Source organism: Denticeps clupeoides, chromosome 17 (genome assembly GCF_900700375.1).
Source record: "Denticeps clupeoides chromosome 17, fDenClu1.1, whole genome shotgun sequence".
Taxonomy (NCBI): Eukaryota; Metazoa; Chordata; class Actinopteri; order Clupeiformes; family Denticipitidae; genus Denticeps; species Denticeps clupeoides.
In genome coordinates this window covers 4,902,430-5,045,126 of record NC_041723.1, presented here as the reverse complement: position 1 = coordinate 5,045,126, position 142,697 = coordinate 4,902,430, and the positions used below count along the sequence as shown (strand labels likewise).

At 42.6% G+C, this 142,697-nt stretch overlaps 5 protein-coding genes across 11 annotated transcripts; 2 read left to right on the top strand and 3 right to left on the bottom strand.

Moving 5' to 3' along the window:
- The first annotated feature begins 46,516 nt into the window (after positions 1-46,516).
- Positions 46,517-50,960, top strand: avpr1aa (arginine vasopressin receptor 1Aa). Its single transcript, XM_028957882.1, has 2 exons — positions 46,517-47,587; positions 48,235-50,960. Exons 1-2 carry the CDS (start codon positions 46,714-46,716, stop codon positions 48,522-48,524), a joined length of 1,164 nt encoding a protein of 387 aa, XP_028813715.1. The 5' UTR covers positions 46,517-46,713; the 3' UTR covers positions 48,525-50,960.
- A 7,876-nt stretch (positions 50,961-58,836) lies between these two features.
- ppm1h (protein phosphatase, Mg2+/Mn2+ dependent, 1H) lies at positions 58,837-86,861 on the top strand. Its single transcript, XM_028958326.1, has 10 exons — positions 58,837-59,200; positions 65,933-66,098; positions 67,301-67,651; positions 71,439-71,551; positions 76,017-76,101; positions 76,208-76,326; positions 79,601-79,664; positions 81,669-81,776; positions 83,393-83,544; positions 83,736-86,861. The coding sequence occupies exons 1-10, from the start codon at positions 58,968-58,970 to the stop codon at positions 83,881-83,883; spliced, it is 1,539 nt and encodes a 512-aa protein (XP_028814159.1). The 5' UTR covers positions 58,837-58,967; the 3' UTR covers positions 83,884-86,861.
- Positions 86,862-90,220: 3,359 nt separating this feature from the next.
- mon2 (MON2 homolog, regulator of endosome-to-Golgi trafficking) lies at positions 90,221-116,854 on the bottom strand. 4 transcript variants are annotated; one of them, XM_028958171.1, is made up of 36 exons: positions 116,344-116,434; positions 110,856-110,919; positions 110,640-110,767; positions 108,828-108,959; positions 108,402-108,531; positions 107,447-107,544; positions 106,970-107,095; positions 106,192-106,386; positions 105,959-106,083; positions 105,439-105,578; positions 105,144-105,297; positions 104,839-105,035; positions 104,200-104,281; positions 103,777-103,958; positions 102,873-102,985; positions 102,390-102,494; positions 102,207-102,287; positions 101,614-101,687; positions 101,432-101,522; positions 100,597-100,698; positions 100,203-100,205; positions 99,617-99,727; positions 99,159-99,334; positions 98,802-98,964; positions 98,285-98,578; positions 97,513-97,711; positions 96,782-97,428; positions 95,653-95,796; positions 94,023-94,040; positions 93,524-93,652; positions 91,986-92,176; positions 91,780-91,840; positions 91,549-91,672; positions 91,260-91,467; positions 91,078-91,160; positions 90,221-90,923 (listed from the first exon to the last, which is right to left on the bottom strand). In XM_028958171.1, exons 1-36 carry the CDS (start codon positions 116,404-116,406, stop codon positions 90,760-90,762), a joined length of 5,097 nt encoding a protein of 1,698 aa, XP_028814004.1. In that variant the 5' UTR covers positions 116,407-116,434; the 3' UTR covers positions 90,221-90,759. The 4 variants fall into 4 exon arrangements, with proteins under 4 accessions (XP_028814004.1, XP_028814007.1, XP_028814005.1 ...); XM_028958174.1 differs by lacking the exon at positions 100,203-100,205 and having other exon boundaries at positions 116,344-116,854; XM_028958172.1 differs by lacking the exon at positions 94,023-94,040.
- A 1,513-nt stretch (positions 116,855-118,367) lies between these two features.
- Positions 118,368-128,308, bottom strand: slc6a13 (solute carrier family 6 member 13). 4 transcript variants are annotated; one of them, XM_028957753.1, is made up of 16 exons: positions 128,085-128,308; positions 127,380-127,432; positions 125,626-125,828; positions 124,641-124,775; positions 124,420-124,560; positions 124,234-124,321; positions 123,994-124,126; positions 123,753-123,887; positions 122,211-122,314; positions 121,961-122,085; positions 121,665-121,777; positions 121,216-121,353; positions 120,921-121,023; positions 120,148-120,248; positions 119,432-119,602; positions 119,178-119,342 (listed from the first exon to the last, which is right to left on the bottom strand). In XM_028957753.1, exons 3-16 carry the CDS (start codon positions 125,810-125,812, stop codon positions 119,178-119,180), a joined length of 1,839 nt encoding a protein of 612 aa, XP_028813586.1. In that variant the 5' UTR covers positions 125,813-125,828; positions 127,380-127,432; positions 128,085-128,308. The 4 variants fall into 4 exon arrangements, with proteins under 4 accessions (XP_028813584.1, XP_028813586.1, XP_028813587.1 ...); XM_028957751.1 differs by lacking the exons at positions 127,380-127,432; positions 128,085-128,308 and adding an exon at positions 127,192-127,370 and having other exon boundaries at positions 118,368-119,342; XM_028957754.1 differs by lacking the exon at positions 127,380-127,432 and having other exon boundaries at positions 125,626-125,843.
- Positions 128,309-130,602: 2,294 nt separating this feature from the next.
- LOC114766928 (3-oxo-5-beta-steroid 4-dehydrogenase-like) lies at positions 130,603-133,309 on the bottom strand. Its single transcript, XM_028958304.1, has 9 exons — positions 133,152-133,309; positions 132,871-133,038; positions 132,668-132,784; positions 132,497-132,574; positions 132,119-132,241; positions 131,934-132,043; positions 131,675-131,840; positions 130,803-130,885; positions 130,603-130,725 (listed from the first exon to the last, which is right to left on the bottom strand). Exons 1-9 carry the CDS (start codon positions 133,242-133,244, stop codon positions 130,683-130,685), a joined length of 981 nt encoding a protein of 326 aa, XP_028814137.1. The 5' UTR covers positions 133,245-133,309; the 3' UTR covers positions 130,603-130,682.
- Positions 133,310-142,697: the final 9,388 nt, after the last annotated feature.

The following is a 142,697-nucleotide window of genomic DNA, read 5'->3' as shown; positions in this document are numbered from 1 at the left end:
TAGCTGGGAGCCAAACTATACAGCAATATTGTGGCCTTAACCACATTCATGTAGGCGTATACGCCTGAATATGCAATACATTTCATACATCATTATGTTCCCACTTTAAAAAAGTCATAACATAAATAAATATAATATTGTAAATTTACATTTACATTTACAGTATTTACCGGACACCCTTATCCAGAGCGACTTACAATCAGTATTTACAGGGACAGTCCACCTGGAGACACTCAGGGTTAAGTGTCTTGCTCAGGGACACAATGGTAGTAAGTGGGATTTGAACCTGGGTCTTCTGGTTCATAGGTGAGTGTGTTACCCACTAGGCTACTACCACCCACAATTTATTTACCAATTCAAGACAAATTGCATGCAAACGTTCATTAAATTCCAATCCCCTTTCTCTTCTATCATTGCAGCCATAGGACATATTAATATAATGCATGACACTGACCAGCAGGAAATTTGAGTTCCCCTTGGCCAGTTGTTACTTTGAGGTCAAGCTGAGCGTCAGCAGAGTTGATGACATTGTCTTTGGATTGATCCCAAATGAAATAGTAGCGTGGGGGGAAGGGGTCTCTAACTGCATTAATATCCAGACCAAGAGGCATCACCAAAATTAAACAATTTAAATAGATTATGATGACATTCATATGCATTATTGTAAAATGAAAGAGCACAATTTAGTGAAGGGAGAATCATGCATTATTCAGCCCTTCATTTGCGGCCTCCAAGTCTTCGCAGGTCCCTCTTGAAAATTTTCCCTCAAAAAAATGATTAACAGTTTTGACATTATGTCAAAAGCATCAAAGCATTGTTCAAATGTGAAGACATGAGCATGCTAACCAGCCAGCAGTGGCCCGTCCAATAATGCAATGGAACTGTTTGACACAAGTGGTGAGAGTTAATTACTATTTTATGAAATCTGCCCCCAGTGCCGAATTAAATGTCAACGAATTAATGCTGCCTAGAAGGCAGTCAAATTAAAGCAGTGCTTGGTCACTCAGCACAGGAGTACTGGTAATTAGTGAATGTAAGTCGCTGTATAAAAGCTGTAAATCAGCTTTGATTTACAGGGTCTTATATACCCATTCCATTAATCTGCTACCCATCAGAGGCCAATATGTGTCAAAATATAACTGATGACTCTGACAGCTCAGAACTCAGACAGGGATAATTAGAAGTCCAGGACTCAGCAGACTGCACAGAACTGCACAGCTCAGTTAAAAATACTGAGACACACAAAGACAATAAAGGACGCATATGCAGAGCCCAGCTGAGCTCGTCTCCATTGTAAGAGCCCCATAGATCATTCAGAGTTCTGTTACACAGGCCAACATATCTGGCTGTCTTTCATATAGCCACCGAATTTACTTATTAATAACACAAGGTCTTCTGTTTAGATTTTTTTTTTTCCAGGCTATGCAGATGGAAAGACATAAAAACACACACACACCATTCCAGCAGCAGACCTAACGGGATTTTATCTGCAGTTTTCAACTGTGTGCTTCTGTGTCTGTGCTTCTTTATAGGTTACTAGTTGGGATCTGAAAATCTGAAGTTTTCCTCTGAAAATCAAGAATTAATTTTGCACAGGGAGCAATGTGATTTTTTTATGTCAGTGTTGCCAACAATTCAGTGAAAAGCTACAATGAGTAAAGCATCTACAGAAAAGGAATAGCTCAAACTACTGCAGCTGCTGTCATTGTGATTAAATGTGTTTGTATGTATTTAATAAAATGTAATAGTCATTCCTCTTCTTCTATATATCCCAAAAAAACACACAACAAGAACATTTGCAATTTTGCGCAACAGGGATGTGTGTAACAAAAGCAGCAAGGGTCGTTTATGTCTTGATGCCTCCTTAATGTTTTTAATTGTGCTGAAAAAAACAGTTCGAACAGTTGGAAAATAGCATCACTAATTAACATTGCAGACTACTTCATGACACTTACACGAGGGATGGCGAAAAGAGCAAAAGTGGTCTGATTTACAAACTTAATGAAAAGCAAAAACAACAAAGTGTGGGTGTTTTAGATTTTGTATTTAATACGTATATTCCTATTATTTATTGACATTGGCCCAGCCAGTGAAAATGATCATTTATCCACTTTTCCAGGGCAGGGTCCTCAGGATGCCTAGAGCAGCAGATGAAACAAAAAAAGTGCACAAGTTCTACACTCACGCCAGGGTTGTTAAGGCAAAATTTACCAATGTCTTGGGAAAAGCTATAGCCATGGAGTTGCTACTCAGAGATTAAATTCAGAAAACGTTTTGATGTATTTTGAAGTTGCTCAAATAAAGAATAATAATTTCATAAAATTTTCCTAAAATGTTATTGTATTGTATTTCAATTCATATGCCTGAACTAGGGATCAGGGAATCAGTGGTGCCTAGTCAGTGGTGCCAATGCTTGTAGCATTGCAAATAATGTGATCTATATTTCCTTATCAATGTATTGGACATGTGTAGCTGAATACTGCAAAAATGGACCCAACATTTGGCTCTAGCTAGCACACAAGTAGAAATTAGAACATGCAGCAGGAAACTTCATTACAATTTTATTCAATTTCTGCTTGAATTAATTTAATTAAATGGTGATTGTTAGATTCTGCCACAGTGGCTTCAATGGCCCTCCCATCTGAATAAAGTGTGGTGGCTTTTATCCATCAAAGTGACAATTGATGGGTAGGTAGTACATGAATGATTAAGTGAGTGCAGCTCAAATCCTGTGTCAATAATAAATCAATAAACTGAATGTTCCCAAAGTTTTTATTGGAGCTGACCATTTGCCAAGTGAAAATACAATGATTTGCTCTTGTCTGGTACCTGTTCTGACACCGATTTTCTCGACTGAACGCCCATCTCTTGACTACAATACAGCCCAGCCGTAGGATTTATCTGCCCTTGCTGTTGCAGACGATCGCCTGAAGACTCCTTTAGTAATAACTGACTCTGCTGCTGCTCTGTGTGCTATCACCGTCACTGAGTGCTCCCCTAATCTCTGTGCCACCACGAAGAGCCCTTGCTCCCCTTCTCTCTCTGTCTGCTTAAGGAAATCCAAGTGCCCACGTTCCGCTGCCTCCAGCCCTCCTGCATTTCCTCCACATCTCGGCATGTCTGTGAATGTGCCTGGGGTGGTAGCAGCCTAGTGGGTAACACACTCATCTATGAACCAGATGACCCAGGTTTAAATCCCACACACTGCCACTGTGTCCCTGAGTAAGACACTTAACCCTAAGTTGCTCTAGGGGGGGGACTGTCCCAGTAAATACTGATTGTAAGTCGCTCTGGATAAGGGCATCTGATAAATGCTGTAAATGCCTCCTGGCCCTACCTGTGACACATTTAAATACTATTTAGGATTTGGCCAACTTAGAATATAATTTGTTTCTTGTATTGTAACATTTAACATTTTCATTTTTCACTGTTAACTTCTAGGGCTACTGGGGCTGAGACTCCAGAAAAATGAACTTAATTAAGAATCGTTGCCTCAGCCGCCTAGAGTCTAGATAATGGGCTTCACTGTTCCTTTAAGTTTTTGTTCTTGAGGGAAATGCTATTTGTCACATGCATGGCATGTCCTTAAACCACAGAATTGTTTGCATCTGTGCTCATACAGTGATGAATCCCGTTGTTCTCGTAAATGAAAAGCTTGTGCCAATTCGCCTTAATTATTATAGGCAATTGTCCTGCCAATCCCCAGAAAAGGGCATATGGACACAAGAACCATGAGCACACAAAAAGAATCGGACAGAGGAATTGAAAAGAAAAGTTCTCCAAGCGTTAAAAGAAAACGCCTTTCTGCAGTGGATGTCATATTTTGTAGTGGCGGGAGTACATTTTTGCCCGTTACTGAAAAAAGTAAACAAATCATGATAAAGTTAATAACGAACATGGTTATTTTTAAGAATACGTTCTTCAATGTTGGAAAAACTGTTTTCACAGAAACTTTAGCGAGCCCTTCCTGTCACAAGTCCACTTTCTCACAAGTCCATTATTAAGGGTCGCGGTGAAATTACATTTACAGAAAAAAAATATTCCCACAGACTGCCTCTGTGTATTTTTCTTTGGCTGTGGTTTAGTGTTCCTTGCTGTCAGGTTGTGGGAAATGGGTTTACTTCTTCTGTTGTGTTAAACACAGTGTTGCTGTTCTGAGGAACCCAAGAGAACATTAAAGTGTTTAAGTGTTTAATCATCTGCTTCACGGTACATTTGGCGTCCATATCATTCATAATGTGTGAGGTAACTCAATGCACAGCCCCGGGCCTGACAGATGATCAGCACCAACTATGAAAGAGAACCCCTGGAGGACATAGCATCAACACGTTTTGCTGCTACTTTCAGCTAAAATTCTGTTTAGAACCTCTTGATAAATGCAATATAGAAGTGTGCTTTTGAAATAGCCAGGGCAATATGTGTGTATTAGTGATGAAAATACTTATGAATGCTTATACTTCTATTATTCATCTGTTTATAATTTGTGAAAACGTGATTATTTCTTGGTTATTTAAATAGATTTGCTCTCAGTTCTATTGCCATAACTTAAAAATATGATCTCAGCTGTATCTTTTGTTAAAAACTAAAAAAATGCTATAGGTACATCACTTTATCAAATAAACCATTTAGCAATTAGGTGGAAGGTCAAGTGGAATGTGAAAAGGAAATATCTTCTCCAAACAATCTGATGGCATGCTGCTTAGACAATTTTTGTATGCCATTTTAAAAACACCCTCATCCTAAGAGTATGGGCAAATGCATTGCAAAGAAAGGAGAACTTTGGGCTGAAAGGAAGTCCATGCTGAAATATCCCCTTCCACGAATTGTCCGAGTCCAAGCTGATATGGGAAGGGATGGGTTGTACATGTTAGGAACCAAGTTGGTATGTTGGAAGCAGGAAAAATGGGCAAATTGTGATGCTAAATGAAAAGGCATCTCCAAAACAGCAGGTTTTGTGAAGTGATCCTGGTTAAAATTGGTCTGACTGCCACCATGGACGACCATCAAACTGGCAACAGGGTCAAGGGTGCGAAGGGAGGGAGTAAAGGGAGTGCAGGCCAGCCTGTCTGGTTTTGTCTGATAAATACCATCTGCCATAAGATAAACGATATACAACCTGTGTTCTTGTAATCGATGGAATTCATCCTGTCATATAAATCATAACTCCATCATGTGGAGTTGAGACATGCGCATTTTATTAAAATACCTCTTTGAGAGAACAAGAAGCACTTACTTTACCTTTGATTGATTATTACTGTGTTTACAATATATATCAAGCCTGTAATATGGAAAAGGATGATAGTAGCTTAGTGGGTAAAAACACTCGCCTATGAACCAGAAGACCACAGAGTCACAGATGAAAACCCCACTTACTACCATTGTGTCCCTGAGCAAGACACTTAACCCTGACTTGCTCGAGGGGGAACTGTCCCTGTAACTACTGATTGTAAGGCACTCTGGTTAAGAGTGTCTGAAAAATGCCATAAATGTAAATATAAATGTAATATTTCTCTTCTTTTGATTTGCTTGCTGGACCACTAGATGGCGCAATCATAGCTCAACTCTTCCAGGAGCATCCTCTGACAGGCCTTATTAAGTCCTCTACTCAATTAATTTCATTACAAAGTGAGCTGTAATTGTAGTGATTTGTCAAGCAATTATCTATTGCACGTACAAAAATATTTTATTGCTAATTCACATCATGTAATATACTTGCAAAGGCTATGGTGGCAGCTGCATTCATTTAAAACTGATTAGAAAACGTACAGATATTGTTAGAAACATGCCTGTCTGGAAACTATTTTAAAACCCTCTAATAAAGATTATTTGTTTTATTGGCTTTATTAGGGTAATTATCATTATCCTGGGCTGCCTGCTGCAGACATTTGGATAAAACATAATTACAAAACAATGAAGCATGCTTTACCCAGCATTATGTTACACCTGCAGACTTTTAATGAAATAAAACACTTTGGGCCTGTGGCCCAAACCTGTGGAAATTGCAACTGACTCAAGCTACATGCCCTGCAGCATCATGTGTTATGAACGAATTGTATAATGGTCTGTCAAAAGGAAATGGGATTTTTAAAATAAACACTTTCGAGAATCCCAGCAGTTCAGAACCTGGTCAGATGTATTAAAAAAAAGGTCCTCAGGCTGGAAAGTTAAGGAATTTGGTGGTTTGGGTGTCCATTTCCATTCAAGGTTTGTTGTGATTGTTCTTTTTTTTATTATGTCAATATTAATTTGATGTATGCAGCAACACAACCAGAAACCTGGCACAGTGCTGTAGTGATCTAATATTGAAATACAGTATTGGGTCGGTTCTGCAATTCCTCTTAATATAGAACATAAATACTTAGACACCATATTTCATGCCTCTTCTCTGGATTAAAAATAACAACCGAATGTACAGAATAATCTTTACTTTCTTTATTATAACATGCATTATGTCTGAACACATGTTTCAGAGGTAATGCATCATAAAGTTTTTTGGAGGGGGGGGTGGATTGATTTAGTGCACTCTTTTTAAAATTGCACTCTGAACAGTCGGCAAGCAAAAGACCCACAAAACTAATATATGTAAAAAATCACGGCAACTTTAATCATTGTGTAATTCTTCATCGCTGCCGTGAGAGGAACAGGTGTTCAGGACATGATGATTTGCAGATGTGATGGCACAGAGACCCCGCCATGTTGAAGAAGGGATCTGAGGGAGGGGAAACGCACATTGTGGCACGCTGTCAAACGCTGGTCTGAATGATCACTATGACCTACTTTGGGTGATTTCAGAAGTACAAATATAAATCTTTTGAAATAACAAGATAACTGGAATGTGCTACTGTCTCTTGGCTTTGACAGGAGCAAGTCAAGAGGCTCTGTGGTTGTCAGAAACAGATAAAACGCACATCAGATGCAAATGTATTACAATAAGTGTATCTCAAAAGAATATATAAGACATTTCCCTTTTTGTAAATGATAAGCAGAGGCAGCTTAGCAAGTAAAGAAGTGGACTCGCAACCGTAAGGTTGCCGACAAGATGCCACTGAGGTACTTTTGAGCAAGGTACCGTCCCCACACACTGCTCAAGGACACCTTGACGATTCAGGATTTGAACCCGCAACCCTTCAGATAATGAGTCCACTTCCTTAGCCACTTGGCCACCACTGCCCACCAACATCTGATTTTATCACAAAGATCTTTTCAACATTCAATAGTCCTTCAGAATGTTGGCCAACCATGAATGGCATTTGTCCAATCCTGAGTAACCTGTCAGTTTCTTTGGGGGATATGTCTAAAGGACACAGCATGTAAATACCAAAACGCAAGTGAATGAGCTTTTTTGAAAAACAAAAAATTACATTTGATGAGGTATGTTGAAAGAAAAACCAAAAGCAGACATCCCAGCCCAGTGGGAGGGCCCTGTCTCCCACTAAAAGTGTTTTTTTATGCATACAGAGGGGTTGGATCTCTAAATATACAGCATTACCATACATATAGCCGTCATCCCGCAACACTAGTAATAATGTCTGGTGATGGCATTCTGCTGAAAGGGTGAGGTTATATGTCAAATGAAAAGGGAGCACAGCATTAGTGCAGATACATTTTTCACCTCCAGGAATTCTAACTCTAATTCTATGGGAGTCACATATAAAATACACGATTTCCATAATGATCATATCTGAAGATCCTAAGTGCCTCTAAATTGATTTGCAAACAAGATTTAAATTCAACAAGTCAGAAATATTCTCAAGCTGGGTCCTTGCTTAATTTTTGACCTTGCCGTTTTAGATGAAAACAGATATCAACCAAAAATTACAAGGTGTGTATCCATCCATTAATACTCAGGAGGGCAATTTTGCGGTGGAGTTAAAACAACATCACACTTTTCCAAGAATCATGCATCTGAGACAGTCACAGATCCATGTCACCAAAAACCCATTATCTCATGACCTAAAAGCCACTACCATGAGCAGGATGCATGCCATATTGTGCTAGTAGATCTCTGAACATGGAATGGAATAATGGGCAAAAAAACACTCCGAGGGCAATAAGGGACGATGTGACGCACCCAAAAGACCGGTCAGGAGTACAGAGCGCTGGACAGCCATAATGGCTAGGGTGTGCCAGTCTTTCAAAGTAGATCAATATGACAAATTACCGTGCTGCTATTAGGGCTTTTTATGGACAAGAAATGTGTTTGCCCTTTGCCCACGACGAGTCCTTCCGCGATGCACTGCCACACTCATTGTTCCTCATGCTCTTGAATGGGCTAAATACACAGTGAGCTTCACCAGCCCAGTGAAGCAGGCAGAGATCACCCACCATGCATGATTTAAACACACCCCAGCAAGTTAACACAAAGCACAAAAGAAGGATTACGGCATAGGCACAATGGAAGTTCTTCAAAACAGCAATGCATAATTTTTTTTTTTTTTCAGGAAACAAGAAAGACCATTTCAAGATGGTCACTGAATGATCTGTAGCTGCCACATGAAAGCACCACATTTTAATGTGCTTTGCCCCTTGTTGTTTTGTCTAAACTGGTGTTCCATTCCATGCCCCTGTGTTTGTATTCTAGATTTAAATTGAGTTTATTTGTGATGAGCTCGGGTCCCACGTCTCTGTTCTACACAGAAGAGCACTATAAAGACAGACACTTTGGATAAATTGTGACAAATACCTGATTTTAAGCACAGTCAGTTTTGTGTTCCGTGCCAGGAACATGCATTGCTACCCCAAATCCCATCTTAATTTGGGCTGAAAAACACAAAGGCAATAAATAGTTATGGAATGTTCATCAGAGTCAATCCATCACAATGATCTTCTGTTGTAGGCCAGGAGTTCCACAATTCAAAATATTATTACCGTACTATAATATTATTATCACATGCTTCCAGTATTTAATGCATTTCTGCAAACTGTCCAAATATTTGACATGAGGTCACCCTGAACGCCATTCCATGCTATCCTGTGTCAAATAATCTATATTTTTTCACCTCTCCTTATTACCTCTGGATCATCACTGAGATCATAGGATAGCTTCTGCTGTGTGTTTATTTCTTGAATTACATTACCCTGCATGAGCGTCCTTCAAGCTCCACCATAACCACACCAAATAAATTCAGTTAATTGTGAGACCAGAAAGATACCATGACAGTCAGCCCTATGATCCAAGTGACCTAGACCTGTGTAAACAAGATTTCCCATTAAAAAGTCCAGCAGGGTGATGGATTACAGGCTATCTAAATCTAGCTCTGGGTGTTCAAACTATTTTCTGTTGGCCAAGGGTATAATTGAACTTAAAGGGGTCAAACTGAATGTTTGGAATGTCATGAACAGAATTTCATTAAAAACTGTACATAAGTTTATGTAGGAAATTCTAATATATGAAATTATAAATAAATAAGTAAATCAGCTAATCTCTGACCACTCAATAAAAATGCTGACTGAGATAGGCAGTTGAAGGGTGGTTTTTTTTTTGACGGAGTACTGCAAGCGTTTCTGTGACCAGCAACATTTCCTTTCTATTTAATCATTGTTCTGTGGAGATAAACCACGGCATTGTGCGCTCAGTTGATAACATTTGACCAGTCGGTTGACGCGAAAAATAAACCAGGCTCTAATTGTGCTCTGTTCAGTTGTGCATATTCCTTTGGGCCCTGACAAAAAACAAAGGCCTATTGATTTTGTCTTTTGTCTCTGTCACAATTATACTTTTTTTTTTTTTTTTTACCAGCCTTACAGATCAATTTTTATTTTGTCCTGTCTATGGCTGATTACACTCATTCAATCAGGATGGAGGGCAATGAAACTTGGACTGTATGTCTGGGGTGTGTTGCAGCTGTGACGCCCTTCATAACTAAGACTATGCAGCATTAGTTTGTTCATGTTTAAGTATTCATGCCTGTATGCTGCGTGTATTGCTTGTGTATATTGTGTTTGGGCCACCGCGCCTTCTTTCTTTCCACTTGTCACGTGTTTGTGTTTCTCCCACACCCTGGGACATTACAACAGCAGTGTTAATAAATTATATTAGATTAATGTGCAAAAAAAAAAAAAAAACGTTGGTAGCAACACTTCTGAGCAATAAAAGATCAAACAAACATCAATGGTTAAATAATGGAACTTTGTAAAAAACTATATATACTTTTTGGCACATCTGCTTTACAGGGATGCCTGCCATAGTGTCCAAACGTCCTCAGTGTATTTTCTACAATGCCAGGAAGCAAGCGCTTCTCAAAGGAAGTGCAAGAGGCTTCCCTGTGGAGATTAAAATAGTCATGTTTTCCTGATGAAAGCATCTAGTCAGAAATAATTCGTCCTTGGCATCTCTGAATGTTCAGCGATGAGCATGATTACAATGTGCAAGGATTTCTGCAAGGAAAAGGGTACCACGAAGGAGCAGGACGCGACTTCGACAGTGACAGGCAGAAGACGTCTCAGCAGGAGGAGGCCGCAGTGTCCCCTTGTGCTGACATGTGTGATGTACGCTGCTAATTTCAAACCAGTTAGTCCTGATTAGGAATGTTCAGACGGCATGCATGAACATACATAATCTGACAGATGCTAAACAAATGCACAAAAGAGAGAAAAAGGATGAGAATGACAAACATGAGAAGCATCTCCTGTAAAGCAATTGCATAGCACTACAAAGACCTGACATCCCATTCGACATAGCAGAAAAATAACAGCTAACCATGGCACTTCCATTCAAGCTACTTCAACTCATTTCAACAAAACAACCTTTTCCATACTGCAACACTTACAATAATTACGTCCATAAATATACTTTGCTTATCACTAAACTGCTGTCTCTGGCACACAGCGCAGACATCCCAGCCCCTCCACAGGCAGTCCTCAACCCGGCATAAAGTACCACAAACAACACACAAATCCTTCAACAATCCTTCAGGCAGCCTTGGCACAAACACTTTCCCTCACCGTTCCCAAAAATGGGCCTGCCAGGCACATGTTTACCATGGACCTAAAGTGTCAGACAAGCAGCTGCTTCACAGCGTTTTTGTGCTGAAGCTGCACACAACATGTTGTTATAGGAAGCATACTGTGTGTATTTAGTACAATTTATAGTTCGTCGATGCCTTCCTACTATATTACTAATTTTTCTTCTTGTAATGATCCTTGAAAAATTTGGCCATAAATTGTAAAATTCTTGTGACATTCTTTTTGTGGATCAGCGTGCTTTTGTTTGGCTTGTGTGGTTTTCTATACCTGTATATGTTCACCCTGAGTGAGTTGTGGAATGAGACTTGTGAAGGAAGACTGTAGACTGTAGACCAAGGGGACAATAAATTAAATGGATAATGCATGACATATTAAGAATAAAAATCTACTGTGATTGCTTAGTCATTTTTAGTACAATAAAGTGAAGTGATTGTCATTGTGATACACAGCACACGGTGCACACAGTGAAATATGTCCTGTGCATTTAACCCATCACCCATGACAGGGATTTGAACTGGCAACCTTCTGATTACGGGGCCACTTCCTTAACCTGTAGGCCACCACTGCCCCTAAATATAGGTTGCTCCAGCTGAGGCTCGAACCCAAAACCTTGGCATAGCTCATCAGACACTGCTTTATAAGTACCATGCACTAACCGATTGCACTACTGGAGCTACACTATACACAATAGTACAATGAGATTGTAGTCCTGTCCACCACCCATCAGTGCAAAATGCCATCTCAATATATAAATGGAAAGGTAAAATAGAAAGGTAATACAAAAATGTAGAAAGCTGGGGACCCATTCGACTCTCTGTTTTTGGGATCAGAAGCAGATGGACAGCGGAAGGCCAATGTCCGGTAGCTTTTCTGTCAGTCGGTTTGGAAATATTGTGTTAAAAGTCGAGCCTGGCATAGCGCCCCTGCTGTTACAGGTGGGAGATGGTTGTGTGGAACATTGTGACGATACAGGTTTTCCTGTTTGAGTATGTCCAAATATGCTTGTTCACCTACACAGTCTACACAGAAGAGTGAAAGTGAAGTGAAAGTGAAGTGATTGTCACGTGTGATACACAGCAGCACAGCACACAGTGAAATTTGTCCTCTGCATTTAACCCGGGGAGCAGTGTGTGGGGACGGTGCTTTGCTCAGTGGCACCTCAGTGGCACCTTGGCAGATCGGGGTTCGAACCGGCAACCTTCTGATTACAGGGCCGCTTCCTTAACCGCTAGGCCACCACTGTGGTGCAGCGATGGCCCAGAGGGTAAGGAAGCGGACTCATAATCGGAAGGTTGCGGGTTAGAATCCTGAACTGCCAAAGTGCCACTGAGATGCTAAGGGTGATGGGTTGAATGCAGAGGTGACATTTCAATGACAATCACTTCAATTTCACTTCACAGATGTGGTGTAGTCCTCTATATATCTCAAACACACTCCAGCCCGTGCTCTCAAAGCAATCCTGCAGCTGTTGTGCAGCATATTTTTAACTCTCATGACCGGCAACAAACCCGTCCTGCTTGCGATTAAACGGCCTGTTCAATTAGACTGACTATCAGTGTCAACCTAAAGATGACCAGAGAAGGATGAGTTCCCTCTTCTTTTTTTTTTTTTTTACACATCAGGGGCTTTAAGCACTGTACCACATTCGTGTTAGGCGACTTGAAACAACATACATTGTGAAAATAGCTTAAAAAAGAAAAAATGATTGAACCAATAGCTTATGTGACTCTATGTAAATAACATTTTTCTTTTCAACGTCATTGCAGCATTTGAGAGAGAAAATTGTTCCCGAAAATGATGGTTCTTTTGGCCCTGCTTTCTGCAAAATGGTGATAACATTCTAAGCAGTTGTGCTTTGAGCCTGGCATAAAGAAGAGCAAATGAATGATGTATATACAAAACAACACACTGTAATGAGCTCGCGCTAACATGCTAGGAAACGGGTACTGTAATTAGCAAAACGATGTGATGTTTTCATATGCATGGAGCGGAAACATTTAATGTGTTTCTGGGAAACTAATGCCTCACAAATTCTGCTCAGCGCAATGCAACGTGTGTTCCGGTGATGGACAGTCCCGCTCGATTCCTCATGAATAACATTAGCGGGGTGTTGCACACTGGTTATCCATGACATTTAGGCCTGCTTCACATTTACGAATACAGAATGTGAAAATCATTAAACAACATTTTTTTTCTTAATGAGAACCGCAGAGAACCTTTCTTTTCTAAACTATGCCCTGGCACCACTAAAACAATTTCAGTTTCGTCCTGTATTGACATGCCAATGCGATGGATCAATGTCAATGACTAAAATTTGCACAGACCAAAAATAATTTATATCATTTCTTTGAATTGCTTGTCTTTAAACTGGAAATGTCTCCAAAGAGCATTTTTTAAAATGATATTTATTTTTTCCTTTTATGCTACTGTGACAGCCACAGTTTCCATCCCAGGGAAAACCAAAGCATCTCTCTTCTCTTGATTCAAAATGTCAATGATCATAATGTTTCCAACAATAAGCTGGTGTTTTCATCAGTTTGTCTCCAGTCATATGTCACTCAGATCTGTTCTCGTGTATCCTGCCAGCGGTCTTCTGCCACAAATTTCCCAACTGGCCCCTTTCTCTGCCTTAACCTTCATACACCATATATAGCGAAGAACAACACTCCCATTCTCAGCTCCTTGGTGTCCTTTGCATCCCTTTGCAAATCTTCTGAATTTCTTTGAAGCCATTGGATTCACATGCCAAAATAAGCATTTGTGACACTAGAACCACCTTTTATTATGAAGATCAGTTCAATTGAAAAGAAATCCCCACTCCTTAACCACACTTAGTGCCATATAGCAGCTCTCTTCCATCCCCTCCTGTCCCCGCCGCATTTAGAATAATGGCAGAAAACAACATGCCCTTCTTTTCTTAACCTTGTTGCAAGCAGATGGTGTAGATTATAGCTGTTTCGAGTTGACCTACTCTGTTGTTTTAATTGACTAGACCTCACTACCTTCAACACATAGCAGGCACAGAAAGGACAATAAGAATTTCCACGTAAGGCTGAGAATGAATTTTGCATTTGAATCATAGGTAAGACTAGGTTTGTCACAATGCTGAAATTTCAAACTCAGTACCAATACTGAGGATGCTACTCGATATTCTATACTATTTTTGATACCACGGGAAAAAAACAAACACAGGAACTTTTTAATTATTTTGAATAGTTTTACATTTATTAAATAACTCTATTGATATATAGATAACAAATGAATAAATAAATTATTGATTAGTGTATGAGAATCGATTTTTTTTCCATCAGTTATACACAACAATTATCACAATAACATTTACAGCCCCTGTATATTTTTCACGTACATAAGCACACATCTATATATACACAGGTACAAGTGATGTAAATGTGTGATAGGATTGTGGTCAGATCCATATTTGTTGCACTTGGAAATGCAGTCTGGACCAGTGTGTCTAATTATCTTGCACACTACTTAACCCCTTTGCATGTTTTTACATGACATACAAATAATCATGAATTTTGTTGACAGAAATTGCTCAGGCTGTTTTTTATGCTATACACTTATACCAGTCGCACTGTCTCTAATGTGTCCACCACTTATTTAGTATTAAAAAAGCACATCACCAAATGGTCCCTAATTTATCTGTCAAAATGTGGATTAATTGTCCATGCAGCACCGCTTTGCCCAGGAAAACAATGATTTGTCTCATTAATTCAGACTTTTTATTTTTTTGCATTTCAGCATTTTGCAGTAGATTTATCGCCCTTTGGTGTTCAGTTCTGCTCTTCGGTGCTGAACGATTCAACAAAAGCTTCCCGGATCTCCAGGCACACTGTAAACTGTCAGTTCAATTCATTCGATCCATCGTCTTGACTGAAACTCTGCCTCTGTAGCCTTTTGAAACAATATACAATTGTTTCAAAGCGACTGAGACGAAACTTTTCAAATAAAAAAAAAACAACGAAAAGAGCACCAGTTGAAAGCCCACTGCTGCGCTGTAAAAAGTGAATGATAACACCTCCCGGGGACACTTCACACCTTTCCCCCTTCTGTGGCAATTTCCTGTAGCGAAGGAAAGGTCAGGGAACTGCCTCAGCAAAGCCCCCAGGGATCCTGAGTGAAAGCTAAAAGGATTCAGCTGAGAACCCCACGAAAAACCCCTCTTCACAGTTAATCCACAGGTACTTTCACATTAGCTCACTTCATTTATTTTGTTCATGTTTTCTATTTCAGATGCTTTATCTTTTAGTGGATACCAATTGGCCATAGCAAAAGAACAAAAAAAAGGGAAAAATATTCTAAATTGCCAATTTAATGACGTTAGGTCATGGTTTGTGTTCATTTAAGACTAGGGGTTACACACCGGCAAATGTGAAGTGACAGTTGTGTTTACATCAGGCACAGTTAAAAAGAAATTCTCAGTCTGCGCCAACATTTTGTATTTTGTTGCGCTGTCCTCTTTGGCTGAACTTACTAGGGTTACTAGGTTTTTTTTTAAAGCTTGGAGGTTTATTGGAGTTCAATTGGAGGCTCGCGATCCCTTTTCCTTTCTGAAATTGGAAATGTTGACACTTGGCAACTGAGTAACTTGGCATCAAAGCCAATCGGCTATCGGCAAACGAACGTTCACACCATACCGGGAGTCCTTCGGGAAGAGAGGCTCTGGCAAGGTTAACAAGGCACTGGAACAAACTGTCTAGTTAAACCCAGGGTGGTGGCAGATATAAATGATCATGAAATAAGTTGTCTCACTTTTCTTTCATTGAGACGAAAAAATAATTTTTTGTTTATAATGCATTTGGGGAGAATTTAGTGCATGTAACAGCAGTAAAGGGTCCAAAAAGTCTTGTATAGAAGCAGAGACATTTAGACATTTATTGTTTGCTAGACCAGTGGTTCAGTGGTCCCACTCCCATGTACCACCATTACGACCAGCACTTAAAAAATTGTAGTGTACATGAATATTATTTAGTGTTGATTGTCAAACAATGTGAATGCACCATCAATAGACAGAAACTGTACTGTGTATAACTGTAAATATGTCCTCTGCTTTTAACCATCACCCTCGGTGAGCAGTTGGCAGCCATGACAGGTGCCCGGGGAGCAGTGTGTGGGGATGGTGCTTTGCTCGGTGACACCTTGGCAGACCGGGATTCAAACCGGCAACCTTCTGATTACAGGGCCGCTACCTTAACTGCTAGGCCACCACTGCCCCTGCCACTGCTCACCAAGGTGATGGTTAAAAGCAGAGGACACATTTTGTTGTCTTCCTATTGTAAGTCGCTTTGGATAAAAGCGTCTGCTAAATAAAGTAAAGTAAAGTAAAGTAAAGTTGTGTCACCATGTGCTACGCTGTCAATCACGATGACAATCCCTTCACTTTCAATTCTAACAATAAAGAGATATTGATATTGATTGTGAGAACCAAGGCTTTTTTTCCTAGCCTTTCAACTGTAGGAAATGAGAATTTTTGTTGGATGTGTGGCTCATTTCTCTATTCTGGACTAAATATTAAAAAAGGTGCTAATGACATATTCAAGTTCATGTAAGAGTGAGAAGGCTGAATAATATCTCTCACTCACTTCCCTGCTGCTCAGGGTTGTGACTGTCAGAGCTCATACTGGGACACCGGGCATTGGGCGGAGTATAATACAGGGAGTGCAGAATTATTAGGCAAATGAGTATTTTGTCCACATCATCCTCTTCATGCATGTTGTCTTACTCCAAGCTGTTTAGGCTCGAAAGCCTACTACCAATTAAGCATATTAGGTGATGAGAAGGGGTGTGTTCTAATGACATCAACACCCTATATCAGGTATGCATAATTATTAGGCAACTTCCTTTCCTTTGGCAAAATGGGTCAAAAGAAGGACTTGACAGGCTCAGAAAAGTCAAAAATAGTGAGATATCTTGCAGAGAGATGCAGCACTCTTAAAATTGCAAAGCTTCTGAAGCGTGATCATCGAACAATCAAGCGTTTCATTCAAAATAGTCAACAGGGTTGCAAGAAGCGTGTGGAAAAACCAAGGCGCAAAATAACTGCCCATGAACTGAGAAAAGTCAAGCGTGCAGCTGCCAAGATGCCACTTGCCACCAGTTTGGTCATATTTCAGAGCTGCAACATCACTGGAGTGCCCAAAAGCACAAGGTGTTCAATACTCAGAGACATGGCCAAGGTAAGAAAGGCTGAAAGACGACCACCACTGAACAAGACACACAAGCTGAAATGTCAAGACTGGGCCAAGAAATATCTCAAGACTGATTTTTCTAAGGTTTTATGGACTGATGAAATGAGAGTGAGTCTTGATGGGCCAGATGGATGGGCCCGTGGCTGGATTGGTAAAGGGCAGAAAGCTCCAGTCCGACTCAGACGCCAGCAAGGGCTGGTATCATCAAAGATGAGCTTGTGGGGCCTTTTCGGGTTGAGGATGGAGTCAAGTTCAATTCCCAGTCCTACTGCCAGTTTCTGGAAGACACCTTCTTCAAGCAGTGGTACAGGAAGAAGTCTGCATCCTTCAAGAAAAGCATGATTTTCATGCAGGACAATGCTCCAATACACGTGTCCAAGTACTCCACAGCGTGGCTGGTGAGAAAGGGTATAAAAGAAGAAAAACTACTGACATGGCCTCCTTGTTCACCTGATCTGAACCCCATTGAGAACCTGTGGTCCATCATCAAATGTGAGATTTACAAGGAGGGAAAACAGTACACCTCTCTGAACAGTGTCTGGGAGGCTGTGGTTTCTGCTGCACGCAATGTTGATGGTGAACAGATCAAAACACTGACAGAATCCATGGATGGCAGGCTTTTGAGTGTCCTTGCAAAGAAAGGTGGCTATATTGGTCGCTGATTTGTTTTTGTTTTGTTTTTGAATGTCAGAAATGTATATTTGTGAATGTGGAGATGTTATATTGGTTTCACTGGTAAAAAGAAATAATTGAAATGGGTATATATTTGTTTTTTGTTAAGTTGCCTAATAATTATGCACAGTAATAGTCACCTGCACACACAGATATCCCCCTAAAATAGCTAAAAATAAAAACAAACTAAAAACTACTTCCAAAACATTCAGCTTTGATATTAATGAGTTTTTTGGGTTCATTGAGAACATGGTTGTTGTTCAATAATAACATTTTCCTCAAAAATACAACTTAATAATTCTGCACTCCCTGTATATGGTGCAAAAATGATGTGTCATGACACGACACAGACTCAGGCTGGGACTGTGGCGCGGACATAGAACGTGGGTTTTTATTTAAGAAGAACTAAAGCAAAACAAAGGCACAATCAGGGTAAATGCTTTGGGAAATGGGGCAAAGGGAAGGCAGACGAAACACATGGAACCAGGCTGCAACACAGGAGGCACATTCAGACAGGGCAATCGATCGCAGACCTAGACAAAGAGAGAACACAGACCTGAGGGGAGCATGCCGACTGGGTTATTTTGACTGACCAGAAATTAAAACAGACTTGAGAGTCTAACATAACCTAGAATCTGAGTTACATTTACACTTATGGCATTTATCAGACGCCCTTATCCAGAGTGCCTTACAATCAGTAGTTACAGGGACAGTCCCCCCTGGAGGAACTTAGGGTTAAGTGTCTTGGTCAGGGACACAATGGTAGTAAGTGGGGTTTGCACCTGGGTCTTGTGGTTACCCACTAGGCTACTACCACCAACTCGGACATAGAACACAGACTAGGGATCCGAGTCTTACCAACTCGAACAGAGGATGCTGACATACACCATGCAAATGTGTGTGACTGGACATACATACAAACAGACCAACGTAAGACCAGACAAAGAACAATGACACAGAATGACCTTTTGTAGTGGAGGAAACAGGTCTAGGTGATGAGGAATGGGTGTGGCCAGAACTTGAATGCTGTGACAGGATGCAGGTGCAAGCAGACAAAGCAGACAAGTTGGGGATGTTCCAGGAGATGAGAGCAGACTGGGGGGTGAGAGATTATGTCTGTGGAAGTACACTGTAAAAACGGATTTGATCAACAGGCATACTATGTATAAACACATGTGGAATTATGTACTTAACAAAAAATGGAGACCTGGCCTCCACAGTCACCGGACCTGAACACAATCGAGATGGTTTGGGGTGAGCTGGACCACTGAGTGAAGGCAAAGGGGCCAACAAGTGCTAAACACCTCTGGGAACTCCTTCAAGACTGTTGGAAAAGCATTTCAGGTGACGACCTCTTGAAGCTCATCGAGAGAATGCCAAGAGTGTGCAAAGCAGTAATCAGTGCAAAGGGTGGATATTTTGAATATAAGTATAAAATATAAAACATGTTTTCAGTTATTTCACCTTTTCTTGTTAAGTTCCACATGTGGTCATTCATAGTTTTGATGCCTTCAGTGAGAATCTACCAACGTAAATGGTCATGAAAATAAAGAAAACACATTGAATTAGAAGGTGTGTCCATACTTTTGGACTGTACTGCACATCTATAATTTCATTCAACTTAAAACAATAATTTATGCCATTTCAATTGAATTTCATAACTTTTCAATGTTATAACACTGTTTAATGAAAACTTAAGATCCAGGATAATGTTAAATTGTAAGTGTTATACAGTATACATAATATACATTCATTATACAGTCATATTACAATATAAAAATAAGTACTAGAAATAACTAGTATATCTATTTTAATTTTACTTGAATATTTAAGGCAGAAATTGCAAAAATTTTATTTTTTGTATTGTTGCCCAAGCAGTGTATTGAACTCATATTATAACCTGATCCTCCCCTTTTTTACTTTGCTCACTGTTTGACTGAATCTAGCACTGGAGAGCGGCCAATTAAATCCATACATGTTTGTTTTAATGGAGAAGTTTGGTTTTGATGGCTTCTTGAGGAATTTGCAGTGAATCTGAACCGGTGACGTTTTCCTGCTCACGCTGAATTCGTAACAGCCTTCTGCTCCTTGTTTACACATCTGCCTACCATATATGTGCAGGCATGAAACAGCATTCAGTGGATTTATTTAGCAGTTGCTCTGCATGCAAAATTTTGTAACAGGGAAGAAAAAAAATCACATATCTACCACAACTTTAAATCCACATTTTTAGGACTGTAGTGTAGTCCCCATCCCCAATAGTCTTGGATGCCCATGAACCATAATCCAGTATTGAAGAAGTGCATGTATTTAAATGACATGAACTAAGATTCCTAAAACACTGTCCACCAAGACAAATGTTTAATAATAAATATATATAAAAATAAATGTTATATACACACAGGGCATAGGGATGCATAGTAATGCACCAGCTTGTTAACCTCAATGAGGTGGTTAGAGGGAAAGAAATTTGGGAACTGACATCTCCCAGATGCTTACTGCTTAGGAACGGATGGTGGATATGCGCCTGTACACACACTTTCTCAAACAGACTTTCCAGACATATAATGAGAAAAACAGCATTTTCCGACCATATTCCCATCTACTGTGGTATAGCGTCAGTAAGGCGAGACAAAGGTTTGAATCACACCAATGACATAAACACACAGTAATTCTGTAATATAATATAATTTTCATGCAGGTCTTGGTTTAATTTCAATCCGTTTTCCCCATAAATGAAATGTAAGTGTCTGAACAAATGTATAATCACCCCTCACAAGACAGTGTGTGATATACTTTATTTATTTTTATATATTTTTATTTTTTTATATGCTTTAATCCCGCAGCTTTGATGTCATTCTTTCAAATGAAATGAATCTGACGAACTACCACATTCATGAGGTGACGTCTTGGGCCAGAGTAGAGGAGCAATGACTGGAGAAATTGTGACATGAAGCACTGAAGCTGCTCTGGCTGGATGTTCCCAACACCTTATTGATAGACTTTGGCTTATTCCCATTTTCCCCCTTTGGCCCTGCTCCCTACTCCTGTAGCTCTGCTCTTGGAGTCTACATCTGAAAGTAGTTTGGATGGCCATCTGTAGGACAAGAAGACCACATTCTCCCAATTTCCACAAGAAACAGGACAATCTGACCTACATGGAAGTGCGCAACCTGTCATTTTTTCCCTTTAATGTCTGGAATTTTTTATGTAATCTACTTAATAGCAATTGATTTACCACAGCAAATCTGACACTAAATAACGTCAGAGAAAATGGATTGCAGCTTGGCACCCTTTTGTGTGATCAATGATGTAATCACCCTTCACTTCAGCTAGTCAAGAATCCTTTTTGAATCTATGAGCTCCATATTGTGTTACACAGCCGATTGCGCTTTGTTGCTAAAAGATGTTTCTCACTAATAGCGTACCCCCTTCTCCACAACAGCATAATGTATGATCATGAGGGAGATGAGAAGCGCCAGGCTGACGTAAATAAAAAACTATGTGTTCAGCTCCCTCACCGCCAGCCCAAACAGCTCAAAAGAGCAAAATCATGACTAGTTTCCCAACATTTTCTTGGTCCTGGCACACGGTTCATAATGAAATTCTCCCAGCTATAACACATGATTAAAAATTGACATACAAAAGACGCATTTTAGTAAAATTCCGATCCCTCTTCTCTCAGAATGTCACCGTGCTCTTTGAAAGGAAATGTTGGGTCCATGTGGTAGCCAATATTACCATCACCATCCATCCCTGATAAGTGTACATAAACATTCTAGGAATGTCCTTGACCAAATTCCAACATTTGGAATCAGATTTAGGCTTCTGTAATATATTAGTTCTATTAATATACAAACAGGTTTACTAATATGGACTATGTTGGACAGAATGACTCTCATACACTAAAACACTCCCTACATATGATTCCAAACTGTAAGTCTGAAGAAGTAAAAATTGACTGGACACTGATTCCTTGGCTAATGGTGAGTAACAAATGAATCTTGTCCTCAAGCTAATTCTGGCCTCTTTCTCTAAAGTTAGCGTTCACCTTGACATTGCCTGAAGCTTAGTCTGATTTCTTTTTATGGTTAAAATAATTCTCTGTTTGAGAATGTTGGGTGGTGGTGGATGAGGTGGTTCACAGGTTGTTTTTTTTTTCTGATCCTTTCACTAAAGGACATATTGATGTCTTGTATCAATTTATTTGACCCCCTTGACCAAAAAAAGACATTAATAGTATTACCAGTGAATTTTTCAAGTCAGCCATCTAATCATCCATGTCAGCAGCCCTCTTAAGTGGCTCTTTCTGGATTAGTGCTCACATCAGCTCATTGACCTGCACGCATTTGTGCTCGACAGCAACTTGGATGCGCAGATCGATAATCTGAGTATGTTTTATGTATGAACTTCCTAGACACACTGACCAATGACACGAGAAGCCAAGTGACAAAGTCATGGGAAATTGCAGGCAAATTGCAGGGATTACTGTGGCCTCTTCCTGAAGATTTCCTGGTTTGACCCACCACGGGATGAGAAGCAGGGTGCTGCTTCTCATGTCTGCATGGTCTGAGGGTCACTCTAGCTATTACTGTGACATCAGTTCACATGTTGTTCTGTAAGACACTTAAAAGACGCAGACAAGGAGCCAAGATGGCTGGCCTGGGAGACTCTTGATGCGATGTGCACTGCAGTTCCTGCACTTCTAAATAGATCAGTGTTATTCGTTTTATTGAGCACTTCTAATCCCATTTTCTCTGTCAGGAATGACCATTTGTCAAACCGAAACCTTACCAGTAGCCTTCATTTAAATTTGTGGCCTTATGAAATCCATCTCACATTTTGAAATGAGCCTTTTGAGATTGATAATAGATAATACAGGAAACTGAGCTGATTTTTTATACTTTATTTAATAAGGATAACCACAATGAGACAAATCTATTTAGCACAAAATACATTTCGAGCAATTAAAACAGTTTAACATTCAAAGCAATCCTGAAGCAATATAGTTTTTAAAACCAGAAGGTAATAGGAATGAAAAGAGGCTTAATTATGTTTGAAGTGAATTCCAGAATTCCTTATGCCTTTTCAGTAGGTACATTAGAGAATCATTAGCCCAGAGATTATGTCTATTTTGAGTTAACTGTGAGAAGCATAATGTTTGGTATGGTGTAACAAACTCACACTTTGATCTTTTTGTTCTGTATTACCGCAAAAGCTGCTTATACAGAACAAAAAGCACACTGGCATTAATACTATTTGGACTTTATCTATGTATATTGTAAATAGTAAAACAATATGATTCTTTATTAAAGAAATATATTAATGAATTGAAATCTAATTACAAATTTAATTACAGAGATTGACACGTCAATTTTGATGCCAAAATCCACACTTGACACCACTCTGTTTGACTGACTCTTAATTTCCCACAATGCCCCAGACGAATCCTCCCGTCCTTAACTTAATCTCATTCTTGAACTTCAATACTCTATATTTGTTTACTCTCAATGGCAGGATTTGACTGACCTTTAAAATATATTTATAGATCCGTCTTAGGAGGAAGGTTCGATTTAGCCAAGGCACACTGCAGATCCAGTCCTGATGGGGAAACAACAACTTGGAATTCTTCAAAAAAAAGAAAACATACGGGCAATTAAAACCTAATTTTCATGCAAATTCTGAGAAGATACACATTCATCCTCCAAAACTGAACCCCATGACCCTGGTACACCCCTGCCATGAGAAACTGTGACCCACCATTCTGAACTTCAAATCTACATGCTCATATTTTGCTGTGTTCTGAGACGTTCTTTCATGTAAGTCTTTTTCTGAGTTCTCCTTTTTGGTTTCAAGTGTGTTTAGCCCTTCGTGTTCGTTCCTGGCACCTGCGTCTTGTTTCCTCTGCTTTTCCTTAAATGGGACTTCTGTTCAATTTTGACCTCCTTGGCTCCATGTGTTTTGTGTTCGGTGAATCACCTACTGCAACTTTTCTCCATTGTTAAACAAAGCGCTTCTAATCTCAATGTTTGGACTCATTAAGTGATTTTTACAAATGACCCCAGTTTCACCATGTATGCAGCTACCGCTTCAACCTCCTGATTAATATTACTGGTTTTAATTATGGTCTGGCGCTTCTCTGCGATCTCCTGACTGTTCCTTCATCTGCTGGGGTGTCAGATGGATGACACCTTCTATAGTCCGGTTAAGCTAACGCAGATGCTGATCCCAGGGATCAAAAACAGCTGGTTTGGAACCAAAAATCCAACACTGGATGCAACTTCACATTTTTACTTTACAAGTTTACTATTTCTCTTTGATATTTTGGTTTAGCAGATTTGAGATCCAAACTATGAGCACAGGAAGCTGAACACTGTTTAATAGACTGGACATTTCAACATAACCTTCTGTAAAAACCAACGTAAAATGTGTTAACAGAATACAGAAAAATATGGAATCATTTTGTATGATTTCCCAAATCATAGCATGTGTAAAAACAGTAGTCAGAATTTTTCTTTAAATTGTAATGAATAGCTCAGTAAAATGTATGCAAGATGGAAATAAAAAGCTTAATTGTTCTGTTTCCAAACAGACCTATCATTGCTGTGAGGCTTTAACTTCAAACACCTTCTAGATCTTCTGTCAGATTAGCAGATATATGTAAAATTAAAAGAATAAAAAAACTATGGTTCTAGATGGGAAAATGTATTACCACTGCTTCATAAGACAGGGAAGTCTTATGCATTTTTCACCTTTCCAGTAGGTGAAGTCTCATGGGGCGGCCTAAACAATGCTCGAGATCTCCTTAAGCAAATAAATGGTTATTTTTTTCTCCTGATGCCCGGCCAGGCCATACAACAATAAATCATGTTCCTCTAAATGGTTTGCAGACACCATGGACCAAATCCAAAGCTGGGAACTGGGGTCTATGGCTGTGATGGCATACTGAAAATTAACAAGTGATGAGTAATTTGACTAGCATGTCTTATGGAGAGCCCTGTTTTATATTTGATTAATTTTATAATTAATTTCAAAATCTTGTCCTAATAATAAAAATAAAATTTGCCCCGTTACATTGTTTGTCACTGAAGTGAAATCCTTTTGAGGTGCACCCTTTGTACCTTAATTTAGAGTCTCTTGCTTCCTTTGGGGTACAAACAACCATGATGTTCTGTACAGTACACAATTTTACTTTGACGCTGCTGTCAAAACAAGACATGCCTTCATAATGACTAATGATTTAGGTTTTCCCAAACAGAAAAATCACCCGTAAAGCATCTTGTGGCGTAGGTAACGCTGAGCCTCGAACTAAAAAAGGAAATACAGAGATATTTCACAAAACTGTAATTTCATCCGCCATCCAAAGGTTGCTGTGAAATATGCGCAGCACAGCACGTATAAATCATGTTCCGCTTCCAGTAGCTAATTTAGAAATTCAGTCACAGATGTCAGTTGCGTTTACCTCATCTTCATGCATCATAACTGCAAAACTCTGTCACCGTACTTTTCTGAGACATTTAGCGCAGATTTGCTTCTCTTTGCTTCTCTTCTGGCATGTACAGTGGCAGATTTATCTCAGTGTCAGAAGCATTTGTGAGAGCATTTGCGAGGCAGTTGTGAGATAATGGAAATTTCATCAGCCAAAACCATCTTCTGCTTCAGTGTCTGAGGGACAAGCCACGGTTCCAAACATGAAAGACTCTAAGATTACCCTGAACTGCTCAAACCGGTTAAATGCTGAGAGCACGTTTTATTATGACTTCACCATTCTACAAGAAATTTGGTTCTTCGATGTTCTGTCATGCTGTTAAGCCACGTATATTTGGTCTCATTTTTGTTTTGTTGACCCCGGAGGCGGGGTGGCACACTCAGGCAACGCCCCCTCTTCTTCTGTCATGGAGACAGGTCCAGGCACTCAGGCCATGCCCTCTTCTTCCAACAAGGAGTTGGGATTGAACACCCAGGCAACCCCCCTGTTCTGTCAACATGGAGGCGGGGTGGAACACTCAGGCAACGCCCCCTCTTCTTCTGTCATGGAGACAGGTCCAGGCACTCAGGCCACGCCCCCTCTTCTTCCAACAAGGAGGTGGGATGGAACACTCAGGCAACGCCCCCTGTTCTTTCAACATGGAGGCGGGGTGGAACACTCAGGCAACGCCCCCTGTTCTTTCAACATGGAGGCGGGGTGGAACACTCAGGCCACGCCCCCTCTTCTTCTGACATGCAGGTGGCCTGGCACTCAGGCAGGTGGGCCAGAAACATAGCCCACCCTAACTTCCCAGATAGCAAGGTAGTGTTGGAAGCTGAAGGCTGGAGCCCCTAACCCATACTGTCTCCCCACAAAAAAATGGTCCTTAGTTGCATAACCCTGAGTGTCTTGAGGGGGACTGTCCCTTTAACTACATGATTGTCAGTCGCTCTGTGTAAGGGCATCTGGTAAAACGCATAAATGGAAATGTAAACCCCTCCCTTGGCTCGTGTAAGTCGTGGAGGTCGTCATCATACAGCAGCTTCCAGCGCCACTGCACGACCCTCTCTCATGGGTGGACCCCAAGGCAGCACAAAAGTCTTTGAAGGCAGATTTCTTTTATTAATCATGTCGGACACTGATTTTAATGCCTGTTTGGCAAAATAGCAGGGAGCATTTTCCAAAATCAGTCAGAACGTGTGTCATGAAAATGACAGAATGGGCAGGATGGACAGTTGGGTTTGAACATACAATGAACAAGGCTGTTTGGACAGTACCGGATGTGTGCTGATGGTCCTTTATCCTCGTATTCTTCCTGGCCGCTTTACAACATGAAGAAAAAGGGGCACGCACAGGCCACAAGCGACCCCCCCAACAATCCCTCATTAACAGTCACAACAACTGGACAGGCTCCCATCTCAGCCATTGACTCATTGTGAAATGATTGCGTAAGATACAGGAAAACAGAGCCACGGGATCTTCAGAGTCTTGTGATCATGTTAACAGCCATCTCCGATGACTTCAGATTTTTTTGTCCTCATTACACAGCCTATGATCTGGAGGTGTCAAAGAAATGCGATTAACTTAAGTGGTGATAATTATTCACACAGAGAGGATTGTTTAACTGCAATAATACAAAAAGGCAGTTTTAGTTGAGTGCAGGGCATCTCAAGAACTAAATTCGAGACAATCCCTGTGGAGCTTGTTTGTTTGGTCACGGTCAGCAGACCTTGATGCTGGTATGCTTGGACAACTTGAAACCATGGGTCAAAAAAAGGTGATCCATCAAACATAATAATTTTTTTCCCAGAGAAACAGGAGATGTCTTTGGGTCATCACAGGAAGTCTCTCGCAGAACAAAGACGGACATTTCAGGTATTAAGTGAACCTGAAAGTGTTTGGAAATGAGCAGAGGTGAACAGCAATATTATTGTTCATGAAGTGGTAAAAAAAGAACCTGACAAAGCCACAGATGATGAAACATTGACTAAAGAAGAGTGCTTTCCAATAATTCAATAAAAATCATTTTAATATATTCATTTCAAAAGAAAGAAGAGACAGTAAAAAAAAAAAATCATTAATTAACAAACAAATGTTTAAAGTCTGCATAGTGGACTGTGTTTATAAAATTTGGACATTTAAAACTTAACAAATACTTATTTAAATTTGTTGAATGCATGTATTGCTTTAAATTATGCAGCCTTAATCAATCCTGGTGGATCTAAACACACAATAAAATAAGTTACGAGGATAAAAGGCCTCTCAATGAAAAAAAAAAGGTTATATAAGTGCAATTTAACCTAGTTCAATGTTTATAATTTGAACCATAAAATGTAATATTATGTTTGCCCAAAATCTTTCTTCACTCTCGATCTGCTAAATCCATGCCCTCTCAATTAAATTATAGCATGCTGACATGTCGGGCTATGGCACAAGCCCGTGGTGGAACAAGACGTATTACATTACCCACTTTATCTATGCATTATTAAATATGTGTCCTTTGGTTGTTGACTTTTCCAACTATTATGTCAGTCACATATCCAGTGTGTACCCATACACAAAATTCTTTGCGGCTCACACCCTCAGGAAATGAAGAACGCCTGCACTGTTCATACACTCAATACATTTATTTTAAAAAATTATTTACAGTTAGTTGGCAAGAAATATATAGGTTTATAACTGCTATAACGAAAGGCATTACAACATTAATATTAATTACATTAACATTAATCTAATTTAGTGTAATTGCTTACTGTTAACAACTAATATATTGTTACTGGAATTATTTCTTAGTAAGGTAATACACCTTCTACAGCTTAAAGATAGTTATTTAACATTATTATTTAGTAAATTATTTAATGTTCCTTAATTTACCATTAATTAACATTTCTTCTTACATGAAAAAGCATGTGATGCTATTACTGCAGGTTTGTCTAAAGATGAGGTTGAAGAAATAGTCAAGATTAATCCCTGAGGGACTGTCCAATAAGGCAAAATATTTCCATCCAAATCTGCAGTCAAAACATATCAGGCTTTCATATGAATGAAATTGTTTCAGACTTCGGTTATGGCACAAAGTCAGGACAAGAAACTCTCTGGAGTCGCAGGGTAATTTCAAAGAAACAAAATCATAAAACAATCCTTTTGAGAGGAGGGCTTTGTGTTCAGAACACCTTGCAATCTGTATATTTAAATTTTCAAGTTTAATCAAGCAGTAGAAAATAATAGGAAGAATTAAAAAGCATGGAGCTGGCAGAGGCAGTGCAATGCTGTGTCCAATGTTTCTGTACCACCTACATAACAATTGTTGTAGTAAGAAATGGTCTGGTGGATCATCTGTGAGGTGTGTCTCTGTAGCGGCAAGTGAGCTGTTTTGGTGGCACAAAGGGGACTTGCAAGTTATGAATTCAATGATGTGATTGATGTGACCTTGACCTTGGTTTAAGTATGACAGTCAAAACTACCACTCGCACTACCACTCAACAGATTGTCTATGGCCTCAATGAGTTACCATCAGAACATGAAACACTATAATCACTAAACATCACTAAAAGAATCTCCACCACTCCAGTCTGCAGTATTTCAATATAACCCCAAATGCATATAACACAGCTAAAGCAGAATGAAATATAAACACACGATTTAGCCTATCAGTCAGTCGAGGTCAGTAATTCTAGGTATGGCGGCAGCGGCCATAAAACGTTGCGCGAACGCCAGGGAAACACTTAACATTGTTGCTAATCGAGCGGATCCTTTCATGTGAGCGATATTTCCATCTGAGACTAGAATCTGGAAGATATTGTTTCAAGACTCAGACTTGTCTAAGGTCGTGCAGCTTGACAGTAAATTCAAACTATTGCTAAGGGCTCCACTAAAGTGAGACGAGATCAAAGGAAATGTTCGGAACGATGTATGTGGACATTTGTGGATGTGAAGCACAGCTTTGATGTAACCGTGCGCTGGTTTGATTCCGAGTTGTGTTTGCATCAACATGTGATAGGGTGGTAGTAGCCTAGTAGGTAACACACTCACTGCCATTGTGTCCATTTACTACCATTGTGTCCCTGAGCAAGACACTTAACCCTAAGTTGCTCCAGGGGGGGACTGTCCCTGTAACTCCTGATTGTAAGTCGCTCTGGACAAGGGCGTCTGATAAATGCTGCAAATGTAAATGTAATGTGATTCTGTGTCAGCAGGATAGTAGACGGGCTTGGGGAAGCAGCTTTCCCCGCTACCAAAAATTTTATTTGCGTTGATCATAAACCCCATGAGACGTGCTGGGTCGAGGTTTCATGTTCTTCACCACAGCAGTCCTGAGAGAATGAAGTGACGCAGCATTACGCATGAGAATATGATGCTCCGGAACATTTTCAAGGCTCATTTGTGACTGGAACGGAAGCCGAAGATTTATTTTTGCATGTCTTAGGGAGACTGGCTACCATCGTATCCAACAAATTGGTGTCATAGCTTGTTTGATTCTTTAACTTATTCCAAAGGCCTTTTTTCAGTTGTTTGGGGTTAAAGGGCGGGAAGGGCAGTTTAACCCTAATGAGCCTTCCCACCCACACAGAGTAAAGACCAATAGACTTATCATTGGGCTGCCCATGAGAAAAGTTTTGCTTGTTTTCCTCCAGCCTCAAATGGCAGGGATGTGCCACAAATATTTACCAGCTTAATGCTTCAATAATTACTTGTTTACAGAGCAACTTTGATGCCCATGTTTGCCACAACGCATATTTATTCTGCCTAGTAGATTTTACTGTGCCTGAACCATAATGTTAATAGTGGTCTTAAGATGATATCGCTTGCTGTACACCCCAATTAACCCCTCCATAATGGATGTTTTAACCTTAGCCATGCATGTGTTTAATGTTAATTCATGTTTGTTTATGCAAAAATCATTAATTGCGCATAATGACCAGAATGCTTAGCTGGAAGGGCTGCTAATGCATGCAACACCGTGATCCAGTCTATAGCGTAACCTTAAGGGACCTCGCCTGACTTTGCTCTGAATAAATCAGGTTAAATGTCAGAAAATTGATTTTAGTCACAGGCTGTTCGGAGTGTAAGTCTCCGGAGACGGTGTCTAATGAAATACGCGTACATCTCTCCTTGTAATTTTTTTTGAAAGGCAATGATCATGTTAGCAACACTGTCCCCAAGCCATGGATGCAGGTGTCATGAGGGTCAGAGCACAAAAGTAGACATTTAATATGCAAACTGTTATCAGAATTGACTAAATTCAAAATGTTTTAGTAGATAATTATGTGTATAATGTGTATTATTGTTATGTGCTGGATATGCAGTGAGATAATTGACATGCTCTAATCCCATCGCTTCCTGGTGCTGAAATCATTCCCAGTGAGGTAGAAGCAAACATCTCCCACATCCTCGAAACGTCACAGAAAAAACAAAAGCGGAACAAGTGCTTTTAAATCCTCAACCGCCTAAGACTTGGCATCAGCTTTGATTTATACTGTTAATTATCTCATCTCCCTGCCAGTAAATTGTGGTGTTAGCCCGTAGATATGTTGTGTAATTCATGTCCGTGTCAGTACAACTGGTATGTGCAATTTATATCGTCCCCCTTTATAACTTCCCCTTTCACCTGACATCTCCCTTAATGCTTGAAGTAAGTTGTATGTTTGGAGCACTTGCATGCGTGACCAGTTAAAGCTCTACTGCAGTTCTAGATCTGGGCTGGCTCAGAGTTGGTTCAATTTGGGAACCTCCTGCTTTTTACACTTTAACTTGTTTTAGACACTTTTTAGCTGCCCCAAGCCCTTTCCATTCCCGGTGAGTAGGAATATTAGTCAAAGTTGGAATTGAGAATTGAGATGTAGCCAGAATGATACAGGTACTACTTAGAAGCGCAATAGCAGTCTCTGTAGTGAAAGTGATTGATTTTGTCGTTGTAATACACAGCATAGCACAGCACATGGTGACCCAACTAAATGCAAGTTGTCCTCTGCATTTAACTCTTAGTGAACCGTGGCCAGCCATGACAGTAGTGTGTAGGGACTGTTCCTTGCTGAAGGGACAACTTGCCGGTGCGGGATTTGAACCCGCAACCCTACAAGTTCACTTCCTTACCCGCTAGGTCACCACTGTAATACATTTCTTCAAATTTAGAACCATTATTAATTATCAATAGCATACTTAAAATTCAAACTAACACTAACTTACATTTGATGATGACACCATAGTTGGTGGAGAGACAACGTAGACAAAACAGACACATGCAATCTGTACAGGGAACTGAAATATCAGGAACAGATGTTTTGACAAAGCTGTTTAGGGACTCTGTGATGTCTCAGTCTCACCAGTGTGTTCTGCCACACAGCAAAATTTGTCCAGGAATGATTCAAGGTGTTGCCTCAGTTTTTCCAAGCGTACGGAGAACTTGGTAGTACTTTGCGGAGAAATTGTGCGGGGCGGGTGGCTGCCTGGACCGGATCTGGATTTGCTGCTGATGTATTGGTGACAGAGACTTGGAGTCATCTCGTCTTGTGGTGACATGACAGGGAACCTGACCGAATTTATGCAGGGGATTTTAATATTTTGGCTGAACAGTGAAAATCAGTGGAGCATTTTAAAGGGTCTTGTAGCAAACATTGCATGTTATCCAAACTTCCCTTCCAAACACTCACAGGCTGCTACTGCTAAACACACCCCATGCAGATGCGCATGGTGAAAGACAGATGCCTCCCTTGCTTATATTAAATTCCTCGTATGTTTTCAGTAGGGCCACATGCGTGCACACGTGTGTGTTTGCATGTATGATGGTTTTCGTTAAAGGATTATTTCGTGCCGAAAGAACGGACATCTGTACAGCGAGCAGCCATTCCAAACGTACGATATTGCACAAGGCCCCGTCCATATGTGCATCGCAGGAATGTAAGCTGGAAGATTCCTGGAGCCATTAGCTGGCCTCTGAACTTCAGTTTGCACAAGTACTGAACACGAACACACACACACACACACACACACACATGCATTAATCATCGCTATGGTCCAGACAACTGACAAAGTGAACACACTGTGCAAATATTCATTCATGATGAACTGGCAGGCTGTTTTTATATTTTATTTTTTGCTTTTTCCATGTATGTGATTTTCTAGGAAAAGTTATGGATATGACTTTCTACATCTTCAATCATGTGACTCTTCAACCTGCGCTTGTAAAACCTAGAAATCTTCATGTTCATACACAGAGGTTTGAGGTTATGTTTCTTTTCTTGGACAAATCATCACAAACCCTGCTCTGACACCACTTGCAGGCTCACTCTATCCTGGAAGGGTGTCCCTCTCTGTATCACACCTTCCCAACGTTTCTTCCTTTCTTTCTTCTCTCTCCTAGAGTTATTTTTTTAGAGGAGTTTTTCCTTGTGTGCAGAACGGTCAAGTGTGGGGGGTGTCGTCTGTAGGGCCTGTCAAAGCCCATTGAGACATTCTGTATGGGTGGTATTAGCCTAGTGGGTAACACACTCGCCTATGAACCAGAAGACCCAGGTTCAAACCCTACTAATACCATTGTGTCCCTGAGCAAGACACTTAACCCTAAGTTGTTCCAGGGGGGGACTGTCCCTGTAACTACTGATTGTAAGTTGCTCTGGATAAGGGCATCTGATAAATGCTGTAAATGTAAATGTATGTGATTATGGGTTATATAAGAAATAAATGTTGCTGTTGTTGAACAAAGAAAAACCTTCACCAAATGATTCAGGTTTGTACGGCTATTTTTTTCTTGAGTGTTGGTTCCATTCTAGAGTATCAGGGTGTCTCATGAGCTTGATTTAAAAATGAAATACACTTCATACCCACCACACCGCAGTTCTCAGACTTCATCCATCAGCATGTAACAAAACATCTGCCTTGTTTCAGGGCACTCAGACCGTCATTTCTGGGGATTTTGGAGCAGGAATTGTTATTTCATCCTTTGGCAGTTCAGATATTGGCACACATTCCAGACTCACATCCTGGCTGACTAATCAGTGGCTGCCATTAGAGGCTCTTTATTTTACCTCCGAACGTGAGACGCAGTGAGCTTGGCGGAGCAACAACACCAGGGCAGACGTAAACAGCGCTGGAGACCTCAAGAAACCTCACTGTAAGTGGAAGGTAATAAGCAAAGCGGGCTTAGCTAATGATAAACCACTATACAGCCAAGGGCTGGTGGAGCGGAGCAGGTGGATTAGTGGAGTATTAAAGCTGCAGCGGCGTGAGGAAGCATGTTAATTGGCGGAAAGGCCGGCCTGGAGAGCCCCCATAGCCTGTTATCGCAAACACATTCTCTTGGCCAGACATCAGCTATTTCTGGGCCCTCTCTCCGCTCGGCGAGCCACTGCAGGAGCCGGAGCCACTCCAACGCTGCATGATAACAAAGCCAGTGGCCCTCCAAGGGTTTCAACCCGATGGCGGCTCTCACAGAAAGCATTAGGTCGCGTTTTCACCATCAGGGAGCGTGGGTTGTCGGAGATGGTACGAGGTGGATACCGGATTGCTTCATGTCGAAAAGTTTCTGTTTTTCCTCTTTTTCCTTTTTTTCGAAACCCAGATCGATTGCGATACTTGCCGCGCTGCCTGTGGCCCTCTCAGAAACTGCAGTGAAATAAGATGACCCTCCTGCTCCCATCAATTTGTCAGCGGGGGCCTCAGCCAGGGCCAGATGCGTGTGTGGGGTTGCCAGCAGCGTGGGACGAATGTAAACAGACCCATTTACTATAACGGGAAGATGCTGCGCTGAAATAGCAGACATGCATCTCTGTTCGCAGAGAATAATTAGAGGACGGGTCTCCTCCTTGGAGAGAAGGGTGTAGAGGAGGATCGGGCCCGAACGTGACTTTTCAATCACGATCTTAAAGACAGTCCAGGATCTTGGCCATACTTTCCCATGTGTTCACATAGAAAAGTTCACATGATGCTCATGGCCGCAGGAGGACAATATTTCTCCCTGGGCTATCCACTTTATTTCAAAAGGCGGCTGGGTAACGAGGGCCTTAACAGTGTTTTTTTTGGACAAAATGATCCCCTGTCTGACCTGACTTTTGAAGCTCGCCTCACGTACAGAGGGCAGGATTTGTGGAGAGAACGGGTCCAAGTGGATGTGATCTTGCTGTCCTTTGGAACGGGATGAAAGATTGGGGACAAAGTTTATGTGATTTCCAGGGGTGGGGGCTATGGGGGTGAGAGGATTTTCAATTTCGACACACGGAATGGATTATAACATTTTGGCTCAGTGTCAAATGGGGCTTTAAAAAAAAGGCTTCACTAGAAGAAGCAGGTCCTCATATTAAATCTCCAAGAGGAAAAAAAAATCAAACACAGCTCAACTTTTAATTCCTGCATAAAATAAACCACACATGAATTTTCTTCATTACATAAAATTTTCAGATGTGAAATTTTCACAATTAATTGAAAAAATATTTGTCAAGAATGCATAAAAACTAGTCATACTGTGTCCCCTAAACACACATACACACTCACACACACACACACCCACACACACACTTCACAACAACATGCCATTTATACATAGTATAAAATGTGTAACTCTAAAACTAACCACAAATTATACTTTACACATGTGCCCATTACTGTGTGTGTTATATATAAACAGTTTTATGTTTTCATGTATTTTTATTTTGTCTCTCTGCAGTAAGCAGGGAAAGTGGACTACAGTCAGTCTTTTTTTAGTATTCAACATATAAAACAATAAAATAAACATCAATATACACACAGTGCACAGACATAGTCCGTTAACTGTGAGAATGAGTGGAGAGTGTCTATATGCTTGCTGTGTCTGTTGCTCCTTGACCTTGACTCTTAATCCACTTTCCCAGATGGAAAGAGCCTGAAATTCATCCAGCACTGGAAGATCCGAAATCCTTAACACAAGCCAAGTCTTGGAACTCACCAGCAAGTTCCACGATGTAGGACAGCTTGTTCCTATTCCAGACTGACAATTAACCAAAGTCAGGTCAACACACAATAAATAAATAAATAAATAAATAAAATGTTAACGACTTCCAAAAAAAACACTAAAACAATATAGCCAACATCCTGGTGATCTGGAATATATATAAATTTTGTTGGGGAAAATGGACACTTCCTGTGTGCAGTGGTATCTAGGTATTTCCCCATTCAGAAACCAATAACCATATTACTATTTTTACCAGCAGTTAATTTCAACTTCAACAATAGGTTCCTGCACCATCTGACCATCCTGTAGCAGACCAGCAATGACTGTTGCCATGCAGGTCTTGCTGGTAGTGATTTCTTTAAAGAATGCACAATGCAGCACCTTTTTGTCAATGGATATTGAAAAATCCATACAAATTTCCCAATATCTACTTAAAAAGCCTCAGAAAATTGTTTCTGCTAAAACAAGAGGTTGTGTTGTGCTGAAAGCTGATGAGAAAACAACTAATCGAAAGATGTGACAAGAGATTTGGAGAATGTGTGCATGCATAATGATTTGGCGAACGTAATTAGTAAACGGCCACAGTTGGGAGAGGGAGTGATGTGGAGAATGGTGGTAAAGGTGGGCAAAATTAAAACTATTCCCACTGGAGCAGCAGGAACAGAGCTGAACTTTATGGTATTCCAACAGGGACAGTAATGAAATGTATGTTGACACTGTTGTGCGGTGACTCAATGCTCTAAACAGTTGTGATATGAAAGTCCACTCATTGGTTTTCTTGTAAAATAATTAGCTCTGAATAAACCACTGGATGTGTGTGTGTGTGTGGCCTGCGGTGGGTTGGCGCTCAGTGTCCCCGGATGGGCTGCCCTGGAGTTAAACACTGAACAGATTTTTATCACAATGTATAATTACTGCATCGGTGAACCTGTGGATGGGGACTAAAGTCCCATTGCCTGAGGTCTCTGGGATCCAGCCATGCTTTTGTTATCTCTGTGCCAGAGATAACTCCTGCCCATATGTCTAGTTCTTTTGACTGATTTTAAGAACACCTTGAGGGAATTTCTCCCAATTTGGCATGAACCTTTATGCAAAACTCAGGAATTAAATAAATCAGTTGAAGTGGTCAGAGATCTAGGGCATCGTTCCCTGTTCCCTGCTGATATTGTACTGGTATCAGTCTTCTGTATTCCTCTTTGAACATTGTCTATAACAGGAGACAGCTTGGAGGTTTTGTAGTCATCATCTTGCATTTTATATTTGAAATCCTGGCCCTAGACTACTTGCTAACATGCTAACAGACTACAGCCCTACAAGAGTAAGGATTCTTACTTCTGCTACAGAGGTCCCTTGCTAACAAACAGCATTCCTGCTAATGTTCGGAACTGAGACACAGTGTCAATATTTGACACTCTATTTTTAGCCAAGAATTCAATAACAATTAAATCCACATTAACTGTCACGCAGGGCATTAACGACTTGCAATATTTTCAGATTTACTTATCCATGAATGAATTTGAGTCGACCAGCTGACATGACGTCATGTTTGCATGAGCAATCGCATCCTTTGCATTTTACATCCCCATCGCAAGCTGTCCTTTTTTTAATGCCTTACTATGACAATCATCTCATCTATGTTGTCCTAGTTCGGGGGAACCGCATGTGGCACTTTCATTATTGTAGTTTGATATTTGAAGATTATTGTGACGCTTGAAATCCCCACACCAGAGCTGTTAATCAGTTTGTTCAATTAGAATAGCGTTCCAAAATCCGACGCCTCTTGGGGTGAGTAAACAGCCAATTGCAATATTTACTGTTTAATTGTCACGTTCCTAAGTCCAGGGGTTAAGAAACGTGACAAGGGTGTGGCGAGGAGGATGTCCACTTTTACACACACAACCAAACAAAGCATACAAACAGTGCTTTTATTTACAGTGAGCAAAGATGTACAATAAAACAGCGGACTCAGCACAGCTAACCAACATCAGCACATCAGCACAGCTCTGTTGATGATCTCATTCGTGTGTCTTGTTGCTTTGTGTGATAGACCTTTTGTAATGCCCGCTGGACCATCCCTTCCTTTAGGCATTACAAAAGGTCTATCACACAAAGCAACAAGACACACGAATGAGATCATCAACAGAGCTCCTTGCAGATCTCCGTGAGCCCTGGGGAGTAAGGCCCTAGCAGACCCTGGGGACCTCCCGAAAACCTTCTGAAGTCACTTTATATAGGTGGAGGTGACCAATAGACAGATGGTAGGTGGAGCTGGTAGGCCACAAAGTCAACCTAAAAGAAACAGGGACAAAAACACAGCCAGCCACACAGAACATGTGGGAGCATACGTCCACGGACGTAACATTAATGATTTGCATATGTTGACTTTAAGTAGGTTGTGTAGAATTAGCGTAGTGCCACTAAATCAGGGTAACCAGATCTCCTCTTTTCCCCGAACATGTACGGCTGGGTTTTTACACTCGGCAGGGTGATTAAACATTCGTCAGCTTCTACATGCATATTTTTACATTTACATTTATGGCATTTCTCAGACGGTCTTATCCAGAGCGCTTACATTCAGTATTTACAGGGACAGCCCCCCGGAGCAACTTAGGGTTAAGTGTCTTTCTCAGGGACACAATGGTAGTAAGCGGGATTTGAACCCGGGCCTTCTGGTTCACAGGCAAGTGTGTTACCCGCTAGGCTACTACCACCACATATTCATGCTCATGATTAAATGGCATTCTGTTCTAGATAGACCACTCGGGCCATTGGTGCAACATTTACTCAGGCATTCTCTCTAAGCAACTTGATGACACCTATTGCAAGCTCAATGCTTGTTTGCAGAAAGGGTCAAAGTGTGGGGTGTGTCAACAGCAGGGCCTGTCAAAGCTTATGATTTTGGGCTAAAGATTAAATAAATGTCGTTGTTGTTGTCAAATCCTACTGCTTACCATGTATCTCATAAAAATCATGGGTGGCTCATTTCTGAACATGAAGTGCTTGTTTCAGGTCTTTCACCAACATTTCTAATGCATTAAGTTTAGGACATTCCAATATATTTGCATTAACCAGAATATATTTTTTTCATCAGTGAAACTGTCTTGTCCAAAACACTGCAAAACATCTTACTTCCATCCCCCACATTCCACAGATGTGGTGTGGTTTTTAATGCTGGAATGCAGTATTCTTCCTTTCCTAAAGCTCCTTGGTCTCAACAACAAACAAATTAAAAATTAAATTGTTTCTGACCCAGTCATTTCTCTTTGCAGCTCTGCCATGCACACATCAATTTTCTCTTGGTGGTGGAATCATGAAAATCAGCCAATGACAGATAGCCTTTTAGATGGGCAGAACTTTCCCTGGGGAAGGTAACAATAGTCCTGAACTTCCTCCATTTGTACATAGATTTTCTGACAATGGAGTCCAAAAAGCCCTCCTTCCTCCTAATAAGTAATAAGTAAAATAAGTGACCGGATTATTGTATGTGGCACAATATGCTTCCGTAACATCAGCCTACAATAGATCTCTGTTATTTTAATAAAACTGGCCTTCCATCTCATCTGTTTAATTTTGGTTTTTTTATGTCGATATTTATATTTTACACATGTGCCCATTATATTTATGTAGAAATCCGGAAATTATTCAAGCATGGAAGTGTTCAAGCACTGAATATACACTGCTCAAAAAGAAGGGAACACAAAAATAAGACATCCTAGATCTAATTGAATGAAATATTCTCATTAAATGATTTTTACATAGTTGAATGTGCTGACAACAAAATCACATAAAAATTGTACATGGAATTCAAATTTCCTTCCTTGTCCTTAAAACAAGTGAAAATGAGGCTCAGTAGTGTGTGTGGCCTCCAAGTGCCTGTATGACCTCCCTGGACATGCTCCTCATTAGGTGGCAGATGGTCTCCTGAGGGATATCCTCCCAGACCTGGACAAAAGCATCCGGCAACTCCTGCACAGTCTGTGGTGTACGGAGCGAGACATGATGTCCCAGATGTGCTCAATTGGATTCAAGTCTGGGGGTAGATAGCATCAATGCCTTCGTCTTGAGGAACTGCTGACACACTCCAGCCAAATGAGGTCTAGCATTGTCTTGCATTAGGAGGAACCCAGGGCCAACCGCACCAGGATATGGTCTCACAAGGGATCTGAGGATCTCATCTCGGTACCTAATGGCAGTCAGGCTACCTCTGGCAAGCACATGGAAGGCTGTGCGGCCCCACAAAGAAATGCCAACCCACACCATTTCTGACCCACTGCCAAACCGGTCATGCTGGAGGATGTTGGAGGCAGCAGAGAATTCTCCATGGTGTCTCCAGACTCTGTCACGTCTGTCACATGTTCTCAGTGTGAACCTGCTTTCATCATTCAGTCGTGAATTTGCCAATCTTAGTGTTCTCTGGCAAATGACAAATGTGCTGCACGGTGTTGGGCTGTAAGCACAACCCCCACCTGTGGCTGTCGAGCCCTTAAACAACCCTCGTGGAGTCTGTTTCTGACCATTTGAGGAGACATGCACATTTGTGGCCTGCTGGAGGTCATCCTGTGCCTCCTTGCACAACGTGAAAGTGAATTGAAAGTGAACTGATTGTCATTGTGATACACAGCACAGCACACAACAAAATGTTTTTTAAACCCATCACCCTTAGTGAGCAGTGGGAAGCCACGACAGGCCCGGGGGACAGTGATTTGCTCAGTGGCACCTCAGTGGCACCTTGGCCAATCAGGATTCGAACCGGCAACCTTCTGTTTACGGGGCCGCTTCCTTATCTGCTAGGCCACCACTGCCCGCCTCTAGGCCACCACTCCCCAAAGCGGTCCTGCTGCTGGGTTGTTGGCCTCCTCCATGTCTCCTGATGTACTGGCCTGTCTCCTTGTAGCGCCTCCATGCTCTGGACACTACGCTGTCATACACAGCAAACCTCCTTGCCACAGCTCGCATTGACGTGCCATCCTGGATAAACTGCACTACCTGAGCCACTTGTCTGGGTCGTAGACTCCATCTCATGCTACCACTAGAGTGAAAGCTCCGCCAGCATTCAAAAGTGACCAAAACATCAGCCAGAAAGCATAGGAACTGAGAAGTGGTCTGTGGTCACCACCTGCAGATCCAAGCCTTTATTGGGGATGCCTGTATTCTTGCTAACTGCCAATAATTTCCACCTGTTGTCTATTCCATTTGCACAACAGCATGTCAAATTGTCAATCAGTGTTACTTCCTAAGAGGCCAGTTTGATTTCACCGAAGTGTGATTGACTATATTGCGTTGTTTAAGTGTTCCCTTTATTTTTTGAGCAGTGTCGTTACTGCATTAATAAAACGCATTCATACCTGAAGTCTGGCATCTTATTATTTCTGCCAAAGGATTGTGAAGGTGAACCGTGCATTAAGTGGCTATCAACGTTTTGTGAATGAACAAAAGGTACATTTTGCCCTTGGGAATTCATTAATTAAATTCACAGATTAATTTAACAATACCTTATTTTAAATTGAATGAAGGGTCTGTGAGCATTCATGAACAGCATTTGCTAATTATATTGATGAATCAGGGTGTAAAAAAATGCTAATTTCTTTTTTTCCAGATAGTGCCACATGTGAGTTGCTGCTGAAAATAACATTTATCCTCCTCAGATATTACCAAAAATATGAATTCAGGTCGACTGCTGTTTACATGTGGCGAACTTGATGCATGCAGCTACAGACCTGGATTCTATTCTGGCTCTAGATGTGCGAGAGTGGGTGCATTGCTGGGATATTATTTCCCCCTCCTACACATTACCACCCCTGACCTTGCTCTAGATTAAGCAGGGAATAGAACATGAAGGGATGGTAAAGCATGTAGAAAACCTATATAGACGTGGGTACATGACGGTGTTTGCTTTTATTTGGCCCCTGTGAGTTATGAGGCAGTTATTTAATTGGATCTCACGTCTAGTGATTACTAGACTGGGAACCTCAGATGTCAGAAGAAGTTATGTTATGCAACAATCTAATTGGAATTTTGGTTCAGGTTTAAAAGTGCAAATGAATACCCTCCCAGGGTAGGATAACAGTAACACAGACTTCAGAACTGCATTCAGTATTAGAATCAAAACTCTACATTAATACTTTAGTTAAAATATCTTCTCAAACAGAAACATTATGTAAGTTGTGTTGCTCGGCTGTCTGTCTCTTGACAAATTTGTCACGCTCTGCATATAAATTGAAAATTAAAATCCTGCCTGACTAGACACTGGGTATTTGTATGTTACTTAAGACACAAGGACAAACGTGCTATTAGAGAGCCCTGCATTATTTAAAGTCTGTTGAGGCAATGGAGAAGAGGAGAAGGAATTGGTTTAGATGATCATTTTATACATATCCTTTCATACATGTGGCCACTGGATGAATAATTACAGCTCATATGTTAGTGTGGTTGGGTGTACCAATCCTCCAAACAAGTTAACAACAAAGCAAAACAAAACATTCAATCATTATAACCAAAATTATATTATCAAAATTATAATTTAGCATCCAGCACAAATCTAACCTGAGTTCTCAATAACGTCATGTTGATCAACAAATTACCATTACCATTAAATTACTGTAATGCATTTTACCCATTACTGAAGGTGTGTGTGTTTGCATCCCTAACCCTAATCCATTCATATATACAGAAATATCCTGATTTCATCTAATCTTGTATTATGCACAGGTTTCACATATCTGACATAACGCGGACTCACGATGGGAACGTTCTTTGCTCTAAAACTCTCTTTTTATTCTTTGTTGTTATTGAAATGTGCTGTGACAGTGGAACACATCCATACTGGAATATAATGGAAAACAAAAGCCTTTTCTTAGTTGGAATAAGATCAGTGCTCACATACAAACACCCAAGGACCTAGACTGGCCATTGTCTAGACCAATAAAGGACTTATTTTCTGGGGATGATCTGTGGCTCGCCATGCTGCTTTGAGGGTTATAGTGACCCGCTGAGAAATCTGCTGAAGGTTATGACATGTAACTGTACAATTCCAGTAAAATAATAGGACATGTCTTCTTAGAAATCTGATTTCTCTGCAATGTGGACGTGGCTCCCGTCAACTTCCAGAAAAATGATTTTCATTCTGTCCTCAAATATTTCCACTGACAGAGGGTTAAGGTGCTGGTGGTCACTTCTTAAGAACAGTCCCTTAAGCAACCTCAAAAAACCACACCTTCATCACTCATGGTGCCAATAGTGACAATATGCTCAGTGGCCTGACCAAACATGGCCACAGGAGACAGTGGGCTGGGAGCAGGGAGCAAACTATAGGCTCAGTTCGGTGGTGTGTATGACTAAAAAAGGTCAGAGCCACCCAGGCTGGGGGAAGGTGGGAACAAGGGACCGGAAAAGTGAAAAAGAGCAGCACATGCGAGTTGGTTCCATTCTTAGAGGAGACACAAGTCACCATGTCAGTCTGACAGATTTACTGCTCAGGAGCAATTAGCAAAAAATTACTGCTTCTTTTTTTACGACCTACAAATTTATTTACAGCATCACCCAATTTTCACTAGCCCCCTGTAAACAGTGCTGGTGGCAGTTGTTGATAACCGGGGCCAGCGACAGAATGGGTGGACACCGTGTCCTCATATACAACTTTCTATGACAGTGTAACAATAAGCCCTGAATTGCAAAATAAGTAAAAGAAACCCTAAATAAAAAGAACAGAACCAACAGTGGAACATAACAAAGGAACAAAAAGGAGGTGGAGAAGAAAGACAGATGCAATATGCAGTAAAAGAGAACTACAGACTTATATAAAGAGAGAGGGGGGGCAAACAGGGGATCGTCCAGCTCTGGTCCTGGAATTTCTGCCCTGCAACAGTCAGTCCTGCAGTCCTCTCTCTGCTCTCTGGCTCCTGACATCACCCCAGTTCAATGCTCAGAGAGTGGTGTGCGATGGTGTGACCATGCCTCTTTGGAGCTAAACGTGGAGAAGACTAAGTTGACCTGTCAGTATAATCCACAGGGGGTAGTGAAGGTAATGGAGGAGTACAAATATCTGGGCACTGTCTTCAACTGTAACCTAAAGCTAGTCTCCAACACCGAGGTCATTTTATGGTAATACCTGAAGAGTTTTTACTACTCCTATTTTGAGAGTGTCCCCTGTTTTTCTGTCATCTTCTGGTTTCACTCCATCCACCTGCAGCACAGGATCCATCTGCACAACACAGTAAAAGTCTGCTCTAAAACCATCGGACTCCTGGTCAGGCCACTTTCATCCACGTGTGAGCAGCAAACTCTAAAAACAGCATGCAGGATCCCACAAGAGTTTAAATGGCGTCCCTCGGGACAATGGTTTCGCTGCCCCGGCTGCAGCAAGCAGAGGAGGAGAGCAACCTTTGTTCCCAGGGCGGTTCGGCTTCCCTTCCTCCCGCATCCCTGCACTGGAGCCTGTCATCCATTCTGTTCTTGCCCCCCCCCACCACCCAAGCCCACTAACAATTCCTCCATTTTGCATATTTATTCAGTTCTTATCTTGCATTTTATGTCTTTATGTTCTTGTTCAACTGCCCTGTTTGTTTTTAATTGCCCCTTAAGGAAAAATAAAGTTTCCGAATGACTGAATGAATGAATGAATTACACCGGATGCCTTTCCTGGCATAACCCTCCCCATTTGGGACCAGCACCAAGTCATACACTGGAATGACCCCAGTAACTGGGTTATGAATCTGTCAATGAGCAATTGTCATTTAATTACACATTTTCCTCCAGTAACTGTAACGAATTACATTTACATACATAACGGCATTACATGTAAATCATTACCACCCAACACTGTTTATAGATTGTTCATTTAATGTATTTAAACTGCATTTGTGATTAGCAACCAGAGAATATAGGAAGATTATGTAGAATGTCACGATGCAATCCACAGTTCAGCATGTAGATGCCTCTGAGTCTCTTACAATTAGTAGTTACAGGGACAGTCCCCCCTGGAGCAACTTGCCTTACAGACAAAGCTTGTCCATCGCAATGTCAAATTTCTCATTCTGGGACTCGAGCCCGGGCCTCCTGAGTCACATTCCTTACATCTGGACCAAATGGGAATTCAAACACATATTACACTGTGTTAGAAAGAGAACGACAAAAAAGCAGAAGCCCCAAATGCTATTAAGGCTATAACTTTTTTACTGCATCAACTGAAACCTCATTTACGACCAATAAATTTAGTTGCTTCCAACGTCAATGGAATAAAACTTTCATGACAAGACAGTAAAAAAAGCATTGACCAGTGGGTAGGATCTGTGGTATTTTCAGCTTGGTTAAGTGATGAAGAGCATGTAATTTAATTTAATGAGGTGGTTCAAATGATTTAGAACAGCCCACCTGATGGTATGCCATGGTATCTGCCATCAAATTTTCAGTTGGGAGGTGATGCCCCGATGGATCCAGCCCGTTTTTTTTCTGCATAGCTTATTTTTTTAAAATATGTTAATGTGTTACTCAAACAGACACTGAACCACTGGCAGGGCGTGACACTACGATCAGGGAATAACATACAACAATGTTTAGGTGAGTGCTACCTTACACCCATGGTTTAACTTCCCATTGTTAAGCCTTCTCCTCCCCAGGTAAGTGATGCACAGTAACCAGGCCATCCAAATGAAAGAAACCTGGACACCTTCTTCAATTGCTTCTTGGTCCACTTTGCTCGAACTTGGGCCCCCTGACCAGTCTGTGGCCATTTTGCAGATGCTGTGACCCTTGTAGCCATCACTATTTGGACCAAATCCCGCTTTTCTGCTTCCAACAAATCAAAATGAAGTTCAGTCCACCCACTGCCAGGTGCCATTGTAATGGGATAATCAGGCTAATTTGCACTGGGTAGGGCGGCCAGCGATTAAATGCCTGTTCATTTGGGCAGGGTACACCAGCATTCTTCAGCACTGACGCATGGAACGTTATTCGGTATAAACATTGTCGCCATTGTAAGCACATATCTTGGCCGGTAGTAAAACATTAAGTAAAAAAACAGTAGGTACCTTTCCATTTTGTGTGATTTTAATGCATTACACGATCATTGACCACATTTCAAGCGTCGCTCTTAAGACTGTTGTATCTGTACAGCTTTTCAAAAGGTCAATCAACATGTTCATTAACAGTGACAATGAAAGGAACTCAAAATCTTTCATCAATTCTTACAGAAAAACTGCGCTGTGACGCATGGCCCATAATGTCATGCCTCACAGTGACGTGCCCAGAGGTGTCATGTGCATAATGCTCAGGATCCGCACTTCATCAAAAAAGGTTTAGGTGTGATAGGCAGCCTTTATTCTCCAGGCACAAATCTTGAGCTTGACGGGCAGCTAAATCAATAAATACATTTAAAGCATTGAAAAAACAAAAACACTTTTAAAAAGTGTTAATTGCCTCTATAAAAGGAAAAATAAAAGTATACGTTTTGAGAACGTAATTTTTATTTTATTTCTGTCCTTTTTTAAACGCTTATTCGATAGATATTTTGTAATTTCCTCAGTGGGGTAGGCCAGGCACAGTTTGAACAGGAGTACAGTTGAAACACTCAAAATAACTCGACTGCGCAACATGCCTAATTTGTCTTGGTGTGGTGTCCTCGGCGCATGCGCATCAACGTCCTCTTTGATCGTGGGAAATTACGCGCGATGCGGCGTTTCCTCCGCGCCTCTCCTCTTTCTTACGTGACTTTTAAAGTTAAGTTTTTTACATCGCTGCAAAGCTTGATCTGTGCGCTAAAATCTGACGCGTAACTTGTCCGTGTGTCCCCGCGGTGTCATGCAGTCTCGAAAAACGCGGCCAATGTCATGCAGTTGACAGCTTATGGTTTAAAAAATGCAAATTATCATATCAGTTATGCTTTTATGAATTTTATTCTTGTTTGGTTTTATTCAATGTTGCCATTGAAATGCATAATGTATAGAAAGTAAGGTCATGTTTTAAAGGACCTTATTTCGGAAGGTTGTATGTAAAATGTGAACTGGATTATTGTTGAATAGTATTATAAGTGGAGGAAGGATGAAAAATAGTTTTGTTTTAGACAAAGTTTCCATGCATTCCCACCTGTATCGCAACTCCTTCACATTTTCCTTCAGACTTATTTTGATATCGTACATTTTTTAATTTATTGAAAGCGCGGGAGTCCGACTGCGCGCAGTTTTGGGGGAGCTCGGAGCCTTTTTTTAATGGCATAGAGAGAACGTGGGGGTAGCGAGTGGGTTTGGCTCGTGGCACAGTGCGCATGGCCGCTGAAACCCGACGCGGCTTTAAATGTCCAGCGACGCGTGTGCGCGCCGCCAGTGCGCGCTTGGGCGGTCGCGGCGCGTCATGGAGACACCTTGTCCTGCGCGGATAACCTGGCGGGGATTCGGAGCTCCTTAGAATAATAATTAAAAAAAACATCGCCAAATTCACTTTTAAAAAATATTTATATTTATATTTAAATAACAATAAAGTTCATGATGGAGAGCCAGAGCAACGCTTCTCTGACCAGCAACGACACGGACCCGTTCGGCAGGAACGAAGAGGTGGCCAAACTCGAGATCACGGTGCTCAGCATCACGTTCGTCGTCGCCGTGATCGGGAACATCAGCGTGCTGGTGGCGGTGTACAACACCAAGAAGAAGACGTCGCGGATGCACCTCTTCATCAAGCACCTGAGCCTGGCCGACCTGGTGGTCGCGTTCTTCCAGGTCCTTCCGCAGCTCTGCTGGGAGATCACCTTCAGATTCTACGGCCCGGACTTCCTCTGCAGGATCGTGAAGCACCTGCAGGTGCTGGGCATGTTCGCGTCCACCTACATGATGGTGATGATGACGGTGGACCGCTACATCGCCATCTGTCACCCGCTGAAGACCCTGCAGCAGCCCACGCGCAGGTCGTACATCATGATAGTGACAACGTGGACGTGCAGCCTGGTCCTCAGCACGCCGCAGTACTTCATCTTCTCCCTCAGCGAGATCAAGAACGGCTCGGGGGTCTATGACTGCTGGGCCCACTTCATCCAGCCCTGGGGTGGCAAAGCCTACATCACTTGGATCACCATCTGGATCTTCCTCATCCCCGTGATCATCCTGATCATCTGCTATGGCTTCATATGCCACAGCATCTGGAAGAACATCAAGTACAAGACCAGGAACAGCAGACCAGAGGCGAGGAACCAGAACGGGCTGATCGGCAAGAGTTCGGTCAGCAGCGTCACCACCATATCCAGAGCCAAGCTGAGGACTGTCAAGATGACTTTTGTCATCGTGCTGGCATACATTGTGTGCTGGTCTCCTTTTTTTGTCGTGCAGATGTGGTCGGTGTGGGACGAGAAGCTTCTTTGGCATGGTAGGTTACCTCTTCATCTTACAAACCCACTCTGAGCTGCATCGTGTCCATTCTTTTTCAAAACAGGGACCTGCATAACAGAACAAAGCAGAAACTGTTCAGTCCACATTCAGCCTGAACTGTGCAATTTGTACAATTTCAATAGTAAATAACAATTATTAACATAAGAATAAATTCGATGAATTAGTCATGCTGGCTTGCTGCCTTCTTTTAGTTTATTTGCCACAAATGAAGAAATGTGAAACAAATGACGCTATATTTTTACACACACATACAAACAAATTAAAAGTAAATTATTTATTGTTTTCAGACCCCCAACCCACGTTTCACAAGCCTCCGGGTGCTAAAAGAAAAAACGAATTTTTCTTGTGCAAATGTGGAATGTCGCAGGTGGTTCATGAAAGGATGGCGGATGTAAAATTTATGCTCATATTTTGACTCGTGTTTTTTTTTTTATAGCACATTCCTTGTAAAATTAGAAACAATTCTAAAACTGTGTCTTTTTATTTTGTTCATAAGCACAATTGAGATGATTTGCTACAGTTCCGAAGCTCCGAAAAATGACCCGCTGCCGCGACACTGCGGGCCGTTGCTAGTGGACCCGGCCTGTTCCATTATTCATTTCCCTCTGCTGTCACCCTCTGCAGATTCGGAGAACACCATCGTCACACTCTCTGCACTGCTGGCGAGCCTGAACAGCTGCTGCAACCCGTGGATATACATGATCTTCAGCGGACACCTCTTGCAGGACTTCGCCTTCTGCTTCAACAAGATCCACCAGACCTTCAAGAAGGAGGACTCGGACAGCAGCCTCCGGAGGAACACGCTCCTGACTAAGATGACCAACAGGAGCCCGACGTGCAGCACGGGAACGTGGAAGGACTTGGACAACTCGCCCAAGTGGGACGGGTCGGTGCCAGAGGAATCCCAGTCCTGAGCCCCGAGCAAAAAAGAAAAAAAAAACGATCTATTAACCGAGAGTGCAGGTATCTGAGCGTACATTTGCACACGGACGCTCTCCTGAGGGGTGACTGAGGGTGAAAGTGTCGGAAAATGGTGATATCGGGCCTGTCCCGGCCATGTCCTTTGGTGTAAAACTGTGTAGTAAGAACGCAATGTGACTGCATCTTTGTGAATTTCCCCCAAGCTCTCATGCCTCGTAGAATGTAAATACTGAAAGGACGGTTTCATATGTTCATATTGCGTTTCAATTGAAAATGGGAAAAAATGTAAAGGCACCCGATTTAGCCTCTCTGCCCATTAGTAGGAAAGCTCAAAACGGTGCCAGTCTGGTGCCCTTCAGGGCAAGGGTTGGAAGGCCCTGGCACAGAGCGTGATGTTAGAGTCTTGGAATTTAAAAGGAAGCAGCGAAAGCTCTGTCTCCGCACATAGCCGGCGCGAGGTGTGTGCTGGATTAACCCCGAAGTGGAGCGCTTCTACGAGAGCGTGCATGCAGTTAAGTGTGTGCATATGTGCTGGGGTTGGGAAGGAGGCCTCCATGACATGTACATACTTATCAAACTGTGCAACCCTGCTGCGACCCTTTAAGGTTTTAAAATCTTTTTTTTTTTCCTGTGCTTGAATGTGCATAAACGTATTCTCTGCCTCAGTGCAGCAGGGGTTAAAAGTGACATTTTCAGTCAGCGGGAACTGCGGTTCGGAACGGGAGTCGAGGGGAGGGAGCAGCATGATGGTAAATAACAGGAAGAGAATTGGAAGGCATATGTTAAACCAGAAGTCTCTTTTGGAGCCTGGCATTAGTTGCATAAAATTGTAATAATGAAAACCGCTTTCCATAAGGACAAACCAAAATTGCTTTGCAGCTCATGTGCTGGCAGCCCAGCACTGAGTATTACAGCAGCAATTTCTGGCTTCCGTATCGTATTGTCCCAGTAATACACCGATAGGCTGCACTCAGGACACTCTCAGAGATAATAACTGCAGAAAGCGTTTTGGTCCAGTCACTGACCAAAACCAGCATAAAAAATATTTTTGCTTATGTGAAAATAAAATACATGTGCAATAATGATAGCTGCATACATGAATTAAAGTTATATGTATATATTTGTGATGGTAATATGAATTGTTTTGCATGTACTATTCACTCGGCAAACAAAAAATACACAACTTTACAACAAAAGTGGCTGCAGCATTCCGACTTTTAACCATTGCATTGGTTTAATTCGTCAATTCGTTAAATTGACCTAAGCTATCAAATGGTCCACAACTATTTGCCTTTTAATGAGCTGCAAGCTCCTTTATCCCATCAACAGAAGTGCTTTGAAGTCATCAATTTTGGTTTTGGGGTGGGGGGGCTAAACGGAGAAGCCAAGGGAAAATTGTATTAATGGTATCTGAAAGCCAGGGACATATGACAGCATCCCCCATAATCCTGTGGTATACAGTCCAAGAGTCCGAGGTAAATGGCCTTTGGTTCATCGCTTATTCACTTCTTATCCCCAGTTGACAGGCATGGGGAGGCTGGAGGAGGTTCTGAGGCAGACCATCTTCTCACACCAACAAAGAGCATCCATCATCCTCCATCACTCTGCACTGGGCCCAACACAGGCCTGTCTGAATTCCAGACAGATTGCAAAAGAGAAGGTCCATTTCCGACTCTGGTCTTGGAAGGGAAGGCATCCCTTGACTTCCAGTGATTGGGGATAATGGAGGCGCACAATCAGGCAGCTGTATCAGATCGTACTGTGGAGCGCTTTCCCACATCTGTCTCAGCCATGACCGCTGACGTACAGGGGGTCGCTGGGTCTAGAGTGTTTACGGGGCCCATGATGTAAAAGCGTCTGATGATGTGCTTCCATTCATGCACGCATCGCATTTAACCCAATCTACATAACATATACACAAAGCTCGCATGGTGAAAACAGGCCCAGCACACAGGAAAATGCCAGAACGTCTGACATGTCTCACGTTCCCCAAATATAAATGTGTGGTCTCCCACTGTTTACTTTAAAATGACCAAATCCAGGGGAAAATGCAAACGTGCTTTTAAGCATTAAACATCTGTTTTCCACACTTACATAAGAGGCTATGGAGAATATAATGAAAATCCACCCTTATATCGTGAAACGGGCCCTTCCAAACCACTCACAGATGTTTCTGAGGGTCTGTAAGCAAATAGTGCTATCGATGAGAAGAACTGGAACAGAATTCTTTTGCATATTTAGCTGTTTGTTAGGAAGCCTAATTGGGCGAGAGCATATGATTCAAATTCGGCATGCGATCGCTGTAAACAAGCACGTTCAGTGCTTCTCTGTTGCATTGGTGCCTTTGTTACGAGGCCTGTGCAACAGCAGCGCGATTACTGCCACATCCACTTCGCTCAGCGTCTCAGACTGCTGGAAGTAGGTCGCTATGGAAGCAGAAAACTATTTTCAGAAAATTCATGCCGCACCACGGAAGCTCATTTGTTAATTGTGCGTTCACAGTGTAGTAGGACGTTGAGACAACAAATGTGCTAAATCTCGGATGCGTGCAGATTTAATAATTGTGGACTTGTTAGAGAACAAATTTCCCTTTTCAATTGCTTCATAACTGACTGGCATTGTACAGCTTATGTTTTATTGTAAATTATTTGCATACTTGTTCGTAACTGTAAAATTATTGGGATATTTCTTTAATTCACTTCACAGCATTATTCACTATTTTTGGTTTTAACTCTTCCAGGACATATTCTTTATTTCATATTATTATAATTATTAAAATGTCATGCAGATGTTGTAACTAGATCAGGAATGAACTTTTTGTCATGCAGTTAATTTAATGTAATAAATGCACTTTAAATGGACAACAAATGGAATTCCCATGTATCATCAGGGAAAAAATACTCCTACTTGGCAACAAACTGTATCATTAACCCTAAGTAGCATTCGTTATTGCCCGGTCATTAGCAGCTCTCTGGTCTTTCAGCACATGCTTGTGTAATGGACAGCTTCCTGGTTTTTCTTCCTGTGTGGAACCTCCAGTTCTGTGAACACATGCAGCGAGGTCTCAGCGTGGTCCCCGGTTGAGCAGCTTTTTTCCACCAAAATGACCGCAACTTAGCACATTCATCCCCAGGTTTTATTCATTACCGCTTGGTGACCCAAACTGGATGATGGCTAATGGCAGGTAATTACTGTCGCTATGATTGAATTAACAGGAGCACGCAGAAAGACACAAAAACTGACATCCCGAGTGGGGAAAAAAAAAAAAAAACTGGTCACAGAAAGAGGTGGTTCATTATCAGGTCCCTGCCTGTGAAGCCCCCCGGCCAAACCCCCTCAAAAGCCATAATTTCTCCTGCCGTGTGTGCTGTGTGTGTCCGTCCAACCCCAAACAATACACTTCCCTTTCCTCCACTATTGTTCTTCCCAGCACTTCTTCTTGCGTTACAACAATATAATGGCTGCGGTTATTTTGTCAATTATTCCCTCCAGCATTTCCAGCATAATGAAGTGAGGGGGGTTTCTGGACCGGCTTGGAATGGCCTTTGGAGATTCGACAGGATCCCTGTTGTTTTTGTCAAACTGATGCAAATAAAGGCTTCAAGGTCTTAACGCTGTCACTTCCAACTTGGTCCAGTTTAGTCACAGCTCGTAAGTCATCTAAGAATCGCACGCTCGCTGCTTCCTCCATGCCGCTGACCCGTGCATCAACCACGGCGCCTGCTAGTATTAGTTTGAAGCAGGATTCTGATGCTCCATGGCATGCGAGCACTGCTGTCAAAAGAAAAAAGACAAAAGTGGAGATCCAGCTGCTGTCCAATGATGCAGCATCTGACAGAAAGCCTTGGATTAAAAGACTGAAGAGCAGGATGGGGGGGATTTACGATGTGTGTATTGCACAGTGTACAATGGCCACTTTCAGAATGCGGAGCTTTGGGCTGGAATTTTTCAATGGGTCCTCAGGGAACAGAAGCAGGGAAAAACTCTGAAAGGAAACGTCCTCCTCTGGCATCAGCTTGCCAGATCTACAAGAAAACTGATAGCGGCTTTAGGGACGGATAGAGGAAGGTCGGCCCTGAGGTCTGGATTCTGCACCTTGGTTTCAAATTCAGCACCTGTGTCCCCAAAGTGTCCATTCGAGTTGGGGAACTACTCCCTACCCTCCAAATATCAGAAAACAAATCTCCTCAAGTTGTTAAAGACTTGATGTTGATGTCCAAAATAGGCTTTGTTTTCGACTATTTCTTTTCAAACTATTGGTCACTTTTTGTCATGGCCAAACTATGAAAAGCTATTTTGAATTTCCTGGTTATTGTAAATCATGAGAAACCAATACATAAATTATGTCAGACTAAAAATAGTAATCATCAAAGTGCATGCTGAAAGGCTGGAGATTATGCCAAAGCAACCCGTATGCCAAAAGTCTGAGAGTAGCTTAGCTCCAAGCTAAAGGCTCACAAATTGATTATCAGGGCGATCATGCACCTTAAGGATCCAGTATTAAAGTGATGGGTCCCAGCTGCGGCCGCTTCATGCTCTCATTTCAAACACAGCTCCCTAAATCACACTTTTTATTAGAGCTAATCTGCCGTGGCAAATCGACAGCAGGCGGGCAAAGACGCTTGCAAGCACTCCAGCACCGAGGGTAGACGCTTATCTGATTTCGTTTATGTGGACCTTACTTGTACTCTCTGACAGCCCTCAGTGGGCCAGGAAAAGAAAATTATTACGCCTGATTATTGATCAGCAAACCGAAGCCTGTCAAAAACGCAATTTAGTCCCAGGACTTGGACCCGCAGCTCACGATATTTATCATTTGATTCCATCCGGTTCCAAGAATTTAATATCACCGAAGGCCTACTGCAGGTTCATGCATCCTCAGCATCATCATCTGAAGTGCATCACTCAGGGTCAGAGTGCAACCCGGTGGGAAGGACAACAAAGGATGACATTTCAGAATGGTACACCTCTGCAAAAAGTCAGATTATTTGTGCACCCTGTGTAGAGTGAGAAATAAGTTCCCAATATTTCACAGTAAGGTTACATGAGGTGAAGTTTCTGGAAAATGAACAATGATAGAAAAGGTCCTTGATTTCGGATACCTGATTAAATCTATACTTGTGTTTTCCTCCCAGGCTATTAATGGCATTTGCAGCCATATACGGAAGACTGACTGGGAGGTTGTTCACATTTAATGCCACACGTTGGCCATGTGTTTTAAGGAATGATGAGGATCATAATAGCAGCAATCCACTATCTCAGTAGATTAAAATATTACCTACATGTTCAACATTTCCAATCTACCCTTCAATATAGGAGAATCTATCATTTATATTTGATTGGGGATGAAGAGTAGAAGGTTTATCTCTTTTAATAAATAATAATAAAAAACTTTTTTGCGGCATTTTTGATGTACTATTTTATTTTATGTGCCTATATAATCAATCATGAGGCACTGGAATAAGTCCTAATTAATATAATTACATGGTTTAACAGTTTCCCAGCATAGATAAAATACTGCGGGTATCTTTAGGTTGTATTATGAAATACTTTAAATATTATATTATGCTATTCAGTAGCACCTTGGTCTTTGGAAACTACAAAATTGTATATTTTGCACTGCCAAACAATTCAATATCTGGTAGTGTCTCAGTGCTGCTCCCGGGGTTCGGGGTGAAGATCCCGCAGATAACACAAGACAACTGGCAATAAAAATAATGAAGGACTGGAGCCCTAAAGTCAGTAGCAGAACATCCCCAAGCTTAGCACTGAAGGATTGGATTCAGTTCACGTCCATGCAGTAATTCTCTGCTTTAACCCCCACACACCGAAACAGCTACACGGGTTTCTTCCCGAACCCAGGCTGCTCCAACAGTCAAGCACGGAAGCTGTTGCTTGAGGCAAGCACACATTTCTCTGAAAGCACCGATCGTACCCATGCCTGGTCTGAGATAACGAACAGAGAAGGTTCACGCCTCCAGCAACCACTGGGCTGAAACCTGGTCGAGCACACACTCTGCTCTGAAGTTCCCCCAAGGTCAGAAGACTCAGGCTTCCTGTCTTCACCTGGAGAACACTGTCATCTGCTGGTCAGTAAGAGAAAATGACTATGTGGTGAATTCAGTGTTTGCATCATGTTCACCTTATTTGGCTGAATTGAGGCTTAGGGGGCATCACAGCCCATTGCTGAAGAACCCTAAAACCCTGTAATATGGTCAATATAGATAGGGTGGTAGTAGCCTAGCTCACACACTCGCCTATGAACCAGAAGAATCCCACTTACTACCATTGTGTCCCTGAGCAAGACACTTAACCCTAATTTGCTCCAGGGGGGGACTGTCCCTGTAACTACTGATTGTAAGTTTCTCTGGATAAGGGCGTCTGATAAATGCCATAAATGTAAATGTAAATGATTGCTTGGGCCCTTAATTCAGGTCACAGCTGTCAGAGAGGTAAGAGGTCACCAACACTTTATAATAACTATTTTGATTAGTATAGAATTATTCACCATACTTTATTTATTTATTCTTCACAGCATATTCTAGGGTGGTAGTAGCCTAGTGGGTAACACACTCGCCTATGAACCAGAAGACCCGGGTTCGAATCCCACTTACTACCATTGTGTCCCTGAGCAAGACACTTAACCCTAAGTTGCTCCAGGGAGACTGTCCCTGTAACTACTGATTGTGAGTCGCTCTGGATAAGGGCGTCTGATAAATGCTGTGAAAAAATAAAAAATATTCTTCATATTGCACAGCAGAAGAAGGTTTCATTAAAGAAAACTACATGTTGTAAGTCGTTCTGGATAAGAGCTTCTGATAAATGCTGTCAGTGTTCCTTAAAAAATATAACAATCATGTAATTGTACTGCAGGCTAGAAATAATTATTTCTATAATAATGCATTGTATCTAATGCACTGATAATATAATTTATGGCATTTTGCAAGGGTGAGAACAAGCCTCATTACAATAAAAGTACTTCCTTCCCTTGCTACACTGGCCAAGAAGAGAACACCGGGTCCAAAGAACAACTATGTTGGCAACGAATCAAACGGACTCATGTTCTTAGGTTGGCGCAGCATGTGATCCCCGACTATGAATCAGAATAAGCCCAGGCTTAAGACCCACTGCACCCGTGTGGCTCAGAGACACAGTCCCTCTTTCTTAGAGTTGGCAGATAATCCATGGCGTGCAGCTTTACACCACAGCGAGGAAAGACCCCATTATCGGCATCTGCATTGGCATTACGAGTCTCATGTGGCATGGTCATAAAATCCCAAATTTACACCCAGCGGTGCATCGGGCCCTGTTACTCCTGCCCGACCAGTAGCACCTTGCATTTTACAGGCTGCCGACGTGGAATGGGATTTTGAAAAGTACAGGCCGATGAGCAGCACTGGAAAGCTAAACTAAACGATGCTGGCATCAGAAGTTCCTCCCACAAGGTCCTGCCAATGTGAAGGGTCGTTAACAAGGAGATTTTACTGGCCGACGGCACAGAGCCAGAATCCTGCCAAACACCACAGTGAGGTGCCAAAGTCCTCCACTGGCTTGTCTGGACAAACACAAGAGATTACGTGATCATAAATACCGTGACGGACTATAGACCTTGAGTAATATTACTCCCGAATGACGGCAAAACAAGCGTTAATGGAGCGAAAGGAGCTACCAAATCGGAAATCAGATCCATCATATTGCCATGTAATTGGAAATATTGCAAACATTATTGCATGAAAAACATTCAGTCATGTGCTAATAAATGAGCTGCATAACTGTTCACTTGAAAAATTGTTACATCTTCATTACTAACATTTATCACAGATGCTGGCACCTCTGTTACAGACAAGGAAATATGGAAAAAGTATACGGAAAGTATTCACAGTGCATCACTTTTTCCACCATTTTTTTTATGTTATTCTAATTCCAAAATGGGCTCAATTTTGAGCTTTTTATGCCAAAGGCTGTTCTCTATTTCAAATAACTTTGTCAAATCCTCAAGTAAACATTTGCATTGTCATTGTGGGATGTTGTGTGTAGAATTATGGGGGAAAGATGCCTTTAATCCATTTTGGAATATGACGGTAACATATCAAAATGTGGAAAAAGTGATGCACTTTGAATACTTTCCAGATGCACTGCATGCATGTTTCATGCTGATGTTAGTTACCCATCATATAGCGCAAATTAAAAGGATATTGTCATACTGAAGACTCATTTTCAGGGTTAAATTTCTTCTTGACTTCCTGCTGGTTTGAGGTGTGGTGTTTTTTTTTTTTCGACCTGTGTTTGGCCTCTAGTGTTGCCATGAAAGGCTCTTTCAGTCTCTGCGCACAGGCTGTGAGGGTGCTTGGCAGAATTCATTAAGCCGGTGACAAGAATCCAGACCACCAGGGGCAAAGCAAGCTGAAAGCGCAGACTTTTCTGATCCCAGTTAATACCAAGACGCGGTGATACTGAGAACTACATAAAGCTTTAAATCTAGAGTATGTCCTTCATAGTCTGATTCTTTTATTTGAGCACTGAGTAAATAAAATGTACCCCAGTAGTTTGGTGGCAGCAAGTAGGTTAGAAAATGATTTGCATTTAATATGCCCTTTTGTCTTCTCCGGTTTCCAGGAGTTCCAGGAGCTCATTACACCATAATTACACGCTAACTATGAACTGCTGAAACATAAAGTACACAGTAAGGTGCAAACGTGAAATCAAAACCACAATTTATCTTTCTCAAACACGCGTCAAATAAGTGTTGGTCGCAGAATTTACTTATTTTCATGAGAAAATGACATGATATGTGTAGAGAATATCATGAGCAGCAATTCAATTTTGTTCTCCATCTGTAGATCATTCATTAGTTTACAGAGTTGGGCGAGACCAACCCCCAGTTCTCCTAGCACATCTCCAGTTCTTCTTAACTTCTTCTCAAATCAAATAAATGATACAGTTCATAGTGTTCAATTCAGTTCAGTACAATTATGTAATGCATACAACGTATTGACATTTATACCAGTATATGACCAACATATTACAATATAACTGTAAAAGAACATGATGAGTTGTGGCGTGAAATGCCCACCACTTCATTAGTGAACGGTTTATAATAAGGTCAGTGAAAGCTCAGAAGGGACCCGCCTTGTGGATTATGAATATAGGCACTTAATAAATCACCACCATGCCTCCGAGCTCATTTGCCTCAAAGAATAACAGATCTGGCCTCCCACTGACACCAGCCCCACGACAGCCCATTATGTCCACCGTGAGGGATCAGCAAATGGGGCACCTACACACATTTTACCATTTCTTCCCAGTCGCCTGGTGTCCTGACACTTTAATACATATTTACACAACATCTGGATTTTAGTATATTAAATGAAGTAATACTCTATATAGTATATAATTACAGGCCAAAAGTTTGGACACACCTTCTCATTCAATGTGTTTTCTTTATTTTCATGACCATTTACGTTGGTAGATTCTCACTGAAGGCATCAAAACTATGAATGAACACATGTGGAGTTATGTACTTAACAAAAAGTCTCTGGACCTGAACCCAGTCGAGATGGTTTGGGGTGAGCTGGACCGCAGAGTGAAGGCAAAGGGGCCAAAAAGTGCTAAACACCTCTGGGAACTCCTTCAAGACTGTTGGAGAATCATTTCAGGTGACGACCTCTTGAAGTTCATCGAGAGAATGCGAAGAGTGTGCAAAGCAGTAATCAGAGCAAAGAAACTAGAATATAAAACATGTTTTCAGTTATTTCACCTTTTTTTGTTAAGTACATAACTCCACATGCATTCATTCATAGTTCTGATGCCTTCAGTGGGAATCTACCAATGTAAATGGTCACGAAAATAAAGAAAACACATTGAATGAGAAGGTGTGTCCATACTTTTGGCCTGTAATGTCCATCAAAGGTATATTAAGTGTATTCACATTATACATTTTTTGACCCAACCATAGACAACACTTAATCAGTGTCAAGTTTATTCTGTAAAATTGACCCTGTGTAAATCCGAATACAAACTGACAGTTTATATGGAATTTGCATCTTAATAGTAATAGTATAAGGGATAATAATACATATTCTGAACACACCAGCCCTCATTTTGCATTCATTGTCACCTTTTTTTTTTTTTATTCCCGTCATTTGTTTTTTATTGCCAGTCATCCAGCGGTGATGCGGGACCCTGAAGGAACTTCTCCCCCGGGGACGTCTCACCCCGCGCCACAGGTGGACCGAGGTCCGGAGCGCCCAAATCCAATAACATGCCCTGTCACATGACCGCATTTCCGCGTTCACTCGGGACTGGATGAAAGCGAGAGGAGGAGGAGGAGGAGGTGAAGAAGAAGAAGAAGTGTCGGTGCGACAGACCGGCAGGGGGGGAGGACGGCGGGCGACGCGCGTAGCAGCCTCCGCGGCGCGCTGCGGCACCAGTCTACCATGTTTACCAGGGTAAAGTCGGCCGTGGCCAGCCTAATGGGGGGCATCATGGCCGGCGCCTCCGGCGGCGAGAACGCGGGCGGCTCGGACCTGCCGCCGAAATTCCCGTACACGCGGCCGGAGTTCCTGGGACTGTCGCCGGACGAGGTCGAGTGCTCCGCGGACCACGTCGTGCGGCCAATCCTCATCCTGAAAGAGAGCGACAGGCTGCCGTGGGCCACCGGCTACGCGGAGTAAGTGCGCAGCGTCCCGACGCGGGTCGAACGCGTTTAGATCGACGCGAGGCGTCCCGACGCGCGTAAGACGCGGAGACGCACGCGCGTGCGTAAACCGGTAAATCAGCGCGTTTTTTTTATTTTCAGAAGACTCGTGCAATCGCAGAAAATGATGTTCTCTTTTTGCTCGCAACGAAACGATTCCTTATTACAACCAGCGGCGCGTTTTGCGTTTTGCGTTCTGCTGCGCATCCCAAGGCGGGGCCACCTGCCGCGAGGGCTAGCTCAAGGCGCGCGTGCGCTGACGTCACTGGCCACCGACGTCATTCTTCAAGTGGATCGCGTCGCTGTGGGCCTTCCCGCAGGTCCTGACCGACCAGTCTGTCAACTCAACCCAAAAACGCAGCGAGTGACGCAGGCGGCGAGAGATCCTGACATTTTTAACCCCTTCGGGCCCGACCCCTGTCCTGTTCACCTTGCAGATCCCAGACGACTTAAGCTCAGGGTATGTGTGTGGACATATGGTGGTATGGTGGGTTCCCCCCCTTAAAAGGTTCAGGCTTATGAACGTTTTTCATGACATAAGTGACTCTGGAAACTGGGATTGTCTGGCATTCAATTGTTCCTGTTTTTGCTTAAAAAAATTATATTTAAAAGCTTCATTTACTAGTAGGAAACCCTTTTCTATTATTTTAATAGAGCTGAAAACACTTATGGTGGTTAAAGATGCAATACTGGTGGCCTAGTGGTTAAAGAAGCGGCCCCGTAATCAGAGGGTTGCCGGTTCGAATGCCGAGCCGCCAAGGTGCCACTGAGGTGCCACTGAGCAAAGCACCGTCCCCACACACTGCTCCCCGGGTGCCTGTCATGGCTGCCCACTGCTCACCAAGGGTGAGGGTTAAATGCAGAGGACACATTTTGTTGTGTCACCGTGTGCTGTGCAGCAGTGTTTCACAATGACAATCAAAGTCACATTAATACAGTATCGTAAGTTTAACTACATAATTATTGCAAACTTTATTATTATTTGTATTTGATGAAATAGTAAAATATGTTTTCCCCTGGATTTATTTAAAGTGTATCAAAGCTTTTCTGTTTCCTGTAATTGTCACCTCACAGTGGCTTATCCTCACCACAATGAAGTTCATGATATCAAAAATCCGTTCTCAGTTTGCCTTAAAGCAGGGCTGTTCCTACACACCCAATTCAGGTCAAAAACTGGGCGGTGACAAGCATAGAGGTGTCTCATGAGCAAGGCTCTGGCCCTTGGGCAACCATGACGCTGTTGCTGGGCCACTACTGTTTCAGAGATGCCCTGACCCAGTTGTCCAGCGTCACAGTCAGGCATTTGTGAGAAGTCACCTAGATCCATTTTTTTTTACAACAAATCAGCCCCAGGAACTGAAGGTTCACTTGCTGCCTAACATGGCCCACCCCTCTACCACTGTCAGATCGGTCAGTGGTTGTAATGCTATGACTAATTTGTGTGTATTTACAACTATTTTATTACTTTAATGTCTCTCTCTGGCCCAAAATGTCTATACAATTGAAAACATGTTTATTTTAAAATCCATTGATTCACTGGCAGCAGCATTTTTGCATTTCCTTTTGATCCTTTTCAGCATGTGGGCAAGTGCATTTTGTTCCCATGTTTCACTGTAAGGATATTTTTCTGAAGAGTAGTGCACGAGCCCACCGGCCCTCTGAAACTGGTACCTGACCACTAAGCCCCTTTCTCGCGAAAGGGGAAGCTTCAGTAGGCTGATGTGATGAGGGACTCTGTGCATGGCACACAAGAAGCCTTTCATAACAGATTTCTGTTTTTTTTTTTCAAGTCAGACCAGTTTTTATAAGTATTTATTTATGTATTTGCAGTGTGCAGGAAGAGCTTACATCATGTGGTGTTTAGGGCCAATAAGAATGCTGGCTTTCCCTCAACCTATTTTTTTTTTTAATTTCCGACTGCTGATGATTTCTGGCAGGATGTACCTTGTGTTTTTTTTTTTTTTTTTTTTTGTAACCGGTAGTCTAAAAGTAATCAGTAAAGGGCACTGGAACGGTGATGTGGGAGAGATAAGTGGTTAGTCATCAGGTGTTGAGTTGAATCCGGTGTTGCTTTGTCCTGAGCCCACGCGCAGGCCATTTTATTTCTCCAGTGAGTGAAGTTACTAAAGATGTTTCAAATGTTTTATGATGTAGGAAAAAATACTCTTATTTAAGCTATAATCTCTGATATATATTCTCTATTTGACAAACATGCCTCAGCGACAAACGCACAACCCCAACAAGGGTTGATTTCTGACAAACAGACCAAGGTTAAGCATGTTCCCTTCTCATCAAGGCTAGTGGGGTTGTTGCAAGAAAATATGCTTAGAAAGAAGCAAATGCAGGCATTTCAGAGTGCAACCTTCGTGTTCGTGTACAAGATAAGTGTGGCAGGCAAGTATCCATATGCATGCAAATATCCAGACCCCAGCGGTCAGCAACCTTTAACACTCAAACAGCCAATTTCAACAAAAGAGAAAGCACTGAAGGCCACAGATTCTTCTGGACATGTAAAATCAACATAACACTGCATATTATGCCAGAACGGCGTTTTTTTTTTTTTTTTTTTTTTTAATACTGGCATGAATTTGCGTGTAGATGAATGTTTAATCACTTAGCCAAGTCTAAAGCCCTGGACGGTGAAAAGAGGAGATCTGGTCACCCTAATTTAGCGGTGCTGTGCATACTTATGAACTTAAGGTGAACACATGCAAACCATAAAACACACCCCAAGAGGTGTCAGATTTTTAAAAATACTGCTCTAATTTAACTAACTGGTTAACAGCTCTGGTGGGTGTGGCCAGGCGGAATGGTGGGTATGTACAAATATATATTTGGCATTTGGGTGTCAAACAAATACACACAATTCAAATTTCAAACTACAATAAAAAAATGGATAAAAATAAAATACAACTTAGTGATTATTTTTTTTCCAAAGCCAAAGGAAGCTGCAGTGTAAGGATGAACGACCCCAAATCGAGAAAATAGGGTCGGGCGTTTCAAATAAAGTGGCCGGTGTGTGCTTTAATACTGTTTAGTGCTGTTTAGTACTGTTTAATACTAGCTTTAATACTGTTTAGTGAGCAGTGAGTCCTGGGCGAGTGCATGGAATTGCAATACTTGCTTTGGCTGCTCGGCTGCCCCAGACTGTGCACACTTGTTAAAATAAAGGCAGGCTTTGCTCTGTGACTTTCCTGGGCTGTTGGCGGCGAGTCTTAGCCTTAGGAGATGTTGTTCCATCAGCAGCTGGTTCTCCAGCTGGCTCGTGTGGGGGAACGTCTCTCCTCGCCAGTGGACCTGCAGGGTTCCAATAAGTATATTAAGCCACAAACTTCAAGCTCAGATATATATCATCCTTATAATACATAACTATCCATCCAGTGATGAACATTATAAGTCATCTCCATTTTTTGGCTTGCTGTGATCACAGGCATGACATAAAACTCTGCTGGCCCCTGAATTCCATGGATGCATTTTATAGAGACAATAGTTTTTTCCTTTTATGACCACCACTTAGCAGCCCATACTTTAATGCTGTCAGAATATACTTCAGCTCAGTAAGTGCTTCTGGTTCTGCTGGCTCAGTAGGAGTCTGGGAAGATGAGCCAGATAGACGCTTAAAATCCTCTTCTTTCTGCACTGCTCACACTTTTCTGCCGTGACCTACATTTGAATGCATGCGCTGTAGAGCTGCTCAGGAAGCAAAAGGGTTTGCAAATCTGAGCACTACCAGCTCGATTCAGAGGTCGGGAAACCTTGAGGCCTAATAACCACCTCTTAACCATGGCCTTAGATCACCTCTGACCTCACTTACCACAGAACCAAATGCAGTGCAACCATACGAAGTATAAAATCCTAAGATTATACATGTGCAGTAACATTATATTTTGCTTTTCAACTGGTGTGACGTCAGTAGTACATCCCTGTGTTGGAATTATCTTCACTAATCGTCCGTAGCAGCTCCTTTAAGGCCTGTAAGTTACAAGGTGGTGCCTCCATGGAGTTGTTTTTTCCAGGCCAACCCACAGATGATTGGTTGGACTGAGATCTGGAGATCTTTCTAGTCCACATAGAGACCTCAAACTAATTTTTGTGTTCCTCAAACCATTCATGCACCCGGCTATCCACAGGATGTAAGAAAATGTGATTCATCTTCTTCTTTTGCTCATGGGACTTTTGGCAGTGGACACAGGTTACTATAGGCATCCTGTCTAGTCTGTAGCTAATCCATTTTGAATTCATTGTGAAAAGCATAATTCCTAAATAAATTAATTTTTTCAGTGATATCAGTTCTCAGACATTCTCATAATGTTCACAGTAAATCTAGTCGTGTCCTAATCTCCTGTAATCACTCACTTACAAAAGCTTTCTGGGGTAATACTGCCCCCAATTTTGAATGAGTGTAAACTCTGGGGTAATACTGCCCCCAATTTTGAATGAGTGTAAATTCTTACAAACGTCACCTTTAATGAAAACAGGGTGGCTGGCGTGTGGAATTCTTTTCCCCAGGCACAAGAAAGCTGCAGTATGGCCTGATTTACACTCAAGAATACAATGGCTACTAGAAGTTCAGTCAGGAGGATAACGGGGGTTCGAAGTGGAAGGATTATTCTTAGTGGGCTCAATATGAATCACTAGCACGTGGGGATTTTGTACTTGCAGCATTTTATTTTCTAATTCATTTTAAAATTCAGGTTTTTAAATAAACAAACAATAAATTATCATGAAGCCATATACTGTGTTTTTTGTTCATTTTGGTGCCGTTGCATTACAACAACAACATTTATTTCTTATATAGCCCATAATCACACACATTAAGTCTCAATGGGCTTTGACAGGCCCTACAGATGACAACCCCCCACACTTGACCCTTCTGCACACAAGTTAAAAAACTAGGAGAGAGAAAAATAGGAAGGAGGAAACCTTTGGAAGGAGTGATACAGAGAGGGACCCCCTTCCAGGGTAGAGTGAGCCTGCAAATGGTGTCAGTGCAGGGTTGGTGATGATTTGTCCTACAGTTGTAGAGGTGGAGAAGTCCAAAGTGTTAAAAATGCTCTAAAATCCAATGAAACTATGTTCATAAGCCGATGCTCAGTGGGTCTTTCCCTGCATTCTTTAATACCTGATCATTGCATGCTGCTTGGGTCTCAGAGTTTCACTTCTGACTTTGCCCCTGTTCCGCTTGCCTGGGAGTCGATTCTTGGCATTTGGTACAAAAAAATGGCCTTGTCGTGCCTGCCGTGCACTTTCACTTGGCAACGCTCTTTTTTTTCAGACCCCCCAAGGCAGTCTCCATGAGAGATCATCACTCAGTCATGTGGTATGAGGTCAGAAGCCCCGGAAAGAGGCATCAAACTGTGAGAAATTAACAATGAGTGGAATCTTGCGTCTTGCCGGCGCCCCTTTCCCCATGGTCTCGTCCTTTTTCTTTTCGTAAATCGAAGGTGAAAGGCCAGTGAACCTCAAAAATGTAATGATTGCGGTCTGCTGGGCAGATATACACACTGCTGACATTAGCGTGTATGGGGAGACTGTACTGGTTTCAGTTCCACTTCCCATTAATTATTTGAGCAAAAGTGTTTTTTTACACTACATTACATTAGCTCATGGGAGCAGGCAAGCACTTATCTATCTGTCACAGCACAGCATGAGTCTGATGAGTGTATTATTGCATATATAAGTAATATTTTTGACTGCTGTGACAAAAAAACAATGTAGGAACTCAAGAGTTTGATTTGCAGTTGAATAGTTCACTCTATGATTCCGATTGGGGTGTTGTTGCTAAGCAGCATCATTAAGACAGCAGCATGTCATTTGTCACCAGGTGGTAAGGTGGAATGAGATATGTGTGAGATTTGTAAGATGTCAGATGCCACGATTCCTCTCAGCCAATAAAAATGCCAGATCGGACTTAACAGTTGTTTCCAAGCATTTCTCTCTTGCTTTATTGGCCCTCACTGCATTAGGGGGGGTTATTGCGTAGTAGTAATGTTGTATCTGGGCTAAAGGTTAAAACAAGAGAGCAATTAAGGATCAAAGTTTCAGTCTGACCTTTAGTGACCTTTTAATCATAGCACAAGACGACCAAATATCCACAGAGGGAGACTTTGTTTATTAGATTAGTTAATTAGATCTGCTGAGGTGCATGCATCTAATATTTCTAATTTATTCCCCTTGGTTTCCTCTGTAGTCCCCTTTTTACCGCTCCATGGGTTGTTGCACGGTTGGTGCTGTAATGTAATATTGCAGTATTACATTAAAGCACAATTGCCCGACTGTATCATCTTCACATGTACAGAAGTAATGTTTGTTTTCAGCATCGTGGGCTTTGGAGGCTCGTTGTGTCACATTGAACATTGTGCCACTGCATGCTCACTTCCTGCTTTAGCTCCGAGTTCAGTTCGTGTTTTTCAGCTTTGTTCAGGGTCCGTACTCTCTACCTGTATTTCATATTCAGTTACCTGACATCTGAACATGGATGTAATAAATCTTTTTGCTATAAAAACAACAAAAATCAGCACAATGCATTAGTTTTTTTACATTTTTTCTTTTTCTTTATAGTGATAACATGGTTATTGTGAGCATTGTATCATATTGCTCAGTTCACTCTATGTTTCTCACCTCTAGAATACAGTATAGCTCAACAATGTATATTATGTAAAACCAGTTGTTGGGTCGATAAAATACTCTCATGTTTCAATGCAGGGTGATAAATGCAGGGAAGAGCACCCTGAACGAAGACCAGGCCTGCTGTCATGTTATGACTTTGCACAGGAGACCAAGGGCGCCCTCAACTCCCAGCAGGACCCCCTCATCTCGGAGAAGATCCTCACTGCCCAATGGGGAGGGCCTGGGCCCGAGGGAAAGTGCAGTATGTGTCTGTTTGTTCCTCCATTCCCCGTTCCTCACGCCACGTCTGACATCGACATCAGTAACGTCTGCACCCACAGGACTGTAGCTATTCAGAATGGAAGGGCAGCTGCCAGAAAAGTTTATCCAACAACTCTCCAACTGACTTGCTGTCAATCATTCACGACATGTTGACTTTTTATTCTGTACTCATAATGGCCATGAGGCTGTGACCAGTTGACCAGACACATAAAACACATGTAAAAAGATTCCATTTTCATTTAATAACATCATGGAGAAAGCAGTAAAGCATGTAACATTTTACATTCTGCAATTCAATTCAATTTTACACCAAAGCAGGATTTTATCTGCCCAAATAAATTCCTGCTTCCAGCACATCACATCTCAGAAGGAGAATCATTTTAATGAAGTTTGTTTGTCTAGCTGCAAATATGGTTCACAAAAAGTTATAGCATATGTTGATTTTAAAGAAAAATATTACACAGGCCGAAATTTTGTACACACTTTCTCAATCAATGTGTTTTCTTTATTTTCATGACCATTTACGTTGGTAGATTCTCACTGAAGGCATCAAAACTATGAATGAACACATTTGGAGTTCTAAACTTAACAAAAAGTGGAGACCTGACCTCCACAGTCACCGGACCTGAACCCAGTCGAGATGGTTTGGGGTGAGCTGGACCGCAGAGTGAAGGCAAAAGTGCTAAACACCTCTGGGAACTCCTTCAAGACTGTTGGAATAGCATTTCAGGTGACGACCTCTTGAAGCTCATCGAGAGAATGCCAAGAGTGTGCAAAGCAGTAATCAGAGCAAAGAAACTAGAATATAAAACATGTTTTCGGCTATTTCACCTTTTTTTTTACATAACTCCTCGTGTGTTCATTCATAGTTTTGATGCCTTCAGTGAGAATCTACCAAAGTAAATGGTCACGAAAATAAAGAAAACACATTGAATGAGTAGGTGTGTCCAAATGTTTGGCCTGTACTGTATTACACATCAACTTGTGTAGCATGTCAATGCTGATATGCAAAAGGTAATTGACAATTTCACTAGCCAGGATTAGTGCTTGAGAAACATCTGCTTGTGTGCATTTTATATGTATTCTGAATATATGACTTTTAATGTACTGAATATGTGAATACAGAATACTGTTATGCAGGGTTCTTTTCCCCACCCTGTATGTATTTGTGATTACATTCAGGAATCTGAGGGTCTGATGTTCCACTACTGGGCGCTGTTTGATGGACATGCAGGCTCGGGGGCAGCAGTGGTCGCCTCCAAGCTACTGCAGCATCACATAGCACTGCAGCTTCAGGAGGTGCAGGAAATCTTGCTCAACTCCTCCATCCTGCCCCCTACTTGCCAAGGCGAGGAACCCAATAACCACCACGCAGGTGTCTCCCAGCGGGCCCTCACCCGAGCCGCGTCCCTCCGAGGGGCCGCTGGAGCCCCTGGCTCCCCATGCACCCCAGCACCACGCTTCTTCACCGAGAAGAAAGTTCATCACGAAAGCCTCGTCATTGGTGCCATAGAAAATGCTTTCAAAGACATGGTGAGTTCCAGACATCTTAAAACTATTCCACTCCATAATCTATGATCAGAATTATTATAGATCATTATCATTCCATATGACATTCCTTTTCATGTGTTGCTAACATGGTATTTAGTATTATAGTTATTATATAACTCTTATTATTCATGAGACCAAAAAGTAGTTGGTGTTGTTAGTAGCTGTAGTTTCTAAGCAACACATTTCATTCATAGAGAGACGACAGAGGCTTACAAGCTGTGCAATGCAAGTGGTAAAACAAGTTGAACAAAGTACACTGACATTTAGCAAGGTGGGGTCACTGTATTGGGAATCCGAATGATCGGCCTGCCTTCAATGTCTGTCAGCCAATCACGATGCAAGGTGGGAACCAGAAAAAAAATGTCAGTGTGGCACTAAAGAACAGGAACTGTTTTGTTTTTTTTTAACCAGGATTTTGCTAGGATCAGGAGCGTGCTCAGATCAGTTCTTTTGCTGTTGTATGTAATCACGGCCCTGTGCCCATAGAGTGCAGGTCAGATGAGGCAGGGTTATACATTACCTTCAGACTCATTATGTGTCATTAAAACCCAGACGCTTTGAGAATTAAAAAGTGGTTTGGAATTGGCCAGCTGCCTCGTGTTTGCCTTGCTAAACAGAAAAGCATGTTGCCAGGTTGGTTGTTAAATGGAAATGAGCTGCAGTCCTGATTAAAATTAATCGAAGAAGACCAGAGGAAAAAAAAGAACTTGGCACAGATTCGCACACTGCTCTATTAAAGTAATACGCCACTGTTGAGCGGAAATTGGCAACATATGCATTTCCACTGATGTTCCCTTCTCTTCTCTATGGCACCATCTGGGTCAGTATTAGCTGGATGCGCTTGTGTGACGGGACGCTTCAGCCGAGGTGTTATAATATTTGTTGTTGCCAGTGTTTACGGTCAAAACGCATTTATTTAGATTAACACAGTGTTGGAATAATAACTGTGCAATAAGCACAGAAACATCCATCTGTTCAATTCATGCACTCAGCGGCCCTTACTGAGTAAAATAAGTTTTAAAAACGAATTATAACTGAATGTGACAACTTGTCTAAGAGTAAAATAGAAATTAACCAGACAAAACATGTTTTTTTTGTGGAATTCAATTGCAAGATTTTGCTTCTTGTAATATATTAATGATGGCAGAATTATAAACAACATATAATTAAATACCTCATGATTTACATTAATTCAAATGGACTCATATTCATTGAGCCAAAATTGTGAAAATGTTAATAATACGTTAAGACTAGTTTGTGTTGCATCTTTACTTCTTCTCAGCTGACATCCTGGCCTATAGCATAAGTGAAGTGATTGTCACATGTGATACACAGGAGCACAGCACACGATGCACACAGTGAAATTTGTCCTCTGCATTTAACCCATCACCCTGAGTGAGCAGTGGGCAGCCATGACAGGCGCCCGGGGAGCAGTGTGTAAAGGACGGTGCTTTGCTCAGTGGCACCTCAGTGGCACCATGGCGGATCGGGATTCGAACCGGCAACCTTCTGATAACGGGGCCGCTTCCTTAACCGCTAGGCCACCACTGCAGGGCACACACACACACACACACACACACACACACACACACACACACACACACACACACACACACACACACACACACACACACACACACACACACACACACACACACACACACAATTCATTTAGAGTCACCAGTTTGCCTACAGCACGTGCCTCCTTTTTCTGTTAATACTGAATAGAACCTGTGGCAGGGTTACCTTACCGTGGGATGAATGTTGTATCCTAGAGGAACTGTACATTTTGCTGCCACTAGGTGGCGGTACAGTATCGCTGAAATGTTTATTACAGCAGGGCGCTGCAGTTATATGACATTTTGTATCTGATTTTCCTGTCTGCACAAGAACAGTCACCTGCAGACCTTTCAAGAAGGTGCAGAATTCTGCTGCATATGACCTGCACTGCAATTAAAGACTGCATTTGTCGTGGAACCCACTGGTTCTGTGGATACTTTCGGGTTGGAATTTATCACCATAACCATGTCTTTTTTTCCATCAGAATGGGGTGTAGGAGGTAAGATTTCTGTAGGTCTCTCTCTCTCCCCAACACTTTCTCCAGTGAAGGCGTGGGAGGTGTACATGGTTCCTGCTGGTGGCAGGAACATTTCCAACAGATTTACCCACAAGGCCTGAGTGCAGGTCACAATCACACCTTCAAAAATCTTTCGTTCTGGTCACACCAACGTTGCCCTTGCCTCCTTTTCATTGTCTCATCGAGCTTCATCTTCTCTGTGGCTCTTTGAGGAACATTCCTGTGGGCTCCTGCATTACCTAGCAGCATTCTGCGGCTCAGAAGCTTATCTTATCGCAGACGCCTCGCGCGCATTATACATGAATCATCATCTTCCTATGGAGGCGACCTGTTTCCCGAAGACCTACCAAGGCCGGCAGATAAACATGGAGTGAAGCAATAAACATCGCAGCATCCGGCGACTGAATAAGATGGGGTCCTCTGGCACTCCTGTCGTGTGGTCCAGGTGGTCCACCAGGGCAGTTCCAGGCCTGGTTCGGCGCCAGCGTCCAGTCTCACGTTTCAACCAGCTCTGGGTCTGGAAAATTGGTTTGTGCCGCTGGTGTGGAACCAGCAATTAGTGCACAGGCAATGAAAATGTAAATGGGGTTTAGCGAACATTTACGCGAACGTCATCAGCCTATTTTTTTTTACGTTTTTTAACCATTATTGTAGATCAAAAACAGTTTAGCATTCCACAGGGGAGTGTCCAGGAATGGACAGATACACAAATGATCTGAAATGATCTGATCTATTGTGTGTTTTTAATGTGTGTATAGTATGGTAACCATTTTTATACTCTTATGATCCATTCAGTCACACACCGGTGGATCATTCTGTCCTCTAATGGGATAAATGGACCAAACCAATGTCTGCAAAATGTCCCCAAAAAAGTCATTTTTGCTTTGCTTTTCTCATTTTTCTCTCTTTAATTTTCTGTCTGAACATTTGCATAAAGGCAATATTTTGGGAAAAACACATTGTTCCACAGCGGTAGACTGTAGGTATTTCAGATTACCTGGCAACGCATTCATATTCATGAGCCATCTTGCCCTGAGCAGCGTGTCTCAAATATGGTGCTGTGCTGGATATAATTCACAATCTTGGAGGAGGATTGCGTTCAGTTGTAACATTTGCTTCCTCCTTGTGACATTGTCCCTCTTCCAAGGCAACAGCAGAGATGAAATGTGTCCTCGTTCCTGCCTGAGTGTGCGATGAGTAAGGCAGGGGGAGGACGATAAATACTGAGCACAGGGTTGGCTGGAGATGCTCTTTTACAAACTCGAACCTGCATTATTCTATCACACACGTCCACCATCCTCTCGGCCTTACATCGTCTTTTTTTTACATTGTCTGCTCGCTTATGCATGATGATCTGAAGTGGCTGGTGGTCTGGATGAGGAATGGATTTGGCAGAAGAACAGAATTCTCTCTGCATTCCTGAATGAAGGAGGATGAAAATAAACAGAATTTAGCAATATGATTTACAACTTTGTAAACCTCAGTGCCGCGCCACGTGGGATGCATCACACTTCGCAACACTCAGTTTAACCTTAATGGTGTAATTCATTTGTGCTCATCAATTACTCAATCCATGAATTAATATAAATTATAATAGAATTGAATTGCTTAAATCTGAAAGCTTTTTTAATAGGTCTTTACAAATAATTATGTAATGTTAGCCCCTAGTTAATTTGTCATTGTTCCCTTTAGGATCTGCGGATTGAGAAGGAGAAGGCCACATACAACATCTCCGGTGGCTGCACTGCCCTGTCGGTGATGTTTTTACTGGGGAAACTCTACGTGGCCAATGCAGGCGACAGCAGGTAACATGACTGCACGTGCATCGCCAAACATGGCATTTCACCCTGCCAGTAAGGGCCACTAACGTGCCTCAGAACCGCTGAAACGAGATAAAACACCACAGAGTATAACGTTACCATCAAAGGCTGACAGTGTTTGGCTGAACGCTAATGTGCTGGCGGTGATAAAACGCAATGTTTACGTTCAGCCGTCCTTATATCAGAGCTGCTCTATACACTGTGGATGACTAGGCCGCACCCAGTGCGTACAGTATACAGACGTGGACGTCCAGTCGCGAGGTCATGCTTACATAAGTACGGTAAATAATAGACAAGAAAAGCCAAATTGCTCCCCCATCATGTTTATTTGGACCACCATTCAAAAAAATTGCTTTTGTCAACGATCCGTCCGCTTCATTTGTCTGCCGCGCTTATCCAGAACAATTTACATTTGTTAATTACAGGGGGCACCACAGGGTTAAGTGTGTTGGTCGGAGCGGAATTTGAACCCATGACTGTACGTCGGTTCAGTTTGTTACCCCTTCTCTCATGGGGCAGCTTTGCAGACACTACAAAATAGTCTAGTGCCTTTTATGGCTTCCAAAAGTGCTAAATGCTACATTTCAACAGCATTGTGCATTCAGTGCATCTCTTAGAATGTCTTGGAAAAATTTTAATCAAAATGAAAGTTCATGAAATAATTAAATCATCAAATCTAGGGATGAGAACCTAATTGGCATAAGTAACATTTTGGCACATTTATTTTTTAAACTTTCTTTAAACACAGTATGCATGACAGTATACATTGTGAATATTTTTTTCTACACTTTTAATTAGAAAAAAATGATCATGCCCTTTTGCCAGTTGAAATGTTGCTGATATTTTTTAAATATATATAAATGTCCTGAGACGAATGCTGAACATAGAACGAGGTCACAATCGCATTAATAATGTAAAATAGCCTTTTAATACAACATTAATACAAGAAGAATTAATACTAGGCAGTACATGGAACCAGGAACAGGACATACACAGCCTAGTTCTGACTGCATACCCCACATTCCGCGGGGAACTGGCCTGGGTTTTCAAGTGGGAGGTCAGGAGGGACCTTATGCGGATCTTTGGACCCAGCAAAGGTCTTTCCATTTGACCCATATCCACTGGTTGCTTCTTTCTACCACATCATATTTACAGCATTCATCAGACACTCTTATAACCAGCGACTTTCAATCAGTAGTTACATGGACAGTCCCCCTGGAACAACTCAGGGCTTAGTGTCTTGCTCAGGGACACAATGGTGATGAGTAGGGTTTGAATCTGTGATGTCTGGTTTATAGGCGAGTGTATCACCGGTATATTATTAGGCTACTAATCCAAATGTTTGACACAGAGCCTGCCCATGGATACCCATGGATAACTTTTGCAGCCTAATGGTGGAAGAAGCCACAAAACCTCTGCATCCCACATTAACCGGATCCTTGTTGTTTCACATCTGCTGCCAGTTCTGTATAGCGCAGTTTCTTGAGCACCATTTCCCAGAGCTGCCTCCAGCTGAGCTTTCTGCTCTGGAGACCTTCCCACCTTGTCCATTGTCCCTCATTTACCAATGGCTTCCTCCTCTCTGAAGTTGAGGCTTTACTACAAGGCCAAAGCCACCTCTTCCCAGCAGAACATGCCCCATGATTTAATTATGCTTCAGGGCTGATGTGGCATGCTGTACCACATCTGATGGTTTCCATTCTGTTAAAAAAGAGGGTGTGGCATTGTTGATGGTCTGGACTCCTTTGCCATTGAGGCCGATGATAGTCAGACATCTTGGGACCCCAGGCCATTTGTTCACATAAGTTATGGTTTGCTTCATTGTCTCTGTTGGGACCTTATAGGTATTAAGTGGCAACATTACCCACTGGAGATGTCCAAATTGCTGGCACCAAAGTTTAAGCAGTAGAGGCTTATTGATGTTATTGATGGCTATTTCTAATGTCCTGCCTTTTTTGCTTCACTTGATCTTTGTGCCTGAGACTGAGACAGGTTGCTCAGACATTGTTGGAACTGGGTCGTCACTTCCCCCTTATAGAGCTGGTGTTGATGTTGATGTTCTCCTGCAGTTTTCCAAGGAGCTGCCTTGTGCTAATGTTTTGATGCCCTTGTATGCCCATTGTAAGGGCCAGAGGTGAGATTGTACAGTCTGCCATGATGTCTATGTCTAGGTTCACAATCACTTCACTTTTACTTTCACTTCAGGTGGTTGTGGGGAACTGACCCAAAGTCATTAGCCAAGTCAAGTAAGATGACATGGAGGTCTCTTTTGTCCTTTGCCACTTGGATCTGGTGCCAGATTATACTAGTATTATCAAAGCAACCAGAAAATCAAAAGAATGCCGGCCTTCTCGATATACTTATTCTTCTCCAGGTTCTGTAGAGGGATCATGCTAAATAGACTTTAATATTGAGAAGGCAGATTGGCTGGTATTGACTGATGTCTGCTTCATCCTTCTCCTTAGGAATTAGCACGCCTCCAGCCCTTTACCACACATTGGGCATTATTGCCTTCTGCCACAGTATTCTCATGAGCCTCCAAAGGTAGTAGACAACATCTGGTGCATTCTTGTAGAGCACTCCATTCAGCCCAGGGGGGCTCATGCTGATCTTGCATGCTGTAGGGTATTTTCTATTCCCTTCCATTCTGGGTGGCCAGGCTCCAGATGGAATTTAGGCATGTGATAACTAGCTGTTTGTGCCTTTCCATGTCATGGTAGTGGGTTGGGCAGTGGTGGCCTAGTGGGTAAGGAAGCGGACTCGCAATTCAAACCCCCAACCTCCAAGGTGCCATTGAGCAAGGTACAAACCCCACACACTGCTTCCCAGGGGCTTTCATGGATGCCCACTGCTCCACCAGGGGACAGGTTAAATGTAGAGGACACATTTCACTGTGTGCACCGGGTGCTGTGCTGTGGGGTGTCACATGACAATTAATCACTTTCACTTAATTTACTTACTGCTCCGGAGTTCTTAGGGCGACGCCCTTTTCCTTAATGAAGATTTCCTCGATAAACTTGAAGGGGTTTTTATAAAACTGTATTCTTGTGGGTTCCTTCGTCTTGCAAAGTCCCCTCAAGTTCTCTGCACTTTGTAAGGTTGCTAAATGGCATTTGATGTTCCCCTGGAGTTATATGAGACCAGTTGCACCAGAGGTCTTCCTCTCCTGCTTCCTCAACTGCCTTCTCTCTGACCAGTCTTTTCAACTCTTGTTACCCCCTACATCAGTAGCAGGTGCTGAAGTTTATTGCTTCTCCTTACTTACTACACCAAAGAGCTCTTCTTTGTAGTGGTAGATGATGTTGCTCATCCTTTCCAACTTTCTCTCTGCTGTACCCACTTGTTGCTACAGGAATTTTGCTACAGGTTGTGCTGGATTGTTTGATCTTTTCCTCCTTAAGAGGAAGGAGCGCTTGTATACTCCTCCTCAGTGACTGTGGTACTGATGCTCTGCGATGCTTTGGTTTTGGTCCCATCATTGTTCTTCAATTGACTGACTTGACTGGTCACTTTGTAAGAGGTCTCAAGCCATGGCTGTAGAGCATTGCTTCTCAAATAGTGGGGCACGCTCCGGGGAACCCGCTTTTTCACTCGAGGAAAGTTAGCAGTGAGTTCTGTGTTCGACAGACATCAATTGAACTTTCTCTTACTCATTAAACAAAAACCTAGAAGTCGCCACTTTTACAAAGTCATGTATGTCTGTGAACTTACATACACACACGTTAGTTTTTCAATTGCTGTAATTGATAAATTGTGAATTAATACAGCGACTCTTCCACTTGCTCAGCTTTTCATGGTATGCAACGTTTCAAAATAAAAGTTCCAAATGGAAAGACAGGGAATGATTTAATATACATTAATATAGGGCCTTTCAGCTTGGGGTCAAACTACGTCTGTAAATCCACATGCACTTTCACACTTGTGAAAGCCGGAGATAATAGCAAACAATTTATTTTCAAAATGTATTGGTTGCAGCAATTGAAAAACTTAAGTGTGTGTGTAAGTTCACAGAAATACATGACTTAATGAAAGTGGAGATTTCTAGTTTTTTTTGTAATGAGTAAGAGAAAATCAAGCGAAGTTCTATCAAACACAGGATGCACTTGTGTATTCTGAGTGGCATAACATATTTATGAAATTATTAATATTTTATTAATACAGAAATGTCCAACATCTATAAAGGTTATAAAACTGTCTATAAAATCTTCATTCATGCAGTCGGTATTTGGGCTGAAGAATTATCTTTTTTTAAATTATGTTAGAGAGCAAGTGACTTTTTCACAATATTTTTGATGCACTAGTATTGGATGATCAGTTCCATGACATGTAAATTTAAACCTTTTTTGTCAGGAATAAAAAGGACACTTTTAAGATACATTAGGAAATTGCAGCTTATTCTTGATTTGTGGTAATGTTTGTCTGATTTCACATGCTTTTTTCTGATTTTCAGGGCCATTATCGTGCGTAAAGGCGAGGTCATCCCCATGTCAACAGAATTCACCCCAGAGTCCGAACGACAAAGGCTCCAGTTTCTGGTGAGGTGCATCAAATTGAAGCCACAGATCCCCACAACAACTGGGCGGTGTGCCGTGTGCAGGTGCTGCAGCTCGAATATGAAAATCTCACCTCTCGTTTTAATAGGGCTACATGCAGCCTCACTTGCTGGGAAATGAATTTACACATTTGGAGTTCCCCAGACGAGTGCAGAGGAAAGAGGTGGGCAAGCGCGTGCTCTACAGGGACCACACAATGAATGGCTGGTGAGTCCACATTTGCACAGTTGGACGCATCTCTGAATGACTCTCCTACAGACTTGAAGAACACCGCATTTTCATTTTCAGCCTCTGTGGCTTACGTTCAGTGAAAACATCACTAAAAGAAACAAGCACCATTCAGTGGTTTTTGTGGAGAGATGAATGGCGTTGCAACCCAGGTACCTTTTGACTGATTCACAATGTAGGTGGTTTACATGAATAGTCAAGAAAATGCTGTGAAAACATGAGCATGGCGCTTTCATCCAGCTGAAGGGTCATGTTGTGAATGTGCAGAATTCACTCTTGAAGCATCCTGAATTGCAGATAAACCAGATCGGACTCCAAGATACAGGCTGAAGGCACCTTAGTTTTCACTTCTAGAGGCTGTGGACCCTGATGCAGTTGTTTGACTTATTAATCTAATTAATTAAAGCTATTAAGTAATCTATCGTGATAATTCTTAAGCAGGTTGGGGAAGCAGGCTCAGGTCGTAACATCAGAGGAGCTTCATGTTCGCTTTGAACGAGTTGTGCTTCTGTCACTTTGCATTGCTTAAGGCATTTCATGTCAGTGATTGTAACCTTGTCACATGTGATTATGTGCAGGATGTCTCGGTCTGGTATGGCTTTGGTTGTTAATTGGCTCAATATGTTTAAGACAGTTGTGGACAGATGTAATTACAACCCACACACCAACAAATCTCTTAACAACCCTCCTGCCTTCATTGCTAAAATAGCTGTTAAATAAATGTGCATGTGAAAGACACTTACTTTTCGTATTTTAAGGGAGGAGGGCTTACATTGCGGTTAGATATCTTGAGTTGTACAGTCAACATCGTATGTTTGGACGAGAAGTTAGCCGTAATTATGGCATCAGTGCTTATTAGTGTGGCCTGACGTGATGTGATGTAGTCGTAACCATTCTCCTCATGTTTTCAACCAGGCTGCATGGACTTTAAGGTCTTTGGAGTTGTTCAGACGTGGCCTTCTAAGTCTCATTGCGTGGTGTGTTCCATGACAAAGCAAACGTAAGAATGACTCAGCCTAGACATTGCTTAAGAACTGAATAAGTGTCGTTCCCTGAGCAGCGTCTCAGCACCTTGAACGTCTGCTAACTCAGTTGGTCATAGAACTGAATATAGAATAACTGTATATAGGGCACATGCATTCACATGTACATACATAATTAAATGTCATTGGTGGTGTATAATGGTGCATAAATGAAGAGTTATTATTTCACACACCCGATGATGGCCCAATCAAAATATTCACAAAATGGTCTTTTTAATTGTGCTTTTTTAAGCAGTTTTCACTATAGTACTGGTTTTATAATCTGTGTCACTTGCATTTGCATTTATGGTGTTTGCCAGATGGCCTTATGCAGAGTGACTTACATAAGAGCATTGAATCAGTCTCAATCAGTGAATGCATTCTGATTCCTGTTCTATAGGACCTGGACTTCATATATCATTAGTATAGAGCTCTGTTGGCAGGTAATACGTGAAGAATGCATGCAGATGTGGTATCATAAGTGGTGAAACACGAGGTGAAACGGTCGGTTTTGAGACAGTAGTAGTACATTTCATAGCTGTGAGTGTATGGTTTGTATGTTTGTCTTATTTGTCACTTATTTCCCTGTGTGTGTGTGTGTGTGTGTGTGTGTGTGTGTGTGTGTGTGTGAGAGAGATGTTGCACCTTGGGGATGAGATTGAGCCCACGGTCTAATTAAGGATGCAGAGTGACTCCTCTGCTCTGCCTCCCTCTCTCCGTTCCCCTCTGTCTGTCTCTCCGTCACACCATCCCGCCCGGCGCAGGAGTGAAATGTGCGCTGCAGATGGGGGGTTGTTAAGAATGGCGGGCAGCGCTGTCTGGGGGCCGTGTTAAATTGATGGATGCTCTGCGGCGGGCATGTTGTGCGAGTTCAAACGCTGTGACGGGCCTGGGCCGGGCTGGCTGCCAGCCTCTGAATTACTGTCCTCCTCCTCCTCCTCCTCCTCCGGGACTCTGGAACAAAGGAGTGGCACACGTTATCGCCGCAAGCTACATCATACCTGCCTCACAGCTCGTCTACTCCCCTTCGTTAGGCCGGCCAGACGGAGAAAACGCTTGCGAAGCCTCTCGCAGACGCAGTCAGCCCGACTCATCCAACGTTCAGCAGGAAACTCATTTGTGACAAAATGGACAGTGACATTAAAGCACATGGCCACTTCCCAACAATCGCGCCAATTGTCAAACGCTGATCTGTCACAGCATTGCACCAGTAGCTGGAGACAATGATTCAACAATCATATCCAGTGTTTTGCTGACAGAGGGCTCGGAAACTTTTTATAAACGCTGGGGAGGGGAGGTGAAGTCGAGGTTTCTGCAGAAGAGCAACAGCTTTGAACAAAATGTGACTCCCTTCCTCCGCAGAGTGGGAGTCGGTTCCTTGGGTGGGAGCATCTCAGGAGCAATTCCCGATAAAGACGGCCATTTTTCATCTGCTGTGAAGACTGTTTGACAGTCTTGATCACTGGCCGCATTTCGATAGCCATAAATAGACAGTTTAAGTATATTGGATCCAAATGCGTTTATGGAGATGTGCTTCTGGTGGACTTTCCCTTGAATAGTGGCAAACAGATGTGAACCGTCCAGCTGACCATCTATTCATGGATTCATTCCAGAGACTCCAAAGAGTCGAGACCTCATTTCACTGTAACAGGCCAGTGGCCTGTGGACGAAGGGATGATGATAAGGACACTCAGAAAGACATAGTGTTTCATATTGGCGTTTTCCGCAGTGGCTTCAACTCCTCCGGCCCGGAAAATGCTGAGTGCGCCGGAGCACCCATGGAGAAAACATATGGGCGCTCGCGGTGGCTTCGGTAATCTAGTTTCCCAATCCTGGCTAATCCTTTTTATCCCTACACTGCCGAAAAAAACATTGTGTAACATTAATTTTTTCTAGACAGATTAGGCGTAGGATCGCAATGTTTGGGATTCAGTGAACATTTAATCTGAATTGAGATGCACACAGTCGCATTTCAGAGCTTCGTAACGTGCCTCCCGTCTGGAGGAAGTACCTTGTGTGCACCGGTGTTTACAGCAACCCCATTTACTCTCAGTTGGTGACTTCTGAATTATTCACCGGTGGAGGAAGTTTGAGGAGTCGTCGGTGTGCAGGAGGGCCGGGTTAAAACTGTTCTCGCTCCTGTTCGCGGTTTCCAGTGTATCTTGGGTTGCAAATGTCTGAAAATGGACGTCATGTGAATGCACAACACCCTCTCCTCTTTTTCTGCACAGGGCATATAAAACCGTGGACGAGGATGACCTGAAGTTTCCTTTGATATATGGGGAGGGGAAAAAGGTAAGCTGAAAGCACATTTCCCAGATTTGCAAGACGTTGCTGCTGCCTTGGTTTTAATAAAAAAAATCTTAATATAACATACATTTACAGCATTTATCAGACGCCCTTATCCAGAGCGACTTACAATCAGTAGTTACAGAGACAGTCCCCCTGGAGACACTAAGGGTTAAGTGTCTTGCTCAGGGACACAATGGTAGTAAGTGGGATTTGAACCTGGGTCTTCTGGTTCATAGGCGAGTGTGTTAACCACTAGGCTACATACCACTACTCACAATTGAATTAGGGCAGCCAATGGGTTTATGGCACAGGGAATTAGTACATTTTCATCCGTCCGTTACCCTTAAATATTGGAGACAACCCTGGTTGTCCCCTTTCTTCAAAGATAGATGGAGAGATGAATGGCTACACAGAAGGAAGAGGCTTTGCTCGAGACAAACATCCGAGTGTTTCAAAGCTTCGCGAGGAGGCCGCCAGGATCAATAGCAGACGATTAATCCCACAATGTCTCTCCTCGTGTGCCTAAAGACTTTGAAAGCGTCCACATTGTATCTGCCGGACCCAGAACTGTCTCCTTGCTCCCCCCACGCCTGGCACTTATTTGATACTGTTGCAATTAGCCCAGCTCCTGCGTCTGATAGATAACTAGTTCAGAGGCAGTGATATGCACAGAACCCAGGGAGGGAAAAAAAACGTAAAAGAAGGAGCATCAAACGGAATTTCATGCAGCGTGCAAATGAGGCAGGCCTCGTCTGAGGTGAGGAGACGGCGAGGAAGCCGCACTGGCAGATGGCCGAGAGAGGGGAATCGCTCCGGCTGCAGTAAAGACGTTACTCGGGTGCTTGCATTTCTTCACGTTGGCCTGCTACTTCGACAGCGACAGAAAAACGTGTTCAAAGCACTGTTCAAAAAGTATTGGAAATCATATTTTAAATATTACGTTTTAAAAGTAGATTTTAAAAGTGTGAGTGTTCAGCTATAAAGTGAAAAGAAATGTTTCAACAGTTGAGGCATGAAAAAATGTACAACATTACACGTGTCACTGTATATCACTTAAATGTGCTTTATTCACTTTTTTGCTGATATGTTGCTTAGCAACAGCAATCGACTAATGAAGTTACCCGGGATTTGCATTTTTGATCGCTGTAAACTGCAGCCTCTCATGGCTCACGGCTTCTTTTATGGTGGTCGCATGGTTACGGGAAGGTCAATTTTATGTGAATGCGATTGGAAAGTTTTAAATGAATTTGTTAGCACAACTGATTTTCCGGAAAAGAGAAAGGCTCAAGTTTGTCTACTTAAAAAGTGAAAAAGGTGGTGGGTTGCCTTGAGAAATGGAGAACAAATCATTCGGAGAACTCAATTGCATCCCCCTTCCAAACATTTATTCAAATGGACTGAAGAACATTGTGTATACTTACAGAGAATTCTAGTTTCTTGGTAATTAATTAATTATTTAATCAATCAATGAAGGTAAAATTCAGATTTTATGGACATTTGAGGAAATTTTGCTACACTGGATGCCTTCATTTACATCATCATAAATGCAATACATTTTTTTTTTTTAGATTTTTAGCTTTATTATCACAACTACTGTAGTACCATCAACAGATACGCTTTGGTCCCACCAAATCCTCCCAAAGTGTTGACTCAGTAAGGTCTCTGAAAAGTGTCCTGTCATATCTACCAATCTGACATTATTAGCAGATTCAACAAGGGTGGACTAGTTTATCAGAATCACCTCAGAAGCCAAGTCATCACCACGAGGTCCTGCATGTTCCTCAAACCATTCCTGAACAGTTTTTCACCGGCTGCATTTAACCTGCTGAAAGAGTCAGCAGAGCATTACTTACACCATCTTGCTGGTTCTCCTTTCTTGGACCAATTTGGACCAGTCAGATTCCTCCTGCGTCCAGCACATTGGCATAAAAAATGAACCGTTCACTCCATTTAAGTGGCTTTAGTGCTGAGGCTGATTGGTGTATGTGTGTGTGTTTCTTTTCCCAGGCTCGTGTCATGGCTACTATTGGTGTAACACGTGGTCTTGGGGATCACGACTTGAAGGTTCACGATTCAAACATCTACATCAAGCCTTTCCTGTCGTGCTGTCCAGAGGTACTTTCCACCTTCCCCCTCTCAGGCAGGACTGATGTGTCGTTCCTGCAGTAACAGCGGGCGCGGTGGGTGTCTTTTTTTAAAAAGACAGCCAGCATAATAACGTGATAGGCGAGGCTGAAGCGCTTGTTCTCCTCAATGATCCGTGGGCCGCGATCGGGACCTCGCAGTCCACCGCTCAGAACGAAGCTCCCAAAGATCTGTCTTAATCTAAATTCCACCGGCGGCTCTCGGCACCGGCAGTGCCGCCGCCGCGGCCGCCGCCCAGACTGTCTGGGAGCTCAGCCTCCTCTGCCGCGAGTGGAGCTGAGTTCTCCAGCAGCTCGCTTGATCTTTTATTCACTCGGCGCAGAGTTCAGTTACAGTTCAGCCTGCAGTCAGGCTCGGCTTTGAACTAGATTTCACTTTTTTCCCCTCCCGTCTCTCGACTCTCCGCATGCCTTCTCTAAATAGACATGTAGCATGTACTGTTCAGCAGGATTAGAGGAACTTTGGTGTGTTGGTTGAGGAGCAGATCATGAAGTCCTGAAATCGCATTGTTCGACTTTGATAATAGTCCCTGGATAAGAGTGAAGGATAAGAGCGAAGCTTCAAAAGTTTCCAAAGGTGCTGGATCCTGTCATTTTATTGGACTAGATGTTACTTTAGCTCACCAACACGGAAATCGCCAGCTGCTTTTTTCTTCCTTTCGACTGTTCTGCATTGATCAGCATTTGATATCCCCCTGCTCCCCACCCCTTGTTCCTTTTCAGACCCGCTGTGGGCCGGTCTCAGTGTTATGCATACTCATTTACACAGTGATAAAAAAATGCATGGACCCCTTTGTTGGGGTCCTTGTGAGGGCGAACACCTTCCACTTCTGACTCTTTGTGGTTGTCATTTGTGGATTTATTTTCATTATCATCCTTTTTTGGCAGATGGCAAGATGGTTTCTGAAAGTGAAAGTGAAGTGATTGTCACTGTGATACACTGCAGCACAGCACACGGCGACACGGTGACAAATGTGTCCTCTGCTATAACCATCACCCTTGTTGAGCAGTGGGCAGCCATGACAGGCACCCGGGGAGCAGTGTGTGGGGACAGTGCTTTGCTCAGTGGCACCTTGGCAACCTTATGATTACGGGGCAACTACCTTAACCGCCAGGCCACCACTGCCCCTTAATGCGGTTGCATTAAACAATTTTTGCCTCTAACAATGACTGTTTCATGAAGGTCATATCAGCAATGTGTTCCAATGGATCTCCCCGGCCTGAACTTGACCTCCGCCATTCCTTTTAACTGCCTCTTCTTAAGTGCATTCACTCGTAGCCTTCACCTGCTTTGTGGAAATATTCTGTTTTCATTTTCACCATGCTAGGCAGCTTAGAAATTGTTGGGATAAAGTTTCGCATCACCTTGCCTTTCCTGAGCATTATTGCGAACCATGGAGTTTTACTTTTGTAGAAAAAAGCACAGTAACCTTGAATGAAATATTGAAAACAACGATTCATCTTGTTTTGGATATCAGGTCATCAGTGCAGCCTCCTTACCAGGAAATTTGGCTCATCCTGACCAGTACTACTGTTTGATATTAGTTTTATATTCAGTGCATCATACTTTTTGTTCGTTTTCCAAAGGTGAAGGTGTACAACCTTACCGAGTTTGAACATGGGACAGATGATGTCCTAGTTATGGGCACGGATGGCCTGTGGGATGTGCTGTCCAACCAAGAGGTGGCAGAGGCAGTCACCTGTTTCCTTGGCAACTGTGACCCAGATGACCAGCGCAGGCAAGTGTACTACACCCCTGGCAGCGCCTCCTCTGACCACAGGAGAGGGTTGCTGGGACTGGAGATGTTCATGAATAAAACGTTTCATCAGTGTTTCGCGGCGCCCACAGCAGCGGAGATGTTTATGACCGCCACCCAGAAAGCATGAGAATGAAGAATGTGTTTTGTCTTGTCTTTCTTTGCTGTTTCAGGTACACCATGGCAGCGCAGGACCTGGTGATGAAAGCCCGAGGGGAACTGAAGGAGCGAGGCTGGAGGATCGTTAACGAAAGGCTGGGCTCCGGAGACGATATCTCTGTGTACATCATCCCTCTTTTTTATGGTAATCAGCAACCCTAGCAAAGGCCGCTAGGACATGCACGCGAGGCGCCTCAAAGTCGTCCCCTTACCCTTAAACAATTCTCCTGCACTCTCTTGGTGGTCAGCAGTATTCCATATAATTCCCAGTATATGTCCCTGTGTCCTCAATTCGTACAATCTGGCTGGTGTACAGGATTATCATGTGCTTCTGACATGAATGGAGCTTCTCGTGATGCTTAAAACCATCATTTTTGAAGGATTTCCCAACTGTTACAAGGTGCTGGAAAATGACTCCTACTCTTCATTTTCTTTCCTAATAATTCTTTGACTGAGGAGATCAAGGTCAAATCTGTGAAATTTGTAAATCTGTTTTGATTAGGTTAGATTAGATCAGTCGTTTTATTTTATTTATTTAGACTTGATTTATTTAACAGAAGATTGTGTCTTAATTTCTATTTAATGTCAATTTAGCACAGAAATACGGAAAACAAATCAATTGTAAAATAAAAAAAAAAAAGAAAAGAAACGGAGGCGGTACCATGTGTAAATAGACTAATCAGAGATGTATATAATCGATCAAGGAGCTGCCCCCCCACCACAAGCTGGATCCCTCTGAATCCCGGCGTACAGCCAACTGCCGTGTGTGTACATCCAGCCAGCGCTAACCTAAACAGCAGCGTCAGGCTGTGGCGTGGACTTCACATGGAAGGCATGCGAGGAAACGGCAGAGGAGTGGCCACGAAGCGCTGCTCACCAGGCGTATCTGCTCCATCATTACCTAGGTTTATATAAGGCCATTTCCATACATTTTCCACATTGAGATGTAATGTATGAATAAGATGGTGTGAAGGTTCACCCCGTTTTACATTTCAAAAGCGTTTTTTTATGGTTATTTTCACACTTATTTTCAACCCCTATATTTAAAACAAATGGGAACAAAGATTTACAGTAAATTGTTTGTGCGGATGTGGAAGATTGCCATGAATTAGATAAAAGTTTTTTGCCTCAATTTATGTCAAGTCTCTATAGAGTCTCTAATAGAGTACAGCAGAAGTGGTACCACTTGTTAATTGCATGATTTATTCTAGATATAATGAAAGAAATGTTCAGCTGAGCCCTTTTTACAAAGAATCTGCTATAACTACCATAAGTGCAAGTTTCTTATATCAATCCCTCAATGAAGAACCAAGCTCACTGGGTAATAAGCATGAATCGTTATTTATTTATATTACAGTGCAACTACAGGTTTTGTTAAGTACATTCAAATGTATTCTTTCCTCCAAACTGAAGACACACTTTGCCGTGTTCTAACACTTTTTTTGTCAGAGGAACTGGTCATTGAGCCACAATTTAGACAAACAAGGAAGTGTTATATTTTTAATAATTGTTTATATATTTCAGTTGACAAAGCTGCAAACTTCTAAACTTCAGCCCCAGACTTGCATGCATGTTATGTGTTCTTATTATATCGTAAATATGAAGTAAGGGTTAAGAATCTTTCAAGCTGAAGTTTTCTTGCAAATATAAACCTATTGTGTGAATAGAGGACAGCAATTCTAGACTTTTGAGAGACTTGCATGTGGCTCCATCCATGAAGAACACTATGAATAATCTTCTGGTATCCCTGTTTCAATTCATTTCACTGAAGTTATTCTTCATGCATACAAAAGTCTCTGTATGTGTGAAAGAGTGAAGGCCAACGTGGCGACACAGTAACTCACAATTCAAGCTGCTAATATGCATTACAGTGGAATGCAAAAACATTTAACGGAACTGGTCACCACAAGACAAAATGATCCTAAAGGAAAAGTTTGGGCAATGATTGACTTCTTGCTTGTCGGTTCGTCCTTGCATGCATGGCTATTTTGAGATCTTTTTTTCAGTGATGCTTTTGTCAAGGGACTGAGGACTATGGCAAAACCTTCAGCTTGCAACTACTGAAGTGTTTCAGATCTCAAGCTTGTTGTAGGGCCCGGTTCATTATCAACTTTTTCTTTTTAAACAGATGGTATGATGCTTGCTTCCAGAATTTGCTGGAATGTATTCAAATGAATTCTTCCTCGACCACAGAAATGATCCCTGTGCCACTTCAACATGGTCCAGTCCAAAGCCCAAAGCATGACTGATTCATCGTCATGCTTAATTTTGTTCTCTAGACATAACTTTACATATTTGTGGCCAAGAGGTTCTATTGTGACTTCATTGGTCAACAGGACTTGTTTCCTAAATGCATTAGCCATGTCTGGGCGCTGGATATCATGGCAAGAAAGCAGGAATTTTTTTTCTGCTGAGTCTACCATGAATGTCATTTACTCAGGTGTTGCTGCACAGTGGAACAGAGCAACACCCACCCAACCGCACACCCAATCCTGCTAAATCTTCATGCACCTTCTCTGGGGACTTTATGTGCCAATGAGTAGATCTTTCAGAAGGTTTTCTTGGTCCTCCCGACCTGCACAATTCCTATCAACTGCTGTTTTTTTAATAACATCAAGAACTGAGAGAACTTATAGAGCTTTGAAAGCTGCATTACCTGACCTTTAGGGTGCCCAAGCATTTACATGGTCTTATTTTTAAAAATAATAATAATAATAACAATACTTATTTATTTTCAGCATTTTAGCTTAGTGCCTTTTTGGTCACCAATGCATCTTCTGCTCAACAAACACTGACAGGCATTTAATGCCAGGGTGCCCAGACTTTTGTCCGCCACGGTATGTAGTAAATGGGTCTTTGTAATTCTTTTTTTTTGCTTCATTTGTATTTGAAGAGTCTTCATTTTCAAATGTAAAGTATTTATGACCGCACCATTTGGTGACCTGAAGTGAACGGACATTGTGCTGCAGGGTTGGCAGACTTATTACAGCCACCTACAGACAAAAAGGCCATTCATGGTGTCATCTCTGCTGTTTTTCATTATTATTATTTTTAAGACAATGCACAGAAGACACTTTGATCTTCTAATTTGTATGTGAAATTATGATTTTTGTAATTCTAAAAGTAAAAGATCAAATTTAGATTTTGCTTAGCAGTGTGAGTTTTTTGTGAAGAGAGAATGATTGTGGCTAATCATTTTGTGTGTGTGTGTATATATATATATATAATATGTGTTATGAACACCACCTTGACAATATGTCCGCACGCTTGCTCTGATTCAGTACCTATGCTGGTGCTCAGCGCTGAGCAGCATGCAGGGGTAGGAAGGCGAAGGATTTAAAAGTGGCTGTGCGATGCCAGGGGAGTTATACACACCCACCCACACCCTCAGCAGGATCCTCGGGGCCATCTGGTCTTCACAAACCAAGCCCAGCCACTAACACAGCAAACAACACTCGTTAGGAAAGGCACTCCCTCTGTGTGTGCGTGTGTGTGGGGGAGGGTATATATACATGACACCGTCACTCCACTTAGTCACTCTGAGCACAGTCACTCCAGAGAGTGGGTGGCATCTCAAGGTCGGCACATGGTCTTTTAGAGGACCGAAGGAATAGCCATGGGGACCAGCCGAGGACCACACTTACCATTTGGGTTAATAAAAAAAATGAATTGATCGGCCGTTCTTATTCCAAACCGGCCACTGACTTGTCATTTATCATCCCTGTCCCTCCTGATCCAGGCACAGGGCTCTTTTATTACACCCGGAATACCAATTTGTTTTTTTCTTCATGACTGCTATATATTCCATCACTAAGTTACAATAAATATTATAAACTACACACATATATAGCACTGTACCACAGCCCTCTTCCTGCCTGTCCAATTAATGCCAAGAGAAAAAAAACGACAAGAGTTTATTTAATATAAAGCTTTTGAAAAATGTATAGTTTCCACACAAGAGTGCAGCTGCAATAATAATCGGAGTGGGGCGATTTTCCGCTGGGGGGGCCTGGCGCACAGGGCTCCAATTTACGGCCCCTGGCTTTAATGGCCTGGGACTGATTTATCATGAGCTCAGCCAAGAGGGGGAACGTCAATGCGAGACGGATCAGGGGCTGCAAGGCCTGCACAGATTCGCTCGTAACTTCTGTCGCAGCACTTGGCTCCTGCCCGCCGAACGGACAGCAGAGCCAAAGAGGGATGGTGGCTCGTCAGGCTGCATTGGAGGCTTGCAGAACGTGTCCCTCAAGAGGGGGTTCCTAGGCGTGCATTCGGGGGCAGGGAAATAGATCATCACAGATTATAAATTCATGCACACACCATTCACCAGTGGTGACTAAAAAGCAAGTTTAAGGAAAGGCTTATGGCCAGTTGTCGGATTATGCAAGAAATCACCGGATGCATTTTGGTCTGCATGCCGCCCTCCTGCCCTGCCTGAACCAGGCACCCACGTTTTACCTCCTGTAAATGTCACTGACAACCTGCCGTCACCCACGCACACGCACCACGCCGCTGCAGGTAACTACACGCACCCAGGTGACGTCAGAGGGGCCACATTGAGCGCATCTTAAATAAAATAAAATAAAGTAAAAAATATATATAAAAAAAAGGTTAATCAATGAGCAACTTGCTCCTGGAGAATGACGATGTCACGTGGAGTGGGTGGGGTTCGTAATCAGCGCGTGTAGCCTCGTGTTGCGTCGTGGGCAGAACGAGCCACGTCACGGTGGTCTACATAGCAACAGCACAATGGTCAAAAACATGCAAATACTCCACGCTTACTGTCCCCGCCACAACTGGACGCTTTATTGCGAATGTTAACAAAAGGGAATTGGTCAAAACGTAACCAAGTGGCAAATACAAACCTCGGTCAGAACATGCATCAAAACTGCAATCAATTACCAATACAGAGATTTACACAAAAAAAAAAAAACAGGAAACATCGCTGGTTCCAGAAAGCAGTGCATTTATTTTCCATCCACGCTGCAAGTATCACTACTGCCGAGAATATCATCCAACACACAGAAATATACATATATACATACACACACATATGATTTACATTAAAAATGTATTAAAAACTAGTCTGCACACAATGCACATAAATCCGCAACGAAACGAGGATAGGAAGTAAAAAAAAAAAAAAAAAAAAAGCAGAAACGCTTCCTCCATGTGCAGCCGGTCACCAGCACCGGCAAGGCAGTAGCTTGCGCAGTCATCTCCATAGCGGGCAATGTCACATCCCAACCAACAGCACAAACTACTACCTCAGCCAGTGCCTGGTTACTACCGAGGCGGCAGAAAAGCCCGCGTCCACGCGTCCACGCGTCCTGCCCCACGTCCGCTCCGGACCCGCGCTGGAAGCGAAAGTGGAAACTCCGTCTCCGCGCCTCGCAGTCTAGTAAAATGAAGAGAGGAAGAAAAAAAAAAATATATATATATATTAATAAATACGCGAAAGCACCCCTCCCACGGACACCCAGCTCCCCGCCCTCCTCTCACATGACCTACAACTGCGGCCGCCGGGGGACCAAATACAGAAAAATCGTTCCGGTTGCCATGTGTTAGCGCCATCACACGTACACGAGTTTGGACTTTATTTCTATTTTTATTTTTGCATAAAGATTATCGTCGACAGCGACCTCGGGGTTATTCTAAAATATGCATTTCCACTTTGGGTTTCCGTTGGACTGCACCAAGTTGTTTTCTTAATTATTATCACGCTTAGTTGCGACGGTTTTTCTTCTTGGGGGGATTTTCCCGGTCCTGGATCTGGCAACACGGCACCAGCGAGCATGCGGCGCTATTTTCTCTTTTTTTTTTTAATTCCTACTATAACGTTACCCCCAAAAGCCGATTTTTTACGTTCACGTCGACAACACCCTGGTTACCCGTACGGCGTTTTGGCAATTTCACGACTGCATGAATGATTTGTAGTTTCTTTCACCCTCGCACCGCAGCGTCACACGCCCAAATCTCCAAACGTGCTCGGTTAGCAAGCAGCTCCATTCCTCCATTTTATTCTTTTATTATAGGCGTGATTTGTGGAACCTCGGGATTAAACGTCAGAGTTCGTGACAACACAGCAACAGAGTTCAAATCACTTGGAATTAATAAAGTTTCACACAGTAACATGTTACATACAAGGTCAGCCGTTGTATGAAAAATGTGTCCATCATTAAACTGCTCTTTAATACTAACTATATTGGTGACATTAAACGCACCCATATGCTTGTAGTATTTAATAATTTCGCGATATTTAATATACCGAAAGAGGGCGCAGTAACGGAAAACACGCCCACTTCAATGCGCGACACGCCTTCTTAAATCACACGATCCCTAAACAAAAAAATATATAGTTATGAGGACAATATACACAGAAAAGTGTAAGAATGCTTAGCTAAATGAACCGCAATAAAGCAAAATAAATAAATAAATGCACACACCTTTTTGTAATTACAGAAGCAGAATTGGAGGAGAGAGACACAAAGAAAGCTGCTTTGTAGAACAGTTCCATTTATTTTACACACAGAAGTACATCCCTTCTCAAGCTGACTAAAGATGACATGGAATGTTACAGTAAGATCTTGCATAAAATCCTTGCCATTAAGAAATTTCACAAATATCACCATCTTTCATTTATCGTTTTTTTTTTTTTTTTTTTTGATTCAAGATCAATAAAGCCCAATATTTCTTTTAATCATTAGCACTACAACCACACACTGTACATCAACACCTCTTGCAGGGGAAAGAAATAAAGAAATAAACAAAAAAAACAAAAACACTGCAATTATACTGTAGCTGTTAATTTATTAAGTCCAGCCTGTTGGAATGGGAGATTCTTGTGTTTTAGAAGCTTACGACGATGAAGGTCAGACTCGATCATGTCATGGAGGTTAGAGCATTTGCCCATCAGGAGCGGTTGCTTGCAGTCTCTGTTAGATGGGCGGTCGGAGATAAGAGTCCTCTCCTGCGGTGCAGTAAGGTCACATTCATCTTTCTGCAGTAATTACAAAGTCCTCACCGCCGCAGGGTCGGTCAAGACTCCCCGTTCTGCACTTTGGACACGGGGGGCTGCATGAAGTCTTTGAACGGCCCCAGGGCCTCCTTCAACGCCAGGCTGACTTCTGAAGAAGAGCACGTGATGCACTCCACCAGTGTGGGGTATAGAGCTATCACCTGCGCCCAGGTGTTGCTGTCCACTATACCCACCGCAGCAGGGCAACGATGAGGAGGAGAGGAGACAAATGCAAAAAAGAAAAAAAAAAAAAAAAAAAAAAAAAAAGGTACAATCACTAATCACTGAGAATGGCTCTTTATGGACATTTTGGATTTGAAACGTCTTGATGTTCTCACCATTTTCTGGCTGTGTCTTCTTGAGAGAGTCCATGAGTGTGCTGACTGCTTTTAAGACGAATATAATTTCTGTTACTTGTTGCCTAGGGGACAAATTGATATGACGAGTGAATAAAATTGCATTAATTATATTTTCTGACATATGATTATTATACATTGTGTGCGTATGAGGGACTAGTAACCTGGGCAACGGGCAACGGCCACTCAGCCTCTCGTCCTCCATGTAGCGGCGGAGCACGTCCTGCGCCCGCTGCAGCAGCACGGACAGGGCCATGCGGGAGATGTAGCCCTCCTGCGGCGTCGACGCCTTGTTACTGAAGGAGAACTGTAGCAGCGTCTCGAAACACACCTTCGAGAAGTCCTCCCGCATCCGGACGTCGATCTCGGCCTCTGCGTGGGAGTCAAGGACAGAAGATGCATTAAAACCGTGAAAAACGTGCAGCAGGGAAAGTCTGCACTCTCACAACTCACCTGTAAATGAGGAGGACTGAGAATGAATAGAACCTTTATTCAGCATCGTCATTATCTGGCCAACAAAGTCTTTCGGGATGAAGCTGGCAAAGGGCAAAATCTCAGTGCTGATCAACTGGACGACCTGCAGTTACGTACGTAAAAAGAAGGTTTTATGCTTTTGAGGCTCTATTGGGAGGACTGCTGTTGAAATGACAGACAAGTAAGAGTAAAAGTCAAGGGACTTGATACCTCAACGTCAACCGCTTCATTTTTCTGGAACTCCTGAATGGAGAGGTTATCTGGGGGTGTGCTGAAGAGAGAGAGAGAGAAAAAAAACGACAAATTTGTAGCCACCCCTCCCTCCACATCTGCTTCTCTGTACATGCAGCCAGCGCCATAACAAGCAGCTTTTGACGGTTCGGCTGTGCGGCGCGGGTTGCGCGGACAGAAGGTACCTTTTGGTAAACAGGAAATCTTCAAAGGCGTTGGCAAGCTCCGGCCACATGGTGTCAAACTTGCCGGAGGAGGCATGTTGCCGGGCGACAGGGAGTCCAATGGAGAGCACTTTGAGCAAAGAAGACACAGCCAGCTTCCAAGTGCTCTCTGCAGGGCAGGCGTACTTCAGTCCCAGAGGCATCCGCAAGGTCTACACACACAGGAAGAAAGAAAAAAAAAGAGACGGACTGAATAAAAGAAGACAACGTACTGGAAAGGGTACCAGGGCGCATGCAGCCCAGCTTGCTAACACAAGAAGACATTGTTCAGGGTTAGAAATGGACGAGACACAGAAGAACAGGGCTTGTGTGAAAGAGAAGCTGGGTCGAAGGGTACAAACTTGTCGACTGGGGATTAAAAACAAAACAAATGCGTAAAAAATTATTTTTTCACATAGAAAAGCAAGTCCATAATCTACCTTCCCCCATGTGCGTGTCACGGTGTACAATGTGTGGAACATGGATGCTGCGGCGAGGGAAGCTGAACTGGCCGCATATCAAGTGTTTTACCCACACGGTAAACCGAGACACTCAAGCAGGTTAGAGTTCCCCGCGTCACGGATCTTTCGCTGAAGCCCCATGCCCTGCCAGCTACACATGTTAGACTTAAGACGGCCCTACGACATGCGGTTATCAAACTATTTCAATAAAATAAAGTCTCAATAGTTCAGTGTAAGGTGATTATTGGAGTGGATTTAAGATGGTACTTTAGTCCTGGCTCTTGCAAATAGTGCCGTGTGGTCAACAACCAATGGATAAGCTCTACACAACAACAGGAAGTACTTGACCGTAAACGTGAACGTCTGCAGAACCATATCCTGAGAGTAAAGATTCTATGGCTTGTTTTTAGATGAATGTAGAGCCATGTATGGACTGAATTAGGCGATTTACCCAATTTATATTTTGTATTTATTATTTGTATTATTTGAATTTTTGTATGATGTCATTTTAGTTGTAGTTTTGATAAAGGGGATACAAATAACAGTTTGCATAGTTTATATGAATTTAGTATAATGCATATAAACTTCATATATATATTTCTCAGCAGCTCACTCACTGTTACAAAAAATCTTGGGATAACTGAACCGTGAAATTATGAATTGTATTCATCATTACATCCGTATTGTTGACGCATTAAAAGATAAAAAAAACAAACAAAAAAAAAAACGTCAGCGCATCTACAGGGGTGACTAAGTAAGCACAAATGCACGGGTGTAACCGCAGTGTTCTCTACAGACTCCACCCCGCTTCCCAGCCTCTGGACATCTGCTGCCCCGCAGGCAGTGATTTTACTGCCCTGACCTTCCTCCTATGAGGCAGGCCTGACGCAGAGGTAAAAACAGCTAGTAAACCGACACAGCTGCTCTTATGAGAGATCTCTGTGTGCATGCGACTGGTCGTGTGATGAATCATGGCCTTTGTGCGAGCACTGCAGAGGAATGTGGACTCTGCTGACTGTGGGGTTGAAGAGTGTGGACAGGGTCGGGCTGAAGAAATACCTTGATGATGCTTTGCAGGACCTTCTCGTTAATGACGGCCTTGTGGCAGGCAGTTTTGTGGTAGAGATCCACCACTACTTCTAGGGATCTTTCGGCAAAGGGCACATAATTTAAGGCCACCCATTCAGCCTGAGGGGGGGGAGAGAGAGAGAGAGAGAGAGAGAGAGAGAGAACACGTAGTATTTAAAACAGGATTGTTAAAAAAAAAATGATTCACATTGAGGTTAGAAGCACAATTTTTGACACAGAGGCAAAACGGCACAGCATGCAAACTTGATCATGACCACAAAGTCCACGTATGCAGAAGTCTGAATGAGTATGGGCTGATGGACAGAGCGGAGGAGTGCCAGAGACATATGAGTGAAGCTAATGACAATGGGATGAAGAAGAGAACAAGGAGAAACAAAGACCAAAAAAAAAAAAAAAAAAAATCACTTAGCTAAAGTGTTACCATTCAGCTAAGCAATTGCTGCTATGGGGCTGGAGAAGGGCGACTCACCGGTGCAAATAGTTGGATCTAAAGTGGATCCATTGAGTCGTTAAAAAAAAAAAAAAAAAAAACAGAATGAGAGAAGATTGGACAACCATTAACTCTTTTGCTGTGCTAAAGGCAGCCGTGTGTGGTTCGGGTTGCATTTTGAGTCAACATATCTGCTTTTGGACCACTTTTAACACCCTCTTCTTGATACTGTATTCCTCAAATCTCTCATTATGGCTTGGCAGATTATAGCAAATATCAAAACAAGGCAGCCTGGTCTAGTTTGGATGAACAAACTGTAACTGTTTTGTGGTGATGATGATGCTGTTTCGTTTAAAGACGAGCTGGTGGGAAATGTGAATATTTACCCTACCAAACAGAACAGTGGAAAAAAGCTAAAGCTTTACAAAATGTCACAATGTCATGTACCCAAAAGGCAACCATAGGGTCATTAATTTGCATATAACGTACAAATACCATGGTTACAACAGTAACAACAGTGAGAATAAGTCATGAACAATAAGGCAATCCTACAGAGCACCACAACGCAAAGCATTTTTTGTATGCAAATAATAAATTACATTTGATTACTTGACCAAGTTAAAGATTTAAAATGAATTCCCCAATTTCCATTCATTTTAAATCAATTTAGGATTCCTCAAAATCCTAAAAAATCGTTTTTGAGACAGCTCAGATGTTCTTTGACATGTATTACTCATGAATGACAAAATGCATCTTTTGGGGGTGGGGGTGGGGGTGGTTTGTTGAATGGTGAAAAAATTGGGGACAAGTGATGATGTGTTCATATTTGAAATAAACAATTATTGGTTTTAGAAAAAGCAAAACACTAAAGCACTAGTTGATCTAACTGACGTCACAGGCAACGAACACGTGACTTACAAAGAAGAACGGGTACCAAGACAGACCAGATTAAAGTTAGGAACATGATGGCTGCTGCAGCTTACTGAGGAAGTAGCATGTGCCGCTAAACAGGTCACAAACGAGTCTTATCGCGGAGCGCGTGTCCTCCAACACATCACACATATGAAGTACACCACACAACGGACCATGACTTAGGAAGGGTAAGAAATGACAGAGAAAACTTGCTGGGAGGTTCTAACATTTCTTTCTTTGGCTTTGTGACTGAATTTTTTCCCGCTGCCATGGGTTTAGTGCCATTAAAGCTGTGTGGTCATAAAAAAAAAGTGAGAACACAAAAGAGAAACACAAAGAAAAAAGAAAATGAAAAGAAGACGATAAACAGGCAGTAGACTGTTTTTAAAGGACTGTAGAACTATTATAAGGGCAAAATAAATAGCGGGATAATATGGACCCATTAACAGAACATGTACTGTTTAAAAATTATGTGTGTGTGTGTGTGTGTGTGTGTGAGTGAGTAAGTTCAAGTGGAAGCACATTGTCTACACTAATAATGACTTCCAGTCAAGGATTCGCTCAAAGCCACTGTTTCTGTCTGTAAACGTGTGGCTCTCTGTGCATGTGGAAAGCTCAAGGAGACCTCATTGTAATGCAGGAGTGAAACAAAGCAAAGCAGAAGGTCTGGAAGTAAGTTTTATATAAAAGACGACGTGTACAGAACATTTCAGACCTGCATTAGGAGACAAAAAGTGTGTTAGGAACAAAAACCCACCTGGTTGTATTTAGCATTGGCCACATGCTTGGTCTCCACTTTCCCGTACTGTGGAGGTTTACACGAGAACTCCACAAACAGAAGCAGCTGCTCGAAGATGGCGGGGTACATGACCTGGAGGTTCTCTGGCCCCAGACAAATGGCCTGCAGCAAAAGGGCACATACCTCAAAAACCAGGAACCAGATTACACATTTCACTCAAACATGGGCAATGTGTCCTTCATGAACAAAGGCAGATGCCGATCTGCACAGAACAGAGGTGATAGAATCAACGCGATGGACGCCTAGAACCCTATTTCAAATGCAGATCTCATTACTTCTAAAAGAAAACAGCGCAGTTCTGTTCTGTTCCCCTTACATTTAGGTGGCCTTTCTGAGTTCAGAACCTTAGAATGATCTGCTCCAATTTTCATGAGCTATGCGACTCAATAGCACGTCGTCATGCCCAAGTCTAGGTATACCTCACCATGTATTTCAGAATGGGACACTGCATGCATGCCATGCGACCAGACAATATGAAGACATCCCTGAAAAAAAAACATACCAGAGATTCCAGATTCCTGGTTTATATGTTGGTGCAATACTTATTGTATTTTGTTAATAATAATAAATTACATTAACCCAGGTTCATGGACAAACAAATATCTGTTATCGATGCAACCCCCAACACAACACAGTAAGCACTGACCATGAGACCAATTCAAAACAAGATCACATTTACACTGCAGGACACAGATCGGACTTTTATTCCAATTTGAACCATTTCATCATGTGGTTTTAAATTGGATACAAACCAGATTGTCTTCAATGCGAACTCAGCATGAACCGGGAAATTCACCACAAAAAGTCACTCACTGTCCCTTCCAAGGACCTGTCCAGGGCGGGGCACACATCCAAACATCGACTCACACACCTATAGCTATAAACGCCAGACAATCACCAAGTGTGCACGCCTTTAGATGGCTAGAGGAAACCGGAGGACCTGGTGGAAACCCGTGCCAACACATGATTTCATGATAACAGCCTTATATCAAACAAGCAACATAAAACCTGAAACAGAGTGATGGACTACTGAAGCACAATTTCTGCTAAAGTTTCTTGATTAGTTATTGATTGATTGCTACCACACCTTCTGCAGGACATCGAGTGCGGTGAGCACAGCTTCCTGCAGGCTGGTGAGCACCGCCTCTGTGAAGGAGGGGAGGATGAAGGGCGAGGCGTCGGAGCTGATGGGCACGGACACGGCGCCGTGAAGGATGACGCCGAGTTTGCGAAGGTCCTCCATGCTGAAGCCGGACTTCACATGCTGGTAGAGGGCAGGGAAGATCTGCACCAGCGCAGTGAGGAACGGCTGGCTGGGGATGAAGGCTAGCTTGTCGGCTCCGGTTGGGGGCGGCCTGGTACATTCCATGCCCGTGCGGTACCACGTGTTCCAAGCAGACCACCACAGGCCCGAATCGTCCATCTCCTCCCCAGCTGTGGGTGGGGGTGTCTGTGCTTGGACCCCATTGTTGTACCGCTGGGCCAGATGCTCAGCCACGGAGTCCGAGCGCAGAAGGGGTCTACCAGGACCTGAGGGGGCAAGAGGGTCCATAATGACTGGGGGAACGCCCATGGCAATAAGAGCCTCAGGTTTCTCTGTGTCCTTGATAGGAGTGACAATCTGAAGGATCTCCTGGAAGCTCTTGAGTGCTGCCAAAGACACTTCGTTGTTCTTGCTAAGGGCTGCTGATTGGATGTGGTCCAGCAAAACCTCCCAGGCTTTAAAGAAATCACCTGCAAAAGAACAGCTCCATATAAGCAATTTGGCCAAGATGATCACTGAATCTAAAATGAGTTTTGACATTTTAGCAAACCCACCCAGCTGCTGCAGCAGGTATCTCCTGGTGTTGAAAATCCGTGCCACCCCAGCCAGAGTCAGCACCCAGGTCTCTGCCCACTGCTTCTCCGCCGTGTCTCGTGAGTGGTGGATGAGAATGTTCCCACCCCCAGACTCGATCTTCTCTTTATCCGCTGTTGTGGAGGACTTCCTAACACAGTCCAGCAGATGGAAAAGCACCTGCAAACAACACAACCGGTTCTGCTAAGTCCGAGTTCTGGGATAATAACATAATAAAGACACAATCATGGCAAAATCAATTAGTATGTTATGGAGCTTTGATTAAATGTATTTTCTTATTAAATACAATAACATCCCTATTAATAGCTGTATTATTGGTAACATTTAAATCCTGTTTTTTTAACTTGATTAGTTATTGACATTTGAAACATTTTAAAAGCAAACCAGATTTTTCTGAATAAAAAAAAAAAAAAAAAGTCCCACGTGTTTCACACGAATTATTTTGGTCCCTTCTGTCTGAAATACCTATATCCATTCAGCTTGTAAACGGTGATGAGGAATAAGTTTGTATTATCCACCTGTATTTCCAGTGTGACGCCACCACTGACGGCAGCAGCGTCGTAAAAGAAAAATGTCATCTATTCTTTGTGCATGAGATTGAAAATTGTATTTCTGTTGGCTATGCATATAATTAAAAACAAATGGCCCTGAACACGTCCGGTTGCAAATGCCGGAAAAACAAATGCCCTACATCATTCTCTGTAAGACTTCAGATGACATCTGCTTCCATACCTTCCAGACCACAATGTGCCATGTTGGTTGTTGCAGTAAGGTACCGTGGGCAGCAATGGTGGAGAACATGGTCTGTCCAGAGCTTTTACGCACAGCCGGCCGTGGGTCGACGCACAGTTCGCCCAGCTTAGCATACAGGCACAGCCAGAGGCAGTCGAAGGGCGGCGCTGGATGGAACGGCCTGTTGAGAGGCTCGCCCTTCTCCTGGGCCTGCTTCTGCTGAATGGCCTCTTCCTTCTCCAGTTCCACAGTAATGGTTTCGGCCCGCTGGAAGAAGTAGTCTGAGATGTTCCACTTTAAATAAGACAGGGAACACCAAATTAATGTACAGCATGTAGACAGTTACATTTAAATGCAGTTTAGTGGGCCAATAGGACCTACGCAGCCCTAAAATTGTACTGGTTTCGTCAGGATATTCAGAAATTCACTGAAAATGTTTTGTAAAGGACACAATGACCAATTAAATCTACCAACTAACTGTAAAAAAAGCTAAAAGGATGTTCAAAAGCCACGGTACCAAGAGGCCAATGGAGGTGAGGCTGATGTTGAGCTCCTGGTTCTGAAGACCAAAGCTGCCAGCAACACCCACTACAATCTGGAGGCACGTGCAAGGCATGGTTGGTAGGAAGTCGGTCACCACCAACTGCAGGCACTGGAAGGCAGTTCGAATTAAGGACTCCCTGCATGGAACAAATACCACAAATTTGTTCCAGGCTCTGTTTCACTCATTGAGTGTAAATAATGAGAAAATTTAATTTACATTATTATGAACAGGTTAAAAATGTTAAGAATGTTACAATGTTATCAACAGTGTTAGAAATGCACATCTGTATAAAAAAATGGAAGAGTACAAGCAGAAGAATAATATTCTTACCCTTGGTCGTTCCGGATTGCTCCAATGACACCCAGCACCAGGGGCCACCCAGGCCCCAGGCTGTCCCCCTGACTCTGCAGGATCTGCAGCACGCACTCCAGCTGCTTCTGCCGGATGTCTGCGTGGAGGACGTTGGACAGCTCCCTCAGCGGGTTCAGCAGGAGCAGGTGCAGCCTCTGTGGAAGAGGACAGGCACGGGTTACTGACCACTGAATGTACAACACGTAAAATATATAAACATAATAAACCACACATACTAACATGTAAATATGTATGTACAGTATGTGCAGCTAAAGCAGAAGTATATCTCTTTTTGCCAGATGTAATCAACGTAATTCACACTTTAATCTTTGACGTCAAGTTCTGACTTTTAATAATAGAATGATGCATGATGGGGCTGAAGTTGATGAATAAAGAGAATCTTTGTCACAGAGGAAGTACTGCGTTATGGGTCTCACCTGGTTCTGAGACAGAGGGGGGTCGTGCTTATATGCAAGGCCTGCTTTGATTAACGCGGTCACGGCCTCGGCACCCCACTCCCTCATACGTGCATTAGGATGCTGACACACCTGCAGGAGATGAAACACAAGCGGCTTGCTCACCAGCGTGTGATTGAACGTACAGAGCTTTAGTACGGGAGCATGCCAACCAAACTGCACGGTTGGGCTCGGAGTAAAACCAGGTATTGAGATCTGATACAATCATTAGTAATTATGAAGAAATCCCATTAACATGTCTCAATCAAATAATAATAAAAATCCCACACTCTTCTACACATGTGCTGTTTCCTCAAACAAATCTTGATTCCAATGGGAATCTTTATTACAAATGCCTTGATGTTTTCAGACACAGACTATATGTGTCGAATCTGCTCAGCAGTGGTAAAACATACAAGCATACGATGATACAATGCACTTATAAATTTACATAAAAATACAAAAAAAAAAATAATAATAAATTCATGCATGTTTACCCCAGTAAGAAAAAAAAAAAAAAGGATTAGCAGCTCATGTGTCAATAATAAATTGGGAAGAAAAATCTTACCTTCTATATAACCAACATGGAAGCAAAAAAAAAAAAAAACAAGAAGACACAGAAAGAGAGAACAAGTCACACACACGCCTCAAAACAACACTCAAGGCTTAAAAATCCATCTTACACCCATCTGCTTGTTATTCTCCAGTTAAATTCGCATCAAGATCCCTCCAGCACTATCACGGATGAATCAGAGATGCGTTTCAAGCAGCCCTACTTCCATCCCAGTATAAAGCCAGGCCATCACCGGCTGACAGAAGATCAGAGTAAAGCAGAGCACAGTGCGGAGAGGGGCACCGCAGGGGCCGCAGAAAATGAGTGGGCCGACCCGGTCTCCGTCTATTCCTCACTTTCCGGGGGATAAAGGAGAGAATACGTTACAGGGGTCGTGGAAAGAGCTTACCTCCAGGAGGTGAGCTGTCAGGGGTCTCCACAGAATCTCAATGCGGTCCATGTTAACCAGCCCGGTCTCCAGCAGCTTAGCCACGGCAAACAATGAAGGCTCCTGGAGGGAAGAGCAAGGTTGAAACACACTCCATAGGGCAAAACAAATAAACTGGAATATTTGTGCTTTTCAATCGCTTCTAAATTTATGAGTGAGTGTCTGTGTAAATATACAAATGGATATTGCTTAATAAACTGATGATCACATACTAATAGTGAGTTACAATGAAAAAATAGTCACACTTTTCTTTGTTGAAAATTACATTTGGTCCAAAAGTTCAAAGTTTTATAAATCGCATGTCAGCTAGCAAGTGCAATATTTGTTATTAAATATTTAATTTATGAAGGGTAAAAATAAATCTGAACAAGATGAATCCTCAAATCCTTCCCTCTTGGGCGAGATTTGGTTACGCTAGATAGCTCATAATGTAGAATACGGTGTGTTGGCGTTATAATCCACGTGGTTTTATTGGAAACTAAAGAAAATAAGTGATATTTATATTTACTAATATGAAATGGTCTCTTCCTTCCGTCTGTCTATTATGATTCAGTCCAGATGAGGACATGGTACCTCACACATTCTCTACATTTGGCAGCTTACATGCTCATATTTTGTAATCTTTACAGCTCACACTAAAATGACACTGGCAGCTTTTTTCCACATTGATTGAACATCAGAAATACAGAATGTTTGGAATTGGTTATTGCATAACCTCCAACAATCATTTCACTCGCACTGAATGCAGAGACAGGTTTGAGAACCTCGGTTAAAGGGGCAGTAGGGAATTCTTCACCTTGTTATTCCCACACACCATGTCCATAGCCTCCATGGACAGTGAGCAGAGGGCATTTATCAAATGATGGAGGGACACGTCATCAAGGTACCTACAAATAAACAAAAAAAGAGAACAAACATTAGGGATCCAGCAAAGGCGTTTAGTGACAAAGCAAAGCGGAGGTGATGAGTTGTCCTTACTGGGAACTCTCAAACAGCCTGGAGAGGATGTTGGATATGACTGGGAGGTCAGTCATCACGGCTGTGGTCAGAACCTAAACAAACAGGAAGAGGCAAGGAACTGGGCTGTGAGAGATCATGGCAAAGGCAGCAAGGCATGGCAAATGGCAGTTTGGGGTTTTTGACTATTTCTAAAAGTAGGGTAGTTGCTTGTTGCTGCTCTTCTGTTAATTGAAACAAGCTAATCTGACCACAGAAATGCAGTTTGGTGTTAATTTGTGATTTAAGTCTTATTATAACAATAGCAAGAGTGTGTTCAAACATGTGCCAATGTTAGATTTCACAACATTAATTCAAACTTTAGAATTATCAATAAGAATTTTAAACAGAGATGTTCCAAGATGAATTCAAGTTTTCATGTTGTGGAAAAAACAACTCAATAGTTGATTATTTGCAAACCAAAAAGATATTGAATGCAAACGTAAAGGTAAAACAAAACATACATCTGATCATAACTCGTTTCTGTAACATATTCTTAAATAAACGACACCACGTGGTTGAGCTATGACACCACGTGGTCAAGCTACGACTCATGCTGACCCGTATAAACTCACCGTGCTGGGTCCTTCCACAGCCCGCCCAGGCTTCAGAACCCCTCCGATCCCCGGCTTCAGCCCCAGAATCCACACAAGATGCTGTGTGGTGACAAGGAGAACAATGAGCCCAAGACCAAACTGAGGTCATCGGTCAATGTGTGGAGGTAATGGTGGAATCACGTCATGACAGAAGCTTCATACCTGAAGTGTGGCGAGAACCAGCTGCCAGGACGTGCCCAGCACAGCCCCGTGGCAGTGGGCCAGGTTCAGCAGAGTCCTCATGCACTGGATGTTCTTTGCTGTGAGCTGAGGAAGAGAAGGAGCAGAAATTGTGACTCCTGGCTAACAACTGGCCAAATGAGTCTTCTTTAACGAGGCAATTATGCAGAAAGATTTTGTCCTGAAAGGCTTCGCTAAATCCGCCAATGTAATCCCATCACTGCTGCCTCTTTTATATTAATACAGGTTTAAGAGACAGATAGAAACTTGATAAAATGAATGGGATACTCTTAATATAAAATACTGAAATGCTAATATTTAGCCAGCAGGGACAGTAAAACGGGCCGAACTGCAAATTTTATCTGCAATTGGGTTTCGGAGACCTAAGCACTTCTTCTCGGTATTAGAGTGATTAAGCAAAATCTTGTGGTCATTGTGTAGACGGCGGTCGGTAGACATCCTCACCACCACGGTGCCCTGCGGCTGGACAGTCAGTGGCTGCCCCACGGCCACCACCTGCTGGTGAGACTCACTGGACGGGCTGATGATCTGAACCGTCTGGCCCTGGATGGAGTATGCTGACAGGAATGGGAAGAGAGAAGATGGACACGCGTGAACATTAATAGAGGGACACAACACGCTCGGTAACCTCAAAATAACCCCGTAATGTCACGCACTTAACACACCCAGGCCTCTAATAAGCCTCCTGCCTCAACACTCGTGCCGGGTTAACAGACCCACCGCTGCCTTCCCTGAGCAACACATCACAAGAGTTAGTTCCCGTTTTAATATCCATAACGTGATTTGCGCAGCTTTAAGCGACGCAGCTAATCACACCGATACGTTCCGGGGCAGAATCGTTGCTGCTCATGGAATATGCATGAGGACACTGCCTCCAGACGAGTGTATTACAATTTCCAAGCTTTGTCTCTGAGACAGAGAGGCTGTATATGAGTGCATGTGTGTGAGTGAGTGAGAGTCTCTTGATACAGGAAACCTAATGCTACTAATTAGTGAAAAAACAGAGTGACATAAATCACACACCAAACTGGAACTGTTACCTCAGATGATAAAATGTCCCAAAAAAACCCACACACACACTTGTTTAAGACTTATTTAAACACCATTGTGGTTCTCTATAGACTGATTTAGTTGGGCGATACTGGTACACTGTGAGATTTAAATATATCACAGTACATACAATCCTAATTCTAACCCAATCCGTATTTCCCTCTGCACCTGAATTGGAAATGAAAGTTCATCTGTTTTTGTTTTCCCCCTCATATTTTGCATATTTGTGATGAGCAGAACACACACACACACACACACACACACACACACACACACACACACACACACACTCACTCACTTTTGTTTGACAGGTTGGAGGCATTACTGCTGAGGACGGTCAGGGCGTAGTGTGGGGGGAGCGATGCTTTGCAGATGGCCGTGATGAAGGCATCACGTGGGGTGACCAGACCCAGCCGTCCGCAGAGCGAGGCCATGGTCAGCTCTGCCTTCAAGATGTTCTCAGTGGCCGTCTCGTCCATGCTGAGGAGCATGAGACAGAGGAGGATTAAAACACACACGAAAAAAGAGCTTGCAATAAGAGCGGCCTTATTACTGCTGAGCTAAGAATTCCCTGATCTACGTCACTGAGAGTTCCTCTGTCTGAAGGCTGAGTAACAGAACAACTTGAGTGCCCTAGTTATGTTATTACATATATCATCTTACACACAGTACCTATGCTATGGACCACTGTCTGGCTGTGGGTAGCGTGTGGGCTCAGTACCTGGCATCCAGCAGCAATGAGAGTGCAGCCAGCAGGCCACACCAGCAGGCACTGACCATCTCCTCCCAGACCTGATGAGCCACTGCAAAGCCATTTAACATGTTGTTAAAAAAAAAAAACAGACACACAATCTGCACTGACTGTGAAAAAGAAAGACATTCCCAACCACACCACTAGATGGCGGCAACTCGCTATGGAATAACAAACCTGCTGACCTAGTATAAAACAGCCACTTGGATGGTAGCAGAAACCCTTGCTGTGCTTAAGTAAATAATCATTATAGGTTGGGTGTGCTTCGCTCTCAACCCATTATTCCAGGGGATTTTGTATTTCGTTATTCTATTTAAGGAGAACCCACAGACAGCGGGTTCCAAGTGCCTGTGATTATGTTCCTCCTAATGATTCAAGGGGACGCTAAGGCCCTGTTTGCCTGTTCTGTGAATTAAAGTGAATGTTTTTCTGTGTCTTGTACCAACATCAAGAAAAAAAAAGCCTATTTATTTTATTAATTTCTTAGATCTGGACAAAGACACAACATGTCCAATAATAATTTAAAAATTAAAAGCATTGTTATCTTTTGAAAATTGAAGATATTTCAATATACCTCCTCTCAGCGGGAGATCTTGGCTTCATACTTACAAAGGTCCTGTGGGCTCTCTGCTGAGGCTGGTTGGTTGCCATTGCCTCGGGCGGCAGCCTCCTCCTCCTCCCTCGTCAGCTCCCTCTCAATCATGGAGGTGATGCCCCTCACCATGTCAAGCAGGGCGCTGAAGGCCACCGACATGGCGTAGCCCTCGGGGATGGAGGGCGGCTCCACTTTATCCAGCATCTCCAAGCTGGCGGGGGAGCACAAAGCAGAGACATACGGTCACTTGACCCTCTTTGACTCGAGTCTGGGTGGCGACTGGGTGTGGCCTGCTGGGGGACAGTGAAGGAACACTCACTAGGTTGCTTTCGCGCTCCCCTGGACGCTGACGGTCATGAGGGGGATGGAGATGTTGCGGTACTCAAAAGCAGCTTGGCCGGTCAGACCCCCGCTGACCCCAACTGCTCCCTGCCCTGCCTGCATAGCAGCCTGGGGCCCTGACCCCGACCCACCTATCAGGAAAAAAGACCCCATTTAAGTCTACACAACATGCAGCACCAGACTGTAAGGGCACATATGGAGCATAAAACTCTCGCTGCAATAAGATCAGCGATAACAAATATTTCATAATTTAGCATTATAAAGCTACTGACCAGCAGGGGTACCGGTGGAGGCTTGGCTCCCTGCGTTGGGTACAATGAAGAGCGATTGGATGAAGGAGCCCAGGGCGTTGACGATGTCTCTGAACACCTTGGTGGAGTGCTGCTTCATGTCGTACGATTGGCAGAAAGAGCTGCAGAATAAAGAGAGAAACCATTAGCCACCAGACTCAACAATCCATCACTAAACTTAAGAAATTATGCTACAATTCTCTAAAACACATTTTCTGAAATAATGAATTTAGGCCCTGATACACAGAACAGATATGTACTTATGTTACTTATAATTTAAAACTTCAGAATAATTGAAAATGAATTTTTTGTAGCGCCGTAGAACGTTTTTAAATGTCTCTGTTCATTGAGACAAGCACATGAATTTTTTCATAACACAAAAATGTCTAACAGGAATTTAGAGAAAAGAGCTATCGTCACTCAGCACAGCAAACTGCACAGAGACGGTGACGTTCCTGGGGGAGTAGAGTGGATCCGCCACCACTCTCCTCCTCACCCTCACCGTAGCAAATGAGGCTGAACACACAGCCTGTGCACAGACTCGACAGCCACGGCCCGCAGCCACTGAGGCTTCTCCCCATCCAGGAACTTCACCAGCAGCGAGAGAAAGATCTCGCATTCAGTGACCTGCAGAAAGCAAAAAAACACACGCAGATGTTAACCATCAAAAATAATGACATAAGGTTATGAAATAATATTTGTGAAAAAGTTGAAAGAGAGACCAGATGTTCCCACCAGAAGGCTGTAGAAGTGTTTGATGAGGACAGAGACTACACGCAGCAGCCTCATGCAGATTGGGAAGTAGGGCTTCTCCATGGGGGCCGGCGACGCCGAGCTGGTGCTACCCTGCCGGAACTTGATGTTGGGCGAGAAGAGCTTGATGACCAGAGGGCAGACGCGCTCCTTCAGCAGGAAGCTGAATTCCTGGTGCTGAAACGAGAAAAGAAGCGAAAAAATGTGACGAGTGAGCCGGCATCATCAATAAAATATTCCATGTATGCATCTGTTCAATAATTTGAATATTCATGACATGGCCTAAATAGCATCCATCAGCCCATCCATCTAAACCTGCATATGCTGGCCTGTCTATCTTAGCATCCTCCAGGAGTGAGGCTGAAACAACCTACGGCAAAAAATATATATACTTTGCCTGTGTAATTATTGGAAGAGAACATTAGTTCAGTACTGACTAGGTGTGGTTTACATTGAAAGCTTAAAAACTAAATTGAGCAACTTGTGATGTGCTTTTTTTTTTAAAGATCTAATGGTCTATTTTCTTCGTCGGTTAGCATAACATTGTAATTGTAATATCACTGTCATCATTAACAATCTGTGATTGCAACCACTAAAAGAAATATGAAGGTTTTGCATAGTTATGAATAAAGTTAACCTCCTGTTGCTTTAAGAGACACATTTTGTTGATATTGAAAATCATCAGAATGGACACTTGCATTTTTAAAGCTTAAAATCGGTACAGAAACTGGGAGTGGGAGAGAATAAGGAGGCTTCACACCTGTAAGAAAACACCAGGGAAGTCGTTCAACACCGACTCCAGGAGCTCCAAGCCAAAGGTTCGCGTCATCTCGGTCATGCCCACCAGCCAGTAGGGGGCATCAGCGTTCACCAGCTGACACAAGTCCTGGAGGGGAGCACGGTTGGGGGGGGGGGGGGGGGGGGGGGGGCACACATCAGAATATTAAAACTAAACAAAATGTTATCTAAATTATGAATATTTTATTATGCACAAATTGTCTATGACTGGAACACAATGTTTGAACTAGTTCAGCTTGCAGAAACGCAGCTCTGTGATTGGGGTAAATGATTGGACGCTCTTTGATGTAGAGCAGATCAAAAGACAGAGGAGAACTGAACAGAATATTGAAGACGGGCTGGCCGAACCCCAAACCTACGGGGAACGCATACAAAAATATTCTCCTGCGCAGCGAAAAACGTAAAAACCACAACAAGGGACTCCGCCTACTGGCCGCACCTGGAACAGCATGTAGGCGTCCTTGGCACTGGGCCGTAGCGTGCTGACAGTTCTGCGGTTGCTGTTGCCTTGGACAGGGGGAGGCTCCTCAGCCATGCCTGCAGGGGGTTGGGAGAAAAGGGGCAAATGAGGGTTACAAGACCTTCCTGGGTCGCTGGTCCGTCCTGGGGATGGGCGGACCACGTGATTTTGGAGAGGGGGACAGTTTCCATGCACATGTGCACAACCTAGAACTATATCAACACGACTTAACATAAAGATAGAACTGCACTGCATTATAACGGAGAGAGCAATAAAATCAACACAGAACAAAGTTGAACAAAAAAAACATTACAGTCATGGGATAAGCGGATTTAGGGAATTTAAAAACAGCCTCTGGACAAATGTGCCAAATGTGAAAGTTCTCTGTGTGGATCAGTCATTCCAAAGGCCTTTTACTTAATCTCTTGTCATACAAGCCAGGTCTTGAAAACAGACTTTAGCTGTAATTAATTTTAGCAATTAATTCTTAATCCATGTATTCAGTCCATAACGTATAGTCTATTTTCATTAGAACATGGTGGAAGAGCAACCTGGTTTCGTTTTGTTTTATTTTAGTAACTGGTTATGAACTAGAGACCAGTCCATCATCCCTTACAAACTACAGTGGCCATCAGGTGCCAGTATCTACGTCCAGCCGAAGCTGACACACCAAACATTTACGGTACAATAATAAGATCACTATACAATATTTTAAATGGCATTAAAAAATGGTTGTGACCAGGTACGAGACAACTGAATATGCATTTAATGGCAAACTAAACCACCATATAAAAATGACATTAATATTTACAGAGCAAATATTGTTATCTCCCTACCATACCTGATTTATAACAGGTCCCCCTGGAACCTACATGCCACTCATACAGCACACATTTAACATCTAATCAAAGCAAATATGTAATCTTCCACTGACCTTTAAAGCGCTCGTCCTCAGCGACCATCCTCTCGAACACCACCGTGACCACCTGCCGCACCGTGGCGGCTGCCGTGTTGTTGGTGATGTTGTCTTTCGTGAAGTGGAGCCGGAAACACAACACGATGGCCTGCAGAGAACGGCTGATGTCAGTACGAAACGCTGAGCGTCCATGTCACACCCAGACAATATCAAAGACATGGCCCACTAATATTAAAATGTCTTTAATATGTAATTAACATTACTGGAAACTAAATATTTTGTAAAATGGCTCCCCTGTAAAAAAAAAAAAAAAAAAAAAAAAAAGTGACTCATTGATCCATTCGTTGGTGTTGATTCATGACACAGCCCACAGTGTGGTCAAAAAAGAAAATCAATGCTACTTCACCGCATCTCCAGCAAATCCCCTGGAGTGTGTGTGTTTACCTTGGATAAGACCTCATCGTGCACCACCGTGTTTGTCGTGAGCAGCACTAAGACCGTCTGCAGCAGTTTTAGTTCCTCCAGGCCGTTCTCCATCAGCTGCCAAAGCATGTTAATTATGTTTCCTGCTGCAGCCTGAAACACACACACACACACACACACACACACACACACACACACACACACACACACACACACACACACACACACACACACACACACACACACACACACACACTATAGCTATAGGCTGGTTCTCAAATTAACAAATAATCAGTAAATAACTTCCTCAGCTGAGCTGGTGGCCTTCGGCTCAACTGAGGATCATGAGGAGGAGGGGAGGTTACTTTGTTCTGTCACCACACATCCACACCGATGTCACCACACCACCTCCATCTAGCCCATGTTGTGTTAAATACACGGGTCAAAGCAAGAAGCTTCTAAGGCAGAGTTCTAGAGTTGCTGTCTGGTGACTAGAACAAACCGAAGACAAGAAAATGTGTCCTCTGTGGGGCAGAAGGGAAAAAAAAAAACAAAAGAAAACCCACACACACAGTTACAGGGTTAAAAATAACGAATGTGATTACTCTCGGTCAGGGGTCTCAAACTCAAATTCGCTGGGGGCTGCAGGAGACACTGTCAAAAAAATTCTAAAAAAATGTTTTACTTCAGTGGGCTCTTCTGAACATACACTGTCCTGAATATGAATGAAATATTGAAGAACACGAACAGTTCTTCTGAACATGGCTTCTCGTGCCTACTTCTTGCTTGCACTTTTACCCTCTGCAACAACTGCATGGAGGAAAATGAACAGCTCGGCAGCAAAGGCACAGAAAATATTCCACATTTGAATACAATAATGCCTGTGCTCCTTTATTACAGTCTGGTATGGAGAAGCCACTAAACAGGGAAGGAACAGACCGCAACGGACTGTGCCCCCATTCCATGCACCTTACCAAACATGAACCCGCCTGAGATGAAGAGGAGGGCAATAAACCAGCCTACCATCCTGAACCAGTCCCTCTCAACGACCAGGAAAACCATCCCAGGTCCCTCACACCCTGGACACAGACGCTTTGAGCGACTGCCCTCTGGCAGATGATCTAGAAGCTTGAAGACTAGGACCAGCTGACACCCACACACTTGGGTAATAAACATGATTCTTATGCTGATAAATATATATTTTGACAGTATTCATGCAATTGTATTTTTTTTTTTTTTGAACCAGAAGACCCAGGTTCAAATCCCACTTACTACCATTGTGTCCCTGAGCAAGACACTTAACCCTGAGTGTCTCCAGGGGGGGGACTGACTAAGTCTCTCTGGGTAATGGCGTCTGATAAATGCTGTTAATGTAATGACTGGGTGAGCTGTACGACCTGTGAACCCTACAGGGTATGCGCCTGACTCGTGGCTCACACTCTTCCACTGCTGCATAGCACAACATCCACTCTCATGCTACAACGGGCCAGCTGGACTCCACCTCTGCTTTACCTGGTGTGGACAGGCAGACACCAACATTTACAGCATTTATCAGACGCCCTTATCCAGAGCGACTTACAATCAGTTGTTACAGGGACAGTCCCCCCCTGGAGACACTCAGGGTTAAGTGTCTTACTCAGGGACACAATGGTAGTAAGTGGGGTTTGAACCTGGGTCTTCTGGTTCACAGGCGAGTGTGTTACCCACTAGGCTACTACCACACCTCCTTGGCACTAATAGTTTAATTGACTAGAAGTGATGAGAGAAGCTAAAGTGAATGTCGAACAGGACGCTGTCAGCACCCCGACGCAGCCGTGCAGAATGAGTCTTTACCTCAGACACCACCTCGTGGGACATGAGTCTCTGGATGGCAGCCAGGCACAGCTGGGTGATCTTGGGCTCTTTGGTTCCGCAGCCCATGAGAAAAGGCTGGACGACCTCGGAGCTGTTCTCCTTCAGAGCTGCAAACATGACGCAGGCCGACAACTTTGGTGTGAATCAACATTACCTTGACCACACACACACACACACACACACACACACACTTACCTGCCAGGATATCAGTGCTTCTTGCAGCAATAGTTTTGATTTTCACTATCCCGGATTCTGCAGCCTGGTAATACATTAAAAACCAAAAATGTCCTTTCAGTGGACACAATTATTCACTTCAAACATCAATCATCACTTTTCTAACGCGAAAGCAACGCAGACAAAAGACCCCGTCATCCCAACACTGCAGAGAAAGGAAGCACAGTGACCTCACATGACCTCATCTCCAGACGGCGGACTAACATGACCGGCACAGTCCAGCCCCGGCCCACAAGGCAACTCTCACAACATGGAGGGAGTGGACAAGCCCAGCATTCACCAAAAAAAATGGCCGTATGTACAGTGCAAACAAGACACATCGTGTGGCGGCACGGCTGCCAACCGCACGTCAAGAACACACCCAGACTTCCCCTGTCTGAGTGCATTTATTTACCAAAGAAGCACACGGAGCATCCCCTGTGCTACCACTCATACTGAATGTTTTGTATTACTTTCAAGCCATATCATGACAGATTTGTGCATAATAACAATAATAATGGGACAGTGGGGGCCTAGCGGTTAAGGAATTCCGATCCGCCAGGGTGCCACTGAGGTGCCACTGAAGCAAAGCACCGTCCCCACACACTGCTCCCTGGGCGCCTGTCATGGCTGCCCACTGCTCACCAAGGGTGATGGTTAAATGCAGAGGACACATTTCGTTGCGTCACCATGTGCTGTGCTGCAGTGTTTCACAATGACAATCACTTCACTTTCAAATAAGGTTTTTTAAATAGTCAGTACTGAAATAAACAAAGTGACATGCTGGAAACCTGAGCCTGTCCAGTGCTGCTAAAAACCATGATTTAATATAAAAATTTTTATAGCGGGGGCCAAGAAAACTGCTGACATCCATGTATTTTAAGTCCTGTGTCCTGGCGCTGTTTTATGCAGGACAGAAGACAATGTTAAAGCGTCACTCCTGTATATTTTAGCAAGACATTGTGCTGTCCTGTTTCCCCATGGTTTTAGGTAGGAAGGGAAAACTTGGATAATCTTACTCTCCCTAAAATGAGAGTTTTTCCCTCTTTACTGCTGCAGGTTGTATAATTTTTTCCCAATTGAAACATATTCCCGAGGGCTCTTGGCTAATCAAATGCCCGGATTTAATTTTTTAAAATTTTATATATATATATATAATTTTTTTTTTTTTTTTTTTCCCACATGCAGAACAAAATTGTACAGTGAAGATGTGAAGAATCACCTTGTGGTCTCCAACGTCATTCCGGACTATAGTAGTAGTTAATTCCTGCTCTATTCCAAACACGCTTCACCAGAACAGACAGACAGAACGTCACCGGTGGAAAAATGAGTGTGAGGACATAAAATTACTACACATACACAAGTAAACAAGCTCATTTTTTTTTGAGGCGCAAATTCGTCTGCTCACATATTCCCTACGCTGTTTGCCGTTCCGTATTAAAAAGGTTTTTCATCATCCCAACAGTAACTGTGAAAATGTCCAGGACTGTTAACAACTGTGTTAGAAACTGTCATTTGTCATTGTGATACGCAGCAAAAGGCGCCCGGGGAGCAGCGTGTGGGGACGGTACCTTGCTCAGGGGGACCTCAGTGGCACCTTGCCGGTTCGGGACTTGAACCTGCAACCCTTCAGTTACGGGTTTACTGGCCCCGCCTGGGCCACCACTGGCACCCTGTTTGCCTCAACGTTGACCTTCCGCGGTAGCGGCCTGCCATGTTGTTCTGATAAATCACCGAGGCTGGCGAGAGGTGGGGGTCAACGCCACTCCATTCAACCTCCTGAACTCCCCGTAACCGAGCAACAGAGAATTAATAATCGCCCCGGCATGGTGCATAACTACTGCCTGCCGTCAGCGTGCAGACTTAATATCTTCACAGAGTTAATCTTCAGAAGATCCAAGGTACCTCCCTGCCTTTGTTTGCACTCGAGTGGCGCAAGAAGAAGGACAGGACAGGTGGTTCCAGTCGACGAGAAGAACCCACATAATGATTGATGGACAAAAAGCGAGGTTGAAGGGTGGTGGTGGTGGTCTAGTGAACCATGTGAACACAAAGTCACAGGTTCAAAACCCTCTTACAACCATCTGAGCGTCTCCAGGGGGGACTGTCCCGGTCACTATTGTAAGTCGCTCTGGATAAGGGCGTCTGATACATGCTGTAAATGTAAGAGAACAGACTATGCCTACTGTTTACCCGACCACAGAAGGCCCCGTACGCTGAATAACTGCTAGTTATTAATAATTCAGACCTGGTGAAGCGCAGTAATTATGGCCTTAGGGCTTGTGCCAACAACTGATCGCGTCCTATTCAGTCTCATATTTGACTATCGTGATGGTGAGGCTCTGACCGACTGGACAGAAACAAAGACATGTTCCATTGAGTGAAGTATTCTTAAAGTTTGGATGACTTAAAATATTATTTCACATTTGGGAACAGGCCGTAACCACAGAGCTCAAACTCTACAGGACATACAAAAGATCTGTAAATGACTCTGAACTGATTTCAACTCGTTTAAACGTCCATTTGTGCAGAAAAATCTCAACATTTTGATATCCATATCACTCAAAATATGACATTTACCAAGTTATTTCTCGTCCCCTACCTTACGCGGTGTATTGAAAGGTTCGCGTCCCTAAACTCTGCCGTACAGGAAACCTAAAAGAACACACTGTCTGACGCTGACATCAGGGAGTCTGCTGGTCTCATGTTTAATTGTTCTTAATGGTCCCGGTGACAAGGAAAATGACAATTTCACGCTTCACCAGGGAACTCCAATGTTTTTCTCGTAACAAGGCTCCTCGTCTCATCCCAAGTCAGCGACGCGTGAGGAAGCGCTTCGTGCTGCAGGGTTTAGATTTTTTTTTTTTTCCCTCCACGGAAGCTGTGTCTTTTCAGCGTTCGTGTTCAGAAACATCGCTCTTTCCCTCACAGTATTCCCAGAGAAACCAAAACCTCTCTCTCGGGATTCAGAGACAAAACCTGAAGAAAACAGAAAGGCGGGAAAACGGTGGCGATTTCATTTCTGTGTCGTGCACGTCCTCATTTTCCAGTTTTATTATAGACCGCAAAAAAAAGGTAACATAAGACCACAGAAATTGTACAGTGGGAACGCCCGACCCTACCGCTTCTTATTCCGAGTTTTATTACCATACGTTGGGTCACAATTTGAACATATCGCGATTATTATGATACCACGATATTCTACAGCTCACTGAAAATGTAAAAGCGGAGCTGAAATGCTGTGATCGGTGTGTCATGTTTTGCGGATTTCACTCAGCGTACCCAGCTGTACAGCGCCATCTACAGGACTGGAGGTCGTGGTCCCACGCTGATTCTCTTTAAAGTAAAGAAAACGCTCGACAGCACCACCCGGTGGACTGAATTTGTATACAAATATCGATACAATATCACCATGTAAAGTATTGGGACATATTGCTCTATCGACATTTTTGAGCACCCCTAACACATCATATAAACATGCCCGTGGCTGCATTAACACTCGTTTCTAAGGATTTTCTAAAGATTGCTGGTACAAATGGCACCAGGTTTCTGGCCAGACATGGCGCTGCTTGTAGGCATTATGAGAGTCGAGGTAACAGACATGTCATTATGGGTAGTTGTTATTGGTCGCCTTTCCTACCCTTGTTTTCCTACGAAGGACTCACTCCTCAAAAGGCCTGGGTTACAGACACTGTTTTTTACTCACAACCGTGATGACTGGTCGCTTCTAGTCAAGGTGGCCAAACTACTGTTGACTAGCTGGTGACTAGTCTGTTTTCTATGAAAGCTGCATCATATAAAGACCATGACTGACCCAGGCACATTTTTATATATTTCTTGCTGGTGTTTGCTTGAGGGGGTGACAACGTGCCACCGCCAGTTCCAAGGTCACCAGAAACCTGCAGTTTCTGGGCAGGGAGTAAAAAAATGTCTTCAAATCATACGGAACGAATCATACGTATGACCCGTCCGCACCATACGCAACAAAGCGCCCTGCTAGTAGTGCCGAGTGGCGGAACCGGTCCGGGCTGTTAACGCAAATCTCGCAGATCATTTCCTAAAACTGGGTTGTGATGTGCTCTAAATATAAAAATTCTCTCCAAAACTAAGTTCAAACTTAAATATTTTAGATCCCAATTCCAAAATTTAAAAAAAATTAATAAAAAAAAAGGAGAATCTTCCTGACCATATAAAGTGGAAATAGTGTAGTGTAGTGAACCAGAAGACCCAGGTTTTACATTTACAGCATTTATCAGACACCCTTATCCAGACACCCTTATCCAGAGCGACTTACAATATATATATATAAGAGAAAAAAAGAGAGAGAGAGAGGCAGTGGCGGTTAAGGAAGCGGTCCCGTAATCAGAAGGTTGCCGGTTCGAATCCCGATCTGCCAAGGTGCCACTGAGCAAAAGCACCGTCCCCACACACTGCTCCCAGCAAACTGCCCCCACACACTCTCTGCCTGTCATGGCTGCCCACTGCTTACAAAAGAGTGATGGACAAATTTCACTGTGCGCACTGTGTATCACATGTGACAATCATCTCACTTTAAGAGAGAGAGAGAGAGAGAGAGGTTCAAACCCCACTTACTACCATTGGTCCCTGAGCATCACACTTAACCCTGGTGTCTCCACTGGTTGTAAGATGCTCTGGATAAGGGCGTAGGATAAACGCTGTAAATGTGAACGTAAACTATACCTGACAGATGTGTAAACGTGACAAACCAATAAAAAGTGTCAATATCAAGCCACAGAACGTCATTTCAAGACTTTCTAATTCTCACTCACTATCTTTAACCATTTAGTCCTGGTACTCAGGGTCCTTCCCAGGACCTACTGAGGACGACCTTGGAGGTCTTTCGGAACAATGAAACAACCGTTAATGCCTTGTAAAAATTTAGCCGGCTTTTTGGACTCTGGCCAATATATTCAGGATACATGGCTGCATATATAAATATAAATGTCTACGTAAAATGCGAGTTGCATTGTGACCTGTGTGTCACACATTTCTTTGCATTTTTGTCCTGATAATTTAGTACCTCTGAGAGATGTTGGGACAAAGTAATATTGTACTGTAGCCCGATATGCGCTGTAATCCCAATGTTGTGATGTCTTGTATTATAGAATTTCAGCTTTGCCTGCTCATTACATATAAACACTTTTTTTTTTCTCAACAAACATTGCTCTGTTCTATAAAAAAAAAAAAAAAAAGTTTCATTAGGACGATGCACAGACAGTAGAAACACGTAGAATCGATGCATGGCAACATGCATGAGCCAAGACGCACAGGAACCTACACACCGAACAGGGAATCTTTCATCAGCGTCCACGCTGCAGCCCCCCCCAAACCCGGCTTTACCCACTACGGACAACCGCGGTTCACGGGACACGACCGGACCACGCTCCTTCAACGCCAACCAGTTGCCAGCAGCAGCCCGGAGTCGACAGGCAAAACGCCACTTTTCTACCTCTTTCACCGGCGGGAATTTCTTCTTGCACTCCATGGACAAGGAGCGCAGGTCCGTCTGCATGTTCTCCAGCAATTTCTTCACCGCTTCGGGGCTGCTGGTCGACATGGTCGCTGCTCCCCCGGGCCCGATCAAGTCAAAAAAAAAACGAAAAGCTGGAACTCGCGAGTTTTACAGACTGAATAATACAAAAAAAAAATAGATATATATATATAGATGTAATATCCAAAGTCAACGGGTTCTCGGCCTACTTTCCAAAGCGCCGTGTGAAATAAAAGGCATAAAAAAGCGCCGCGCTAGCGTCCATGGACACGATCCCCCCGCTCTTTAACCGGGGCTGCCAGCGCACTCTTAACCGGCAGGTGGGTTCAGGTCCGCCGCATCGCCTCAGCTCATCGCCGTCGTTGACACGTGTGCGGCCACGGCGACGTGCGACCACTTATTCGCTCGCTTCTGCCCTGCATCGCACGGGCCCGGCGTCACCACAGCCCGGACGGTTCCGATCCCATAATGCCTGCGCGAACGGTGACACGTCAGGCGGACTTCCGTAAACACTGACCGGATTTCAGGACGACGCGAGCAGCGACGCCTGCCGGTCAGCAGCGGAACAGCGCCGCGGCGCCGGGCACCGGAGATCTGCAGCCTGTGGGAAAGTGATCGTTTTATTCTCATCATTCCAGCAATGAAGTGCAGTAACATACAGTACGGGCCAAAGGTTTGGACACAGCTTCTCATTCAATGTGTTTTCTTTATTTTCCTGACCATTTACATTGGTAGATTCTCGCTGAAGGCATCAAAACGACGAATGAACACGTGGAGTTATGTACTCATGTACTCATCGTTTTGATGCCTTCAGTGAGAATCTACCAATGTAAATGGTCATGAAAATAAAGAAAACACATTGAATGAGAAGGTGTGTCCTGTACTGTATATAATAATTTAAACACTCACTGCAAACATGCAACGTATGCACGTCTGCAATGACAGCATTCCTCTGGAACTCAGGACTAATTGTTAATGATAAAGTTCCTCAATACATTTTTGTCCCATCATTCCATCATTAACAACAATTTACAACATGAACAATGTCTGCACCGGAGTTCTGGCCCAATTGTTTCTAATCAAAAACGTTCCTAAATTACCCTAAACCTTTGAACGGGAGTTTACGTTAATAACCGAACATCCAGTTTTTATCAATTAAGCGTCTATTGCTATGCAACGCAATAGCGGGATCACTACAAACAAAACGATTTCAATCTGTCCAGAAGGGGGCGCCAGATGTTCTTTTTTTCCCATGCAACGACACCGAGATGTGCTCAGAGCGCCCTCTGGTGGGTTCTACAGGATGTTCCTATGTGGATTGGCAGACCACGTTTTTTTTAAGGTATTAAGCAAGACACTCTTATTCAGAGCAATTTACAATCAGTAGATACAGGGACATCCCCCCTGGGACAACTCACAGTGTCCAGGGGGGACACTATGGTAGTTTGAGGGGTCTGAACCTGTAACTTTGTGGTCTTCGGGTCCATAGGCGATTGTGCATTCAAATGCATTTTTTTGTCTTTCCAGCATTTGCTCAGATATATTACTGCTAAATTTAAGTCAGTTACTCAGTTCTCAAATATCAGCCCAGTTACACTGAAATTGTTTTGTTGCGATTATTGTCTTTTCTCCTTTAGATGGTCATTAACCGACCAAATTTGACCAGTGTGCAAAATGTCCCATTGGATTTTTTTTTTCTCATATTCTTAATTGATTGGTGGGTGGTGTGTTTATTAAAGTTGAACTCATGCTAACTCTTTAATAAATGTTGCATTCATACTGAAATTGTGAACTGATGTAAGGAAGTAGACCCGAGGCTTATGTGCTTCCTTGTCCAGTTTCACATTAGGATGTGACCTTTATGCCATGTCTATGTGGTAAAAATCACCCTCAACAACAGAATTTTTAAATACTGTCTATTTCTTATTAGACTTTGATTTACTGATTTATTTAACCACAAAATCTGACAAAAGACACTGATGTTCAATTGATTCTTTTTAATGGAATTTCAGAAACAGGAGGAATTACCGAACTAACACATTAGGTGTTTTCTTTGCGCCTACTGCAGAATAGTATAACACTAAACAGCCAATCTGGCCAAAGCAGTAATAAATAGAAAAAATATTGGGCTGATCATTATTCTTGCATGTGAGTGGTGAATGTGGAATTACTTTTGCCTCAAAGAAAGAACGAAAGATTTGTATCCCCAAAGTAATAACATGTTGCACTAACATACATGGGAGTGTACCAAAACGGTCTACTTGAAACCCAATGCCGGCATCTAAGGTCACCACCTCAATAGAGGTCTTCAGCTTTCTTCCTTGTGCTGTGGCTAACTGTAGCGCACCAACTAGATGAGACGGTAGTTTTGAAGCAAACAGACGTGCGTGCTTCCCCAGAAAGCAAATATGTAAGGTCACGTGGACAGAGACGGATCAAATGTTTCGTTTAAACTACACTCTGTCCGTGGCGGACAGAGTGCGAACCGGCGATTCTAGAGATGGAAACGCTCGAGTGGAGCAGACTACGGTTTTTGTAAAGGATGCGGGGCCGACAGTAGACCCACAGGAACATGCGCCACTATGCAAGCAGAATCTCAGGGGCGCGCCTACGACGATGACCAATGCGCCATCTCTGGGAGACTTCGCAGGAAGGACACAATCTAACACCTCTCTCCCTGCGTCGGTGTTTATTTGGCTGCCATTTTGCGGATGAGGTATTCGGGTCCTGCGAGGTGAGAATGGATCTTGGGACAGGACTGCTGGCTGGGGCCCTCAATCCTCTGTCAGCCCCTAACAGTGGGACTCCTTCTCGCTGACGGGGAAGTAGCCGTCCTTGGTTGGGGGCCCTCGCTGGCGGAGGCCGTCGCCATCTGTCGGAAAGATGGCCAGCAGCTTCTGCTGCTCGCGCTTGGTCTTGGGCAAGTCGGGGGACGGTCTGGTGAGATAGTAGATGCGCTGGGAGACAAAAGGAGATTGAGACGAGGTGAGACGAGGCTTTGATGGCAGCGCTGAACTCTGCTGACCGCCCTGCGAGTGAGACGTACCTCCCTCAGGGTTCCTTTGGTGGTGCAGAGCTTGTATGTGACCCACAGGGGGATGCAGACCATGGAGGAGAGAGCCAACAGCCAGCCCAGAGCATAACCCCACCACGGGTACACATATTCATTATTGTACTTCAGAGGAGTGTACTTGATCAGGGAGAAAGCGAATGTGCCCTGTGGAGAGTTCCAGAATACATTATAAAAACTTTCCAAACTACAGGGTGGGCCATTTATATGGATACACATTAATAAAATGGGAATGGTTGGTGACATTGAACACATTTTATTATAAGTGGTCAGAAACTTGTATATAACTCATAAAAGAATAAAGTTACGTTAAAACCAAGCACACCATTGATTTTCTAGTAAAATTACCAATAAATTTGATGTCACATGACCCTCTTCCTATTGAAAAAACAAAAGTTGGATCCAAGATGACCGACTTCAAAATGGCTGCTATGGTCACCACCCATCTTGAAAACCACCCTGTACACTGATTTACATTCAAAACCTGGCTATTGAGAGTGAAAGTGAAGTGATACTGAAACACTGCAGCACAGCACACGGTGACACAACGAAATGTGTCCTCTGCTTATAACCATCACCCTTGGTGAGCAGTGGGCAGCCATGACAGGCAAAGATTATCCCTCACTTACGATGAGCGGATTATAACGTGTGAAGCTGCACTGTAGAGGAGGATTTGGACAAAAGAAACTCACAAAGCAGGTGGCGGGGGTGAAGAACAGCCAACAGTATTTTATGAGAGCTCCAGGCCTGTAGCCAATCATGTCTTCGATGTTGTCGTAGAATCGGTCGGCACCTTTGGTAAATGCAATTTTTTATAGTTATAGTTAAATCCGTATTTAAACTCAAAAGTTATATGAAATCCGTAAAATACAAGTAAATGTATGATAGCACTGTCAAAGGTAACATTTTAATTGCAGTGTCTATACTCAGAGCAAAGGAGTAGAAACCGATCACTGTTTTTCACCTGTGGCAACAAGGCCGAATTAAGTAATTTTTCCTTAATTTTTGAAGAGAAATGTGCATAATTTGATTAGCTGGTGCCACAAGCTCCACAAGCAATGTGAATCTCTGGAGCCACAATTCAGCGTGGCTGTGCATGATGTCACCTCAGTCAAAGGGAGGAGTGACACCTTTAGCACCTGAGCCTCTTTCCCACCCTGGTATCTTTACTAGTTTTAAATATGAATTCTAGCAAGCTTAATATGATTAATCTTGATTATTTGATTGAAAAAAGTGTCTATTAATTGGCTCCATTTTGACAACCATAATATAGTTACATATAAAGTTTTTGCAATTATCTTTATGGCTGTTCTTTTTTTTCCTTGTTTATTCTAGTAATTAATCATATTGCTATATATACTTCTGTTGTTGTACCAAGTAAATTTACTTATCTTATGTCATTAAAACAGTCCGCCTGCGAGTTTAAGGCAGATGCATGATTTGAAGACATATGGCTGATACTCACCATAAATCCAAGCAATGCAAACAGTCTCAAAAATGGCCACAAAAAGAAGGCACATCCCACTGGCCGCATAATAGTCAAACAGCTGGAAGACATACATTCCTCCCTCGAGGAAACAAGACACACAATGTTAAATTTACAACGTTAAATGGTAACAACCTATTGAGAAGTTTTAAAAAAGTAATTTTAGGTGAAGCCCTGAATGTATAATAGTGTGGGAGTGAATGTCCTTGCTTGCTTCATATTCTAGCAAATAAAATGTAAAAAATGAGACATAGCCCGTGTTAAGCGCACATACCTCAGTGAGCATGATGAGGCCCACAAGAAAGGACAGTATGGACACCGCTAAGATGAAGAGCTCCCTGCGGTTCTTGCGCCGGAAGACCGAGGGGTACATGTCCACCATGGCGGTCACCAGGCTCTCCACGCACACAAACTGCAGGGGGAGCAAAAGTCCAATTCACACACTGTTCTGTTCACATTTATAAATTTACATTTACGCCATTTACCAGAAGCCCTTTTCCAGAGCGCCTTACAATCAGTAGTTACAGGGACAGTCCCCCCCTGGAGACACTCAGGGATAAGCATCTAGCTCAGGGACACAATGATAGTAAGTGGGGTTTGAACCTGTAACCTTGTGTTTAATAGGCGGGTGTGTTACTTATCAGGCTACTACCACCCTAGTTTGCATGCCTAATGAATTCAAATAGAGTCAAAATGGATCTCTCCAAAAAATGGAATTCTTGCCTGACTGTCCAGCCCCAGCAGCACGATCATAATGAAGAAGAAACAAGCCCAGAGCGGCGAAAACGGCATCATGGACACGGCGCGAGGGTAAGCAATAAAGGCGAGTCCAGGGCCTGAGATAAGCAAAACAGACAAATTGAGGACATAATGAAGCAGCATGAGCAAGATTTTCATGAAAATAACCATGCGCCATTTCTTTCTTTTTTTTATCTTGGTTGCCTTAAAACTGTGACACATCATATTTAATAAACTTCATAAAAAATTAACATCAATGGCTCTACTGTAACAAATCCTACCGGATTCTGCTACTTCGGAAATGGGCACGTTCTGCTCGAATGACATAAAACCCAAGATGGAGAAGATTGCAAACCCAGCAACGAAACTCGTCCCACTGTTCAAAAAGCACAGAGCCAAGCAATCCCTGAAATGCAAATCACACGTTAGTGAGTAGGCGAAGATGACATGAAATCCCGTCAAAAGCAGCCGGAACGCCGGTAGAGAACACTAAGCGCGGGGAGAACAGAACGTTCCAGGGCTGTCACTCACCGGTAGCAGTTGTTGTTGTACTTGTTGTAACTCCCCAGCGCTGTGAGGCACCCCAGGCAAATGGCATAGGAGAAGAAGATCTGAGTCCCAGCATCCATCCATACCTGCATGGGGACGTAGAACAAGGCCTCAGTGCAACCCAAAACGTTGCAGTTGTGTGTGGTTTGTGTGTGTAAAAGCGTCTCAGACATCTGGGATCAGTGAAGCCCCAGATAACAGCAGCCTTTCAGGAGGGATAATGATGATTGCATCTTCAAAGAGCTACAAAATGGTTTTGGGCCCGGGACAGGACCCACTGTGAAGACCACGGCAAGTAACTAGAGGTTAGACACACATTTCTTTCATACTTTTTTTTTTTTTTTAAATCTAGTTAGGATTAAAGAGTTTTGATGAATGAACAGGTTAAACAAGCTCCTGAACCCTCAACAGTTCACCTTGGCAAGCTGGTTTACATAAGCATCAATCTTCAATTTAAAGAGACAAGACTTTGTTGGAATGTTTGTGGGGTGCTGTCGAAGCCGTGGGGGACGTGCAAGGCTTCTACCAGCTTGCATCGCTTTGTGCTCTGACTAGAAACGCACAAATTTACAGCAACACCATTTACAGATCCTGCATTTAAATTATCCACCGATTTAACATTTGACAAGTTTAATATCTTGCACAGGGAACTAAGCTGTTTGTCATTTGACATTTACTTTCACGCCGACGTTTAGATCGTATCGCGTTATACATCACACATGCCTGCACCTGTCATGGCAGCAGACATGCTGAAATATGCCCAAAACGAATACTAGGTGTAGGCGGCATTCCTTCTATTCCATCTATACAATGATCAGTCCTCAAAAATCTAATTTTGTACATCGTTAGGAATTTTCCCCACGCACTTTTCAGGAAAAAAATGAGAGAACCTTTCACATTAGATCCTTTCTTTTTCTATAGCACCCATTTTATATACATTTTTACTATTGACTTTACTCTCATAATTCATCCTGTTTTGACTTTTCAACCCTTCCTAAGTTAAGGCATATATGTATTTTTTTACTTAATAGTGGATACAATCTTATTCAATTAGTTAGCATTATTGCAACTACTTGGACCATTTTCAGGTCATTAAAAGTTTTTGATGTTAACTGGATGCGTTTTTTTATTAAAATGTGATTAGCGGTTTATTGACCAATACAAAGAACATCCTATCACGTTTAAGATGATGTGTATAGTTGTATGTACTTTCACATAAAGAGAAGCACGGAACATACCGGAGACAGAGGCCATTCCTCTCTGGCCCAAAATTCCTTGTGACTCACAGATGGTCGAAAACAAACCCCAGTCCCCTGCTGGGCTTGTTACTTAGGGTCACCTGGTTGACCCAATCACCAGATGAGAGGGGTAAACATGGCCTGAATTTCTCCCTGTTTATCTCCTTGTCCCTCTTTACATCTCTGGGGACTATTTTCGTTCCTGATGAGCACCATCTAACCCTTAATTAGCAGCAGATGCACTGTGCATGCAGATTGCCTTTTGGTGGCTTGGAGGGAACCCTACCTGAGGATCAGACAGTCTTCCGAGATCTGGGTAGAGATAAAACTGAATCCCCCTGGAAGCCCCAGGCAGGGTGACTCCTCGTATCAGAAGGATCAGAAGCATGACATATGGGAAAGTTGCAGTAAAGTATACTACCTGCGGGGTTGAGAACAGATTAGGACAAGATCTGAAACTTCCTTGTATCTTCAACTTCTTCTTCCATGTGAAAAACGCATCTCAGATACAAATACATCTAACTCACCTTGCCCGTGGATTTCACACCCTTCCATATGCAAAAGTAACACATGGACCAGGCAATGAGGAGGCATAGGGCCAGGTCCCAGTGAAGTTCCCCCATGTGATCAATCCCTGAGGAGATCCGCAGGACCCTCCTCCTAGAGTCATTTAACCAAAAGAGCCACCATTGAGAACCCACACGTGACCATGAAACAGCCCGACAACACTGATGCACATTTAAATTGATGTCAGTTTGCCCACTTACTCCCAAAACTCGATGACTGGAGAAGTTGCATTTGCCAAGTAGCTCTGGTCCACAGAATCATTTCTCCTCTGGAACTCTATGCAAGATTCTTGAGGATCCAAAAAATAACATTATTCTGCAGAATGTGATTAACATGCGATGATCATTAATAGTTTTATGTAAAAAACACTGCATTGACCACTTTACCTGTGTTCCATGTATTGTTGCAGGATGACCAAGGCAAATTCCAAGAAAAAGAGAAGGAAAGGTAGAAGATGCCCCAGGCAAGAACAATTATATAGTAGAAGTTCAGCAAAGCAACAATGACCTGGGTAGCATAGCCAACTCCTGCAGTAAAGGAGGATATTAGTTATTTATCTGTATACTCGTTTGTACTGTGAGTTAGAGCAATGAAAGGGGAGCATTACCCTCAAAGAGTGGGCTGATTTTCCTCCAGCAGGTGATGCCTCCTTCGCTGGTGTACTGGCCAAGGGCGGTCTCCAGGAAGAACACAGGGATGCCACAGGTGAAGAGGAAGATGAGATATGGGATGAAGAATGCGCCTAGAAAAACAAGGCTGGGATGAAATGTAATGGCCACCGCCTGAGCAACGTGAGAACGTCTTTCCAAAAGAAAAACTGGAAAGTGTGTCAATGAAATGGGATTAATAACAATGAAAAAGTACAGAAATGTTATGAATTCTTTCATCAAGTGAAAAGGAGAAGCCATTCTCAGAATGCCAGTGCATCTCTGTTCAAACGCGGCTGATGCGAGTTCAAAGGCAAGAGACCTCAAACAACAGCTGTGACCCTCCTACCCTGTGACACCGCGGTCTCCTCATCAGCCAGGCCGATGGGTCAAAGGTCCATTTACACAAGTGTCTGACAAACGCTGAACTAGAAATAATCTCAAACAATAAACGAAAGCGCGGAAGTACATCTCTAAAACAAGGTTTCTGCCTCATCAACTTCGTTTAAGCGCTTGTACACCACTTGCAAGAGTTATGCTGAACGGAGCCGCAATTACAGCGCCAGTCAGGGTGTTTCAAGAAGTATTTATATGATTGTTTTTGGGGTGCTGAAACTCTAAAATAGAAATGAATTCGGTCAATTAGTTGCATTTTACAAGCAGAGCCACTATCTCAAAAGTGCAACATAACACAGATGTTCAAGAAAAAAAAGAGCGCTTTTAAGGCTTTTTATTTTGAAGCAACATTTGGCTTTATTTTATCACAAGCCATTACAAGGATCAGTGATATCAATCAATATTGCAACCCTCTTGGCATGCACATGATGCATTAGAGGGGATCTCCCTGGCTTGCAGACCAATAGAGGGTTTTGTGCAGCTCTCCCGTTACGCAGGCCCTGCAGACCAGGCCAGCTGGGGTTGCTGGGGTCACATGTTCATACTCACCACCACCGTTCTTGTAGCAGAGGTACGGGAACCGCCACACGTTTCCTAAGCCAATGATTTCTCCAGCGACAGACAGGACAAACTCCATCTTGTTGTTCCACTGTCCACGTTCCTTCATCTTGTCCTCCCTGTTCGGAACGATGTCCAGCGGCCTGCTGTGGCCGTTTGACGGGTCCATTTTGGCCATGCTCTCCTTGCCTTTGCTGTAGACAAAGAGACTGAAGTAATAGTGAGCAAAACATCAAGCTTTCATGAGCTCAAACTGTGAAACCAGAAGTTCAACTGAAGTGGGGGAGTGGCTTTCCTTCTGCTAACATGTCAGGACAATCATCAGGCCCCTTGTGTACCTTTGGCCTAAATAAAATTAGAGTCGTTTTTTGCTGAACTTCTCCAGGGTGGACGACATTTGGAATTGACAAATGGGACAGGTGTAGGTAAATAACCGGCACCAGCATGAAAATTCTGGACACAAGTCCCAACACACCGATGACAGGGAAAGGTGGAAGGACCCAAGGGTCAAATTTTGTCATTAATAGATAAAACAAGATAACAGATAAACTAAATAGCCTTTTAGTTGATGTGTAGTTATTTCTGTCACCCAGAACATGCTTTTTAAAGGCCATTTGCACATTTGAAGTATTGACGAGCATGGTCTTAAATCATCTAGAAGTTGTGAATAATCTGGCTCCTCCCATTTTAAAGAGTTTATAAAAACATTGCACCTTTTGACCAAAGCCCAGCGCTTAGCGTGTAGTGCTGCACTTAGCCGAAGTTTGAAATAGAATCTGAAATGCCACTCTATGGTAGGCTTATTGCATTGTGCACTTCCATGCTCTTATTCACACGTGCACGTTTCCCCCCTTAAAATGCCATGTAATACTTTTCAGCTGTGTTGCCATAACCCCCAGAATGGTGCTCGGTGATCCACACTACACATTTTATTTGCCCCTTTCAGTATGTGCATCGATCATGCATCATTTTCCTCCGTCCCTCCATGGGTTTTCCCATATACCCGTGGCAGAATTGCATTTGAAATGGCAACGGTCGACTGTAAGGGCTGCTCACAGCATGGGACAGTGGCTCTTGATGAAAGAGTTCCTTCTGTGTTGCAAACAGAACCCTCACTGACCGTGCTCACTCCTGTCAGGTCGCATTAGCAGGCCCGGGCCACTCGTCCCCTTCTCCCGTGCCAGTCTGTTCCGACCAGGCCAAAAAGGCCCCTCTCGTTCGACTAATTGTGGGCTTTACTCCTCCATGCCACTCTTACACAGGGTCCGAGAATCAGCACTCTGGCCAAACAAGAAGACGACATGTGGACACCCTGCAGTGCCAGAGTCCTGGGACATGTGTTGCAGTGCCCAGCAGGGGTGGCTGGAACGGCATCTGGTGGGGTGATGGGTTTGTGCGGGGTGGGGGGTTGCATCAGTTGCAAACATGGGCCATGTGTTAACAAGGTACTTGTGGTAAAGGAGGTTTGGCATCGTAAAATGAGCGAAGCTCTTTCAGCCGGGAATCCTTTGTGCTTGAGGAGCATTTTCAGTGCCAACAACATTGACGGCGGTTTACCTCAGCACCTTCTGTAGGGCACAAAACTGCCAAGTGAAATACCTCAAGGAGAACTTGTAAACTTTCATGGACAGGCTGTGTTTGTTCTTTTTTTTTCATGGTCACGATTAATAGAATGTACAAATTTAGAAACATGCCACATCTAAAATAGAAACAGTTTGGCCAAAAATAGGAGCTCGTCTACTGGCCTCAACTCAAGTCTTCTGGGTCTCCAAGTCTCCTAATCTAGCTGCCAATATACCTGGGCAGAGAAACACAAACACACACACAAACCTGGGCTTGAACTGGCGGTCCACAAAGCTCAGTAGAGTCTCTGCTCTATGAATTCACCATGACACGCAATGGCAATTCTCATGTAAGTGGCTTCATTCATAAGTTATTTAGAGTTATTTCAAATGATGAATTATCTTTTGAATTTTTATGTATTATTAATTATATTTTAGATGTTGAGTCTCCTGTATAAACCTCCATGCCTTACCAGGAGACATTTTAAGGTATCACTCCAAAATGCAGGCTTGCAGAGTTAAAAGATCAAGAATGTAGTAAGAAATTCCCCTTTGTGGCCATTTGCATTGTGCAGTAAATTTCAGACGAACAGCAAAATTATGAAGAAATATTTGTCCACTAGTTTAATAAACAGGATTACTGTATATTTTGCTATGTCAGACATAATCGTTGCCAGCAGAATAATACATGCCTCCAACCACCACATTACTAGGTGCCGAGGACTGTTTGTCATAAAAAATATATGAATTGGAAACATGTGTCCGCAAATCCAAATCCAGCACAGTGAGCACAGCCACTCTGAAACAAGTGCCTTTACAGACACATCCAAAAGCGAGAAAACGAGAAAAAAAGAAAGAAAGCATTGATTTGCTTTGTCCATTACTCACCTTTAGCTGTGTTGCTGGCAGGCAGCGGTCAAATTTTGAAGCAAAAGTGCAAATACCTTGCAATTTAATGTGCAAGGGTGGGGAGTTCTGCAATTCTAAAAGTTCAGTCAGCCTTCAATGAGTTTTTGGTCAACTAACCAATGCCGGCTTTTCTTTTCCCCTCTCATTCAGAAAACACACACACACACACAGTCACACGCTCACACACACACAGCACACTGGAGGTCTGTGAAGCTTCAGTACGATGCAGTGATTGCATAACCTTTGGACTCACACATTCTCCTGGGACATTCTGTCTGTGTGAAGGGGAGAAGGTGAGGGGATATATATATATAAATATATATATTTCTTTAAATAAAAGATCACCTAAAAAAAGCACTGCAGGGCTGAAATGAGAACAGCCCTCAAACTGGGAGAACTTCTCCAAACTTTTTCTTGTGTACCCAGACACACACACACACACACACACACACACACACAAACACAAAGATTCTTTATTCTTCGATCCCATACCACTTCCCCACATGCCCAACACTCCTTTCACTGCCTTTTCTCACAGCAGAGTCTTGGACTGGCCCAGTTAGAGGGACTCATCAAAAAGCGTGAGAGTGCCCAGAATGACATTTATTTATCCGTTTTTTGGTGTGGGTTTTTTTTAACCGTGAATTTTTGTTTGCTTTGCTGTGTGTCCTGCGAGCTTTCTGGATAACGTCTGTGCATGAGGTGCCCCTTCTGCATACCAAAGTGGCTGTTCCATACAGAAAACTGCCTTTCAGAGAAAAAAGGTTGGGCAGGACTACTTGCAGTTGTCTAATCAAAAAAATATACAAAAGAATTAAATATACTAACTAAAATATAAATTAAAATAGAATACAATAAAATACTAAAGATCTATGTTACGTTATATATATAGAAAACCTAGAACTTTAATATTTTATCGTAAGGAGTTGTAACACCCCGCCACCCCGAAGTGTAAATGTGTTGAAAATATTTAACACCCCCCCCATCACCCCTCGACTGTTGTGCAACGCGGATCATTGCGTATTTCTCTGTAGTCAGACACCTGGGCGCAGGTGTTAAAGGAGGAGACTTTTCCAAAAACAATTCATTACTTTTAAAAAATGGTAATCGATTGTTCACTAGCTATTTATTTAGTTATTTAATCCAATTTAAAACAAGAGTGTCAACTCTTTTTCTCTCTCTCTGTCTAGTCTCTCTGAGTGGTAATCCTTACCACTCACTATTTTATAAAAAAAAAAGAAAAAGTTTTTTTTGTATATGTTTATGGAGAAAACAACACAAGAACACAAATTATGTCTTTAAAGAGACTAGATGGGTTTAATAAGTATATTTTATGTAGAATGCTTTTCCATGTATAGTTTTTTATTTTCAGTTAATTCCATTTCACTTCATCCAGATTATCAGAAAATGACAGGTTGCAGTATTTAAACAAAAGGTCTGTTCATTAGGAACATTTAATTGTGTTGCAACATTTCATTCTTTTTTCAAATCTGCCAAAAAAATTATTACATTTATAACAGCAAAATAAAAAGAAAGAAAAAAAGAAAGAAAAGCAAAGTTGGAGGAACAAAGGGTTGTTTTTTCCTCTCCTGATCACAGTTTTTCAGCATGGTCTGAAGAAGCTGCCCTGTCTCTTCCCATTAAATTCACACTGTGGTTGCTCGTTACATGAAGACTCTTAATTATGAGTTTCAACATGAGGTAAGACTTCTCCTGTTGAGCATGCGGCTAATGGCCGTTTACAGCTCTCTGGAGCCCAGTGGGAGGCTTTTCTTGCAAAGCCTCATGTGTTTTTCATGCTTTAATTAAACCATTTTGTACTTGGGTCCAAATCAATGTTACATCAGAGATGAGTTGCATGAAGTGGAAAATAATAATTGTAAATAATTCCCATTAACTGTTTCTTTGCATCATATTGGTGAGTAGCACCAACTGCATCTCACTCTGCAATACTGTACCTGCACGCTGCTTATCATAGGCCAGAACAGGCTCGCAAAGTATAAGCTGGTGAACTTTGAGCATGTTGGTTTTAAATTACATGCATTTTATTTGTGTAGCCCAGTATTACCCCTGCGCCCTGCAGGTCAATGACAGAGGGCTGATTTATGAAGAATCATAGTCCTTCAAAACCTTTTCCTCTGGTCGATGAAAAATGCTTTGGTTAAAGAATGGCCTGCAGGGGGAGCCAAAGCTTGTACACTTGCCATGGGCAGACAGGGGCACAGATAAGATACTGCCCAACGGCTGCCGGAGCCAGTCTTGGGAAACTGGGTGCAGGCTGAGGACTGACACAGGCAGTGCACCAGCCCACCACAGGGCACACACAGGACAATTTATAATCATCAGTTCACCCAGAGTTCATGGTGGCAGGAAACCGGAGAACCCAGAGGAAACCTGCACCAATGTGGGGGGAGCATGCAAACGTTTGACATATTTCCCCATCTAATTGCCTCTAATTATGTTTGCACTTTGGAGTAAATCATTAATGCACAATCCATTTACACACACACATACACTTTTTATTCTGTTCAAACAGAGTTTGTAGAGAGAAGCCAAAGTTTTGTCTTCTTTGAGGGTCTAGTATTCATCATGAAACGGATATTCTGGATGATCACTCCACCTGTCAATGAACAATTTTAAAACAAATGTTTTAAATGACTTTTTCACAGATATTATTATATTTGATATGTAACTTACATAAGAAGCTCAACAAAGCGAACGTTTTTGTTGAGTCCTTCAATTGCTTTCATTTCTTCCTCAGTAAGTGAGAAGTCAAATATCTAAGGAAGGTAAGAGGAAATGTAAGGTTATGGATGCTTTTATAATCTATAAAAGAAATCAGTCAACATCTTTTCATCTTTGACAACATCACTAAACAAATAGAATATTTCAGAAGATCCAGACAACTGATCACACAATCGTTTAGTGGTGATTCTGCTATGATGACTCAAGCAGCTTATCATTAGGATACACTACAATGATGACCACACAGACCCTCTCCCTCCTACACCCTGCCTTCCATTGGGAAGGGTGTGATGCATCCTGTGGAAGAGGGGCATCTAGTGGATGCAACAGTGAATGGCAATGTTTTTACATTTCTTTAAAAAATGTGGTTCATTTAAAAATGAATTTAGGTTTTAATGAATTCCTCACTACCTACAAATCATTGACTGAGTATGCTTAAGCTAATTGCAATTAGTGGAAAGTCTCATCACCAGGACGAACAGCAATGAAAGTAATTGCTTTTAATTGTCTTTGTCATTGTGATCCACAGCAAGCAAAGCACACTGTGCTCAGAACAAATTGAGTCCTTTCACCCTGAGTGAGCAGTGGACAGCCATGAAAGGTGCCCGGGGAGGGTCCCACAATGAGATTTCCCCAGGATGCATGGTTTCGGTGTCTGTAGCTTTAAATGCTAATAAGGAAGAGAGAGTCAGGACGAGGAGGAGAGTGGCCTATAGAAGTTGAGATGGAGATCCTGATCTAGAGTGACCCCATGCTTGCCAAGACACAGTTTCTGCCAACACATACTGGATGTACAGGCCCTGGGTGTTCAGCGGTACACCCACCTGAAAGTTGTCCTTAATGCGTTGGGGACTGAAGCTCTTTGGGATGACCACCACTCCTCGCTGGACATTGAAACGCAAGGCCACCTGAGCACTGTTCTTATTGTACTTCTTCCCAATGGAGACCAGGACCTCATCCGCCAACATCGGAGGGCATTTCAAGTTTACCCTGATAGCAGGAAGAGAGATAATTATGTGTGTGTGTTTATATTGTTGTAAATAAAATGCTGCATGACTGTTGGAAGCAGAAAAAATGTGTTACCAGGAAGCATCTCGGGAGGTTCCCAAAGGACTGTATCCCACAATCACAATGTCGTTCTGGCGACAGTATTCCAGCAACTTGGGTTGAGTGAAATACGGATGACATTCAACCTGAGAGAGGCCGTTTATAAAATAAATCAATCTTTTTTGCTGAAGGGACACATTAATTATTCAAAAAATTCCCACCTGGTTGGAGACAGGTTTGTGTTTTAGTCCAGGCTTATTCAAAATGAGCTCCAGCTGCCTGCGGTTGAAGTTGGACACTCCTAGAGACTTTGTCAGTCCTGCATCTTTGCAAGCCTCCAGCGCCTGTGGGATTGGAATTTGACACCAAAACGCACTTTGAACACTTTATAAATTACCCTTTTGTTACGCTTTATTACCCTTTTGTGACTCTGACCCACTCAGGTCTGTATCAGTAACTTCACAGGCTAGCATTACATTGCTTAGCAACTTATTGATTACATTAAAATTCTAGAAGAAAGTTGTAACACATAAAATCAGAAATACTGTATCTGTGCTATGCCTAGAGATATAAAGAGTAAGAAAATTCAAAGAACTTACTTCCCATGTGGCCAAGAGGTCTGTTTTGTGATAAAGCCATTTTCCATTCTCATCTTTAGGGTAAAAGGCATCTCCAGGCTGTAAAATAAAGGTCAGGTTGTGTCTATGTGCTAATACACAAAACTCAATATACTGATCAATGTACAAGGTACAAAATGTAAATGTTCGAACCTTGAATGCCATTGGCAGCTCAACTATGTACAGATCCACATAGTCCAGCTGCAGTGTCTTCAGGGTCCTCTCTAAAGCAGGCCTGACCAGCTCTGGAGGGTGGAAAGTGTTCCACAGCTGCAGCAGAACAGGGCATACAATCATTCAGTTGAAAAACACACACACACACCCACAAAATCCTACACGTCTACATGCAAAAGCACCTTTCCACAGTAAAAGATGTCTTCTCTCTTCACCGTTCCATCAGCTATCTTCTCACGAATGGCCTGGCCCACCTCATGCTCGTTGTAATAAACCAGCGCTCCGTCAAAGTGTCTATATCCAACATCTATTGCCAGTTTGACGGACTCGGCAGCAGTTCCCTTAGAAGTCTGGTCGAGGGTTAAAAAAAGTTTGGCATTTTGCATTGCTGCTCAGAACAACAATAATCATTGCAACACACTAACATGCAACAAACAGCACAAGTGACATCAGGTATCCTTACTGTCCGTGGGTCCCCATAAGTGCCCAGTCCTACAAGGGGAATGCGGTTCCCATCACTCAACGGTATAGAGTGGTCCTTGGCAGTCACGTTCATCTCGTCTGTGGAAAGAAAGCCTGCCAATTCCGAGCTAGTCCAGTGGGTTAATGAATAATGAGTCTGGCCACCTTTGGCCCAGCAGAGTCCTTTGTGATGTTTGACTGAGACTGACTACATTGACGGTGAATGGCCAACCTTTTTTTGTTATGCCTTGTTTGGGTTACGGGGTGGGGGTGGGGGGTGTAGTATGGTGGCGAATGATTTCAACTCTACCACCATAAGATGAGATGTAAACAAATCTGTTCATGAAATCTGTTCGAGTGAACCTACAGCTGCTTCTACTCTATTAATGTTATCCACAGGAATCAAACAGCCTTCAAATTTTGGCATTTCATTGGTCAGTTTCTTTTTCAATAGGTTCTTTTCACTGAACGTATCTTTTACATTAGCACGCTGAATATTATCAAATGCATTAGTGGCTTGCTTTCAACTGGTTTGTTTCTTTAACATGATTTTAAATCCCTCCATTTTGTTTTAGTGCTGAACAGTCAAGCACAACAGAAGCTGGCCCACTTACCGGCTGGATAAATAACTTTAGACCTGCATTATCTGAATTCATAAAATAGGGTTAGAACTCTCTGTGGTTCATAAATTCCTACGTGCCCTAGGATCAAGTTCTTCAATAATAAATAATTACAGCTTGTTGCCATATGATCAGAAAATTCCTGCTTGTAACCATCTTGTTACAATTCTTCTATAATAAAACCTATGACAAACAATCTAAAAAGATTTTATGGAGACGATAAAAACAATTTCCTAACTGTCCAAACATTAAATCCAATACATTTATGTAGAACAAGATTGAATGATAGAAAAATCTAACCTGATGTTACAGACAGCACTGGAAGACAACAGATCACCTTGATCACTGGAAGACAGCAGATCAGACAACTATCACCTTGGGGGTCAAAAGACAACCCCTGGAGTAACTGGAGACCTTTGATCCTGCTATGATTTAGGGTTCTGGCTTTTCTGTAAAAGATTTTTTTAGCAGGTATGAGTTTAACACTGAAATCGTTGTTTTATGGGTCAAGAGACATGGAACCAACCATATATACTTTACCCACATCAATAAACCTAAGAAATACCTACGCTCACCCCCACAGGGTAGAACTCTAAAGAAATCTGATGTGATTAAGTTGACAGAGACAGACACCAGGTGCATTTATATTTAAATTAAAATTCACAGCATTTACCAGATGCCCTTATCCAGAGCGCCTTACAATCAGTAGTTACAGGGTCAGTCCCCCTGGAGACACTCAGGGTTATTGCTCAGGGACAGAATGGTAGTAAGTAGGGTTTGAACCTGCGTCTTCTAGTTCATAAGCGAGTGTGTTACCCACTAGGTTACTACCACCCACTAGGTGCAGCTGATGAAGTGCAAGAGAGGTAGAGAACAAAAGAGACTCAAAAGATGCATGTGTAGGTTTTTGTGTATGGTTGCAGGATTCCTAGTGCGGCTTGACATGCCTTGACAAGGTTATTAGCATTGCCTCCAGTAGAGGGTGTTGTGTAGGTTACTACTTCCGGTGTTAATACCTCCAAGAGAGTTAAGCATGGTCTACGTACGTTTACAAATCTGTTAGCAATCAATCAATCTTTATTTATATGGTGCTTTTTACAATGTACATTGTCACAAAGTGCCTAAGAAATAGGCACTTTTAAATAAGCCCCAGATGAGCAAGCCAGAGGCAACAGTTGCCAGGAAGAATCTCCCCCTAACAAGAAGAAAACCTTGAGAGAAACCGAGACTCAGCAAGGGGAACCCATTCTCATCTGGTCAGCACTGGATAACTATGAATTATATCCAAAAAAAATATGGGATATGCAGTCCACTTGTGTATAATGAATTAGCATCCAGGCAGTGTTGGGAAGGTTACTTTTTAAATGTATTCTGTTACAGATTACAGAATACATGCCCCAAAATGTAGTTTGTAACGTATTCCATTACGTATTCTGAATACTTTGGATTACTTAATATATTGTCATGCTTTTTACAACTACACGAATGTAGCAAGCCCTGTTTTTCCTTAAACATTTCTTTATTTATAAAGCTGAAAAGTAGAAGAGTATTAAACAGACATTAGATATGCCATTGAAAAGTATTTACTGTTATGGTCACCAACATATTCCATCACTGTCAGGATTGACTGCACCTGGGCTCATCACCTGTGCCCAATCTGGACAGCCTAATAAAAGACTGTAACTCCACCCCTTCTGGAGCTCCGACATTTTCGTGGACTGTGCGTGAACTTGAATTTTCTGTTTGCGTTCTGAGTTCTGGCAATCGCCACACGCCTGCGGGTTTGTTTACGTTGTCCCCCTTTATTCCGCATTTTTGGCCACCACACCGTTGTTTATTTGTAATTACTGTTTATTTATAATAAAACCCCTTTCCCAGCATGTCCCGCCTCTGCGCTTTCTTCACCCATCAGCGCGCCAGCGTGACAATCACTTAGTTAAAATAAAAAGTAGCCTTGTACAAGGAAATCTTCAATGACCCTCTTCCTGATTAGGACAAAAAAGGGATTTTTTTTTTAAAGAACTTACTTCCAGATGTTTCTTTAGGTTGCATGTGGAGTCTTTTGACACTGAGAGCAGCTTGGTTGCTGGCAAACAGAGTTTGCATTGCATGGTCAGATTTCTCCCATCCCTTTAAATGTGAAGTGGTGTCGGAATTTCCAAGTAAGAAATGCATTCCTTCCCGGCCACTCCTGGCTCTGTTGTGCTGGCTCCGGGTCCACCAACGTTAACAGGACGCTTACATTAGAGCCGCTTATTGCGTGTTTTGTTTGGGTTTCCGGTGTTCTGACGATTTATGCTGCTTTGTCGGTGCTACTGTATAGGGTTCCATTTAAATTTGTGCACTTCCGATAACGGTACAAATCACTTTAAATGGCACCAATACTCAGTCCATATGCACTGTAAGAGTATAAAGATCATGGTGTAATAGTGAATAAAATCCTATTTATTTACTATTTCAGGGGTAGAATGGATTAATGGGCGCTGAAACAGAGCGCAAACTTGAGGGACTGCGTATGCACAGATCCGCTAGGTAGCACAACTCGATAGGCAGCATGTTTGGACAGAACACCTGTGTTATGCGTGGTCCGCGCTGCATGGAATTACCAAAATTAGAGAGGAGATAGAGAGGGGATAGCCTAACAGTCAACAAAGTGACTGTATTCTGATTATCACCCATTTAAATGGTAACTGTAACGAAATACAGTTACTAATATTTTGTATTCTAAATACGTAATGCCGTTACATGTATTCCCTATGTACTCCCCAACACTGCATCCAGGTAATGTGTTAGAGTCCCACCAGGTGAATATAAGATTAGGTCAGCAATTGGAAGGTTGCCGGTTCAAATCCCGATCCACCAAGGTGCCACTGAGCAAAGCACCGTCCCCACACACTGCTCCCTGGGTGCCTGTCCTGGCTGCCCACTGCTCACCAAGGGTGATGGTTAAAAGCAGAGGACACATTTAACTCTGTGCACTGGGTGATGTTCTCTGCTGTGTTTTACAATGACAATCACTTCACTTTCATTTTCTTTTCTTTCTTTTGTAACTAGACATTTCCGACGGCAATCTACTAACTACTGCAGCGTTACTAATGGTGAGGGGAGTGATGTTAAAGGCTATACTGTATAAGGAGATTTTTAGCCTGGATTTAAATACGGATACTGTGTCTGAATCTTCTACATTCCTCAGAAAATTGTTCCCAAGATTTGGGGCTCTATAAGCAAATGCTCTATTTCCAGCAATGACTTTGTGTACATGGGGGACAGCCAGTAAGCCTTCTCCCTGAGAATGGAGGGACTAAAGCACCTTTGCATGAGCAAGATCATGCAAAGCTTTATAGGTGATAGGCAGAATCTTGAGGTCACTATGGAACTTAACTGGAAGCCAATGCAAAGAGGACAATACAGGCGTAATGTGATCACACCTTCGAGTGTGTGTAAGAACCCTGGCGGCAGAGTTTTGGATGAGCTGACGTTTATGCAATCAAGCAGCAGAGCAACCAGAAAACAGAGAATAACAGTAATCCAGTCCAGATGTTATGAATGCATGAAATAATTTCTTATGTTTCTTAGGTAGAAGTACAGTGTCCTGGAAATATTTTGAATGTGACAATCAAATGACAAATCAGCATTAAAAAACACACCCATATTCTTTACGCGTAACTCTGCGTAATTCTGTTGGTGAAAATTAAAAACTTTAGAAAACCACCGGCTATACGAATATGAATCACTGTTGCATGTGCAGAGTGAACTGAATACGTTGCTCAGTTGGTGTAAATGGCAGAATTTACGTGCCAGAAATCTTCCATATTTTACAGAACCTTAAACATTTTAGAAGAGAATATTCATAATATCTTGCTTTTTGTAATGACGTAAGTATTAAATTAGTATTACATTACATAATGATATATGACAATTATTTGTATTTTGTCAGTTGTTGTCAAAATCAAAAATGCGCAGTCTAATCAATGCACAGTGTTCCATAAAACTTACCAAAACTTTTCACAGCAGTTCCAGACAGACAAAACTATGCATTCTTCAGACCCCACGCTGCAGTAGTCGTTGTATTTTGTAGTTTCTCTTAAATTATCCCATTTTCTGTTGTAATGCTGATGTCTGGTCAGGAATATTTCTGACTCAGAAAACTGTGTGAGTATCTGCCTGGGAAAATAATATTTTATTTTTAAACACAATTGGTTATCAGGAATACTATGTGCCGATCATCTGAAGGTCAGGAGACGGCTGTAAGCTCACATTCCATTTATTTTCATGTAGAGAAAGAGACTGAGCTTTACATGAATTTACATTGAGAGAAATATTTACATGAACACATCAAGTCATTTAGGCATATTTATGGAAATGCAAAAAAGGATCATGCACATTTTTAAGCACAAAGTGCTTCTGTGTGTTCAGTGTTGTCATTTGTTTTTTGAGAACATAAATTATCATTGAATTTATTAGTATCTCGCTGAGCTTCATTGATATGTATATCAAAACATATATTTTGCCCTAAAATGTCACATACAGCTTGGGTGGCCAGATACAGCACTACATACTGGCCTGGAGTTGTTTTTGGTTGACAACGACTCCATTCGGCATTTTGGCGCAGTCTGGGCAGGAAGAGACTGCACCGTCCATGACCATCTATCCTGATTCTGCATTATTAGAATTCTACAGGCTCCATAAAGTTCACTGAAATAGGAAAAAGTGACAGATGTCACATCTCAGGCACTCTTCTGACACTGCCGCTGAGAAAAACAATGGAGAACTATCTTCTCCATTAACCAGAATGCACAGCTGTTCTCATGTGTTGAAGAAGCAGGCGGGCCTGCGTTGACGTCTGATGTGTCGTATTGTTTAGTCTGTGCCTTCACACTGCTGGTTTTTGCGCTTGAAAAAAGATTGGATCGAAAAACGATCCTTTGGGATGGCTGTGATCTTTTCCACGTTTGGATAACTATCAACTCAGAGTGTTGAGACTCACTGGATGAGAGAAAGTCTGAGTGCGCTGCACCACGGAGACAATAACAAGCTGACGTGAGCCATGGGTTTGTGCCGAATTGCACAAAAAAAGAGGAGGGTTTGTTTCACCATTTTGCATTTTCTTTTCATTTTTCTATGGTTTGTTGGTGTTAGTCACAAGACATAACAACTCCCACCCTCAGACAAAACAGATGAAAGGGTTTTGGAACGGTTTGAAATCTTGGTACGTCATTGCAGAATGAAGAAACATTGCTCAATTGTCTGACAGTGACGCTTTGTGTTCTCATGTCAAGAAAATATCCACAAAAACTAGAAGCTCCTGCTTCATTCGTAAAGGTGTCCAAGTCCTGATATAGATGGTGAGCTGCTCCAGCTGCCGTGTCTGTCCACACTGACACAGGTTCTGCAGAAATACAGACAACATAGTGCAGGCAGCATGATGCAAGAGCCAATGGGAACAATGAAAGCAAAACTAGGAAAGACTCGAGAACAACATGAACTTTAAAAGTTTAATATCAGTTCCTGTGCATGTAGAAGAACTTTAGTTAAAGAGGTATGCCATCGAAATGAATATGGACTTTTTTAACTGTCCGTTGATTTCATAGATTAAAGGCAACTATTGACTTAACAAACCTGGTTAGTAAGTACCCTTCAGAGATGCACCCTACCCAAATTTGTAGGCAAGTACAGTTTCAAAGGTTTTTATTGACAATTACATAATTTGTATGCAATATTTGCAGTATTGGCCTTTTTTTTTTTTTAGACCTCTGCAATTCGCCCTCGCATGCTGTCAATTAACTTCTGGCCGACCCATTCTTTCGTAATCAGTGCTTGGAGAATTTGTGGGTTTTTGTTTGTCCACCCGTGTCTTGAGGATTGACCACAAGTTATAAATTGGATTAAGTTCCAGGGAGTTTTCCTGTCCATGGACCCAAAATTTTAATGTTTTGTTCCCCGAGCCACTTAGTTATCACTTTGGCCTTATGGCACGGTGCTCCATTATGCTAAAAAAAGGCATTGTTCTTGCCCAACCTGTTCTTGGATGGTTGGGAGAAGTTGTTGTCGAAGAATGTTTTGGTACCATTCTTAAGTCATGACTATGTTCTAAGTTAAAATTGTAAAAGGGGCTACATCAGAGAAAATGACTTTAATCCAGTCCCCAGCAGTCCAATCCCTGTACTTTTTGCAGAATATCAGTCTGTCTTTGATGTTTTCCTTGGAGAGAAGTGCTTCTCTTCTTTGCTGCCCTTCTTTACAAAATTCTTTGCCACACTGCACACAGATCCACTCACACCTGCCTGCTGCCACTGCACTGGTGGCCCCCCGATCTCGTAGCTGAATCATGTTTAGGTGGCGGTCCTAATGCCTCCTGGACTTTCTTGGGCACCCTGAAGCCTTCTTCACTTCTCTCCTTAAAGTTTATGATGATCTGATAAATAGTTGACTGCACATGTTTCCTTGCAGGTAACCATGGTTAACAGAGGACAAACAATGATTTCAAGCATCACACTCCTTTTAAAGCATCCAGTCTGCTATTCTAACTCAATCAGCATGACAGAATGATCTCCAGCCTTGTGCTCCTCAACACTCTCACTTGTGTTAACGAGAGGATCACTGAAATGATCTCAGCAAGTCCTTTTGTGTTAGGACCGAAATGCAGTGGAAAAGTTATTTTTGGGGATTGAGTTCATATTCATGGCAAAGAGGGACTTTGCAATCCATCTGATCACTCTTCATTCTGGAGTATATGCAAATTGTCATATAAAAAAAAAAACAGAAGCAGCAAACTTTGTGAAAAACAGTATTTGTGTCATTCTCAAAACTTTTGCCCATGACTGTTTGTTTCCCACCAGGCAACTGATAAATGACACAATTTTTGTAGTCTGTGCAAGAATAATGTCATAATTCTTGACTGACAGTCCACATACCTGGTAGAAAAAGGGATTAAATTAGATTAGATTAGAGAGACCCACACATCAACATTCAGTCCTGTCATCATCCACATGTTTACACCTAGTCTAGACCAGTGATGCTTGCTTCATCCAAACAGAACTAGAACATCAATGATGTCATTTATGCAACTTGACTCAGTGCCCTTTAGGGCCTGATGCAAAGGGGACATGGAGGGTGTTACATCAGACAGTCAAACTAGGCCTGGTATTACATATGTGTTTTGTATAGTTTGTTTTTATGCACCACTTCATCACATGTTTAAAGAGGTTTATGGATTGCAGTATTTCTGTTTTTCTGTGACTGCATTATTTTGTACGATGGTCCCATTTCAAGAAGATTTTTCTATGAGTTTAGTTCTGTGAACGTTATACACAGCATGCAGTAGTTTGTACACAGTCCCTTGTAGTAGTTTGCAGCATGATAAAAAAGGAAAGGGAGAAATGTTAAATATTATAATTTACAAGTTATAAAAACCATGTAGAATATGCATGTCCGCATATATCATGATCAGTCTGTTTAACACCATTTTAAATACAAAAGGAATTTTTGTTGCCGGCAGCATGATGTAGTTATTACAGGGTTAATAACGGGTTAATTGCACAGTTAATTTAAGGTCATTGACAAAATGAATTGTAGCCATGCCAGTGTAAATGATACAGTACAGCTTGTTAATTGTCCTATTTTTCAGAAAATCGTTGCCAGATTTGTTGCTTTTAATTGGCGGTTGCAGTGAGTCAGCATTTTAACGGGTTTAGGGGGACCGCTATGGGGTCCTCACTTTTCTTTTTTTCTTTTTAAGTGTCATGCCAGAGAACTTCTGTCATTAGTGGCCCACTGCTGGGTGACACAAACGTGGCGCGACAAGACTGGTCCCTCTTCAAAAGGAGCACAGTGCCCTCCAGAAGATTATCGCCATTTAAAGAAATGACCTCAACTACAGCAATTTCCTTCGCCCAGAGCCTGACTGTTATTCATTAAACCCTTAATGGGAAGGGGGTGAGAAGAATGGGAAAGATGTATGAGCCACAATCTCTGAGCAGCCCTCAGAAGCTCACTAGTGCTCCAGTTAACCAGTCCTTGTTAGAAAAGGCTAAAAAAAATCACCTTCCATGCTTGATAGAGACGCAGACGCTGACGCAGTTAGAGACGCAGCCTTTGATGATGGACATGTCTCTAGCATTTTATGATCAAACAAAATTGTCCACATCCCCACTTTCCCTAAATTAGTATGACACACTAATCTTTAGTGTATCATATCAATGTAAGAGAAAGCAGGCCAGTGCCGTGCTTTAATTTATTCAGAGAATGCGGAAAAATGTCTAAAGGAATTCATTTATGCAGCAGAGGGGCCGTAAACAGTTTTCTTTCTGCACTGCGGCCTGCTTGGCGGCCTGGTGAAGGTGTTTCTCCGCCGCTGGGCTGACTCTACGGAAGAGACATGTGGCTTCCATTAAATGATTCTGACTCTTGGCTCTGCCACTTTCACCAGAACCAAAAGGCTGATTGAAATTGCAGAAACTTCCCCGTTTTTTTTTTCTTCTTTTCTTGAGGTTTTTATTGTCACTCTGCAGTAATCTTCTCACTAATCTTGGTATCTGACATGATTTAGTGACCGTAAATAAGATGATCTACACTTTTACGGATCTATGTATCCATGCATTTTCTGCAAAAATTCACATAAAAGAGTTTTAATGGCAGATCTGCAGTGCCAATAGCTGTTAGTAAAGTATGTTTTTAGTGCACATCATGTTGAGTCAGGTGCTGGATATGCTGGACAATGCAGACCAGGCATCTGGGATTAACCGGGGTAATTGCATGCATTATGTATTATATTCGGTATATATAATAATCGCAGATCATTTGATCGGCTTATGGCGAGTCTCTGCTGGAAGAGGGGGGGAGATGGGGAAGACTCTAAACTCTTTCCCCACATGTCTGAAAGCGCGCAGCTCTGCCATTTGGTCGGACAGGGAACCGCACAGACGTCT

Coding starts and splice junctions, on each gene's coding strand:
- avpr1aa (XM_028957882.1), top strand. CDS start 46,714: ATGATGGAGAGCCAGAGCAACGCTTCTCTGACCAGCAACGACACGGAC. Junction 47,588..48,234: donor CGAGAAGCTTCTTTGGCATG/GTAGGTTACCTC, acceptor CACCCTCTGCAG/ATTCGGAGAACACCATCGTC.
- ppm1h (XM_028958326.1), top strand. CDS start 58,968: ATGTTTACCAGGGTAAAGTCGGCCGTGGCCAGCCTAATGGGGGGCATC. Junction 59,201..65,932: donor TGGGCCACCGGCTACGCGGA/GTAAGTGCGCAG, acceptor GTTTCAATGCAG/GGTGATAAATGCAGGGAAGA. Junction 83,545..83,735: donor GACCCAGATGACCAGCGCAG/GCAAGTGTACTA, acceptor TTGCTGTTTCAG/GTACACCATGGCAGCGCAGG.
- mon2 (XM_028958174.1), bottom strand. CDS start 116,451: ATGTCGACCAGCAGCCCCGAAGCGGTGAAGAAATTGCTGGAGAACATG. Junction 100,699..101,431: donor TGGTGTGTGGGAATAACAAG/GTGAAGAATTCC, acceptor TCTTCCCTCCAG/GAGCCTTCATTGTTTGCCGT. Junction 91,841..91,985: donor GATTTCCTGTTTACCAAAAG/GTACCTTCTGTC, acceptor CTCTCTCTTCAG/CACACCCCCAGATAACCTCT.
- slc6a13 (XM_028957751.1), bottom strand. CDS start 127,259: ATGAAAGTTTACAAGTTCTCCTTGAGGTATTTCACTTGGCAGTTTTGT. Junction 125,829..127,191: donor GCCCTACAGAAGGTGCTGAG/GTAAACCGCCGT, acceptor CTTTGTCTACAG/CAAAGGCAAGGAGAGCATGG. Junction 124,127..124,233: donor CCAGTCATCGAGTTTTGGGA/GTAAGTGGGCAA, acceptor AAATGACTCTAG/GAGGAGGGTCCTGCGGATCT.
- LOC114766928 (XM_028958304.1), bottom strand. CDS start 133,244: ATGAACGTGACTGCCAAGGACCACTCTATACCGTTGAGTGATGGGAAC. Junction 132,242..132,496: donor ACCTCTTGGCCACATGGGAA/GTAAGTTCTTTG, acceptor CCAATCCCACAG/GCGCTGGAGGCTTGCAAAGA. Junction 131,841..131,933: donor ACCTCCCGAGATGCTTCCTG/GTAACACATTTT, acceptor TCCTGCTATCAG/GGTAAACTTGAAATGCCCTC.